Source organism: Peromyscus leucopus, chromosome 12 (assembly GCF_004664715.2).
Source record: "Peromyscus leucopus breed LL Stock chromosome 12, UCI_PerLeu_2.1, whole genome shotgun sequence".
Taxonomy (NCBI): domain Eukaryota; kingdom Metazoa; phylum Chordata; class Mammalia; order Rodentia; family Cricetidae; genus Peromyscus; species Peromyscus leucopus.
Window position 1 is genome coordinate 62,921,646 of NC_051073.1, and position 128,378 is coordinate 63,050,023.

The 128,378-nt window shown below is 44.3% G+C and overlaps 3 protein-coding genes across 4 annotated transcripts in view; 1 reads left to right on the forward strand and 2 right to left on the reverse strand.

Annotated features, from left to right (window-relative positions):
* Lrch3 (leucine rich repeats and calponin homology domain containing 3) overlaps positions 1 to 16,375 on the reverse strand; it is a 110,987-nt gene extending 94,612 nt beyond the window's left edge. Inside the window, 1 exon segment of the mRNA XM_028860064.2 lies at positions 16,089 to 16,375. Coding sequence (XP_028715897.1) covers positions 16,089 to 16,350 — 262 coding nt within the window. The 5' untranslated portion in view covers positions 16,351 to 16,375.
* Positions 16,376 to 21,554: 5,179 nt separating this feature from the next.
* Positions 21,555 to 51,733, reverse strand: Fyttd1 (forty-two-three domain containing 1). Of its 2 annotated transcripts, none has more exons than XM_028860063.2 (9): positions 51,534 to 51,733; positions 46,622 to 46,750; positions 36,852 to 37,000; positions 33,607 to 33,719; positions 30,146 to 30,242; positions 29,727 to 29,788; positions 27,080 to 27,154; positions 26,266 to 26,392; positions 21,555 to 23,923 (listed from the first exon to the last, which is right to left on the reverse strand). In XM_028860063.2, exons 1-9 carry the CDS (start codon positions 51,634 to 51,636, stop codon positions 23,825 to 23,827), a joined length of 954 nt encoding a protein of 317 aa, XP_028715896.1. In that variant the 5' UTR covers positions 51,637 to 51,733; the 3' UTR covers positions 21,555 to 23,824. The 2 variants fall into 2 exon arrangements, with proteins under 2 accessions (XP_028715896.1, XP_037065685.1); XM_037209790.1 differs by lacking the exon at positions 51,534 to 51,733 and adding an exon at positions 50,724 to 50,829.
* A 10,369-nt stretch (positions 51,734 to 62,102) lies between these two features.
* Positions 62,103 to 115,883, forward strand: Rubcn (rubicon autophagy regulator). The gene is given in 22 exon segments (XM_028860062.2): positions 62,103 to 62,357; positions 72,707 to 72,860; positions 82,649 to 82,732; positions 84,517 to 84,673; positions 85,135 to 85,241; positions 86,980 to 87,136; positions 88,065 to 88,292; positions 88,295 to 88,600; positions 90,251 to 90,295; positions 93,815 to 93,930; positions 95,900 to 96,110; positions 96,531 to 96,632; positions 98,503 to 98,577; positions 107,409 to 107,466; positions 107,998 to 108,130; positions 108,732 to 108,877; positions 109,490 to 109,554; positions 109,975 to 110,213; positions 110,778 to 110,839; positions 111,239 to 111,392; positions 112,581 to 112,674; positions 113,340 to 115,883. Coding segments are annotated over 22 exon segments (2,937 nt in total). The 5' UTR covers positions 62,103 to 62,292; the 3' UTR covers positions 113,519 to 115,883.
* Positions 115,884 to 128,378: the final 12,495 nt, after the last annotated feature.

The window sequence follows — 128,378 nt, forward strand, 5'->3', positions numbered from 1 at the left end:
TTACCAAATAAAGTCCATTATGCAACAGCCACATACCGTATCATTACTTTCTACGCGGACATTCACTACTGTGGATGCAAGAGAGCCTGCGATTACGACAATCTCCATGAGGTATTCTTGTCACCACTGAGCAACTAAGTAAGAAGCAGTAAATACAAACTACAAAAACCTTCAAAATACTCAGTTCAATGTTCAATCAACTAAAAACCAAATCCACACGGAAGGGAGGTCAAGCACTCAGAGTGCCGTATCACAGCAATACGGCCACATAACAGCCCAGCACTGCTCACTCTGCTCTGCAGCTCAGGATCAGACACAAGGAACACAAAGTCGCCCTTGTTGAATGAAGACAACTTGATGACAGATGACTGTCACACTTTTGAAACTTTCTCTGTAGAGATACTTTATGCTTACATATTTCATTTTGTTTTCAACCACTAGGCCATTCCTATAAAAATTTTGAGATAAAAAGCAAATAAAAAATTTTGTTTACGAATATTAATCCAGGAAAGTTAAAAAACAATATTTTCTAAAGCATTTCACTCAAGTCCTATCACATGTCTACAACTTGGAAATGCTTTTTTAAATTTGTTTTTAATTATAGTCTAAAGCTGTAAATTTATGTCGTTTTAAATGTTAATGACTTTTGCTTCTGGATGACAGGACAGATATTTCCTTACTCCTTCTGCGTAATACACTAAACACTGAGATGTGTCATCCACAGACCAGACAGAGAAGACTAAAAGGCGGAAAGGCCTCAGGGCCCGTCACAGCAGCAGCAGCAGCAGCAGCAGCGAGTTCCCCGGGTTGTTTTGCTCGCTTGTGCTGCTTTGTGCACACATTCCAGACTTGGAGCGCCAGTCACGCAGTTTGCACCCCAGAAACACAAGTCACAGCGACAGGGAAAGAAAGCACAGTGGGTGGGGCGGCCGTTAGACCACTGTGAAAATGCCTGTCAGCAAGCGTAAGCTCCCTGGGAACACATGAAAAGCAGAAAGCCTCATCCAAGAAATGGAAATTGTCAGAAAGAAATAAGATTAGAACAAGAGCAAATGGACACTATAACTGAGAAAAGAAAGCAACTGAGACCAGCACACCCAATGGATGGGTCAAGAGCAGCATGGGGGGTACAGAAGGAAGCAGAGGCCAGAGAGAAGGCTCAGTGGCCAAGAGTGCTCGCTGCTCTTGCAGAGGACCTGAGGTCGGTTCCCAGCAGCCATGGCAAGTGGCTCACAACCACCGTAGCTCCAGCTCCAGGGGGACCACAGGCTTCAAGCCCCAGGGGCACCTGCACTCAGGTGCACAGACCAAACACACACAAAAATACATCTTAGAAAAAAAGCAATGAAATGAAATGTAGAACACTAGAAATTCTCCATTCAGAATGAAAGACAGAAAGTGAAAAGAAAACTGAGCAGAGCATAAAAAGCTGTAGACTAAAGCAAAAATCTAAAGAGTCCTCAAGTCATTAGTGAGAACAGGAGGGTGCGGCTGGAAAAGTCACTGACTGATGCTTCCTCAGTTTGGGAGTAATAAATTCAGAGACTCAGGCACTGAGCAAACCCCAAATAATTTTAAAAAGAAGAAAAAAGACATTAAGATATGCCATATCTAAACTTCGGAAAGCTGAAGATAAAGGAAAAAAATCTTGAAAACAATGAGAAAGAATAGGAACAACAGTAAACACCACACTGAACCATGAGGACAGAAAAGGGGAGATATCTCTGAGATGCTGAAAGAAAACAGTTGCTCACCCAGAACTGTATCTAGAAAAAACACCCTTCAGGAATGGAAGAGGGAAAGCTAAAAGGATGACTAAAAGCAGTTCTCTAACAGAAAGGAAGCGATAGAGAACAAACCATAAAGCAGTAAGGAAGGACAGAGTATAGAGCTCGCCAGGCTGCTATAATAAACACTACACACCATGCTTTCAACAACCAAAATCTACTTTCTCCTGGCTCTACCTTTAAAAGGCAGGAATGGGGGCACACGTCAGTAATCCCAGCATTCAGAAAGTTAGAGACCAGTCTAAACGACATGAAGCTATCTCAAAACCAACCAGGAGTGGGGATGTAGCCTGGCTGGCAGGTGCATGCCTAGAATGCACAAAGCCCTATAATCCCAACACTCTGGAGACAAAGGCAAGAGGATCAGAAGTTGAGAGAACACTCAAACTACACAGCAGGTTAGAAGCCAGACTGGACTACAGGAGGCAGTCTTAAAAAAGGCAGGAGAAGGATATCAATTCTAAGTTTTGGAATTATTTTTCTTGTTTTGTTATCATACTACTGTTCTTTTCAGAGTTCCTTTTTGTTACATATTGTTCGGTCTTTGTTGTCATAGATGTTCTCAGTCCAGTGTATGTCACCAAAACCAAATAGCCTAGGACAATTCTCTGAGATAGAGAGATAAATTCAGTTGTAGTTCTAAGTTTATTTTTCATTTCTCTAGATAAATTTCCTTATAACATTTTTTTCATAGCCCAGTTTTGGAAATATGCACCAAAATTTTATCAGCCCACATACATTTTTCAGCATCCCACTCAGAGGATATATGGAAAGCACAGCTGTGAAAAAGAACTAAGGCTGTTTTCAAACATAATTGATTTTCTAAGCAAATGTACATAAATTAATAATGTCCAAAAACAGATGACTTATGAGCTGGGTGTGTTAGCACATGCCCACGGTGACAAAGCCCATTACTATAATCATGGAAATACTGCAGCAAAGCATGACATTACTATTTGATAGCTACTTCAACTAACAGGAAGCCTAAAAATAAAATAAAGAATTTATCTACAACTTTAAAAAGAAAATCCCCATGGCCAGCGAGATGATAATGGGTAAAGGCACTTACCACCAGGATGGAGGACCTGAGTTCCAATGCCAGGACCCACATGACAGAAGAAGAGAACTGACTCTACACTCTACACACACACACACACACACACACATACACACACACACACACAGGCACACACATGCATGCATGAATTCATTCACACACAGACCTGTCTCATCCCACCTCAACAAAAAAAAAAAAAGAAAAGAAAAATTAACAGAAAACCCTTAAAATAACACAAATAAAATCAAGATAAAATAAAGTATCACTTAAGAGGGAATTAAATCATGCAATAGGAAAAATAAATACCTTCAACAAAGCATTCTGGAAAAACACAATACCACTTAGAAGTAATAACTTAGTATGTCAGCAAGTCCCTAACATATACTAGAGCCTAGGTCCTAGCAATATAAAAAAAAAAAAAAAAAAAAGACAAGGAGCCGGGCGGTGGTGGCGCACGCCTTTAATCCCAGCACTCGGGAGGCAGAGGCAGGCATATCTTTGTGAGTTCGAGGCCAGCCTGGTCTACAGAGCGAGATCCAGGAAAGGTGCAAAGCTACACAGAGAAACCCTGTCTCGAAAAATCAGGAAAAAAAAAAAAAAAAAGACAAGGAAAGGTAGAAGGCAGAGGCAGGAGGATGGCTACAAGTTTGAGGCAAGCCTAGATTCCATGGTGAATTCCAGGGCAACCAGAACACACAGTCAGACTTTATTTCAAAAAGCCCAAATTGAAAAATAAAAAAGGAAAGTGCCAAGCACATAAAAACAATGGCACCTTTGTTACTTCGGTCCATATGGCTGTAATCTCAACCTGTAAATCCTTTACCAGGCAGACAGTGCACAGATGAGAATGTTATTTAAGGTTAGTGCTATTGAAAGACAAGTTTAAATTTCTTTGAACTCAAGGTCAATGCAAAAATCTTGCAACTCTTGTGTACAAATCACTATCCTATACGTGATTTTAAAATGTATAGCCAAAGGTTGTGGTATAAGCTTGTAATCCCAGCACTGGGGAAGCAGAAACAGGAGGATCACAAATTCTAGGCCAGTCGGGGCTACATGGCAAGTTTTATGCCAGTAGGGGACACACAATGAGACCCTGCTTAAAAAATATAAATAAGAAATAGTATGTGGTGATACACTCAAGAGCTCCAACACCCAGGAGACAGAGGTATGCAGATCAAGAGTTCGAGGCTAGTCTAAGTTACATGAGACCCAGTTTCAACAGTGATGATGATGATGCCCACAACCAAGTATGCACTATCCTACTTCAAACCAGGGATCATATCCGGGGTACTACCTAATAAGATATCTGTGATGTTGTCAGCTTGACCAGATTGACAGATGCCTAGAAAAACTGCTGATGTACATCAAGGTGTTATCTGTCAGGCTATTTGCATGTGGGTCAGCAATTATAGGAGGAGATCCGTTAGCGTCTACTGCACTGTCCAATGCGATGGGAGCTTGGGAAGAACACATAACAGAAGACAGAGGAAGTCACCTTGGTGGGCAAGTTCAGTTTTTCTTGAGCAGGGACAAACTTCTGCTGCTGCCATTGCTTCTTAGCTTTAAACTGGACTCACTCACCCAGACTCCCCTGGGTGCCCCTCTTACAGGAGGCTTCCAGCTTTAGACTGAGCAGCTACTGCTTTCCCTTGCTCTCCAGCTTGCAGATGGCTACTGTGGGAGTCTCCGACCTCTAATGATATAAGCCAATGTAATAAATCCCTTATATAATTACATATGCATTCAACTGGTCCTCTTCTTCCAGAGAACCTGGTTAACACAGATCCTATCATTAAATCAGTCTCTCTTCACAGAGGCTCTTACTAAATATGACTCTTGAGATAGGTAGGGATTACAGGTTAGGTATCTAGGCTATGCTGCATGTCACCGAGCTGGATTTCCCTTCAGATCTTGAGACAGTTTGGTTTGGATATGATTGAGTGTGCTTGAAGTACGTCCATGTGTTGGAAACCTGGTCCCTAGTGTGGCAATGGAACGTGGTGGAGTCGTTAAGAGCTGGGGCTTACTGCACGGTAAGGACACTCACTGCCTTTGGATGGTATTAAAGTAGCTCTTGTGGGACCCTGGTTAGTTCCTTTCAGAGTGAGCTATTGTAAAAGTGCAATACTAGCCCTTCCCTGCTCCCTGTCTGTCTGTCTTGTCATGTGACTTCTGCATGTGCCATTGTATGCCATCACCATGAGGCCCTGAAGAGAGTTAAGCAGAAGTAGGTAACATACTCTCAGACCCTCAGAACTGTGAGCTAAACAAACCCTTTTCTTTATACAGTACAGCAATGGAAAAGGGACTAATACAAATAGGAAGGTTAAAAACCATTATATTGGCTTTCTGAGTCTTACCCATGCTCCCTATCCTAATCTTCCTGTTCCCAAAATTTTTATTCCTCTTTTTGGTTGGTTGGTTTTAAATGGGGTCTTACATAGCCAAGGCTGGCCTTGAACTTGCCATACAACCAACCGAGGATAACCTTGAATCTCCTGCCTCCACCTCTCAGGTATTACAGGCATACACCACCACATCTCGTTTTCCTTTGTTCTCTCTATATATCTGTGTGTGTGTGTGTGTGTGTGTGTTTGTGTGAAAGCTTTTAAACATGTAGCAAAGCTTTTCGTAACATGTTTTCATATTACAGTCAGTACTTCACCTCCTTTGCTTCCCCATCCCTACAGATATGTATAAGTGATTACACCTGTTACAGCCATGTGCCTGCGTCACTGCCTATATCACACGACAGGCCTGCTTCCCCAACCCTGCTCCTGAAACACATAGGAGGTGCAGGCCAAGAATAAAACCTTTCCTATGTCCACCTTGCTTCACATGTCCTCTAAATGAGGCACTCTTATCCTTATCTTAAGAGCCTTGGTTCCTTTTAGTGTACAAAAGAATAAAGACTTCTGGAGCCTCATTTTCTATCATTTTACATGGCAGCTAAAGCCAGACAGAATGACATTAAGGACAACTTTAATCATTTCATGTGGAAGAGCAGCAGACTTTCAAAAAAAAAAAAACATGAAAAATTATTATCCTCCATTATTTTAAATTATTAAAATTGTAAGTTTTAAAAATTATTTAAATTTTAAAATAATAAAGCCTTAGGAATTCTTCCTAAGAGATGACTCTTGTCCACCTTCTGCACCTTGAACCATTAGGAAGGAGGCTTGTTTCTCATGCAGCTTTAAGACTCCACCCTGTCTGAATCAGACTCTGCAGGTCACCTCCTAGGGCTGCAAGGCTTTAAAAGGGACACAGGTGATTCACGCACACTCACCTGACAACCGACAGGCTCTAGGCTTTCACTTGATAATGCAACAGCCTTCAACTGCCAGCAGGGGCTCACAGCTGGAGACCCAGGGCAGCCTGGGCTACGTGTGAGGGAAGGTAAACTAAATGAAACTAATGAACTTCCTAACTAAACTGGCCAGTTGACTACATAGGAAGAAGACAAGAAAAGCAAGAACATGCTTATAATCCTAGTACTTAGGAGAAGATGATCAGGATTCCAAAGACATCTAAGCTACTTATAAAGTGTCTGAGGCCACCCTGGGCTATATAAGGCCCTATCTTAAAAAAAAAAAAAATCAGCATGTTATTGGTATTCTCTTAAAAGTAAATGAGACCGGCACAATTATCAAATTATATATACCAGATAAACATAGAAACCCTATTTTATTTTGTAAGGACCTTACAACTTTGCCAGACTCAGAAACTGTTATATTGCTACTGGTTTTATTTTGGGTACTGACTAGTTGTCTATGACATCAATTAAAGAAGGTCTGAGTATCTGTCTTTTTGACACCACAGAGATGTAAAATCACTAGTAGTATCCTTAAGGATGTTCTGATTGAATTCCGCACTAAACCTAGTTACAAAGAAGTCAGCTATTATTTCCAAATCTCATTTTTCTCATCTACCAGTTTGTTTTTTTAAGGGATGGATAAATTTCCTAGAAAAATACAACTCACAATGAATAATAACAATGATTTTTGAACAGATTAATAAAGACTAAAGAGAATGGCTCAGTAACAAAAGTTTCTTATCAAATAAAAGCCCAGGACCTAATGATTTCACTGCATTTAGAGTATACTGACCTGGGACTGAGGAGATGGTTCAGCAGCTAAGAGCATGACTATTTATTTGCTCTTCCAGAGTGATCCAGACTTGACATGTGCTCCAGCACCAGGTGCAGGTAGACTCACAACAAAACTAATAAAAAGTTAAATGGACGAGGTAGATAATATAATTTACAGGCTCTGATTCTGTACACAAAGCAATTAACAATAACAAAACTAAATCTTTAAAGAATACTGACCTGCCAGGTGTAGTAGTAGCACACGCTTTAATCCCAGCACTTGGGAGGCAGAGACAGGTGAATCTCTTGTGATTTCGAGGCCAGCCTGGGCTACAGAGTGAGTTCCAGGACAGGCTCCAAAAGCTCAAAAACAAAAACAAAAAACAAAAAAATATAAAAATAAAAAACACAAAATACCTCACCACCTGTCAGAATGGTTATTATTAAGAAGACAAAAAAAGGACAAGTGTTAATGAGGATGTGAGAAAAGGTAAGTCTTGCACTCTATAATAAACTACTTTATGACCCAGCAGTCACTTGACTATGAGTTGGACAACCCTGATTCCTAAGCTTCAGAAGTACATCTGACCTCAACCCATGCAACCCTTCCTGACTCCTTTCCTCTTCTCCTGTGGAACCAGCACACTGATTTTTAAGGTCAACACTTCCTTGATTTTTCTTTATAATTTTAATGTTTATGTATTGTTCCTGCTTTTGAACTTAAAAAATATATTTGAACTACACATATTGTGTCAAACTTCACATGTCCAGCATTTTTTCTATGGTTCGTCCATGTAATAAACACATATGTGGCTCATTCATTTTCGGTGCTAGGAAGTCACATAAACAGATGTATCACAATTGATTCATCTATTACTAATAAGCACTTGAATTGTCAAATATGAGTACTGTTGTGAACACTTACATGATGTACACATGCATTCATAAACACAGCTTCCATAAGCACAAGTGTCTTTGGAGTATGTATCTCAGAGTTGACTTTCTAGACAACAGAGCATATGCTTTTGTTTTTGTTTTTCAAAGCAAGGCTTCTCTGTGTAACAGCCCTGGCTGTCCTGGAACTCTATTTGTTAGACCAGACTGGCTTCAAACTCACAGAGATCCTCCTGCCTCTGCCTCCCAAATGCTGGGATGAAAGGCGTGCTCCCACGCCAGCTGAGCATTTTTTTTTTTTTTTTTTTTTTTTTTTTTTTTTTTTTTCTTTGTTTTCTTTTGGATCATTGTAGCAGTGCTTGAATCACAGAGATCCGCCTGCCTCTGCCTTCCGAGTGCTGGGAGGCGTGCGCCACCACGCCCGGCTGAGCATATGCACTTTTAACTGTGCTGGATAATCCAAACTCGTTTTCAAAGTCAGTGCTGATATCGACTCCCACTTCCATCAGCAGTGCATGATTGTCCCCACTCTTGACATTCTCCCTGGGGTGTGGTTTTATCAGCTCGCTAAGTGGTACCTCAGTGTGGTTATTTTCCATCCCCTTGATTACTGAGGAGGTTGAACACTTTCCCACATATTGACTGGCCATTTGGAATTCCTCTTTGGTAAAGCATCAACTCAAATGCTTCCTCAGTTTTCTTATGGGTTCTCTTTTTATTTGCAGAAATCCTATGATGTTCTACATACCATATGTATTTTTTAGAAATAAGCCTTCTTTCACATTGTGGCTGCTTCTTACGATGTGCAAACTGTTTGCTAAAACGTGTCTTCAGTGGAAAATCTGTTGTGTTGTCTGTTGCTTTTGTAGGAAATAAGCCTAAGACTGTGTGTGTGTGTGTGTGTGTGTGTGTGTGTGTGTGTTTTGAAGGCACAAGGATCTGGAGGTCAGAGGGCAACCTCAAGCGTCAGTCTTTGCCTTCCACTTGGAGACAGGTCTCTTCCTCACACGCTTCACAGGCGGGCAAGCTTCCCCTGTCCTCACCTCCCACTACCTGATGGGGCATGCAGGATTACAAATGCTACTCAACTGTGTCCAGCTTTTACTTGAGTTCTGCGGACCTGAACTCGTCATCAGTCTTGCAAGACAAACACGTACCCACTAAGCCATCTCCCCAGCCCAATATATTTTTATGAGAGAAAAAATTACATAGACCTCGCTGTTGACATTGCTTGTAAGGCGCTCAGAACTGAGTCCTGCTTTGACATCACCATCCCTTGCCTCTGCCCTCACCTTCTAAGCCTTTACTTAACAGCTGCCACACTGTGGGCTTACTATTTTCATGGTATAATAAAACTGTTAAAGTATGATTTATAATATAAACAATACAGAAAATTCCAGTTCCACTCATTATGCCTCAATATCACTGCCAAATACAATTCTCTATAGTGATAAAAGGTTCTATTTATTTACTTGATGATTTAAAAAAGTTATATCAGTGCAGTTCAATATAAGTTCAAATAAGGACTGTCCAATGTGCTGAACAATATGACACATATATCTACTGAGCACCTGAAATGTATCTCAAGAATCAATTATCTATCCATCCATCTACCCACCCACTCACCCATCCATCCTGGATATAAGATGCAGTATGCTACACATGCTAGGCAAATATTCTACTTGAAATTAAGATTTTAGGTGTACCTGCATGTACATTTGGTTATCACACGTGTGCCTGGTGCCTGCAGAAGTCAGAAGAGGGTGCTAGACCTCCTAGAACGAGAGTTATGGATGATTGTGAGCCACATGTGTGTGCTGACACCCAAACCCAGATCCTCTACAAGAGCAACAAGTGCTCTAACCAGTGAGCCAACTCTGCAGTTCAGATTTTAAATTTTACATTTCTTTTGTGTGTGTGTGTGTGTGTGTGTGTGTGTGTGTGTGTGTGTGTGTGTGTATGCGCGAGTATGCGAGTGTGTGTCACAGTGCATATGTGGAAGTCAGAAGACAACTTGTTGGAGTTAGTTCTTTTTTCCCAGGACATAGGTTCTGGGGATCAATTAAAATGATCAGGCTTCACTTGAGAAAGTGGGCCCTGAGCCTTGCCTGGCCAGCACAGCAGAGCTGACCCTATAGATGGGTACAGGTGAACCTACCCTGAGAACTTGTGGGTGGAACATCTGAGATCTGGTCCTCATCTGAGATCTGGTCCTCATCTGCCATATGGTGGTGCAGGCAGGGGGAGAGGACCATCCCTCCTCACCCCTCCAAGTGGGAGAGCTGGCCCTGACCCTAAGGTCATAAGAGCAGAAGAACTGTCTCTGTCTCTCATCAGCCGCAGCACTCAGGAGAGTGGCCCCTACACCTCACCTGGGCAACACAGTAGAGCTGACCCTGACGGTCCAGGTGTGGGAGAGCCCACCCTGAGGTGAAAGCAGGAGAATGGGCCCTGCCCCTTACAGACTGCTGTAAGGGGTGAACTAGCCCTGGCAATGCTGGAGAGCTTATCCTGGTGGTGAGGATGGGGGAGAGTTGGTGGCTGAGCAACCCATCAACCACCCAGGCCCAGAACCAGGATTATGAGTTCCCCACACCCACCCCATCTGTGATCTGCTGGAGCATGTGAAGGAACCAGTCCTGCAGACACAAAGCTGCAGGATCTCCAGGACACAGGGCAACAACAGGATATCCATGAGGAGTCCCAGTATCGATAGTGTCACAGAAACCAGAGGTCTTGAACCAGACTGATAATCTCTGCAATGAACACTTACAAGTAAAGCTGTATGGACAAAGGGGTTTACTGCGTGACTCACTGAGTCACACTACAGCTTCCACGATGGGATTTTTCTTTTTTTTCTCTTAAATTTGATTGTATTTTGGGTGGGGGGTGGTGTTGCAAGGGCAGAGAGCAGATACGAAGGGACAGGGAAATGAATGGGATCCAGATACATGATGTAAAAGACACAAAGAATAAATAAAAGGAAAGTTAAAAAAGGCTTGGTAACAAGTGTCTTTGCCCACTGAGCTATCTCACCGGCCTAATAAATCTATTTATTTGGGTTTTTTTTTTTTTGTTGTTGTTGTTTGTTTGTTTATTTTGAGACAGGGTTTCTCTGTATAGCCCTGGCTGTCCCGGAACTCGCTCTGTAGACCAGGCTGGCCTCAAACTCACAGAGATCCACCTGCCTCTGCATCCCGAGTGCTGGGATTAAAGGAGTGAGTACTATTGCCTGGCTGATCTTTTATTTTTAATAGATATATTTGAGATAACATCTCACTGTGTTGCTCACTGTTGTCTGATACAGGATTCAAATTCTTGTGCTCAAGTAATCTCTCACCTTAGCTTCTTGAGTGGTTGGGAGTCCAGGCACATACCCAGCTCCATCCATCCATCCATCCATCCATCCATCCATCCCTTGATCGAAACGGTCTCCCCAGCTATCTTAGGCCAGTCTTAAACTCCTATCCTCCTGCTGCAGCCTTCTAAGTGCTAGGATTACAAGCATGTACCACTAGATCTCAAATATTTTTTAGTAGCATCTATGGCTAGTGACTATCACATTGAAAAGTACATTTCTAGAAAAATTCATGAACATACATGTATCGTGATGGATATAAAAAAAAAAAAAAAACACATGATTTCCACTTAAGACCTGGCACTCTAGTACATTTTTCCAAGACTTACAAAACCATCATTTTGTGGGTTACAGATTGCATTCTTGACAAATTAAATGGCATTTTAGCTGTCTCCATTCTTCTTGCCTAGGAAATAAGTATTCATTTTTTAGAGTCTCAATTCTCATGACTTTGACGATACTGCATTACATTGGCACACCCATTACATCTCCATTTATTTTCTTTTCAAGTGTGTAATCTGATTCTACCCTCCCCATCCCCATCCTCTCCTGTTTCTCGCTTGCTGTCTTCCATTCAAAACCATTTCTTACAGTTCAACTATGACTCATGTTTGCCGTCTGTGAAATACTACCTATCTGGTCATCTCACTCTACAGTCTAAAGCACATCATTTAAACCGAGAAGGCTTCTCATCTGTAAAGTAACTCGAATGGGTACCACAGCTCCTCCAAGTTTTAGAATTCTATGAACTCTGGAACAGGCCTAGTTAATGAATTATTTGTTTTTCCTCAGGCTGATTCTTCCTTCTTTTCAAAATGCCAGAAAAGACTCACTTTTCTTTTCTTGAAGACTCGGAATCTCTCAACTTTCACTATCATTTTCTTGAATTGATGCTCTAGCTCCAATTTTACTCTAAAGCTCCAGGTTGGCTTTGCTTGTGGCTGCACAGCACTAACTAGGGTGCTACCGATCCTGACACCAATGGGGGATCAGGTAAACACAAAGAAATCTTAGGTTTCACCCTGTATGACCCAGTGATCAAAAACACAAGCTTTAGAATATTATTTATATGACTATTCCTGAGTCAGGGTCTCACTATCTAGCCTTGAACTTCCTAAATAGCTCAAGCTGTCTCAACCCCTTAATCCTCCTGCCTCAGCTTCCTAAAGGTTAGAGTTATAAGCATATACCAGCATGTCTGGATAAATCTGAATCTGAATCCTAGTTCTGTTGCTTTCTGGCCGTGAAGTCCTGACTGAATTGTAACATCTCCTGAGTCTCAATTTTCTGATGTGAGGAGTAAGGGAAAATAAATTAGTACTCACACCTCACACAATTGTATGCTTGTGAGGTACCTTAGCACAATACTGGGTTATGGGAAAGGCTTGCTGCAGTTTGCAGTTGAAATGTACAAGTGTGGAAAGCTTGGTCCCCAGCCTGGAAGGCTACTGGGAAATGGTAGAACCCTTAGGAAGTTGGGTCACTGGAGTTTTGTCCTTGAGGAGGATGCAGGGAGCCCAGCTCCTTCCTGGTTCTCTGTTTAGAGGCCATCACAGATTAGCACACCTCTTCTGCTTTCAGTAACTTGGTAAAGTGACCAGGGACTAAAACTTCTAAAGCCAGGAGCCAAATAGCCTTTCCTCCTCCTTTAAAAAAAATATTTTTTAAATAGTCTTTAATAATGTGTATGTGAGGGGGTGGGGGAATGTGTGCACATGAGGGCAGGTACTTAGAAGGCCAGAGGTTTCAGATCTCCTGGAGCTGGAGTTACAGGCAGTTATGAACTGCCTGCTGTGGGTGCTGGGAACCAAACACAGTCCTCTCCAAGAGCGGTATATGCTCTTAACTACTGAGCCATCTCTCCAGCTCCATTTCCTCCTAAGCTAAGTACCACTGGCATTTTGTCACAGTAACACAGACAACACTGATTGGGCTCAGTAAGTGCCAAGCACGGCTATTAGCAATAGTTTTACCTTTCCGGTCCTCCATTATTAACAGCTCAGCTATCTTCTTTTGTTTCTTGTTTTTGTTTTCCAAGACAGGGTTTCTCTTTGTAGTCCTGGCTGTCCTGAAACTCAAAGAGATCCTCCTGCCTCTGCCTTCCGAGTGTTGGGATTAAAGGCATATGGGATCATGCCCAGCAGTATCTACCTTTTTAAACAAACGGGAAAAAAAAACTCAAGCAAATTCTAATTATGCTGAGTTGAAAATGGTATAGGTAATAATAAGTGCTGTTTCCTAGGATGTAAATTCTTAGAAAGCAGCCATTCTACCATGGACATTCCATACTTAATGAAAGAAGAATCTATGAGCCAAGTTTTATGCAATTTTACATGGTTTTAAATTTTCTAAAGTACCTACTCTATGCAAAATAGATTTTAACTATTTTAAGTCTGAATTCAGGTTTCAGGGATGGCTCAGTTGTTAAGTGTGCATACTGCTCTTGCAGAGGACCTGAATTGATTCCCAGCACCTACATCAGGTAGGTCACCCTCCAAGGGAGCTGATGCCCTCTTCTGGTAGGTCTCCTTAGCACCTGCACTGTGTTCATATGCACATACCCACACCAGAGACACACATCATTTAAAAAGTAGTTAGTCTGGATTCATCAAGTACCTACAAAAAAAGAATGGGTTTTGGAGTTATGTCAAACAGAACTCCAATCCTAAAGAACACTCTCTTCCTTTGTCCTCTGGCTACAGGTCTTTGAGCACATTATTAAATATCTCTATGCTTTGCTTTCACTCTCTGCAACAAGAAGAAGAATGTCTCACTGCACACCGAAGCTGCTTGATACAGTGGAGAAAACAGTCAGATAAAAGTCTATCAGCAGTAGGAATATCTCTGAGTTATTTTTCCTATGAAACTGGGTGTAATCATATTTAATCCATATGCTGTATATATTTAACAAGGCAATATGTTTAAACATCTAAGGATGAATAACAAATAATGAACACTCAATAAATTATGTCACTGACATTAAACTGCCTGTTTAAAACTATTTTTGTTCTAATTATAAGGGCTGCCGAAGTTAGAAATGAATCTGGTCTAACAGGTTATAAAATACTTTGTGACCTTTTTAATCTCTTTTTTTATACTTTTGACCAGATAAAATGTCAACCAACAACAAAACTTTTGATTTAATATAGTAGCTAGAACATTAAAGTATGAATGATAATCTACCTAAAAAAACAGAGCTCAAAAAGGAAAGCTTTCCTTGAGACTAAATATTATTCCTCAGAAATGTTTGATTTTCTTTGTCAATAAAACTTTTATTTCTTGATGGCTCAAACTGTTGCTCCTAGAATTACTTGAGAGCAGATAAGATAATAAGCTAGATAGAATGCTCTAATCATCTTTTTCTTTACCTTCAGGCTTAGTGTAGCAATACTGAAATGACTCACCTAAGTATAAAAATCACTCTGCCAATCAGCCCTCTCCTGAGCAGAATCAAGAAGGCAGGGGTCTGAATGACAATTTTAAATGATGCCTATCAACACACATATAAAAATTCATGTTTACCTTAGCAAATCTGTACCATTTAGTAAAAAAAAAAAAAATCATATTCAAAGAGCAACTCCCCAAATAAGCTTTAGTAAGCAGAACAAAAGTTTCTTTGGAAATAATAGTTTTTAGCAGAAATTTAACATCTTTTTTTTTTCAATTTCTTTTTAGTGTTTAATGCACTGTGTGTGTGTGTGTGTGTGGTGTGTGTGTGTGTGTGTGTAAGTCAGAAGACAACTTTCAGGAAGGAGTCAGTTCTCTCCTTCCACTGTTTAGGTTCTGGAGATCAAACCCGGGGTGTCTGTCAGGCTTGGCAGCAAGAGTCTTTATCCACTGGGCCATCTCCCCAGCCCCAGTCTATTTATTTTTCCAACATGAGTATGTAATGATTGCCAATCTTTGATAACTACAGAAGCTTAAGAAAGTATTCACTCTAAGATGTTAAAATTGAGCAGAATGAAGATGACACAATGCATATTGCACATTCATTAACTACAGAAACACAAAACATTTAAACCACTCCGTAAGGGACCTCTCCCCTTATATTTATGTAAAACATAAAGACTCAATTCTTAATCTACTCCCTGCGGAAACTAAATTTTAAACACAAGAGGAACACATTATAGCATGCTGAATACCTCACTCACCATACATTGTTCCCTACAACTAAGGAAACCAAATAATACTTAATTCCCATTCTCCTTCCTGTCTTAAACAATATAAGGCGAAGTAATGTTTTTAAAGGGAAAAGCAAATACAGATGAGGTAGACAACAATATCCTATGAAGTTTTTCTTCTCACGTTTTCTTGGAGGGCACGTCCGAATGAAAGACGGAAGGTAACGTGCACCGAAAGATGCGCTATTTTTACAAGTACTTTTCGGTAAGTCGCCGACGGAGGCGGAGAATTAAGTTACAGCGTCGGAGTGCACATTGCACACACACACTCGCACACACTGGGGCAAACGCCAGCGCGGACATGGGTCCTCTGACAATGCAGCACCCAGCGTCACCCGGACTACGGTGCAAGAACGTGCTTGCCACACTCCCCAACGCTCAGAGCGGAGTCACTTTGGCAGCCCAGTTCCAAAGGGGCCTGCAGCCACCGGGGTGGGGCAAAAGTCTACAGGGGTCTCTGGCAGCGGGATTTCTGACAGCGACTCCAGAAAGATCATCCCCTAGTCGCCGCTGGCCGGCTTCGGAGATGATGCTGCGCGCCCGCCGCACCCCAGGCTCCGGGTCTGGCCAGGCCGGGAGGGTGCGCGGTCCCGCCAGCCTCCCCCGTTACCCCGGTCCCCGGGAGCCTCGGGCGCGGTCGCCACACGCCCCGGCACCCGACGAGCCCCCTCCCCACCCCGCCGGTCCCGGGCGGCAGGGATGCCCGCGCCCCGCTCACCGGCCCGGGTGGTGTCCGTCAGGTCATGGTTGGCCGCTCCCCGGGGAAACTCCCTCAGTTTCCGGCCGCTCAGGCTCAGCACCCCGGTGACCGCAGCCTCCTCCAGGGCTCGGTCGACCGAGCGGCTCCACGAGCCCGGGCCAGGACCAGGGCCTACGCCAGGGCTCGGCCCGCAGTGAGCACCGGAGAGGTTTCCCCCGGACGCCCCTGGGCCAGAGTACTCCGCAGCCGCTGCCACAGCCACCAAGCCCGCGGCCGCCATTTCCCAGCCGACAACTCTGCGGGCCGGCTCTGCGCATGCGCCGCCCGAACCGCTGGGTGGGCGGGGAAAGGGGCTCGCGGACCCCAGGCGGCTCTCCGGGCCGCGCTGGTGCCCCGCCCACACCGAGGATCTCTCGGGAAACTTCAGGGACGCCGCGGAGCTGCAACAGCCTCTGCCTGGGCTCCCAGCGGGATTCCAAAAGGCCGGCGCAAAAACCATCTTTTAACAACGCTCCGCGGCACCCCGTCTTCCTCCCTCAAGCGGTGGTGACATTGAGCAGCAAAGATTCTTAGCACGGCCGCTGCCAGAAACTTGGGCGGTTAGAGGAGACTCCATGGGATGTGCCCGAAATTGTCCCTCAACTTGTCACCGTACCGCCAGATGACTGGTGGATATACGAATTAGATATATATTATTGAGGAGGAAGACTGCTGTGTGCGAAGATTCGGCTACAAAGTCCCTAATTCTTGTTGAAATTGTTATGTATTTTAGATTCTACTTTTTAATGAAAGAGCTCTTAACGAAAACAAGCATCTTAATAGTATGGCTGTTAGTGCAGATTTTATCACTGACTAGTGCAGAACGAAGAATATTTAAGTCTAAAATTCAAGTCTGCAACCAAAATTGAGAAAGACAAAACACTCTGACTATAATATAAATGTAGGGATTAAGTTTAGAACCAAAAGACCAAAACTGAAACCATTCAAGTAGTGAAAATACCACTCAAATGAGTTAGACACCCCTAATATGGCACTCTATCTTATTTCCCCAAATCTGTTTTAAACTCAAACCATTCCTAACATGTGACATAAATTTCACTTACCATTAACTTTAATTTGCTGTGGAAAATACTAAGGGCTGTCAGATAAAGTCTCTTTCCTAAGGAATTATCTAATCGTGCCAAATCCAAGGAGGCCAGTTACAGAAAGACAATAGTAAAGGCTGACCATAAAGAAGGGAGGATTATCTACTAGAGTTCACAGCAAAGCAATCTCTGAAGGATGAAAGAGGTTTTGAACTAAACCTGGAGAATTATGAAGTAGGAAGGGATGACAGAGGGAGCCAAAGTCCATAATGGAAGATGAGTAAACAAGTATTCAAGTATGATTTTTATGCATGTAAGAGTATTAATACAAAAATGAGAAACTCCATCGCAGAGCATGAAAGAAAATATGAGGTGTGAGAAGTTACTCATCATTCAAGGCCCAACTTCAGGAAGCCCAGATAAGCACTTTCCTGAGTATCTAAGTTCAAGTTGTAAAAATGTTTCAATAATAAAGTTGATTAGTAAGGGTTGCTCTAGAGAACTGCTCTATGAACTTTTTTTTTTTTTTTTGAGATAAGAGTCCCAATGTAGCCCAGGTTGGCCTTGGCCTTCTGAGCCCTGAGAATACAAAGCAAGTATTTGATACCTGATACCATGTCCGGCTCTTCACAATGTGACATACTAGTTTCTTTTGCAACTAGTCCCTTCAATAAATTATTGTCTATTAATGGGTCACTGCATGGCAAGTAATGTGTAGTCTTTGTCAAGTAATGCTTATCCAATACGTGTGTTTTCTGGTCTTTCTGAAATGGTTATTCTTTGAAAGTAATAAGCTAGCCAGGCATGGTAGCACATGCTTGTAATCCTGGTACTGGAGAGGTTGAGGCAGGAGGATCCAGGCCAGCCTAGCTACAAAGGGATACCTGTCTTGAAAAATACAAAAGATTAAGCTGGACTGGAAAGATAGCTCAGTGTGTGTGTGTGGGGGGGGGGAGCTTGACACACAACTCAAGTTTAATCCACAGACCCAAGGTGGAAGGTGAGAACTATTCTCTGACCTGTGTGTGTGCCCACTCACACATCACACATAAACATACAATCCTACACAATTGCCAGATGTACCTTCCCAAATGTACTCCTGCCATTTAAACTTGCATGAATTTTGACAAGTTCTTAGTAATATGACCTCTGTCTTATGGACATGCACACTCCACTGCAATCCCAACATACTATGCTAATCCTGAACTGACCAGATGTGTTAAACTGAGGCCACTCTGACTTGATTTGAAGTCATTAAACTTGAGGCTATACCAACTTCCCCTATCCCAGGGAATTTTGGGAGGGCTGACCATATGAACAGTAACAAGGAAGTGTGGAAAGCATGAGAAGTAGATAATGTACTGATACCAGAGAGAATGTCGAGGGGGAAATTAGAATTTTTCAGAACAGGGTCCTGCCTCAATCAAGCAACTAATGAATAGAACTAATGAAAGCAGGGAATTACTAGAGTACAGGAATTTAAATCCTGTATCGGACAAGAGTGAGATAGTTGGGGGGGGCGGGGGCGGCGGCGGCGGCGGCAATGGTTCCTACCACCAAACCTGACAACCTGAATTTGCTCCCCCAGCAGCCATGTGGTGGGAGCAAAGAAGAGACTTCAGAAAGCAAGCTATCTTCTGATTTCCACATGTGCTGATACATGTGCATGTGAGACACACAAACACACGTGCACATGTGAAAACCATGCACAATATGTAAAATTAAATCCAAACTGCACTGTTGGTTCACTGGTTACAACTTGTTGCTCTGGCAGAGAATCTGGGTTCCATCTAAGCTCCACATGGTGGCTTACAAATCTAGTTCCAGGAAATCCAACGTCCTCTTCTGACTTCGCCAAGGACCAGGCATGTACATAGTGTGTGTGTGTATATATGTATGTGTATTATACAGTACCAGGATTATAATACACACAAAAAAATGTTTCTTTTTAAGTTGTTAATGGATGTGAGATCAAGGATACATTTGAGATGTGTAAAGACTTGGGGTTTCAACTATGGAAGTAAATGCAAAATGTGTAGAAATCGTGATTCCCTCAATTTTTTAAAATCTAAGTATCTATGCAGCTCAGGCTGACTTCAAACTTGATTTTCCTGCCTCAGCTTTCTGAGTGTTGAGATGACAGACATACACTATCAAACCCAGCTCCTCGATCTTCATAGATACCATGCTACAGGTTATAAGAAAGGAAGTGTTTGTGGAGAGTTCGTAATAACATTAGTGAAGAATTAAGAGTTGTAAAAAGGTGTTCCAAAGGGAAATAGAAATTAACCACTGTGTTTGACTACCATTCTGAGCAGAAGCTGAACACAAAGGCAGTGTGGGTTTTTCAGTCTTAGGAGCTGCAGACTCCCCTTCTTCCTGTTTACTTTATAGGCTAAAACTTAACTCATTCAATACTACAGGCAAATGTCACAAACGTTGAAAAAGTCATTAAAAATTCATTCGGGTACTCCTTAAAGTTTAAAATTTTGGTGTACTACATCCTCTTTAAATTTAAGAAACGGACTTGGTATTGAATACTCAACAATGTTTGGTCACTGCTTTTAGTTTTGGTTTTCCTGAGACAGGTCTGGTTCTGCCTGGCCTGGAACTCACTATGCAGACTGGAACACAACAAACTTACTGCCTGTCTCCCAAGTACTGAAACCACAGGTGTGCACCATCACACCTCCTTTCTGATTCCTTTAATAAGGATTAAAAGAATTATGCAACAAAGTTTCATACTGTTTTCTTCTCATTCGAGGAAATGGAAAAGGAGGAAAGTAGACATTAATGGCCACACACACTAGGTAAATAGCTTCCTATTCATCTTTAGTATATATTAGTATACCTCATGTGAGTATACTTAGAAGCCTACAATTTCCAAGCAGATCTTTACATCTCTTAGTGGTCTACAGTATCCAAATTTTTTTTCACAAATGCTTGGTGTTTACTGAAGTATTCATCCTGAAATGTCAAAGGGGCTGAAGAGATGGTAAAGAGTATTCACTGCTCTTGAAGAGGATACCGGTTCCATTCTCACTCCTTACATCAAGCTGCTCACAGCCTTTCTAATTCCAGTCCCATGGGATCTAACACCCTCATCTGGCTTCCAAGGGCACCATCACACAGTGCATACACATACACACAGGCGCAAACACATAAACCAGTTTTTGAAATGGGACAAAAGTGGGCACACCTGTAAACTCAGTATTTGGACATCTGCAGCATAACAATGTGATGCACAGCCTGGAGAGGAAGGAGGAGATGAGGGGGAGAAGGGGAGAGGGAGGAGGAGACAGAGACTGACTATAATACCACCCTCACCCAAACCTCAAGCTCCAAATAGAACCATCTTCAACTGAGACTTAATAGTGGCAAAATAAATTATTCCAATTAAATGGGGAAGCTACTGCTCAGAAAGGAAGTTCTTTTTTGCTTTAATATTGCCTGCATGTGGAATATATGGAATTCTTTGTAGTGACGAGTAAACTATTTTCTTTGCCTAATCTCTTAAGTACCTCCAAATTGCACATACCATGTGAATTAATTATAGACAGCAACATATTATGCACACCTCTAACAAAACTAAACAACTGAGAACAATTCTTGTATGTCTTTTAAATATAAAGTATTTTATAATTTGATTATATTAATAAAATGAAAAACTTGTAGGGGGTAGGAGAATAGGGGAATCCATGGCTGATATGTAGAACTGAATGGTATTGTAAAATAATATATATATATGAAAAATGTAAGTTAACATCTAAAAAAAATGACAAACTTGTGTGTTTAAAAATTCACGTGTACGTGTTTTTTTGAGATGGAGCCTGGAATTAGCAATCTTCCTGTTATACACTGGGAACACTGGCCTTTCCTAATGAGCTTCAGTAACTTCAATATCAAAGTAATAAAGTAGGAATTCTCACTGGAAGAACAGATTTACTGAACATGCCACAAATGCTGAGATAGAGCTACTCTTAGATATCTCACAAGTTAAATACCACAAAACTACTGTCGTCTATGTGGGAAGTAGTTTATTGTCCACTGAGAATTGTAAGATGTGAGGCTCAAAACATGACCGCTACATTTAAGTCTTAGAAAATGTTGGTTCTCATTATGCTAAGATGTAAAAAAAAAGGGGGGGGCAGGGGGCCTAAAACAGATGATCTCTAAAGGCTCATCTAGTTTTGTGCTCTATGCTGCAAACAACTTGATTATCTTTAATTCCTCTCAGTTACCTTATGCTGGAACCTCATGTTACCTATGCATGAAATGGTCCAAAGGCAGTTAGAGGAACACCAAGAGTGTAGACTTAACTTCAAATCCTAGAAATCATAAATATAATCACTACAAAATGCTTTGTAACAGAACAATCTGAAAAACCACAACTCAAATCTTTATAGCTCAGAATAACTCATGTGAAACCTGTTACATTTTATTTGTCAAAAATGAACAGCTTCAGAATAAATCTAATGTAACTTTTCCAAAAAACACCAAAAAGTACAGTGTAAAGCACCTCCTCATTAAATACAAACTTTCATTTTGTGATGCACTGCATCAATGTTTTGCATACACCTTGATGCAAAGGAAATTTTAAGTTGCACCCTGTTTAAATTAAAAAAAAAAAAAGGCTTCAAAAACTGAACAAGGATGACTACAACCACATTCCAAGAAAGGAAATTTTCCTCCAACAAAGCATATTGTTTTGTTTATATACAATATGTTAGCACACACGAGTTTTAACTTAGTTGTATCAAAGGCAAAATTTACTTTGAAAGAAAAAACAGATGAATGAAGAGCAAACATTTACTATACCAAAGATACTGTTTTCCAATGTACTTAGTGTCAACATTTGGGCAATTTTTAAGATTTTCCAAAAACGGAATTACTAAAAACCTCTGTATAAGAATATTTAAAACAACAGGAAACAAAGACTTTTATACTGTATTTTCACAAATTGTTCCAAAGATAGTGTTCACGCTCAGTTGTTTTTCCTTTGCTTTAAAATAAGCTACCAGCAAACCACTCTAAAATGTTTTGTTCCTGAACCAAATATAAATATTCATATTGGCAAAATGTTTTATAATGAGTCCTTGGCCTCAATGAAAAACATCACAGCTAAGGAGAAACTAGAGTTTATTTTCAAATTCTGTGATTGGCTTCCAAAATTCCCTTATCAAGTAGAAGTACTGGCAATAACCGACACTGAGGATCAGATTTAGATCTTTGGTATACGCACACAATTGTTGCTGATTTTCCCATGACTAGCATAAGCCAGTAAGAAACTCAAGGAGCATCAAAGACAACGAAGTCTAGGATGCAATGAAGACGGGCAGAAAGCAGAGTACTTTGTCTAAGTTTTACAGGAAAAATGAACAGCAGAGATACTTAAATATTCACTCAAAGATTTGAAATCATAGCAAACAAAAGGTTAAGCTTCAAAATGACTACTCGATAACCCGTAGTTGGAATATGTTGCTGCATTTTGGCATTTTACTGTAGTTTATGATGTACAACTACGTGAGGATTCTCTGTACTATCTTGGCACAACAGATCTCCAGAGTAAGAGAAAAACTCTTTCTCTCTAGAATGCCTGAACTTTGAGTGATACAAGATACAGTGAACATGTACAGTCAAGTATAACTTCAGTATAATTTTTCTTTTTTTTCTCTCTTTGTGACATATACAAGTAGACTTTTGTGTGGGGAATTGTAAATTATTGAACTTAACAAGCCTAAAATCTTTTGAATATGAAGCATAAGACTTTATGTCTAATAAGTGTACTGTCAAAATACCCAGAGTCAATTCATTTCAAAAAGTGAAATTCTTGTAAGCATCACGTATAGAAGAATCTATGGACAGCGGACTCAAGATGACACTAGAATCCAGAGTGTAACTATGACCCAGGTTTTTGTTTTTACTGCTTCCGATCCTTCAATCGCTACTGCCTTTCGTGTCTTCTGCATTTACTAAATTAGACAAACTATTGGGGTTTCTATCAGGCATCTCCTGCAAGGCCCTGTCAGATAACTCTGTAAATAAGCGTTCCCAGCCCTGACACGTTGTGATCTGAGACTAATCCTGAGAGCCACATTCTTATTAAAAGTTCAATACTAAATGCTTAGAACTCTGGGGGTTAATATCTAACAATAACGGAAAAATGAGCCAAGTTCTAAATATTTCCATACATCTTAAGAGGCAAAACTGAAATTCTACCCCAGTTTAAAAACCCCACTCATGACAACGGCAACTGTACTTACTACCCCAGCACATGAGCGGTAAGTGACAGCAACACAGGGTACTGATTCCTCAAGTCTAACCACGGCAAAGTCTAAAAACTGACGACAGTGATGAGGTCCTACACAGCACACTCATAAAAATAATCAAGGTCTATCTTTCTGTCTTCCTTCTGCTTCACGAGGAATCTAAGAAGTCAATAAAGAATTGCTTTGTTTGGGCCAACCATGAAATCTTTATGAACAGATAGGTATATTCCCTGTTATTCTTTCAGGGCATTATTTATACATTAAAAAAAAAACCTTCAAAAATAAAGTTATTTAGGCTTGTGAATATTCTGAAGTAAAGTTTCTTGAACTTCTCTGATGAACTCTTCAAGCAATTCAACTTTTCAAACAGTCAACACTTAAGAGTTCCTTTGACGTGGATCTATCCCACAGTTACAAATCGGCTTCCTCCTTTGTTGAATGTAAGACTGGCTCTTTGCTCTTTCAGTATCCCAAATCGTTCATTCAAAGTCATCCCTGTCTACAGAAAAGAAGGGAAAAATTAACTTGACAGAAAAAAACATTTCCTTTATATGTGATTTAAAAATTAATAGTAATTAGTAATAGCAATACTTAGCATCTTGAATTGTGTGTATAATTTAATTCTAACAAAAATAAGGCATATAGAACTTAAACTAGGTAGGCCAAGAATCCTTATCTTCCCATCACTATAGTGCCTACATTACATACTATATAAACACACACATACTACTATTTCTATGGTCTATAACATACATCCAAGATACTGCTAACTGAATTAATTTGGGGCTCTGCAAACACTGTTACAAATTCTGGTGATGCCTTTGCTTAAGAGTTACTTCAACTGGTGTTGGCATACACCTTTGATTCCAGCACTCAGAAAGCAAAGGCAGGTGGATCTATGAATTTGAAGCCAGCCTGATCTACACCAAATTCCAGGCTAGCCAAGGATATACAGTGGGACTCTGTCTCAAAAAACAACAAACAGCCAGGCGGTGGTGGCGCACGCCTTTAATCCCAGCACTTGGGAGGCAGAGGCAGGTGGATCTCTGTGAGTTCAAGGCCGGCCTGGTCTACAGATCGAGTTCCAGGAGAGGCTCCAAAGTTACACAGAGAAACCCTGTCTAGAAAAACCAAAAAAAAAAAAAAAAAAAAAAAAAAAAAAAAAAAAAAAAAACAAAACCAACAAACAATAAAAATGTTATTTTATCCAGAAATGATGGCCTACTCTTAATATCCCAAGAGGCTGAGACAGGAAGAAAATCATGTATAAAGCCAGCCAGGCTATAGTATGAGACTGTGACTTAAAAAAATAATAGAACTACTGAGTATTTCAGAAAAAGTTTTTAACTGAGTGCCCTACAAAAATTCAAATAAAACTCTGGTTTGAGTAACATCTAACAACGTGCTTCCAGACGGAAAAGAAATTAAGAAAAATATCAAAATAAACTGGAACACATTTGTCTCTTCTTTTCCACATCTGGTATTAGAGACTATACCAAGGACTTTGTATATGATAATCATGTACTATCTCATTAAACAAAACCAAGTTTTCCCTGATACTTCTAACCTTAAATACCAGGACCTTATTTCTGTCACACTGTTTTCCAAAAAAGCACATGATGAAATTCAATGTAAATTCATGATAAAAGCTCTCAGCAAATTAGTAAGATGGGAGTTCCCTCAATTTGATAAAGAGAACCTACAACAAACTTAAAGGCAACAGTATTTTATATACGTGTGTAGATATATACAATATATATCTATAGACATATATCTGCATGTGTATCTATCCATATGTACACATATACATACATAGATAGGTATGTATACATATCTATATCTATATTTTTTAACTGGAGAACAAGTATTTACATAAAAAACCCTAAAGAATCCACAGATTGACTATACAGTTCAGTAATTTTTTCAAAAAGTAACTGATCAACCAAGGTGTTTTTATTTTTTCTTTTGAAAGATTTATTTATGTATTTTATGTTTGTGGGCACTTTGTTTGCATGTACATATGCACATCAAAAGAAGGCATAGGACCCTATTATAAATGGTGGTAAGAGGCCATGTGAGTGCTGGGAATTGAACTCAGGACCTACAGGAGAGCAGTCAGTGCTCTTAACCATGGAGTCATTGCTCTATCTCCCTAAAGTTAAGTAAATTCAAAAAGATCAAAGAATACAATAACACAAAACCTGTTAAAACCAGTGAGCTATCACTTTACATCCACTCGTCACTATACTCAAAGTGACAAATGATAACAAACAGTGACAGGAATGTGGAGAAGTGTAGAAACTCCATCGATGCTGTAGGAATATAAAAGAACATAGCTACCTCTCTTGGTAGTTCCTAAAAAGGTTAAATGTGGAGTTAGCACACAGTCTACTAAAAATCTATCAAATATATCCATTGGCATCTACCAAAAATATATAAATAAATAAAAACATGCTAACAAAGACTGAAAAAAAAAAGATTTATAGTAGCCAAAGAACATAAAAATTTCCAGCTAATTAAAGAATACGTAATATGTGACATGTATATGTGATGAACACTATTCAAATAATAAAAGAAAATGCTAATATGGATGAAACTTTAAATAAACTATGGATATGTAAGAAGTCAGTAATGAGATCACATATCACAAGATCCGATTTAAATGAAATGTCAAAGCAGGCAATCTATGAGACAAAAATCAGATTAGCAGTTGCCTAGAAATTGGGGAAGGGGCTAGGCCACCCTCTTTAATCTGCTGTAAAATGTTTTTGGTAATCAGAAGGCTATCAGTGAGTGGTCCAAAGAAATACAAGGAAAAAAAGGTTTGTTTTGTTTTTTTACCTGTTTTCCTACACTATTTATGTCAAACTGTAGAGGGACGCCTTTTGGAACCTTCTTAACATCAGACTGCTCTCTTTTTGTCAAGAATGAGGGTACAGCAGTACGAGTTAGTCGTGGTTTCTGAGCTCTAGCAAAGAAAAAAGAAGTTTTAATTAGTTTACCAGATAAAAGTACTCAGAATTTCTTTACACATGTTCAAGTAAAGTACGGCTATTATATTATTATATATTATATTTTACTCTCAAACAGTAAAAATAAAGTGCTGGCTCTTGAAGGACAACTACTCTAGTTACCAAAATGTGTACTGTTCATAGAATACCCTTCCAGGTATAACTACATTTTATGTGTGTGAGTGTTTGCCTCCACGTACACATATGCAGCACATGTGCAGTGACCAGGTGATCTGCCTGTGGGTGCTGGGAACCGAACTCAGATCCTACGCAAAAATAGCAAGTCATCTCTCCAGTCCTATCTACACACTTTAACAACTCAAATGACTGGCGATTTCTAAGTTGTCGTCCTTAAATTAAATTAACCTATGGTTTTTAGGGAATATATATAGTGAAACGGTTAGCCCACAATAACCTTGAAGTCACTATGTATCTAAACCTGGTCTTAGAATTCATGACAATCCTCTTGTCTTAGCCTCCTAAGTGTTGGGACTAAAGGCTTGATTAGTGTCACAAATATTCTTTATCTTTGCATCTCATTTTATCCTGATTTAGACAGTATACTCTGAGCACAAGTCCAGTACCTTTCATTTTCCTATTATATATCAAGAAGGGAAAAAAAAGAAAAGGAGAAAAAGACTTACACGGGGCACTGTACAGCTCCAGGGTTGTCAATGGACACAGTCAATATTCCTCCATTTGTGGTGGAAGTACGCCACCTAGGTTTAAAATTTTTTCTTAAAATGGAAGCTTATAAATCTTACAGTGTATCCCACTGAATGATATTTATTTTGCCTCTCTGCCCATTTGTCTTCTTGTACCAACCAAGTGTTCCACTACCAAGATAAACTCTCAGCTCTAAACTATACATTTTCAAAGCAGCCATTCATTTTTTGATTAAACACACACACACACACACACACACACACACCACACACCACACACCACACACACACACACGCACACAGATGCTGAATCCCACCAGAATCTAATCAGGTGTAAGAACTGCAAACCTGAATTTGTTAGATACTTTCCAATGTAATGACTATATAGACATTTTTAAAAATTAAATGCAGAGGAGCGTCTAATGAAACTGGGCAGTCTCTCATCCCAGGCTCCTGCTCACCATTTCTAATCCAGAGGTAGAATTTCTGACCTTTCCTATTTTCATTGACTGCTGGCTACTTTTAGTTCATTAAACAAGATGTTTATGTAAAAAGTTCTTCCTAGATAAAAACAAAAACAAAACAAAAAAACTTCCCAAGCTGGAACAAGGTCTTCTCGCTATTTTCATACTTGTATTTTCCATTTTACTTTTCACTGGAATTGACAACTCCAGTTCTTCCAATGGCATCTAAATTCTGTCTGCTTGTATAGAAGTTAAATAGCCTCTCTACTTCTTTCCACCTTCTCTCTCACCTTGAATTCCCCACTCCTCCTCCTCACCATCACTGGGTCTCACTATGTAGCCTCGGCTGGTCTTGAACTTGGGAATCTTCCTGTGTCAGCCTTCTAAACACTGGGATTACAGCTGAATGCCACAATGTCAGCTCTATCTGTATACTTATTTATATTAGCCAAAATCTGGCATACTTCCATTATATTTTTCCCAAATTAACTATCTTTTGCTTTATCTATGTTTCATTCTCAAAGCTCCAAACAGATAACTAGTGCCAGGCACACTGGCACACACTTTGCAGCACTTGAGTGGTGGAGACAGGAAGATCAGGAGTTCAAGGCTAGAGTCAGATGCACAGTCACAGGAGACTCTCTCCCAGCAAGAACAAACAGTACATAATATCACTATTACACAAATGTTCATTGAAGAAATATACATAGGCTATGATTATTAATTTCTTCCTGTAGTTTTTGGTTCATGTCTTTTGTGCTAAACGATATTCCACTGTATTTATCATTACATCTGGACCACGAACACCTTTACATTTTATTTTTCAAAAAAATAACTGCTTAAAAAAAAAATCCCAGCCGGGCAGTGGTGGCGCACGCCTTTAATCCCAGCACTCGGGAGGCAGAGCCAGGCGGATCTCTGTGAGTTCGAGGCCAGCCTGGGCTACCATGTGAGCTCCAGGAAAGGCGCAAAGCTACGCAGAGAAACCCTGTCTCAAAAACACCAAAAAAAAAAAAAAAAAAAAAAAAAAAAACAAAACCCAAATTCAGGGGCTGGAGAGATGGCTTAGTGGTTAAGAGCACTGGCTACTCTTCTAGAGGACCTGGGTTCAACTTCCAACACCCACACGGCAGCTCACAAGTGTCTGTAATCCAGTTCTAGGGGATCTGGCATCCTCACATAGATGTACATGCAGGCAAAACACCAATGCACATAAAAATAAATCTTAGCCGGGCGGTGGTGGTGGTGGTGGTGGTGGTGGTGGTGGTGGTGGTGGTGGTGCACGCCTTTAATCCCAGCACTCGGGAGGCAGAGGCAGGTGGATCTTTGTGAGTTCGAGGCCAGCCTGGTCTACAGAGCGAGATCCAGGAAAGGCGCAAAGCTACACAGAGAAACCCTGTCTCGAAAAATCCAAAAAAAAAAAAAAAAAAAAAAAATAAATAAATAAATCTTAAAAAAAGAAATAGAAGTGTTTAAATGATAACAGCACTATACAAGTCACACTTGGGAAGAATAATGGACAGAAACTGACTTTTCTTTTCTTTTTTTTTTTTTTTTTTTGGTTTTTCGAGACAGGGTTTCTCTGTGTAGCTTTGCGCCTTTCCTGGGACTCACTTGGTAGCCCAGGCTGGCCTCAAACTCACAGAGATCCGCCTGGCTCTGCCTCCCGAGTGCTGGGATTAAAGGCGTGCGCCACCACCGCCCGGCCAGAAACTGACTTTTAAAAGACTTTTATAGGATATCAGGAAGAAAAAAAATTCTACTGTGTTTTTAAGTTTTATAAATTTTCTAAAAGCTCCATGGGATTTTATTATAGTCATTCTCTAAACAGGTTCATTTGTATAAAAAAAGGTGCAGAGAAAGAAAAAGAGGGGGGAGAGTGGAAGAAAGGAAGGAGAATGAAGGAAAATCTATACCATTTAAATCAAATAAATAGTGAAGAATTAGTTTAGTAACTCAGTACTAAACAGACCTCTGAAAACCTGAACTGTCTGGGGACTAAAGAAGCGATTATCTAGCACATGTGAGGTCTTGGGTTCCATTTACCTATTGCAGGAAGAATTTCATTTTGGGTTTCATCAATTTCTTGCGCACTGGGACAGATGGCAATCTTATGAGTTTAGAAACAACATCTTAAAAAAAAAAAACAAGGTGAAACTTACTGACGAGTTCTCTTTGCTACCACATCATCTAGCAGCTGCTCCGTGTTCAACTGAGTCTGAACCTAAAAGGAAAAAAACAACAAAACCCCAGCAGATCTCATCGAAAACAGAGTCTTAAGGCCAATCGACTATCATACACAATGTACTTTACAACCCAGGTTGAGGATGAGCCTCAGCTCAGAAAGGGCCTGTTTCATACTAGCAACACCCTCTGTTGAGGTCCCTGGATTATTATAATAAGATGCTACTACACAAACAAGAAAAAGATAGGAAATAGAAAAACCATACATTAGCAGGAAGAACTGACCTAATGTCTCCTTTTTCACACTGACACTTACTCTCCCTCTCAACAACAGGCCACGCCTATGGTCACTAAAGATCCACTGTGATAAAGGAAGCACAACCGGAGCTTTTTATACCTTCAGGCCTCTTCTGAAAAGAAAAGTTGCCTGACGAGTATCTTTCTGATGACTTAGTTTATTTCCACTCCTGGTAAAATTAGCTGGAATGTTATTTCTGCAACAGAAAACATGTATGAGTAATCTCAGCCACTTTGCTTTCAAATACCTTGAGAAAGAATAAGCAAAAACAGTTAAACGCGTAAGCTTAAAATTTGATGAGCAGGTAATAGACTCCAATTTACTTTCTTACATCGCTAAATTTGATTTACAAATATCTCTCTCTGCAGTATAACACCTTATCAACTTGGTTTTAAACTAATCTACTTACCAAATATTCTACTCTAATATTTTACAACTTCTGAAGACATTCACAAAATTACATTTTAGTGCTATTACTTCCTATCCCTAAATTTGTTTTTTAAATTACAATTTACAAGATTAGTTCAAAGAAAATTATACCTAGACACATTCATAGCTAATCCGAAAACCACAAATAAAGACTTGTGGCTGGAGAGAGGGATCAATAGTTAAGAGCACTGGATGCTCTTTCCAAGGGACCTGGGTTCGATTCCCAGCACCCACATGGTGGCTCACAAGCATTTCTTAACTCCAGTGCCAGGGGATCCAGCATCAGAGAGATTTCTGACCTCTGTGGGCACTACAGACATATGATACACAGACATACATGGAGGTAAAACAACACACACAAAAAACAAAAATACATCTTTAAAAAAAAGATTTGGAGCCCAGCAGTGGTGGAGTACACCTTTAACCCCAGTACTCGGAGGCAGAGGCAGGCGGATCTCTGTGAGTTCGAGGTCAAGCTGGTCTACAAAGCTGAGCTACAGGACAGCTAGGACTACAAAAAAAAAAAACAAAACAAAACAAAAAAAAAAAAAAAAAAACCTTGTCTTGAAAAAACAAAACAAACCACAACAAAGGATTTGGAAAAACCCCTCTATTGTTCTTGCTTTCTTTTCTGTCTTCATTCTGAACCCTTGGTATATTAACACAAACTGAATGGCAGAGTATTTGCCTAGTGTATCTCAGGCCATGGGTCAATCCTCAATATGGCAAGGAAAAAGGAACGTGAATATATAAAACCCAGAGGTGCATACGTATATGAATGCATATATTAGCCATACTTTCTGGTCCAGCAAGATGCCGCAGCAGGAAAATATACTTGCTGTGCAAACCCGAGAACCCAAGTTTGATCCCTAAAACTTACTTAAGGCAAAAGGAAAAGACCATCTCCTCAAAACTGTCCTCTCACCTACACATGCACACACTTTAGTAATACATTTTTCAAGTTACACTTCTACTTTTTAATTCTTTCATATATGGAACAACACAATTATATTTGACTTGGTTTTTTACCACTTTAATATGAAAATTACCTACTACATAATCAAGTACTTAAAAGGCTACCTAAATCTCACTTCCGATCTTCAGAGATCGGAAGGCAAAACTTTTCAAGTAGCACAATTAACACAGACACCTCATATAAACGACAGATCCTTATTTGTAAAGGACTCCCTTTCACAAAAGATACTACCAAATGATTTCCAAAAATGGTCATTAGGTAAAACTGCAATTTGGTTACTGCATGTATAGAAAGATTTCCATCCAAATTGAAGTTTTTATCATAAATTGTATTCTATGAGAGATAAATAACAGCACCTGAAATTCAAATAATAAAGTAACTTCATAGATTACCAGTTGCCTTCCTGATTATTTCATTCTTTACAGAGAACATAACGTCTTTAACAATTCAAAATTTTTAGGGACTTTTTTTTAAGTGATCTTAAATTTAGTGTAAAAGTAGTTTAAATTTAAGAATTATCTAGGCATCCTAGGATGGTGGTATATGCCTGAATCTGAGCACCTGGAAGGCAGGGACAAAAGAATCCTTACAAATTTGATGACAGTTTGGTCTATGTGGTTACAGGGATACATATTTTTTAAAAAAAAGGGGGGGGGGAATAAAAACAGACAAAACCCACAAATATTATGTAACTTTCTAGCTTGGTTATCCCCAAAGTAACCCATATTATGTTTCGGTATTTTAAGAGTCAAGGCAGAAAAAAAAATCAATTCAGTTTTCAGAATTTCCAATTGTGAGTAACTATGATCCAAGGGCTAAGATTTCCACCAGAATGATTACTTGACAATTGTAGTTTATATGTTAGAGGAGGTAGAGAAGCGGAGTGAAGTCTAGAAAGATGCTGAGCAGCAGGTAAAGGCACTTGCCACCAAGCCTGAGACCCAAGCTGGATCCTTGCAACCCACATGGGAGAAAGAAAGAACCAGTTCCCTCAAGCTGTCCTCTGCCCTCCACATATGCACTGTGGTAAATGTGTACACGCACGCACTGTGGTAAACATGTATACACACACACAAAATTAAAAAGTGATACTTTAAAAAAAGTTTGAATTAATGAAGTTCCTAAATATTACTGTGTCTAAGAAATAAAGTTACTATGGCATGCCTTCCATCTTAGATTTCAGACAGACATTTCAAATATCTTTTTTTGTCCCCCATGATGTTAGGTATGGAACCCTAGGCCTCCCACATGCTAGCTAAGTACACTGAGCCACACTCCAGACCCCACCAAGTAACTGTTTTGAAATGACCAAGTAACAATCACTGTAAATCTATTCTTCTGAACATCTATCAAAGAAAGTATTTTGTACACTATGATAGTTAATCTTGATTGGCAACTTGGCAGGATTTATAATCATTATGGAAAGAAATCTCTGGACATGACTGTGAGTGAATATTTAGATTAGATTAAACTGAAGTGGGAAAAGTCATCCAACATAAGAAGAGTGCACCATTATGTGGTGGTTTTGAATGAGAATGGTCCCCAGAGACTCATATATTTGAATACGTGGTTCCCAGCTGGTGGAACTGTTTGGGAAAGATTAGGAGGTGTGACCTTGTTGGATGAGGGAGTGTCACTAGCTGTGGGTTTTGAAGTTTCAAAAGACTCATTCAATTCCCAGTGCTCTCCTTCTAAAGAGAAACAGGCAATGGCCTCCTCGTGGATCAAGATGTAAGCTCTCAGCTACTACTGCTCCAGAGCCACATCTGCCTGCTGCCACGTTCCCTGCCATGATGGTCATGGACTCTGAAATCTTAAGTCCCAAATAAACTGTTTCTTCTATAAGTTGCCTTGGTCATGGTGTCTTATCAGAGCAACAGAAAAGTAAGACACACTCCATGGGTTGGAGACCCCAACTGTAGAAAAAGGAGAAAGTGAGCTGAGCACAAGCACTCACCCATCTGTTTCATGTCTGAGGACACTGTCACCAACCTGTTCTTGCTGCCATACCTTCCCTGTCATGATGAACTACAACCTAAAACAAACCCTTCCATCCTTAAGTGGTTTTCATCAGCTATTTCAGCACAGCAACAAGACAAGTAACTAGCACAGATACTCCAGATAATCCATTCTTCTCTTCTACTTGAGTACTTACTTTCTGTTTAACTGGTTGGCTCTCTTAAGAACTGCAACTGGTTTCCTTTGTACTTCATTTTGTCTCAGAAGGCTTGTCTTCCTTTTTAATGCCGGAAAATATCGCTCTATATTCTTTTAGAAGGGAAGACAAGTGTGTTAAGAAGATTGCCATCTGTTATATACCTTACTACAATAAAAACATTTGTTGTTACTTTTTGTTTTTTTCAAGACGAGGTCTCTATATAGCCCTGGCTGTCCTGGAACTCACTATGTAGACCAGGTTGGCTTTGAACTAAACAGAAACCAACAGAACCAACTGCCTCTGTCTCCCAAGTGCTGGGATTAAAGGTGTGCACTACCAAGACTGACTAACATTTTCTAACTCGCAATGACAGAACCCTAAAACTACGTGAATACAATAGGAAGGTGGGGAAACTAAAATAATTTGAAAATTTTCTAAATGACTGAAAAGATGACAATCATTATACTTAAAATACAGAAATACCTAAGTTACTGGGTGGGAAGGTGAACGGGTGATGGAGAAATGTTACTCTAGCACTTAAAAGAATCTGAGACACACTGAGAAAGTTCTTAGGTCACTGGGGTAATGCTGACAACCCTACCCCTCATCTTTCGCTGATTTCTGGCCATGAGATGAACATTCTGCACCACTACAGTCTCCTGCCATGACCTACTTCACACAGGCCCAAAGCTACGTGCTCTGCTCCTCCTCAACTCCCCGCAGTAGAACTACAAACCCCTAAGAGTGAGGCCAAAAGAAACCTTACTCTTTAATTATTTCAACGATTTTGCTACAATTCTAAAAAGCTGACTAACACAGTATGTAAAGGAATAAAGGCTAATTTCCAAAACAAGTATGTGAAAAACATATTTTACTAACAAAGAAGTAGAGTATAATTGATTGGGGGTGGGATTTAATAAAAATCAAATGTGAAATGTCTTTTTTTCTCTCCACATATGTAAATTATATTCATCATAAAATCCTAATTCAAGCTTCCATATTTCTATGAAGATGTTTCCAAACTCTTGAACTGTATGGATTATTTCTTATACATTATCTGCATTTTCCTATTGCTTTAAGCATGAGAAGTACTTAATAAACATCCACTGACAATAGTTTAAAAAAACAGTATTTAAATATTTTCTTGAATATTTAACTTGGACTTATTTCATTGTTTTCTTTCTTTTTCTCTTTTTTTAGACAGGGTCTCTCTACATTTCCCTGGCTATTCTGGTACCCACTATGTAACTCACAGAGATGCACCTATCTATGCCTCCTGAGTGCTGAGATTTAAGGTATGTACCACCACACCCAGCCTATTTGTTTTCCTGAGACAGAGTTATACGATATAACCCAAGCTAGCCTCAGGTTTACAATCCTCCAATTTCCATCTTCTAAGGATTATGATGCAATCATAGTTGGCTCCATTTCTGTTTTACACACATTTTGTGTGTGTGGTATGCATGTGTGTGGATGCACATGCATTTGTGTACGTGTGTGTGGAGGACAGAGGTCGACCTCAGGATATCTTTTTCAATAACTTTCCACTTTATTGTTTGAGAAAGAACCTCACTGAATATGGAACCACTCATTTCAGATAGAATTCCAGATAGACTGACTAGGTGGCCAGCAAGCCCCAGGGATCCACTCTATCTCTCCAGTTCTCAAAGTACAGGTTGTTTATATGGACTGAACTGAGGTCCACACGCTTACACAGCAAGTGCCATCCTGAGCCATCTCCCCAGCAACCCCTCTTTGGTTCTTAGAGATTTAGAAAAGAAGAAAATGCAAAAACAAGGAAAAAACCTATCAAGAACATAAAAAATCCATACGATCAGACAAGATTGTGCCTATTCTAAGCATTTTCCTTATGCATATTGTGTCTGGTGTGGGTGTGTGCATATGCATGCAGGTGTCTGCAGAGGCCAGAAGGAGCTCTTGGAGCCCCTGGAACTGAAGTTACATGTGATCATAAGCTTCCTGACATGGGTGCTGGGAACTAAACTCAAGAACATGCAAGAGCAGCATGTTCTCATATCCCAGGAACAATCTCTCTAGCCCCTATTCTAAGCTTCTTTATTATCTTAAGTGATAACACTAAAAACCATTTTATAGATAAATGTGAAGGGCTCTTCTGTGAAACATAATTTTTCTCTTAAAAGTACCTGGCACAATATAATTATTTGTTATAAGTTAATTTTTAAGTTTACTTATGCCAGGTAGGGTGGTGAAATTCTATAATCCAAGCCTCCCTCAGTAAGTAAAGGCAGGAGAGGGATCAAGCTGCTAAGTCATTTTTGGATAAAAAGTGAGTTCAACTCTCCCCCTCCTCAAAAACAGGAGACAGAAACTAAGTTTACTAAATGTATATATGGATTTTTCTTGTCACTGTTTCTTAAATACATAATAAATAAAATAAATAAAACAACTATTTATACAGTATTTATATTGTAACAGGAATTACAAGTAACAAGAATCAAGTCCACAGGAGAATGGGCATATTTTATATGTAAATACTACACTGACTTTGAGCCATGTGAAGATCTTGGTATCAAAGAAGTATTCTGGGACCAATTCCCACAGATATAGAAGGATAACTGCATTTGAGAATGAGGTATATTTATGAATGATAAAGATTTTTTACTTAGTTATTAAAATGTTTACATAAATCCCAAAGTATTTCATCTAAAAAATAAAAATCTTCTGCAAATGGTAGCACAAACTTTAATCCTAGCACTTGGAAGGCAGAGGCAGGCCAATCTTTGTGAGTCTGAGGCTAGCCTGGTCTATATACTGAGTCCAGTACAGCTAGGGCTACATAACAGAAAGACCCTGTCCCAAAAATAAATAAACCAAAACAAATAAATTATAGTAAATATAAAAATTAGAGGAGCATGGCCATGAAGGAACACGACTGTAATTCCAGCATGTGGAAGGTGGAGGTAGGAATCCAAGGCTAGCCTTGGCTACATGAGATCCTGATTTAAAAAGATTAATTAAAAATCAGGGCGGGGCTGAGCAGTGGTGATGCACGTCTTTAATCCCAGCACTTGGGAGGCAGAGGTAGGCAGACCTCTGTGAGTTCAAGGCTAGCCTGGTCTGCACAGCAAGTTCTGTAGGCCAGCAAGGGCTACAGAATAAAACCTTATCTTAAAATTCACTAATAATAAGTGTGTGGCACTCACACACACATATAAATAAAGGAAAATGGTATCTGGCTCAGTAGTAGGCCATCATCCTACCTTGTCACTTAGAGGTGGACGATTCATAGGACTAATTCCTTTTCGAATTCCAGTTGCCTTTCTAGCTGCAAGGCCAGTGATAACTCCATAAGGACGTCTCTTTCCGGGCAATACTCTTCCTCTACGGCTCACACTAGTTTTACCAAAACCTACAGGAGGAAAGGATATTAAAAATTAGGAATGCAACGACAAAACTGATCAGATAGCTTACTTCTGAAACAGAGTGTATGTGGTGATGGGGATCAAACTCACAGCCTTACATGTGCTATGTAAACACTCTACTATGATCCATCTCCAACCCCTAACATTAATTTCTCAATAGGACAATCTAACCCCACTTGTGCAACACAATAGCTACTAATTTGTTTTTGAAACAGGGTCTCACTACATAGTCCCAGCTGGTCTTGAAAACACTATGATGATGGTGTTGGCCTTGACTTCACAGCAATCTTCCTGCTTTTGCCTCCAGAGTCTAGGATTATAGATGTGTGCCATCATGTTCAGCAGTGGCTACTAATTCTATGTGGCTAGTCAAGACCTTGACTAGTCTCAACTGGGATGGTATGTAGAGTTTCATTGATGACTGTGTATTGTATGCTGACATGGTAATACACTGAATATGCGTGTTGAAATCAAATCCCTTAGTACACGGTTTGAATTATATTTCTATAGTGTTGATCTATACTTGAGTCACTAGCTCATCTTCCAGTTCCAGTCTGGCTTCTTTACTTTTAGCCTCACTGTAGTCAAATTGCTTTTGCTGAAATCTTCACTAGCGCCGATGAACTTACTTTAAATTCTGTGGAATGTAACATTACTGAGTCTGCTTTTCTGTTAAGCAGCTCTCTAATTTATAAACGTTTTTCTAATGATTAAAAAAAAATGCCCATTCTATACATATATGAAATTATCAAAGAACAAAATAGCCTAAATAGAAAAAGCTTGTTGCAGATATTCCAAAAACATACTTTTAGTTTCAACTATATTTAAGTTAACTCTAAAAGTATTACCACATGGTAAATAAGCATTCTGTACTAGTTAAGTACTTAAAAGGTGAACTGAATCAACTTTTCACATCAACTAAATTCATACTCTTGTGTAATATTTTATAGGCTACATTAATACTACACACTATGAATTGTTGTTTGTTTTCTTATTCTTTGTTCTTTGGCTCTTGGGGGTCCACCACCCACCCAGCTCCCAAATAAATCACAAACGGAAGCTTATTATTACTTTTAAATGTCCGGCCTTAGCTTGGCTTGTTGCTAGCCAGCTTTCCTTAACTTATCGCACCTTTTGCCTCTGGGCTTTTCCAGTTCTCTTAACTTCTGTAAATCTTATTCTTACTCCATGGCTTGCTGTATAGCTGGGTAGCTGGCCCCTGGAGTCCTCCTCCTTCTCTGGCTCCTTCTTTTACCTCCCAGATTTCTCCTTCTATTTATCCTCTCTGCCTGCCAGCCCCACTTATCTTTTTTCCTGCCTCACTATTGGCTGTTCAGCTCTTTATTAGACCAGTCAGGTATTTTAGACAGGCACAGTAACACAGCTTCACAGAGTTAAACAAATGCAACATAAACAAAAGTAACACACCTTAAAATAATATTCTACAACAATGAATATTATTCCATGTTTTTGTATCTTTTTATTATATTACTTTAAATATGCTACATTCACTGCGTGGCAGTGGCGCACACCTTTAATCCCAGCACTTGGGAGGCAGAGCCAAGCGGATCTCTGTGGGTTCGAGTCCAGCCTGGTCTACAGAGCGAGATCTGGGACAGGCACCAAAACTACACAGAGAAACCCTGTCTCAAAAAACAAAATAAATAGATGATAGACAGATAGATAGACGGATAGATAGATAGACAGACAGACAGATAAATGTTACACTCAATCTAACCAACTTAGTAATCACACTTCAGTTATCTGTTTTGTCTTTTGGAGACAGGGCTCCAGTAGTTCAGGCTGACTCCAATTTATTATATAATAGGATGACCTTCAACTTTCATTTCAGTTACTTCTAACATTTCTACACACATCCATCCTCAACATATTTCTAGAAAGTGAAATGCTAGGCCAAAGAATAAGACAAATTCTTAAAGACTTTTACTTATAAAAAAATTCCCAAATGAATGCATTTACTTGTATTTCTAGAAACATACAGTAGAATTCCCTTTTTCTATGTTAACAATTTTTAAACATTTTTATTTATGAAAAATGTTTTGTATAGCAGTTTGTTGTTTTATGCATACAAGTGTTGTCTTCACATAAACACACCACATGTGTACAGTGCCTGTGGAAGTCAGAAGGATGTCCAATCCCCTTGACCTGGGGTTACAGATGGTTGTGAGCCACCACGTGGGTGAGGGAACTGAACCTGGTCTTCTGCAAGAGTAGCCAATGCTCTTAACCACTCAATCTCTCCAGCCCCAGTATATTCCAATCTCAATAAATTCCCTTGTGCAATTCAGTTTTTTTTTTAGTTTTTTGTTTTTTAGGTGTTTGGAGCTGAACTCAGTCTTGTACATGGTAGGCGAGTATCCAACAACTAGCCACACTCTCAGCCCATTTTTTCATCTGTATTGCTTAGTATTTAGGGGGGAAATTATGCCTTATTCGATAACTTGATTACCAATGAGAATAAATCTGTATCTCTGATTTCTAGCTATGTATATTCTTTCATTATGAATTATCAACATTCATGGAACAGCTTTCTGCGACTAAGTTATGTCTTTCAGAGTTTTAAGAGGGGAACTGGCCAATGGCACATGTGCTTAATCTCAGCACCAGGAAGTAGAGGCAGGTAGATCTCTGTGAGTTCCAGCATAGCCAGAGCTATGATAAGAGACTCTGTCTCAAGAAAAACAACTCAAATAAATAAGAGGAGAATTTGATTAAATTTACTTATAATTAACTTTAAGCATCTTTACTGAACTTTACCATCCACGACCATGGTGTATACCTATACAGATAGGTATGTATACACTATACAGGTATTTCTATGTCACTATGTTGGCCAAGTGCAATTCTTTAATGCATATTTGTCTATCACTATTCTATATATTTTGTCAATCACATAAAAGATTCATTTCTACTAATAATTTTCATACTTTCATTCATGGCATCATAGAAAGTTATTAAGATTTTAATTAGTATTACTTTTTGTGCTGAGGATTAAACCCAGAGTCCCATGCATGCTAGGCCAGTGCCCTATTATGAAGCTATACCACAGCCCTTAATTACTATTTTCTTTTTCTGGTGGTGGAGATTCAATTCATAGTCCTATATATGCTAGACAAGTGTTCTACCACTAAGCTACATCCCAAGTCCTCCTCCTTCCCTCAAATAGTCTTCCTTTGCTTTCATGTCATATGTATGTGTATGTATGTATATGTATGTATACACACACACACAATTCTGCATATGAGAAAAAACACACAGTATTCTGTCTTCCTTTTTACTAAACTATTATATAAAACTCAGTTATAATAATTCTTTGCATTATGTTCTGGAGACTTTTCTCCTTGGTATTAGAGACTGAACCTAGAGTCTTATAAATACTATGTACCAGCTCTATCACTGAGCTCTACCTCTAGCTCCAAATTCTGTATTTTTAACCTTGGGATTTCTAGGTGACAATTATGTCATCTTCAAACGATATCTTCTTCTCACCTCCAGCAATAACACCTCAACTTTTTAAAATTTCCCAATGTAACAAGCCAAAAAATTCCAATTAGCTAAGTACCGACTGCAATGGTGTGTGGTCTCATCTTAATTCTGACTTTGGGGAGAATGCCCGGGATAATGAGAAGTCTCAATTTAATGTTGATTTTAGGGGGAAAGTCTTTAGGATGAGACCTGAAACACGTAACAGGGTTTATAACAAAAGTCTCATTGTAAAAACTAAGATTAAAATAATTTTCTTAGCTGGGTGGTGGTGGTGCAAGCCTTAAATCCCAGCAATCAGGAGGCAGAGGCAGGCAGATTAAAGCCAGCCTCGTCTACAGATAGCAAGGGTAGCACAGAGAGACCATGTCTTGAAAAAGTAAGAGAGAAGAGGAGAGAAAGAGATCTTGGGAGTAGGAGAGATGGCTCAGCAGTGAAGAGCACTGGCTGCTCTTCTAGAGGTCCTGAGTTCAATTCCCAGCAACCCATGGTGGCTCACAACCATCTATAGTGGGATCTGATGCCCTCTTCTGGAATAAAGGCATATATGTATACATAAAATAAATAAATAAAATCTTTAATAACATAGTTTTCTTTACTGTAGGATGCCTTGGGGCTAATATGTACTATGGATCTCTAAGAGGAAGGTAATAGCACATGTCATTCCCAAGCTTATTTAACTCTTGAACCTTTTTGTGTTACACTCTTATCAATAATTTCAAGACCAGAGTACAAGACAGGAAAGCCTGTGATGCTATGGGGTGTGTGGATCACTATTAATTTATTATCTCTCAGCTCCCATAGATCATCCTTCACTACCTGCCTCTAATGAGAACACTCCTTTTTATCAGTGGGCATGACACTGCTGTCAGTAGAAGATGCTGGAGAGATTCCAGAAAAGGAAGAAGCTTTTCTTCCAGGTGCCAGTGTGCTTCTCGAGGTTTGCTCGTGTGCATGGGACACTAAAGAACATTCATCAGCCTTCCTGCCCCTGGCTGATACTATTTGGCTATCAAGGCTAATGGTACAAAATCTGTGAGTGATAGCTTCAATTTTTATACCCCAAGCACTTGTTTACTTCTCATCCTTGTCTATTCCCCAGTGAACTTAAGCGACATCACCACACATCCCTAGGCAGCTTCCCGGTGAGTCACATTAGGACAGAAACTCAATGAACTTCTCTTGCCATCCAGGAGGCCATGTCATGATCTCACCCTCTCCAGTAAGGTCAATTCAGGTGTGGGGGTAGTGTGTTTTGTCCAGGTATGTCCCTTCTTATGTATTCTCAGTCCCAGAGGTATTGACTACTACTACTTTTATCAGGAAAAAGCAATAAAGATACAAAATTTTTAAATAAATCATATGTGATCTTCTTCTGGAATGATTAAACTATGTTGAGTGAAAATAAAATCTATGACTTGTTTTTAGTACCAACTACTGAGTTACCACTTAGAATGCTAGACGTGGTACTGTCAAATGCTAATTTTTATGAGAACCTGAAGAGACTGATGTGTCCATCTTTTTGTAGGTAAAGCAAAGAACAATGATTGAGAGGTCAAAGAGAAGAACAGAACCATATTCTAAATGCAGGTGTGTGTAGCTCTAAAAATGGAAGAGGAAAAAGCAAGCTTTGGACTGTTACAAAATGAGCAGCATTTGAATAGGAAGGCAGACACGAAGAATTTCTGTAACAACTATAAAGACATAGGTGACCACAATATATTGAGAGATGTAAGTCTAGGGAAGGGTAAAAGTGAATGGAAGTACTAGGCACAAATCATGTAAGGCTTGGAATGGACACAGTCTGTGTGTGAAAAAGAATTCATGATAATATTACAACAGCTTACTATGAGGACCTTAGACTCACTGGGAGAGGGGAAGAGAATGGGGTAAGACCATTTAGGATAAATTTCACAGTAGCACTCAAACAAGACTTGATAAAGGACTATGAGAGGAACACAAATCTGAAATTATTACACAAGAATGAATTGGATTTTTAGCTTGTTTCAGTTTACTTTTCAATATATAATATATTTTGATCATATTCTTTCTCCTTCCCACCTCCTTCCCACTCAACTTCATGTACCCTCCCACCCCCCAAGTGAATTGCAAGCAAAAAAGAAAGGTTAAAAGAGAGATTCCCTTATTATACCAGTTTCAGGGTCAGATGAAACAAACAAGACTGACAGGAATAAAGTTGAAAGCAAGATAATACTGGTCAGAGTCTATCCTTTAATCTCTTCCACTCTTGAACGTTTGTGTATAGAACACTGCTCCCATACACATTATTCTTTTCACTGTGTTACAATTTCCAGGCACAGAGGATGCTGGGAAGAAGAAGGGCACAGATGCCAGTAGATGCAGCGTGAGCAGTATGGGTAATATGGAGATGAGGTAATAAAGCCATGAGGCAGAAAGTAAATTAATAAAAATGGGTTGATTTAAGTTATAAGAACTAGTTAGAAACAAGCCTAAGCTACCAGCAAAGCTTTCATAATTAATAAGAAGTTTTCATGTGATTATTTGGGAGCTGGCAGGTGGGACAGAGAAAGAGAGAGTCACCTACACCACTATCTTTCACTTCTATTATCTGTGAGAACTAGAACTAGACACAGAAAATTCGTCTTCTTTTGAAACCCCACACTGGTCTTTTCCATGAATTTCTTTCACACATACATCCTTTGCTTCAACAATTTTAGGAGCCTCTGAGAACTGAAGCTATGAAGGAGCTCTCACACTCTTATAATAATGGACTCTGGAGTGTTCTGTACCGTCTTTCCACCACATGAGATTATCACAAGAAGTCCATGGGCTTCACTCCAGAAGGCTCTCATCAGAACTTGACCCTGGTGGAAGCCTCGTCTAGGACTTACAGACTCCAGAACCAAGAAATGCACTTACTGGGGTTTATAAACTATCTAGTCCACAGGAATTTGTTTTAAAGCATGAACTACTAAGATACTACTTCTGTATTCAATCAATCACGAAGAGTCTATGTCATGAGAGACCGACAATGCCTTGATACAAATGCAGGTTTCACCTCACAGACCCTTCAGTCTTTAGGATTCTCTACAGATGTTTGGAAAACATTTTAGCCACCTCTGTTGTTTGGCTTGGTTTTCTATCATAAGACATTAAAAGTCATTTTTACAAGCGTTGAATGAGTTTCTAAGTTAATATTTCAGACAAGGAGTTAAAGGCTTCAATTGTGTCTTTCAGCCAACAAAATTATACTGAGCATCTGCCAATGGTCATCTACTTTGTTATTCTCCTCTTAAATTAATGCCATTACTGATACCTTAGGTGGAAATCTAAACTCTTCAAGGCCAATTGGATATTAAGAATCCAGTAGCAGCAGCAGCTGTTCTATTTTAAGCTAGCACATCAGCAGAGAGCCTAACCCAGAGCAACCTCAACCTTAGGAGTTGCTAAGCTTCCCCTAGATATCATTTACCTCAAGATGGTGTTGGTTGCCCTGGGATTGTAGTTACAGACAGTTGTGAGCCACCATGTGAGTACTGGCAATCCAACCTAGGTCCTCTGGAAGAGCAGTCAGTTCTCTTTACTGCTGAGCCAGCCTCCCCTTATCTCCGATCATCTTGTCCCAATGTTGGCTGATGTTTTTCAAAACAGTCTCACTACATATACCTTGCAGCAAGCCTCCTATCCCTGCCTCCCAAATGCTGAGATTACAGGTATGAATTGCCAGGCCCACCTATGACATTTTTAAACTCTGTCTTCTCTAAGTTGTCACTAGAAATTAACTCCTGAAAGTAAAAGACTGTATCTTTATGCATTTCCAGAACCAGGCAGTTCAAACCATTTATCAGATATATGAAGTACTAATAAATTCTACTTCTGGCTACTCTGAACTCTAAATGATTACTTCAAAACAAAATGTATAAACATATATTATGGTACATTAAATATGGCATATTGAATAACATTTGTAAAGCAATCTTTAATATAAAATCAATAGAATTACATGTTTATTTCTAACAACTAAATATCTATCACAAAATATACAAACTAGATTCAGCTATTTAAAAAATTACTAGAGGCTGAAGATATGGTTCAGCTGTAAGAGCACTTGCTGCTCTTTCAGAGGACTCAATTCAGTTCCCAGAACCCAAGTCAGGTGGCTCACACCCACACGTAACTCCAGCTCCAGGGTCTCCAATGCCTGACTTCCATCAGCAACTGCACTCACATGCACACACCCTATATATAATTAAAAATAAAAACAAATCTTTAAAAAATTATTAAAGAACATTAAGTTTCTTGTAGGTTCCAGTCTTAGTAAAGTATACGTATTTTTGAATACATGCTGTTATATTACCTGTTAAACATATAAGTTATACTCAAACTGAAGATTACTTTTTGCTTTTCAAAATACAGAATACAAAATTAACAGTTGATTAATTTGGCAAGGTTATTTTAAAATTCCATCTATTTTCATTGTGGAAAATGTCAAAACAGATTCTCTTATTCTACCCCTTCCCCCCTCCCCCAAGCAGTAATCCATTGTTACCCTGTTTTATTTGATCTTTTAAAAACATTTATATTGGTTCTTTGGGAATTTCACATCCTACATCCTGATCGCTCTCATTTCCACTCCTTCCATGTCCATTCCCCCACTGTGCCCTCCCAAAATTTAAAAATAGTACTAATAAATGTATTTAAAAACAAGTCCCCTCTGTGTTACCCATGCACTCACTGGAGCCTGCCCCTTTAGTGGAGCTGAGTTGGCCCTCTCCTGCTCCCCCACCAGAAGCTATCCACTGTGGGGAGCCACCCTCAGCATCCCTGTCACACTTCCTAAGAGTTCCTGTCATGGGTTCCTGTTGTTTAGGCTGTCCCCCCCCCTTTTTTTGAGGGGGTGGAGGCTGAGAGGCAGGTGTTGTGCAGAAGCCTTCTGTCCCTCCCTCGACTGTGTCTGCAATCATTGATACCACTGCAGATGTAGCTTCCAGAAAAGTTTTATTATGTGAAAAAGATTTAAAATTTCTTTTTATTTGAAGAAAGGTTTATTCTATGACGCTAGTGTAGTTGCTAAAAAGTTAATTTATAATGTTTGTGAATTATTGCTCCCAATCTATTTTAGAACAAAATGCTTATAGGTAAAGCAGCTGTCAGATTACCAAAAATAACTACATGTACGTTACCTAATTACACCTACAGCAGTCCGTTTAGTGCCACCTTTGGGAAAGTCACAAACGAAGTTCTTGGATGATAAGATACAGAGTCTGGAGGAAAGCTGGGCAAGGTGATGCACACCTTTAATCTCAGTACTTGGAAGCAGGGGCAGGTGGTTTCTGTGATTTGGAGGCCAGCCTGGTCTACAGAGCTAGCCATGGCTACTCATTGAGACTCTGCCTCTAACTAAATACATAAATCTGCAGGTAATATTTTTGGTAGAACAGCAGTCTCTACATAGTAAAGGATTTTCCTTTACAAAGTGAGTTTGCTTCCTGCTATACTTAGATAGACAAGCTTTAATTCAAACTGAGAATTCTCTAGTAAATAGAACTGTCTCACAATAGAGTACGTTATCATGTGGTGCAGCATGCTCTTTCACTGAACAAGTTCAAGCTGGAGTCAGTTAGTTATCCATCAGACTGTCACTGGGGAAGAGAAACAGGATCTGATGCCATATATAATCACTGGCAATTCTAAACTCTCAATCTAATTTAAACTATCTATAAACTGAGATTACTTTTAAACAACTTAGTGTTTTTTTTTTTTTTATTATTTTATTTTTCGAGACAGGGTTTCTCTGTGTAGCTTTGCGCCTTTCTTGGGACTCACTTGGTAGCCCAGGCTGGCCTCGAACTCACAGAGATCCGCCTGGCCCTGCCTCCGAGTGCTGGGATTAAAGGCGTGCGCCACCACCGCCCGGCACAACTTAGTGTTTTAAGGATCAATCAATTATCAGCTATTTTAGGAAATAATTTTTTTTTTTTATCAAGTTTAAAGAACTTTAAAAAAAAACCTGAAAGTAAATAAAAATCACAACGTGGTACTGGTGTATTCCTTCCAGGTTTTAAGTCTATGCTGAACATATTACATTATGAACCTGTAAATCACAGCATTTCACAACTTACCGGAATTCTGCTGGGTCCCCCACCGCACTCTCATCCTGAACTGCCGGGAACCACTTTGCTGAAGTCTTCTATTTAGTCTTGGAAAATTTTGCTTCTTTCCTTCCTTTCTATTCAGTTTGATAATATCATCTACAAAAGAGGTAATGCCATAATTATTTTCATTTTAACGCAATGAATAAACTGCTCAGTCTCATTTTATAGTCAATAGATTTCTTCTATATCCCCAGACTTAGTCTCCATTATTACTATCTTAGCTTTTTCAGACAGCCTGAGTATGGAGCCAAGGCTGGGTTTGAACTTACTATATAGCTTAGGCTACCTAGACCCCAATCCTCTTCCTTCATTCTAAGCTTCAACCAGCCATTTGACCTGATGAAGTGCTTGAGAAAAGTTTCTCTAGTAAAGTTCCAATCAACAGACAAAAGTTATCTACCAGCTAATAAGTTCTGCCGAGGAGACAGACAGCAGGTAGATTCAGCTCAGTACAAGTGCTTGCCTAGAACATATAAGGCCTTGGGTTCAAATCCCAGTACTACAAACAACAACAAAATATATACTCTTGCTGTTGGGCATGGTGGCACATGCCTGTAATCTTAGCAAAAGGAGGCAGAAGCAGGAAAATCAGAGTTCAAAGGACAGCTTTGACTACATATTGAGTACACTTTATGCAATTAATTCATGTGTAAGTCTACCATAAAGGAAACGAAGTTTAAGACAAACCCCATTCTCAATAGTTTAAATTATTTATGAAAACAGGCATGCAAATAGCAAGCAAAATTAACAAGTATCATCATAAAGGTATGGTATTATGGTTCTGTTCTTCTCTAGCAAAGTCATTCATAATTACTTCTTTCTATTCTGACCTCTCTAATTCTATAAGCTTCATTATTTCCAAAACCACCTCAGAATAATTCATAAACACCACACTGTGTTAATACTACAGTGAACAATGTAAAGATGAGAAAACTAAAGGTATTTCAAGTTCTTATTTGTTAAGTGCCAAAGGCTACCAGAAGCCAACAATATACTCATTCAAAAACTATCTGGTGCCAGGGAGAGGGCTCCAGAAATAAAGGCACCTACCTCCAGGCCTGATGGCCCAAGTTTATTACCATAGGGGGAATCAGGTTACTAACAGTGTTCCTTTGAAGGGTAGGGCCGCCTTCTCCTTTTCCTGGATGTCAGGAGGCAGTCAACTTTCCCCTCCATGCCCTTCCTAAATGACCCAGTTATGAACTTATCAATGTCTAATCCAGCTAGGGCATCACTGCCTTCGTGACTCAATCTCTTCTCAGTAGCTCCACCAGCTGGGGAACTAAGTCTTCAACATAGGAGCCTTTTGGGAGACACTAATTTAAACCCTAACATTAGGTTTAAAACAAAAGGTTTCATAAATATCACCTATATATATATGAACTTATTAAATTCTCATTAAGAGGAAAACAGGAAACATTGTTTTCCCTTAATAGGTGACTATTTACTTTCCAGTAGACATCTACAACCTCAAAGCTTTGAGAATATACCCAAACAATGAATCTGGTCAGGAGATTAGGGCAAAGGTGGTGTTGGTTTTGACTACTAGGGTAATTTTGTTGTTGTTTTTGAGATAAGGTCCCACTATATATCCCTGGCTGTCCTTGAAGTCACAGACCAGACTGGCTTGGAACTCTTATCTCACTCTAGCTCCAAGTGCTGGGATTAGAAGCATGTGCCACATTGCTCAGCATACCAGGATAGTTTTTACACAGAGCATATACAATGTAAATATAGCTGAAATTAATTTGAGACAAGGTCTCACTTGTAGCCCAGGTTAGCCTCAAACTCATGATCTTCCTGCCTCATCTTCCAGAGTGCTGAATGCTAGATTACTGGTGTATAACACAATTCTTGCCACAACTAAAAATTAAAAATAGAAAAACATTTTATTATCTAAGTCCTCAGATAAAATCTTCTGATAGGAAAGAAGAAAATGGCCTCTCTTACCCAATGAGTATACAGGGTAAGTACTACAAGAAAAAAGATCCATTACAATGAACTACTTTATAAAATTTCTTCTGGGGCTGGAGAATGGGTCAGCAGTTAAGAGCACTTGCTGCTGCTCTTCCAGAAAACCCTGGTTTAATTCTCAGAGATCACATGGCAGCTTATAATAGGCTACAACTCAAGTTCCAGAGGATCTTCTGGTTCCCACAGGCACTAGGCACTCACGTGGTGCACAGACATCTGTAGGCAAAACACTCATACACATAAATCATTTTTTTTAACAAAAGGAAACATTTCTTCCAGGGCACTGTACATGTGTCTCTGAGATAATTGTTGTGTATTCAATTATTCTCACAACAATCCTATGAAAAAAGGGTTACAATATTAATTTTTAAATTAAGAAACTAAGCCAATGTCAGTTACTAGTTAACAGTAGATACTCTACATAAGTTCTCATATATAAATCCAGTAGAGCCACCAAAAGAAAAAAAGAAAGAAAGAAAGAAAAAAGAAAAGAAAGAAAACTAGTTTTTTTTTTTTTTTTTTTTTGGAGGGGGAGGGAGTGTCTCACTATGCAGCCCTGGCTGGCCTGGAACTTGCTATATAGACTAGGCTGGCCACAAACTCAGAGATCTGCCTGCCTCAGCTTCTCTGATGGGATTAAAGGTGTGTCTCATCAAACCCAGCTACATTCCCTCAAACTTCTGCAGACCTGTAAGACTAATCATCTCTTCATCACAAATCTCTAAGATTCTCACTAAAAAAAAAAGCACCTGGCAGACGGACGTACTCTTGAGGAAAAGACAGCTGTATCTCAGCTTTTCACAGCACCTTTTTTCTACTTAAATAAAGAATCAGCCCTCTTTAATTGATGTCCTAATTATGAAACAAAATACACACAAAAGGGGCTAGAGGGTGGCTCAGTCGGTAAAATGTACACACGTCTGTAATCCCAGCAGTGCAGAAGCAGACATGGGACCCCTGATACATGCTGGCCAGCCAGGTGAGCCAGATGGATGCACTTTGAGCTCAGTAAAAGACCCTGCCTCATAAAGGTAGACAGAGACTGACACCAGATGCCAACTTCTGGCATCCACACACAGAGCACCTGCATGCACATCCACACACTAAAAACACAAGATGGCTCAGTGGGCAAAAGCCTGGTGAACCAATGGCAGCAGAGCCCAGCTAGCTCTAGGTCATCACTATCACCTTTCTTAGACTTTTATTTTTAATTATGTGTGTACGATTGTGCGTCTGTGCATGTGAGCACGGGATCTAGGGATGCCAAAAGAGAGAATGGGATCCCTGGAACTGGAGTGGCAGGAAGTTGTGAGCCAAGCTGCCAAAAGTCTGTGCTGGGAACCAAACTTCGGGTCTCTGCAAGAACAGAACATACTGTTAACCAGTGAGCGATCTCTCTAGCCCCCACCACCACCTTTTTAGACAAGCACTAACAAGTAATTTGTCCATAGTCACGCAGTTAGAAGTGTCAGAAGCAGGGTCCCCTGAAATAGTATGGCTCTAGATTACCTATCACTAGGAGCACAACACTTGTGAGGTTATTAGGAAATTAAGTGTGTATTAAATGTTTAGTCCATTGCCTAGCAGCCTGTAAGCATCCAACCTTTGTTATACGGATTCATGGCTTTCGCTACAAAGCTATCCTCATTTTTTCTGGAGTTCATTACTCATCAGCAGTGGCATCAGACTAGAGGCCAAACATATTCCTATTAATTTTCTAATTCAAACATTAGGTTCTGACTTGAGGCAACCCTAGAAACCAAGAAAGAGTTCTCAACTGCGTATCAAAAACTTTGCAAATTAACAGAAGAGATAACACGAATGTAAAGAACTAGCAAGCAAAAGACTGTTTCCAGGCACAGTATTACCCTAAATACCATCCTCAGAAAAAAGGTCACACCTGAATTCAGTAGTAAGGTTTTTGTTTTTTTTTTTTTTGGGGGGGGGGATTTTGTTGTTGTTTTTTTTAATATATCAAAGGGGGTGGTGGTGGAGAGAAAACACCCGGAAAGAGAAAAAAAACAGGGAGCACTGACTTCATCCAATGCTATAACTTGGTGCTACAAAAAAAAAAAAAATGTAATTACTTTTGTACCTGCTAAGCCAAACAAACAGCCTTCGTAGTGTTGGATCTGAATTTTTTTACGAAAATAAAAACTAATCATCATGCTTTTTTTTTAAAAAAAAAAAAAATCAGCAGCAACCACGGCATCCTTTTTATGTGTGCTGGACCCCTCTCCTTCTCTGACAGATCGGCAATCTGCGTACGTCTCTCCCTCCCCGCCCCCAACTAGCTAACTTTGAAACCCGGCTAGGGAACGTGCTTCAGTCAACACCTGATCCAACACGAGCAATACGGTCCTCGCTGAACGATGCTCAGAGCGAGCGCCCGTGCCGGGACCGCGTCCCCAAAGCCCGGCGTTCCCAGGGGAGCGCCGGTTGGAAATCGCCGGTTCCCGGCGGCGCCTGTCTGGGCAGTCACGCCAGGCAAACCCTCCTCGCCGCCGCCGCCGCCGGCTTTAGCCGGTCGCAGCCCTAGCCGGGGCTGAAGACCCCTCCTAAGGAAAAGGCCGAGGCTCGGGGTGGGTGCGCACACGCCCAAGGGAAACCGTGGCCCGAGAGCCCGCGTCCCGCGTGGGGAAAGGACAGCACCCGCCGACCCTGCGGGGGGAGCCCCGCGGCCCGACCGGTCCTCGCCCCGGCCCCCTCCCTACCCCGCGCGGGGTGGGCACGCGGGGGGTGTCTCCCGCCCCACCTCGGGGGAGGGGGGGGTGCGGGGGTCCCCACCGGTTCCGCCCACGCGCGACCAACCCCGACCGGCCACCGCGGCCAACCGCCCCTTCCCCCACCCGCGCCTCCCCGCCCCCTCCCCCCACCGCGACGCGGCCGCCCCGGCCCCCCTCACCCAGGGACATATCGATTTTGTCCAGGTTCTCGTTGCTGCGGGCTTTCGGCGGCGGCGGCGGGGTCGCCGTGGCTCCCACCAGCCGGGCGCCGAACCGGTTCATGGCTGGAGATGCGGCGTCGGAAGCAGGCAGCCGGGAAGGCCGGAGTCGCAGGCCCTCCTCCGCCTCCCACTCACGCACGCAGACTAGCTGCAGCGCGGAGCGCGCACGCGCGCCGCCTGCGTCCTCGCCCGCCCACCCGCGGCGGCGGGAGGGGAGAGGGGGGGGGCTACCGAGACGAGCCGAGGGCCAGAGCGGCCCACGCGGAACTGGCCCCTAGCGGCCCTTGCCGGCCTGGGGCTCCTCCGCTCCGGAGCCGCAGCCTCGATCGCCCGCCGCCGCGGGGGAGCCGCTGTCCTAGCGCCGGGACGTTCCGCACCAGTGGCCGCGGCTGGACCCCAGCGCCTCCGAAACCCAGCCTAAAACACTTAGCCTGGCCCTGCTGGGTTCTCGGGGGGGGGGGGGGGGCTCTTGCTGCGGAAAGGCTCCGCACGCCCCTCTGCAATGCAGCCTCCGGAGGCTGGACAGACCCCCCTCTGAGTAGCCACGTCCGATTATCAAAAGCTGCAGTGACAGTTCTTGCGTCACCTTAACAATAAAAGTAAATGCTAATGTATCTGCACCGCCTCTCAATCGGCACTCTATAAACATTTGGCACGGTACTAGCCACCTTAGTAAGACCTCATCTTCCCTTGGGAGGGTAAGTACTTCTGTTTATTTAGTTGCATTTTCCTATTATTCAAGTGAGTTTCAAAAGGAACATATGTATTTTTTCCCTAATCGTCTTTATGAATGAAAACTTGATGTTTGCATTCCTGCTTAATAACTCGTTTCCCATTTGCAAACTGTTATGTTCTCACCTTTTTACTTCATTTCTCTCACTGCGCATTTGCGTGGAAGCATGCATGGTATTCCATCCCTCCCACCTCCAACAGCTCAGAACAATCTCATTTTCATCTAAGGAAAAAAATAGCGTCAAGTGTTCTGTCCTTGTAGAAATCTCTGCCACCATTTTCTTCACTTCCTAAATTTTTTTAGTAGAGAGACCTGAGCCAGAGCTTTGTGGTGACCCAAAGTATCTAAAATCCACAGTAGCCTAGGTTTAATTTAGTAATGTCACAATGCCATGTGGTTTGCAAATTCAACAGCCGTGACACATTTTACTATTTTTTCCTTGGGGCTCCCATAACTTAAAATATCTCTTATTGTGCACAATGGCATTTATAAGTATCGTATTTTCTAACTTTTTTTTACTTTACCAGCTGAAACCTAGTTATATCACATCTGCCCTTTCTAGTGAAGATTGTGACAGTTATTGATCAATCTTAAAAATAAAACTACATTTGTAGTATGGTTAAACCCAAAAGCCATCCCAAGTTATGTTTCCAGCCAAAAGCAAAGAACCATGATGTGTGTGTGTGTGTGTGTGTGTATGTGTGTGTGTGTGTGTGTGTGTGTGTGTGTGTTTGATGAGCTACAGTAGTCTTACCTCGAGGAAACAAAATTTTCTTTTAAGAGTTTGAGAAATGCAATTTCTTTTTCTCAAAAGTCAAGTTGGGCCAGGTGTGATATCCAACACCTTTAATCCCAGCACTCTGGAGGCAGAGACTGACTAATTTCTGTGAGTTGGAAGCCTGATGGATCTATATAGTGAGTTCCAGGATAGTCAGGAGTAGGTAAAGAGAGCCTGTCTCAAAACAACAACAAAAGGCAAGTTGGTTTTCTTTCCCATGTAGTCAGTTAACATAGTGTACAGCTATCAAGGCATACAGGAAACTAATAATGAAAGGTTTGAGCTCAGCGAGGTCCAACAGGAGAATCTGGTATGTCAAGAAGAATAGTCTGATGCTCTTGGCACAAGATTCTTGAGTTTGCTATTCTAATCTCCAACCCCCACCTCCTTTGAACTGCTAGCAACTAGCGAAGCTAGATTGCAAAGAATGTGGATGGGGCCAGACATGTTGGAAAATGCCTTTGATCTTAGCACTCAGGAGGCAGAGGCAGGTGACTCTCTGTGAATTCCAGCCTGACCAGGGCTACATAGTGAGACTGTCTCAAAACAACAAAACAAAAACCAACTAAACAAAAAAGTTACCAAGATTCCTGATTTACTGAGTAGTGCATTTACCATTTCTTTCTGTCATTGGATATATTACCTTATGAAATTCTATAGGCCTTAGTCATCTTCAAAACAAGAAAGTGCCTATGCTTTCCTAAGTTATCTTAAGATTCTTTACAGTTCTGAGTTAGTTGCGGGTGGTATGCCTTGAATCCCAGCACTTGGGAGGCAAATGCAGGCGCAGCTCTGAGTTTGAGGCCAGCCTGGTCTACAGAATGAGTTCTTGAACAGCCAGGGCTACACAGAGAAACACTGTCTCAAGAAAGAAAAGAAAAGAAAAAGACTTTACAGTTCTAAGATCCTCTAAGCATAAGGCATCTCTTTCTGCATTAGCCCTCTGTCATTAGTTATAACTTGTGCACGCTCTGCTCATTCGTAGGAGTCAACTACAGAGAGCTGTAGACTGTTCCCATTTTCCTCTTAACGGCAGTGTCTCATAGGCAGCCCTGACTGGCCTGGAGCTCCCTATGTAGTGAATCAGGCCGGTCTCTTACTCACAAAGATCTACCTGCCTCTGCCTTCTTAGTCCAAATGTCCACTACCATGCCCAGCCTGGAAATTGTTTACATTTATTTACTTATCTTATTTGCGTGTCTGTGTGTGTGAGCACATGTGACAGGGCACATCGAAGGACAGCTTGTGGGTGTCCATTTTCTCTTTTACATGTAGGGATACGATTCAAATGGTCAGGCTTGGCATCAAGCACCCTTGCCCACTAAGCCAGCTTGTCTCTAATCTTATATAAGAAAGGGAATGCATTTAGAAAAATTTGGTAGCACGTATTTGATATAATAAAATGGGTATATTTAGACTTTGGATTTTTTTTTTTAAATTTTAGGTATAGGACAGATAACAAATATCCCAATGTAGAAAATCTTTCCTGCACCAATCTAGTAAGAACTGCCTTATGTCCCAGTCTTCTCTCACCACTGAAGCCTGATTCCAGATCTTCTAGTTCTCTAGAATGTTCCTTGGTATCTCATCAAGGACTCCTTCTTGTTTTGTTTGGAATTTCAAGTTTCCCCAAGGACTAAGGTTTCAGAGATTCAGAGACTCTCCAGATTTCAAAAGATATGAAGGTGGAGCATTACGGTAATATTATGTCAGTAGATAGGTCACACACAAGCACAACAAAAATAGCATTTTCAATCATAAATCTGCTTTCTGCCTCTATAGATTTGCTCATTCATAAAAATGGGATCATATGATATATGATCTTTTGTGTCTAGCTTCTTTCACTGATCAAGGTTTTCTATGTTTGTTTATTTTTTAACAATGAGCCCAGCCCTCACTCCTTTTAATGCTTGAATAGTTTTCCATCCCATGGATGTACCTCATTTTCTTTATCCATTTGTTAGTTGATAGACAGTTTCACTATTTTCACTTTTTGGTTATTATAAATAGTATGCTATGAACATTCATTTATGAGTTGTGCGTGGACATACGTTCTCATTTCTTAGACATATACTAGATATTGTAGGCAAAGTTTTTCGTTGGGATCTCTGGCTCCCCAATAAATGACATGGAGACTTATTATTAATTATAAATGATCAGCCAGCAGCTTAGGCTTGTTACTAACTAGGGCTTTCAACTAAAATTAGCCCATATTTCTTATCTGCGCTCTACCATGTGGTAGTACCCTTTTGCAGCAAGCATGTTCATCTCCTGCTTCCTCTGCTGACTCGTGACCCCGCCTTTCTTCTTCCTAGTGTCCTTTCAGCCTGGCTCTCCTGCCTAACCTCTTCTTGCCTAGCTGTTGGTCGGTTGGTTCTTTATTAAGCCAGTGAGAATAATTCATATTCACAGTGTACGAAAGGATTATTTCACAGAAAGATAGAGATTGCTAGATCATACAATAGCACTTCAACTTTTTTTTTTCTTTTCTTTTGAGACAGGGTTTCTCTGTGTAGCCCTGGCTGTCATGGAACTCACTCTGTAGACCAGGCTGGCCTCAAACTCAGAGATCTGCCTGCCTCTGCCTCCTGAATGCTGGGATTACAGGTATGCACCACCACCACCTAGCACACTTCTAAGGAACTGGCAGATTGTTTTTCATAGCACCTGTATTATAAACAGTCCAAACAACAGCATATGAGGGCACCAGTATTTCCACATGCTACACATAGTCATTAATACTTGCTGCTCTTTTTGTGAAGAATTTGACTTTATACATGTGTATCATTTAAAGTTTAAATATGAAGTTGTGATGAGAGAAGTGTTCTACCGGTGCAAACATTACCGTAAACTCTAGATTTAGAAGTAATCAATCCAAATCAAGTAGATGGTAGAGTCAAACTGACTATAAAAGTCTTTAAACTGACTTTGGAGTTACAGATGTGAATTTGATTCCCATAAGCTCTGTTACTTAAGGTAAATATTTAAACTCTCTGAATCTCAATTGTACCTCTCTCATATCATACTAATAAATTGTGCTGGGTGGTGGTACACACACCTTTAATCCCAGCACTTGGGAGGCAAAGGCAGGTGGATCTCTGTGAATTCCAGGCCAGCCTGGTCTACAGAGCGAGATCTAGGACAGCTAGAGCTGTTACACAGAGAAACCCTGTCTCAAAAAAAAAAAAAAAAAAAAAAAAAAAAAAAAAAAAAAACAAGAAACAACAAAAAAGCAGAGAAAATAAAATAAATTGTATTTCCAGGATTATAGTCAGGACTTTACATTTTTAATTTTACATTATTTTTAGGGTTCATATTGAAAGAAAATAATAAAAGTTATGATATAATATTAGATATTAATAACGTCTTAGTTCTGGCTATGTGACATTTAGTACTACTTGTCAGCTTGACAGGGTCTAGAACTGCCTAGGAGATAAACCTTTGGGCAATTCTATGAGGAGGTTTCTAAACTGAGTTAATTGAGGTAGGAGGCTCACACTGAATATGGGCGGCACCGCGCTGTGAGCTGAGCTTAGCCTTTTGTCTATTTCTGCTTCCTGACTGTAGATGTGAGCAGCTGCCTCATTGCTCCTGCCTCAGTGCCTTTCCTGTCACAACTGTACACACACACACACACACACACACACAAAAAAAAAAAAAAAAAAAAAAAAAAAAAACAGCTGACTGAGGTGTTTTTCAGCCAGGTACAAAGCTGGAGTTAAAAGATCGACTGTGCATTTTCTAGGTGCATGAGCGTTAGCTATTCAGTTAATCATATGTTCACTGTGCACCAGGTGCTGTAATAGGCTCAGGGGTAAGAGGTAAACAATATGAATGCAGCCCTTGTCTTCACACAGCTTGCAAAGCAAAGGGTCCTTTCTGAGGACCTGTGTGAGTGAGGCACTGGTTGGCTGTAGCATGTATCTTTGCCTGGAGTGGAGCAGTTTAGAATCCTCCTCCAAGTCCAAATAAATAGAATTCAAGCAGCCACCCTCTGTAGAGGCTTGATTTCATACAGTATACATAAGACAACATCTTGTATGGCCAGAGAAAATAGAGGGCCAATTAAATGTGGATTTCAGATAAGCAAGGACATGATATATCACGTTTCAGATAAACAGCAATATATCTGATTAGTATTTAAGATGATATATGTATGTGTGTGTTTAGTGTGTGGGGTGTGAGTATGTGCACACATGTGTGGGTAGGGTTTGAGAACCAGACATTGTAATAGGCTCAGAAGATAAACAGTAATGATATGGATGGATCTCTTACTTTTGCTCAGCTTGCAGAGCAAGAAGTATTTTCTGAGCACCTAGAGGATTTCTACAGTCCGTTGTCTTTGTGTGTGCACAGGTGCTGCCTGGGTATGGAGGCCAGAGATCGATCTCTGGTGTCCTTCCTCGGGAGCTGTCCAACTTGGTTTTATGGTTGTTCATTTGAGGATTTCATACTTGAGTACACCATATCTGTATGGTTCCCACCCCTCCCTCTTCCCGCTTGAGACAGGTTTCATGGTCTCATCAGTTATGTTAGACTGGCTGGCACAAGCCCCAGGAAACTACCTGCCTTTGCGTGCCACCACACCTGGCTTTTCAGGTGGGTGCTGGAGATGGAACTCCAGTCCCCATGCACCCGCCTGGCCAACTGAAGTTTTTTTTTTTTTTTTTTTTTTTGAGACAAGGTCTTACTGTGTAGCTCAGCAGTTCACAATCCTCACAACCCCTTTGCTGTGTTTTGTTTAGTGTACCTTCTAGATTTCCTTTCCCCTCGATTTTTTTGAGATATAATTGATAGCCAATAAAAGAACACTTGTTTAAAGTATACAGTGTATAGAGGTGCACAGAACAGATACCTGTGAAAATATCACCGTAACCCGAATAATAAATATGTCAATCACTTGTAAAGGTTTTCTTATGCTCTTATGTAATTCTTCCCCTCACCTGCTACCTGGGGGGGGGCACTGATTTGGTTTCTGCCACTGTTGATAAGTTTGCAGTTTTTTAGCCTTTTATATGAATGGGCTCATACCATATTTTTAGAATAACTGAAAAAAAAATTCACTTAGTGTAGTTGTTTCGAACCTGTATGTTTTTTACTTGTCCGTATTGCACCAGGGACTCCAGTACCATGCCTTAATTAGTAGTGCAGCTGAATGGCTTTACCTTGCTCTCAATCCCAGAGGGAAAACATTTCAATTTGGGGGCGGTTCTTTTCCTCTCTCCCCCCTCCCCCTCCCTCTCCCTCTGCTACATTTCATGCATTTTAATGTGTATGTGTGGAAATGAGAGGAGGACTTGCTGGATTTGGTTCTCTTTCGACCATGTGGGTCCTGGAGATCAAACCTAGGTCAGGCTTGGGGGCAAGCACCTTCGTTTACTGAGTCATCTCACTGTCCCAATTATTCCTTAACTAGGATGGATTTTTTTTGGATGCTTTTTGTTAAGTATCACATTTTTAAAAGATGTTCTTTATTAGGATAATGAAGTTCCCATCTGTGCCTGGTTTGTTGAGTTTTAATTATGAATGTTGAACTCTATTTAATGCTTTTGCTGTATCAAGTGAGATAATCAAATGGTTATTTTAAAATTATATTAACATGGTAGATGGATTTGTATTTCTTTTTTATTTTTTTTTAATTATGTGTATATATGTAGGCGGAGTTTTTTTCGTTGGGACTGTTGGCTTCCCAAATAACAAAACAGAGGCTTATTATTAATTATAAATGCTCAGCTGATAGCTTAGGCTTATTACTGACTAGCTGTTTCAACTTCAATTAACCCACATTTCTTATCTACGCTCTATCACTTGGTGGTACCTTTTTTCAGCACATGTTCATCTCCTGCTTCCTCTGCTTCTGGCTGTTGACTCCACCCTCCTTCTTCCCTACACACTTTCAGTCTGGCTGTCCGGCCTCACCTCTTTCTGCCTAGCTATTGGCCAGTTGGCTCTTTTTTAAACCAATGAGAGCAAAACATCTTCACAGTGTATTAAAGGATTATTCCACAGCGTGCGTGCGTGTGTGCGTGCGTGCAAATGTAGTGCCTGCAGAGGCCAGAAGAGGGTGTTGGATATCTTTGAGCTGGAGTTACAGGCAGTTGTGAGTCATCTGATGTGGGTGCTGGGAACCAAACTCAGTGAAGAGACTGGTGTCTGCTCAACCCAAGACACCAAGTTCTCAGCGCAAAGGAGACTTATTTGTCCCAAAGGGCCAAAGAGCAGGGAATGAGAGACAAAGACCGGAGCTAGAGGACAAGGGAGAAGGGGAGGGAACAAGGGAGAGGGGACACAGGACTGCCTCTGGATAGAGAGGAGACAGATGTGGCCCACAGGCAAATGGCAGTTTACAAAGGTAGAAGGGGAAACCCCTGTGTTAGGATGTTGTTCATTTTAACTGGGTATGTTAATTAGGTGAGCCAAAGGGGGCTTTTGATTGCTAGATGTCAATGCTTGCTTTGATTACTGGGCCTTGGTAGTCAGCCTCAGGAGGAGGAAGTGGCCAAATAAGGAAAGAGACCTTGGTGCTAGCTTTAGGAATGTAATCTAATGGTTCTCAGTAAGGCAGAAGGAATGGGGGAGAAGGGCAAGGCCTGCCAGAGACATGTTTGCCCGGGCAGGGCTAGCTAGAGTTCCTTCACTCAGATCCTCTGGACGAACAGTATGTGCTCTTAATCTCTGAGCCATCTCTCCAGCCCTGGAATTGCATTCTGAGGTAAATGGATCTAGCCATTTTGTATCATCTTTATTAAATATGTTATTGTATTTAATTTGAAAGACTTTGTCAATACTTATTTTTTATTTTAATTATTAATTCTTTTGAGACAGGATCTTACTATATAGCTCAGCTCACAATCCTCCTGCTTCTTCTACGCCACTGAGATCCCAGAAGCCTCTTTCTCCTACACTGTCTCAAACTAGACCCTCCAACTGAATGTCCCTCCCTTCTACTCCCTCTGCGTCTCTCTATCCATGCTCCTGACTCCCCCTTACTCTCTATGGTTTTTTCTTAATAATCCTATGTTCACTTCCTGTCAACTGGTTGCTGGCTCTGCCTCTTGACCTGTGGCTGACTTTATTTAGTCCTGTTTACAATAGTCAAGCAGAAAGCTTCTGGATTAAAGGTGTGCGCTAGAGCTGAGCCACACGACAACTAGAAACAGGTTTTCCCAGTAAATAACGCAATCTCGGGGTTACAGTGTGATCAAATATTCTGCAACAGCCTGCCAACTGAGCTATATCCCCAAATTAGAGACTCCTTAGAAGCTGCGTTATTTTTAACAGTCCTTAGTTTTAATGGAGTTGTCCTTGCTTTCTTCTCTACCTTCATTTGCTGTATCCGGCCCATCACAAAATAATGCTGATTCTCTTACCTTAATATTGTTGTACTCTTAACCTTATTCTTCCAGCCCCTGCTCTAGCATAGGTCTGGGCCTGTAAATTAGCAACCAAAGGGCCACCTTCAGCCTAGAGACAAGCTTCCCTTGGTCTGGACAGTAGTCTGCCAGCATTTAGAAATGCAGTTAATTATACCTTAAAGGGCAGATCCTAGCTTGTTTTGGAAAAAAAAAAAACAAAACTCTAGTACCTGGCAACCCGAGGTCCCAATGTCCATTTGTCAACATTCAGTTACAGCTAAGGTGAGACTCCCTTCTTGGAAAAAGGCTGCAACTTTCCAGATCAGAATTTCTGCCATTCTCTCGTCTCTTGCAACTAGCTCATTTCACTCTTTGCCACCACCCACTGACTCATTGCCGGCTTTCTAATCCCCTCTATCCACTTTCCTCTTACTTCTGATGTGATACCCACTCCATCCCCTTCCACATCGTCAGACTTAGCTTTGTAAGCAGATTCGGCCGTATCTCCCCATTCGTACATGATAAAGCTCACCGTCTTATGGCTAAGATTCCAACTCCTTAAAGTGCCGTTTCATAACGTGGTCTGCTTGCATGAGAATGCCACATCGTTCTTTCTCATCCCCTTCTTTGCTTTGAAACTTTTTATATTTCATTTGTGTGTGTGTGTGTGTGTGTGTGTGTGTGTGTGTGTGTCTGTGTCTGTGTGTACAGGAACACTCATGTGGAGGACAGAGGATAATTTTCAGGAGTTGGCTCTCTCCTTCCACCACGGGGGCCTAGGGCTCGAACTCTAGTAGTCAGGCTTGGCAGCAAGCATCTTTACTTACTGAACCATCTTGCCTTCCCCCAATTTTGATTACTAAGAAGCAGCAGCTTCCCAAACAGCATCTTTTCTTAGTGTCTGTCAGAGCTGTTCAGTCTGTCTTTCCCACCTCTCCTTTTACCCCTTTGTTAACTCATATCCCAGAAACTGCTGTGCCTGACTTTGGTGGTGTATGCTTACAATATTAGCACCCGGGAGGCTGAGGATCCTGAATTCAAGGCTAGCCTGTGCTACAAAACCAGAACGGGGTGGGGAATTGGTTCAATGGTTGAGAACGATGCATTCTTGCAGAGGACTGGGTTCCAGGTTCGGGTCCTTGTCCTGGTGCCTTTGCGGGCACTTACACGCACGTGAACATACAATCAGACACATGCATATACATATAAGAATATTTAAAAATAAAGCAGTCACCTGTACCTGGCATCACTCCTGCTGGAGACCTCCCCACAAAGCCTAGCCTTTCTACTGTTCTTTTTGCGGTTCAGTTTGTGATCTCTTGGTTTAAATGCTTGGAGTCGCCCAACTCCAACAGGTGTTAAATCAGGATGGACTGACGTGAAGTTAATCGAATTTGAATTATATCAGTTTTATTGTCTATCTTGACCTCCAACAGAGTCCGATTTCCAGAATAAAGTGTGACAGGAGTGAACCCTCGGATTCCTGACCATCGTCAGCTGGAGTTTTCAGTCCAGGTACCCCGCCTAGCCAAACTAGCCTAGCACGCGGCTAGAGTCTGTGTGCCCTGGTTAGCTCAGCCTGGGATTGGATAGGGCAGTGCATGTCGGGAGTGGCCGGTCTTCGAAGGGCTTATTGGGAATTGTAGTCTTTGGAGCCGGAAGTGGGGGTGGCAGGGCTTAGAACCGCAGCTGAAGCAGCAGTCCTTGGCGCTGACGCCGCCAGGGTGTAGTGCAGGGTTCCGAGCCCACCAGCCGTGGTGCCTCCCCTGTCCTGAGGGTTGCTCCGGGCGCCCTGGCGACCGAAGCGGCCGGGAGCCTCTCTCCGGCCCGGAGACGGCCTTGCAGTCCCGGATGCGTCCGGAGGGCGCGGGAATGGATCTTGGCGGCGTCAGGGAGCGCCTGCCGGAGGAGAGCAGGTGGGCTGGGAGCGGCTGGCAGCCGGGGCTGCTGGGTGCGCGCGAGCACCGGGAGACTTGGCAGGGCTGGGGTGACACGCAGTGCGGGGCGCGGCAGACCTGAGAGCGACCGCCGCGAGTGACTTGTTTGGGAAGAATTTCCAAGAGGGCGTGTATAAGGACAGGGAGGAGAGTTTAGGGACGGAGAGTGAGGGTGGGTTTGATTCGTTAGGGCCGGGAATAGAAGGCAGGGAAGCCAAGATCCAAGACTGCTGGAGGAGAGAGGAGTAGTGAGCGTCTGGGAGAAAGGACTGGGGTGCTGTAGTGAGATTTTATAGGCCAGACTCTATAGATGAGAGCAGGGGACAAGGTTGGTGCCCTGCCTTAAAACTTGTGGTGACAACCCAGACCGACATTAGGAGGGTGATGTAAGAATTTCTGGGAGCCAAGGTTTTAGGTTATGATTGGCCCAGCAAGGTTAGAAAGGGATGAACGTGGGTGAGGAGGAGAGGAGGGCCTGTGTGTGAAAAGCCACTGATTTCACTGGGTGTGGGCTTGCTGAAGGGACAGAAATTGTGTGCGTGCCCTTTGTCAGTGAGACCCCGCTGCCCTGAAAGGACTTCTGTCATTTCCTTTTCATCTGAGACCCCTTCACTTCTTTCTTTTCCACAGTGCAAACTAAAAGCAAGTTCAAGTTTATGTGGAACTATTGTCAGAAAGTCCTAGCCTCTAGAAGTAGGGGCTTTTAAGATTTATTTTCTTTTTTTAATTTAAACAATTACACCCGTGTGTGTGTGTGTGTGTGTGTGTGTGTGTGTGTGTGTGTGTGTGTGTACGCACGCACGTGTGGAGGTTAGAGGACAGCTTGGAGGAGGCAGTTCTCTCCATCCACCATGTGGATTCTGAGACTAGAATCAGGTTGTCAGGCTGGGTGGCAAACACCTTTATGAACAGAGCCATGTCACCAGCCCAAATTAGGATTTAAAAGCTGCTTTAGCTCTGTGATCATTTAGACTTTGTAGAGATGTGTCTCCTGTTTGGGATTTGCCTCATTAACAACTGGTGTGTGATTTGGGAGTGTAATTCATGCTAGAGCACTGGCCTAACGTGCAGGTGGCCCTGGGTTCCATCCCTAGCAGCGCTGAGAACAACAGGAGCAGGTCTTAACCTCTTAAGAGGATGCAGGAGCAGAGACATGCAGAAATATGGCAGAAGGGAGTCTTTCTTGACACTTAGAAGTAGGTTCAGATACAGTGATGCTCTCCAGAGCAGGTGAGGGCCAAAGACTAGAAACAAAATAATTTCCCTCAATATTCTCAAGGGAGAATTGAAAGCTGGTTGGGTGAAGATATCCCTGCTCTGATTTCTTTTGTACAAGGTGATTGAACCTGGCTGGAGTTGTCGCCTGAGGTCTATGGGTGGTGTATACCAAATGAAACTGAATGTTTTACTTCCCTTTTCAACATTTCAGTTTCTGCTTTTGTATATTTGGCTATGTATTCTTCCTCCAGATGTCTGTGAAGTATTTTATGTAAAAGATACCTTGTAGCTGCCAAACAAGCTTTAGGGTTATTTTGATTTTCCTGTGCTATCTCATGTGGAGCGGGCTGGGTCAGATTTAAGTTTGGTTTTCCTTCCCGTTTAGCTGGAGCTTCATTAGTTAGTTAGTTATCCATGACTTATTTGCTGTATGCCAGACCTGGTCTTGACAGCATTATGGATGTTAACTTATTGACGGTCTTAACAATTGTGAGGTACCTACTATAACATTATCACTTCCCAGATGAGGAAGCAGGAACACGGACGGGATCAGTGACCTGTGGTTATGCATGGACCTCGGGTAGAACTGAGACCACACCCAGTTACTTTTAATATCTCTACTCTGCTGCCGCCCAATATGATAATGTGACAGTTGTACATGATAATGTTTTAATTTTTACCGTTCTGTGCCTGTCATCTAGGTGGGTGGGACAACTCCTTTGCAGGTATATTTTTTCTGTCAATTATCACTTTTATACTTGCTTCTTAACTAGAGTACTTTAAACATTTTCAGCAATGGGCTCCCCCCCCCCCCCACACACACACGCAGTCACTCACTCAAACTTGTTGTAAGGCTACTCTCTATTGGTGGCTGATTAGTTCAGATTGTGTTTTCAATGAAGCTTCATGGTACTGATGGCCTCCTTAGTGTTGCAGATAGACACTGGTAAATCACGCCTTATGTGTGAGAATTGAGGCATTGTGGCCGGGCCACTGCAAACATAACCTTTTTATGGTCACTACAACACACAGTTCAGAAAGCCGTCTCGACGAGACAGCAGCAGTTTTTAAGCTTGAAGGAGATACAGTTTTCCAGTGAAAGCACTTGTAGTGAAATGTGCATAATTTAAACCCACCAAAGCTTCTCTTCTGTTGTTATCTCAGTCAATAGCATTTTCCACTCAGTCAACCCAGCCAGAGCCTCACAGTGAAATTTCAGACATCTCTTTTCATTTCTTATATCCAAAGCTGTAGTAGAAGCCTAGCTTGTGTGCTTGACTTGGTCATCTTACTGGGCCCTGCCTCAGTGAGGCAGTGCTCTTCCCTGCTGGACGATCATAAGGATTCAATAAAATAATGAGGTCAGGTTCCTCACAGAATGCCTGGTATGTACTGAAGTACAAACGGTTGTTTGCTTTGTCCAGTCTCCAGTTTCCATGCGCTAGGTGTGTTGTCCACAGGTTATTATTCCCAGCAGTGTGATTTTTTTTCTTCCTGTTTCCAGGGCTCCTCTAGCTAAGTTGAGCACGTGGGAGATTGGGGTGTTGACCTAGCTCTTAACTTCATCCTAGAAGTGCGCTTACATAATAGGTTCCCCATTGTTTTCCATGTAGTTACTATCTGATAGCAGAATACCACTGTGCTTAAGAATGGTATTTATCAGCTGGGTGGTGGCACACGCCTTTACTCTCAGCACTCAGGATGCAGAGGCAGAGGCAGGCAGATCTCTGAGTTCGAGACCAGCCTGGTCTACAGAAGTGAGCTCCAGAACAGCCGGAGCTGTAACACAGAGAACCCTGTCTTGAAAAACAAAAGCAAAAGAAGAATGATATTTATCCTCCCCTAAAGTTTCCGTAAATGCCGGTTGTTGGGGAGCTGTCTCCTGAAAGTGTGAGCTAGAACAGTAGTCCTATCAGTCGTTCCTTCGTCATCCTAGACGTCACTCAGCCATGCAGGCTACTTGAGAGCTAGGAATTCTGCTCTAGCCAGGCTCAGTTTTCCTGGTGCAGTGGCCCAGAGTCAGAATTAAATAGTAAGGTGTATTTTAGTGACTCCGACCCTCAGAGGACCAAACCCTTCCCCTTCTGTGTCCTCAGCCCCAGTTTGTAGCATTTTCTATTTAGTCAAATGAGGCAGAACCTCACAGTACAATTGGATACTTCCCTCTTCCCCTTGTTCCTTATCCACGCAGGCACAAGTGTCCATGACTTCTTCTGTGACATTTCCTTCAATTCTTTTTTTTTTTTTTTTTTTTTTTTTTTTTCGAGACATTTCTGTCGTACTTTGCTTTTTGAGTCTTTGTTGACTACAGAGCCTCTTCTCCAGTTATAAAGCGTGCGAAAGCGTTCTTTTTTTTTTTTTTTTTTTTTTTTTTTAAAAAAAAATTTTTTTTTTTTTTTTTTTTTTTTAAATCCAAAGCATAGAACTGCTTTTAGGCACAGCCCAACCTTGGTGCTGAAAGTTAGGTGTTTGCCTCTGTCTCTAAGCTGGGTCCTGGCTTGTTGGTTTTCTTCTCAAGGAGACCTTCTCCAGGGAGACCTTAGCAACTCCAAACCTGGCAATCTCAGCAGCAGTAACAGAAAGGATGCAGTCCAGCAACTCCAGCAAAAGCAGGCTTTCTGGGGCCGACTGGCTGGTGCTCTTACAGTCAAAATGTAGAGCACAGTGCTCACTTGGGCCTGGACTGTGTTGGCCTTCAATGATGGATCCTAGGGTAGGATGAAGCCTCCGTAGAAGTTCATTGACCAAAATAAGTGAAAAGGTGGTTCCCCTCTGGAAAGTGGTTCCGTTTTCAGCAGGTCATAAATTCCAGGCAGGTGCAGGTGCATATGGCCATTTGCAGACATAATCTCACAGTGGAGATTATTCTAGCAACTGCTTAACTAATTGTCCTCTCTAAATGTAGTCTCCATACTGTTGCTTATTTAATTTTTCAGAAACAAAGTCACTGCAGTGTTTGCTCAGGGATGTTCAGCGATTTCTTCCCCCCCTGTAGTTTGTATATACAGTGGAGTTTCTTCAGCCATAGTGAAGAAGTTACATTGTTTGTAGGAAAATGGACGCTCCTGAGGACAATCATATAGTCCATCTCAGAAGGTTAAATGTCCCATTGCCTCTCATTTTTCTCTCATTCTTATTCTTTATAGATCCATACGGTCATAGATGTACTGACGACATGAACGTCAAAGTGAAACTGTCTGGGGCACAAAGGGGGCAGTGGGGGGAGGAAAGGGGAGCGCAGTGGGTTGTGAGGGCATGTGACTCACAGCACAGTATGTACTTGCGTGAAAACCGTTTATAGCTAGGAAGAATGTCAAGTTGTAATATAGAATTCAGCAATTAAAGAGAAAAAAAGAAAATACAGTCCAAAGTCCTTACACTAGTATTCAGTTTGAGTTTGAGTCCCTCTGAAGCTTCACCTAGACTTTTCTCAGCCTCTCAGCTGCTTCTGTGGGCTCCTTGCAATGCCTCTCTCCTCTTTGCCTGAAGAGCTTAGTCATCCTTGAAATGATGCTCTTTAGACGGCATACCTGACCCGTTCCTTTCCATTTCTCCGTCACAACCCTCTCTTCCTCTCCGTTCATTTTCATGTATCGTCGTTTGTTCCCTCCATGCTTTTCTGTTTCACCTTGATAAGACAGTGCATAAGGACGGGTGGCAAAGCAGCTGATCGTGTGAATTTTGAGCCCCCTGCACTGTGTAGTTCAGTTTGTAGCAAACACACGCCACCCCTGCCCCTTTCCCTACTCCCCTGCCTGCAGATGTACCCTTGAAGCTTTGAGGAAAGTGCTTCCATCAGAATGCAGGAGGGGAGGCATGTCGGCTGATGGCAGGTACTAGATGCCTCAAGGCTTCGCGGTAGTCTTTACCCCTCAGCTGTTTCTCTTTATGGCCGTTTATCAGTTCTTCTACAAGATGGATTTTTTTCCCTCTTCTTCCTCATCTTTGCCACCTTTCTCTTTTAGTTAACGTAATTAATTTATTTATTTTGGTTTTACAAGGCAGGGTTTATAATTTTTTTTTTCACTCTTTGGGCGTCTACCACCCAGCTACCATATAAATATACGGAGACTTATTCTTATGAATGCCCGGCCTTAGCTTGGCTTGTTTCTTTCCTTTTTACTCCATGGCTGGTTGTGTGGCTGGCCCCTGGTGTCTTCCTCTCCTTCTCCCTTTCTCGCTCCTCTACTTTTTTTCTTTTTCTCCTTCTATTTATTCTCTCTACCTTGCAGCCCAGCCTGTCCCTCTCCTGCCTTGCTATTGGCCATTCAACTCTTTATCAGACTAATCAGGTGTTTTAGGCAGGCAAAGTAACACAGCCTCACGAAGTTAAACACATTTTTGCATCATTAAACAAATATTCCACACAATAGAAGAATGTAACACATTTTAAACTAATATTCCACAACACGGGTTTTTCTGTATAGCCCTGGCTGTCCTGCAACTTGCTCTGTAGACCAGGCTGGCCCCAAACTCGGAGGTCTGCCTGTCTCTGCCTCTCAAGTGCTGGGATTAAAGGTGTGCGCCACCATGACCCACCTGACCCTTCTCTTTTAAAATCATTTCCTATAAGTGTTCCATCCGCTTGTCTGATTGATTACAGAACCTGCTTTGACAACATGATTGGCACAATCCACAGGCAGTAATCAAGGTAGCAATTTTTAAGTTTCATGAGGAAGAATGGTCTATTGATAGCATAGGATATGGGAATCCCAGCAAAGGAACCATAGTCAAGCAGATTATTTAATATCTCTGAGAAGTTCAGCTAGAGCTGAACCTGAATCCCTCAGTCGGGTGACAAGAGAAGAGAGAATTCTAAGTGGAGAGATCTGGTGACTAAAGTCCCAGAAGTCAGCGTGAGTTGACATGTGTGTGATATAGAGCACACTAAGTGGACTTGGTTGTATTTAGACAGGAATTCTAGCAGGAAGGTTAGTATTTAGGTTGACCAAGTTGATGGCGAATATGTGAACTCCATGCTGAGGAGCTTGTTTGTCAGCCATGGGTATAGTTCTACTGTAAGGAGTTCCCCTGCCTTTTCTTAAATCTGCTTATCATTGAAATTCAGTCATTCCAGTACTGTTCAAGTTTGGTAGCATTGGTGAGGCATTTGTTGAATAGGTATTTTTATAAAGCTGTCTAGAGATAATGCTTATTTCTTCCTAGAACAGGGCTGGCCAATGGCTAGGTTCTCCTGCATGCCTCCGAGTTGAGAGACTGTACAATAGAGTCAGTTCTGTTTCCACAAGCATATTATTTAAGAAGCAGCATAAATATTTAATCACAAAATCTAAAAGTTAAATACTACAAAATTAAAAACAAATTATATAGCTAGATATGAAGAAATGTTAAACTCAAGTTAAGTATGGGAGTCTCTTGCTATCTCTGTGTTATCAATAATTCTTTCTCTTTTATTTTCTGTCTTTCTGTACCTAGAGGAGGAACCATTTCTTTCTAGAAAGTGTTTTCTGGCTTTGAAAGTCCCAGGGGCTTGCCTAGTCAGAGTCTTTCAGCACGAGAAACCTTTTGACATTTGAGTATTTAAAAATCTTTTATGGTACTTTCCAGTTCTTGTTTGCTAATGTGGTTCAAATTGTTGCTTCTTTTTAAAAAATTTGTTTATTTTTTTATTTTATGTATATGAGTGATTACGTGTGTGTGTGTGTGTGTGTGTGTGTACCCTCAGAAGCTAGAAGAGGGTGTTGGATCCCCTGGAATAGGAGTCACAGACAGTTGTGAGCCACCATGTGAATCATGGGAGCAGAGTTTAAGTCCTCTGCAAGTGCTCTTAACCACTGATCCACCTTCCCAGCCCTGTGGATCCTCTGCTAGTTGCTAATCTCAGAAAAAGCCTAATAATTCCTCCCCTTTGTAGTCCCCTCATATCACCAAGGTAACACTGGTAACATTTTTTTTTAAGTATGTCTACATTAAGATCAGTTCTCTCTCTCTCTCTCTCTCTCTCTCTCTCTCTCTCTCTCTCTCTCTCTCTCTCTCTCATAGCTTTGGAAAGCCTTTCTGATCAAAATTCAGTTCTTTTCTGGTATTCTATCGTGTTGGTACCATGTCCCACCCTCCATCTCAGGGATCAAATCATTGTTTGCCTTGGTACAGCCTGACCTCTAACCGTGATCTCAGTAATGATATCCATCCTAGATAAATGACATCTTGTGAAAGGGATATGCTAGAGTAGATTCCTTTGCCTTCTTTTTAGGGTCTGGGACGTAATTCAGTAGATGAAGGGGTTGCTCTGCCAGTGTGAGGCCCCGGATTCTGTTCCTAGTCCCTATGTTAAAAACAAGCAAGCAAACAACAAAACCAGGTATGGTAGGTAGCATGTGTTTGTAGTCCCAGCTCTGGGACACGGAGACAAGTGATTCTCTGGGGCTTGCTGGTCAGCCAGCCTAACTGGAGCATCAGGCCTCAGGAGCCCAGTGAGAGGCCTTGTTTCCAAAACACAAGGGGTCTGACTCCTAAAGAACAGCAGCTGAGGTTGAACTCTGATCTCCATGTGTACCTGTACAAATACACACACACACACACACACACACACACACACACACACACACACAGAGAGAGAGAGAGACAGAGAAGAGAGAGAGAGAGAGAGAGAGAGAGAGAGAGAGAGAGAGAAAAGATACTTGATTCTCTATGGTGGTCTCTTTACTTACATCTAATGGATTAACTTCAAGTTGATTCAGTATCTCAACTCTCTGAAAATATTTCCATCGTTAAGCTAGAGAGTACTAAAAGGCATACATACTCTAACTATGTAAGTACAAATGGTAAAGGCTTGCCATTCTTCCAAATGAGCATCTACCAAGCATAGAGTGGGTGGGATACCATAGGAGAAGAGCCACATTTCTTTGTCACTTGGTATCTCAGGGGAACTTTCTCGTGGGAAAGGAGGTTCTTGAGCTTTGTCCAGAGGACATTATTGGTAGACCTGAGCGCTCAGAGGTTCTAGGACTTCCGTGTTCTTTGTAGAATTTTGGGAGCAAAGAATGATGTCTACTTGGTGATAATCTTTAAGAAGTTAAAGTAGTACTGACCCAGAATGAGTCAGAACACAGGTATGCAGCCTCTCGCCGAGCCACACTAGCTGTTAGGCCCGTAAGACTGGATTGTAGTTTGTTGGAATGTGAAAACTGAGTCTGTCAATAGACCAGAGGTTGATTAGCCCTGCTGATAGGAGACAGTCAGTGAGCAGCCATTGGTAGTCAGCCTCTGGAATGATATAGTTTCTCATAGTGTAAAAATAAATGGCATTTTAAATGATTACTTCGGTTCTGTGGGCATTTCAGGACTGGTATAGAAATACAAGAGAAGTTGGTGATTCAATGTATTGTTTTTGTTTTTGAGACAGAATGTCACTCTGTTGCTCATGCTGGCTTGGCACTCTTTGTAATACAGGCTGGCCTTGAGTTTATAGCAATCCTCCTGTCGAAGCTTCCTGAGTGCTGGGATTATGGATGTGAACCACCATGCCCAGCTGGTGATTCAAATGTTTAATAAGGAAAAGAAAACCTGAATGTCCCCCAGTTTTAACAAATTCTTGTTTTCAAGGCCTTCAGAGCAAAAGCCCAATCCACCTGACCCCTGCTTTATGGATGATTCTCCTACCCTCTCCCTATCAATCACTCATTTTATCTATGGATGATTCTCCTACTCTCTCCCTATCAATCACTCATTTTATCTATGGATGATTCTCCTACCCTCTCCCTATCAATCACTCATTTTATCTATGGATTTTACTTGTCTGCCTTTACTCATCCTCTTTTCTAAAACTGCTCAAAAAATGCACAGAAGATTAGTTTGTTTGTTTGTTTGTTTTTTAGTGATAGAAAGGATTATAATTCAGGATCCATTCTTTGCTAGCATATACATGATATAAAATAGTTATGATAAAGTTTCCTGAAGAAATCTTCACTGTTTCCTATAATCGCCATGAAAAGAGGAAAGAAGATCGTTTAATAATGGAAAGGAGGATAATGTGTGCTGTGTAATAATTGGGGGCCCAGAAGGTCAAGTGTGACACATCATCTCCTTAGGTTTTCCTTGTCTACTTTGATCAGTACATCCAGGGGCCTGCATTCAGTTGCACTTGGTTTTGAGTTTTTATTGCTTAAAAGCTGTGGAGAGAAGAGGTGGAGTTTCTGTCTAGCGTAAGAAAGCTCTGGGTTCGAGCCCTAGCTCTGCATAAAATCAGAGCAGGTAGCACACACCTGTAATGTCGGCACTTGGGAGGCGGTGGCAGGAGGCTCACAAGTTGGGTTCTCCTCAGCCACAGAGTGAGTTTGTGTTCTTCCCTGTAATACTTGTGTGTATGTTTGAAGTGGCCTCTGGCCTTCACTGCTCTACTTAGTACTCGGGAATGAGTGAAGCAGCAGCAGGGCTGGCCTGGCTGATATCATAAAGACTTCTGACTGGGGCGGGGAGATGACTCAGAGGTAAGGGGGACTTTCTACTCCCTTAGTGGACCCCGGTTTGGTTCCCAGCACCTACATGGCGGCTCACAGCCATCTGTAGCTCCAGTCTCAGGGGATCCAGTGCCCTCTTGGCCTTCACCATTACCAGCCATGACTTGGTCACAGACATACATGTAGGCAAAACATCCATACACATGAAAATAAAGTTTTGAAAAAGATTTCTGATTGTGGGTGGATGTCTCATCTTTTGCCTATTATTATTATTCAGAAGTGATTCTTTTGTCTTGTTTTGTTGTTTTTTGAGACAGGGTTTTTTTGGGTAGTCCTGGCTGTCCTGGAACTAGTTCTGTAGACCAGGCTAACCTGGAACTCAGAGATCCACCTGCCTCTGCCTCCCGAGTATTAGGATTTAAAGGCGCATGCCACCATCACCCAGCTCAGAAATGGATCTTAATGGGTTGCACTCCTAAAATCACAAATAGCCATAATATGCCATGTAAGTGTGAGGGTTTGAGTCTTTATAATTCCAATATTCTCAGAGTGGAGCCTTATGTTGAAGTGAAACATTAATAGAGGAGAGAAAGTGAGGATGTAGGGCAAGAGACTTTTCTTTTCTTTTTTTTGGCATGGATGGTCTGGATCAGGTACAGCGAACTTAACTAACCATCGCTATGATTTCAGGAGGGAGCATTGGCAGTTGCTGGGTAATTTGAAGACTACTGTGGAGGGTCTGGTGTCAGCCAACTGTCCCAATGTCTGGTCCAAGTATGGTGGTCTGGAGCGACTTTGCAGGGACATGCAGAGCATTTTGTATCACGGGCTCATCCATGACCAGGTATGTAGAATTCACTTTCCCCCATCTCATTGGCTGGAGCGCTTGGAAAACAGTTGCGTGAAGTTGCTTGGCTGAGAAAAGAGGAAGTCCAGCGGTTTGTGTGAGTTCTTGAGTACAGAACCGGGGCCACGTGTGTGCATGCGTCTGTCTGTCTTCCCTCTCTCTCTTACGTCCAGATCTTCTCACTTAGTGCCTGGCATGGCATAGATGTCCGAGGAATGAGTAAGCTGCATGTCCGCAAGAGGTCAGGTCGGTGTGCTTCCTGTAGATTCTGTAACAAAGATGAGTTCACTGACTAGTTACGGATTCGTTTCGTTATCTTTCAGCCCTTGAGGTCAGAATTCTCAATAAGTTTCATTAGGCTCAGACCAGGGTGGCCGCTGTGCTGCTTCCTCCAGGAAGTGCTAGAAGTTTCGTCCCTCCTCGTCTTTTTCAGCGTCTGGCTGTGCCCCTCCAGTTCTTCAGCTGGTGGCCCCCACTTTTTAAAAACCAGCAGCGTCATGTCTTGAAATTTATGTCCGCTTTTATATCACCTTTCTGTGAGCTCTGTTTACCTCTCCCAAAGAACCCTTGTAATAACATGGGTCCCGCCTGGATGACCCTTGCGGAGACGCCTCAAGATTACTAAATTAGTAACATCTGAAAAGCCCCTTTGGCCTTAAAGTCACAAGCCCTCCTCTGCATTCTAGAGCCTTGAATATGGGCGTCTTAGAAGACTTTTGTTTTTCTTTGTTTTGTTTTCAAGACAGGGTTTCTCTGTGTAGCCAGTTCTGGCTGTCCTGGAACTCACTTTGTAGACCAGGCTGGTCTTGAACTCACAGAGATCCACCTGCCTCTGCCTCTTAAGTGCTGGAATTAAAGGCATGTGCCATCACCACCGCCCAACTTTTTTTTTTTAAAGTAACAATTTTTTTAGATTTTATTTACTTTTATATTTATGGGTGTTTTGCCTAAATGCATGTCTGTATGCTGCAGGCATGCTTGGTGCCCTCAGAGACCAGAGGAGAGCTTTGAATCACCTGGACTGGAGTTACAGATGCTTGCAAGCCGACATGTGGATGCTGGGATTAAACCCAGGTCCTCTGGAAAAGCAACCAATGCTCTTAACCACTGAGCCATCTCTCCAGCCCCTAGAAGACCATTTTTTATCATCAACCACAATCAGGAAGATTTTCCTCTCCTTTAATTTTAGTCTCATTTTAGCACAATTGCTGCCTATGCAGGGCCCCGGGTTCAAGCCCCAGCACTGAAGTCACTCCCTCCCCCAGTTAACCAGTAAATAGAAAAACCATACTTTCTCTCCAAGCCCCGCCTCCCCTGTGTGGAATAAAGGAAGACTAAGTCAATGCAAAACACATTCAGTCTCTTTCATCCAGGAAATGTTTCTACTGAGTAAGAAGCTGAAACTCCATGTGGTCAATTATTCTGTACGTGGAAGGTCTGGCCCAGAGACCATTGTGTGCTGTGGAGGTAGTCACTTAGGCTTGATGAGTTTGCTGTAATTAGAGTTAATGTTTCTTGTTTGAGCCAAAACCATCCTTTCTTCCTCTGACTCTGGATTTCCTTAAATTTAGACTTCTGTGGTTACTTTAAGTTAGCAACAGGGTAAAAGAATCGTATACTATCCTGGCAGGGCCAGCAGGAACCCATCCTTGAGATAACTAGAAAGCTTTCGCAGCTATGGAAGGGCTAGTGAAAACAGGAAGACGGCATGAGTATCAGGGGAGATGACTGAGTTGTTTGGATTTCCTCTTTGGAAGCATCCCAGGACACATCTGAGAAATAATCGAAGAGTTTCAGAATGTATTTTGAGCATTACTTTGTAGACAACTGTTTGATGTTTCTGAATGATAGGTTTTTTTTTTTTAAGATGTAATTATTTTTATGTGTACAGGCATGTTGCCTGCATGTATGTGCAGTGCACACACAGGCTAGGAGATGGCAGCACCTCTCACCTTTTTATTTTCTTGGTTATTTTTGTCATTTAAAATTTTTGTTGTAGTTTTTAGCATACATTTTACTTATTCTTTGATAGTTTTTCTGTATATACAGTGTATCGTGATCATATCCACCAACTGCTTGCCAACCTCATCTCCCTCTACCTGGATACTCCTCCATCTTTGATAGTTTGTTTCTCTGACCCACTGGGTCCAGTTGGTGCCGCCTGCTGGGATGTTGACTGCTCTTGTTGGCCCAACCCTGTGCAGGCCACTGCAGCTGCAGCGAGCTCCTGAGTGCATCCGTCCTGTCCAGACGACAGTGCCTCACCGAGCCCTCTCCATCCTCTGGTTCTTCGTCCTCCTACCTCCTCTTCCTCGGTGTTTCTCAGCATGGGGCAGTGAGAGGAGGTGCTGATGGAGATGTCCTGGTTAGGACTGTGTCTCAGCTCTCTGCCCAGGAGAAACCCTGAGCTCCACTCTCCTACCCAGACTTCTCTCGAACCTTAGACCCAGAGAATCCACAGATGTGTCTTCAGGGATAGCCTTTAGGTTATCTTAAGTTCCTACGTCCAAAGCAGAGCTGGACAAAATACTTACGGAATGATGGGAATCCCAGTCTCTGGCCAGCCAACCTAACCTGTTGGACCAGTTCAAGGCCAGTGAGAAACCGTGTCTCAAAAAACTAAGGTGGACAGCACTTGAGGAGTGACAGACAAGGCTGTTTTCTGACCTCATGCATGTATGCCTGCACACATATGTGCTCCTGCACATATACAAATTCAGACGTCACTAGTCCACACATAATTGTGTGTCCTTAAATACTCATTTGCCCATGCCAGGGATTAATATTCTTCCCAGGAAGCGTAGCAGGCTTTTTCGGACCTCTGCCAGCTTCTAAATCATGACGCGGAGACTTATTATTAGTTATGAATGCTCGGCCTTAGCTTAGGCTTGTGCCACTGGCTCTCATAACTTAACCTGTGTTTTGCCTTGGGGATTTTTTCTTTTCTTTCATTCTGTATGTCCTACTTCCTGTTTCCTCCTTGTCTGGCTGGCTGGCTCCTGGCTTCTTCCTCTCTTTCTCCCTCCTTCTCTCTCTCCCGAGCCTAGATTCCTCTTCCTACTTATTCTCTCTGTCCGCCAGCCCTGCCTATCCCTCTCCTGCCTAGCTATTGGCCGTTCAGTTTTTTATTAGACCAATGAGGTGCCTTAGGCAGGCAAGGTGACACATCTTGACATGATTAAACAAATATTCTGCAACGTAAACAAATCTTTGCCCAGTTCAGTCTTCCACAACAAGGAGGTCCTTTTGACCAGAGTTGAGTTTCTCTTTTCTTTTTTGTCTGAATTTATTTTCTGCTAGCAATCACACTGGAAAATATCTGATCAACTAATTTTAATAAAGTGCATCAAAGGACTTAGTATGTTGCCCTCCATTCTAAAAATAGGGGTCTGTTACCTCTGAACAGCGGCTTTGGTTCAAATAGTCTAGAGAAGTTGATTAATAATTCTGAAGGTGAAGCTGTATTTCTTAAAGGACTTTGAAGACCCCCACCCAAACTTAGGCTTTAAAGAGCTTTAAACAAATACCTGTCTAGGAATTTGGAGGCAAAATAATATGATAGACTGGCAATTCGAATCACAGAAAAACTAGATCAAAGTCTAGGCTCAGTGTGCAGGTTCTGGGGAAACAAGATGACATAGTGATTTAAATTATGAACATTGACTCATACTGCCCACATTCTATTCACGCTTCAACATGGCTAATATTAGGTGAGTTAGAGAGCCCCTTGTATAAGCTTCTGTTTCTCACTTTTGAAATGAGATAACACTGTTGCCTACCCCTCTGCTGTGAGAATTATAATGTAAAGCACCAGAAGACACAGTTGTCTGTCAGCCTCAGCTGTCTCAGAACATGGCTTAACTTCTTTCTCATCTGTAGAAATAAGGGGAATGGCGTTTACCTTTTGAAGCTAATCTGTAGAATAAATGAAGTGACATATAAATGTGTCCAGCACAGCTTGTGGTATATAACCAGTGAGATGGTCGGCAGGTAAAGGCATATGCCACCACACCTTACAACCTGAGTTCAACTCCTGAGACACTGGACGGAAGGAGAGGACTAACTGCCACATGTGGTCCTCTGCCCTCCACAGATACCACAGCAGGTGTGTGCTGTGGGATGGTCTGTATGTTAAATTGCTCTGATTGGTCAATAAATAAAACACTGATTAGCCAGTGGCCAGGCAGGAAGTATAGGCGGGACTAACAGAGAGGAGAATGGAGGGAACAGGAAGGCAGAAGGAGTCACTACCAGCCGCTGCCATGACAAGCAGCCTGTGAAGACGCCGGTAAGCCACGAGCCACATGACAAGGTATAGACTGATGGAAATGGATTAATTTATGCTATAAGAACAGTTAGCAAGAAGCCTGCCACAGCCATACAGTTTGTAAGCAATATAAGTCTCTGTGTTTACTTGGTTGGGTCTGAGCTGCTGTGGGACTGGCAGGTGACAGAGATTTGTCCTGACTGTGGGCAAGGCAGGAAAAGTCTAGCTACAGGTGTACATAAACACACAAAGCTAATAATAAAACATGAAAATTAATTAATAGATTGGTTTTCTATCACATGTTGTCCTGTATATAATTAAGAACATTGAAAATTTGAAAACCACTTAATCACTGAAATCTTAATACATTCTTGACCACTGGTGGCCTTGCAGTGCTGTTTAAGGAAATGATATCCATGTTATCTAATTCAAGGACCAGTTCTCCTTTGACTACCTAACTTCAGTACTGTTGGCCACCATCATTTCTTGATGTCATGGAAGCATCGTCCTATATGTGATTGGTCTTCAGTTTCTACCCCTGGAACAACTTCTTGGATTAAACATTTTAAAATGAAACATCATTTATTTATTTGGGGGGTACATGCATGTGAAGATCAGAAGCCAGCTTGCAGGAGTCCGTTCTCTCCTTCCATCACGTGTGTCCTAGGGATTAAACTCAGGGCATTAGGCTTGGCAGGTACCTTACCTCCTTTGCCCCTTACAGATCTTTAAAATGGATTTTTTAAAAATGGAGTCACTGTGTGTTCGTGTCTCCTTACTCTGTTTTCTTGAAGAGGTCTCAATCTCACCCATGCGTCTGTGACATTCAGCTCAGACCTTGGTACCCAGTTCTAGACAAGCCTTCTCCTCTATATTATCACTTGGCTCTCCCTCCTGCCCAACAGGCATGGCCGAAGCTAAGTGTATGTATTTTCTCCCAGGAGATTGCCTTTCATCTTGGCGTTCTCTATGCTAATTTGTAGTGTTGAACTACCCAGTGTTCTGCTCAGAAATTTGGGATTTGTGCCAAAACGTTTTGTTAAAAACAAAGTGCCAGTTTCCCAGGCTGGTGACCAAAATAGCTGCCCGATGAGCAGTGCCACCATTCAGTGGTTCAAGTGTCGTGTCTTGATAACAAAAGGTCTTTTCTTGGCCTGTTGCTGATTTTACATCGTCACATAGTAACCTAACCAGATTCCACGATAGTTTCACCATCTGTATGTACTACAAAAGGAGAAATGTTGATGAGATTCTCACATAAAACAAGCTCACAAATGCAAAATACTATAACATATCTTGTCAGAGTTCTTAGGAATCAGTAATGTCTGTGAAGGCACCCATTCATCAGAATGAAAAAACGTTCAAGAATGCGTGTGACCACTTACAAAACCAGCTAGTGCCGGGAAATGGAAGCAGGGACAACCACTTGACACACAGACACACACACACACAGCATGTAGAGGCACATAGCACATACAGGCTCTGCTAGGAAAAACCAGAAACAAGCTCCATGTCAGTTTTATTGCTGCTCTGTGACTTGTTACGGTCTGAGAATTCAAGTCGGTGTCAGAATTGTTTTCTCCCTGTTGTTTCCTTTCAAAAAGCTTCGTTCTTTCAAAGGTTTCAGGCTGCTGTGTCATCAGCAAGCTATTCTGGGTGCTGTGTCCTTGGAAAGGGGAAGGGACTCGATGATTCACGTTGGTCATGTCCCCCCTTTGTTTTCCTAAGGATGTGGCACGGACCTGAGTTGTGTTTTGTCTTAATCACTCGGGGCCCCTGGGAAGCGGTGACGTCATGACCATTTCTTAGAGGGATCTCATTTTTGTCAGTCTGTGTCTGGGACACCTCTCACTCCTTTTGTAAGGCAAGGTGTAACAATGCCATCTCTCTGCCTAGAAAACTAGAGACAGCTCCCGAAATGGCTCAGCTGAGTAGGAGTAAAAGGATCCCTTCACTACCTCCAAGAAGAAACTGTGCTTAGCAATATAGACACAATAAAAATTTTTAATGATTTATTTTTAACATGTATGAATATGTTGTATACATGTATACCGTGTGTATGCCTGGTACCCATGGAAGCCAGAAGAGGACCTTGGATACCCTGGAACTGGAGTTTCAGGCAATTGTGAGCCGCCTTGTGGGTTCTGGAAACCAAACCCAGGTCCTCTATAAGAGCAGCCTGTGCTCTTAACCTCAGAGCCATCTCTCCAGCCCCAAGGTAGCCCGATTTTGTTTGTTTGTTTGTTGTTTTTTTGAGACAGTTTCTCTGTGTAGCCTTGGCTGTCCTGGAATTTGATCTGTAGACCAGGCTGGCCTTGAACTCAGAGATCCACCTGCCTCTCTACCTCCTGAGTGCTATGATTAAGGGCATGGGCCACCACTGCCTGGCCATGATTTTTAAAGTAATAATAATAATAAAAAATCTATGGGCTTTAAAAAATATGCGTAATATACTCTTATTTGTTGAAACTTTGACATATGTTAAAAAGACTCAGAAAAATAAATACCACCCACAATCTTAATACCAAGTAATAATATCTACTGTAGTAATAACATCTACTGTTTAACATCCTGTTGGATGTTTTTTTTTTATTTTTCTTTATATTTAAATTATATATTTATATATTATATATAAATATGTTTATTTATTCTTATATTTATTATATAAAAGGCATAAAATGCCTTTTAAAGTAGTTAAGATTGTACCATATGTATCAGTAGATAAGTTACTTTAAAATGTTTAATTTTTGAGTAGATAATACACTTTACATGGTTACATGGCTAAAACATTTTGAGTATCAAACCATATGGTGGGCCAGGTGGTGGTGGCGGCGGCGGCGGCGGCGGTGGCGGTGGCGGCGGCCGCAGCGCGGCCGCCTTTAATCCAGCACTTGGGAGGCAGAGCCAGGTGGATCTCTGTGAGTTCGAGGCCAGCCTGGTCTACAGAGCGGGATCCAGGGAAGGCTACACAGAGAAACCCTATCTCGGAAAAACAAACAAACAAACAAACAAAAAAAACCCATATGGTGGAAAGTCTTTGATTGCCTTCTGATCACATAAGTTACTACTTTTTACTAGCTTCCATCCAGAGAATGTATACTTAGGAAAGTAAGTACAAATAACTTCTTGTTATTCATCCTCAGTTTTGTTTTGGTTTTGTGTCTTTGAGACAGGTCTTGCTGTGTAGCCCAGGTTAACCTCCAACTTGAGATCCTCCTGTCTCTGTCCCCTTTGTGCTACCTTTATAGGAATGGGACACTGCACTCAGCTCCTGGTTTTTATAGTGTGTGTGAGTGTGTGCATGTGTGTGTGTGTGTAAATGTGTGTGTGAGTGTGTGCATACACATTGAACATGCATATATGATTTAAAACAACAATTCAAGGGCCAGCAAGATGTCTTAGTGAATAAAAGTGCTTGCTGCCAAGCCTGACAACCCAAGGGACCAACATGGTAGAAGCAGAGGGCAAACGCCCCAGTTATCCTCTGACCTCTACATGTACACTGTGGCATGAATTTGAGCCACGCACGCACGCACGCATGCACACACACACACACCCTGTAAATGAATGTAATATTTTAAAGTCATGATTTGGGATCAGTTATATGTTAATTGAAAAGGACACTGTAAAATAGTGGTTCTAATATGCTAATGCCCTGTATAGAAACCTCTAGAGAGGAATGTTATGCCTTCCTTCGGCAGCTGTTGATTGTCTATAGCTCTTCGTCCAGGGGTGAGGCCCTGTGAAATCTTCCCCTCCACTTTGGATTTCAGCCGATGGCCTTGTGCAGGTCTTGTTTAGGCAACCATGTTGTTAGGAACGCACGCAGCTTCCCTGTCCCATGTAAAAGTCGCCGTGTCAAAGCAGACATCCTAGTCCTCTGGCTCTTACAACATGTCTGCTCCTCCTCCTGTCCTTCCTTCATGTTCCCCGAGCCTTAGGTGTAAGGGCTGCACTGTAGATCACATAATGTTTTAAAAGTTTTTTACATTTATTTATATATTTAGAGGAGACATGCACTCAGAGAGTTAGTTCTCTCTGTCTGCCATATTGGTTCTGGGGCTCAAACTCGGGTTGGCAGGCAGGCTTGGTACCTTTACCCGCTGGTCCTTGTTGGCTGGCGTATAATCTTTTTGAGATGCTCCTTTGTTAGTATTATGCTGAGCAGCTTTGCATCATTCATGTTCATTGAGAATTTTGACCAACAGTTGTTTTTTTTTAGTTGTTTTTGGGTTTTTTTTTTTCTTTTTTTTTGGCTGCATCTTTGGCTTTGACATCACGGTTTTTTAGAGCTTTGATGATTTATCAGCGGAGCCTTCTGGTCCTGAGCTCTGTTGTACTGGGACACATTTTATCAGTGATTTAATTCATTGCTCTGTTCAGGTTTTCTATGTCCTCATAGTTGAGTTTTGGTAGACTCACTGGTAAGAAATTTAGCTAATGTTGCAGGCTTTCCAGGGAACTGACACAGCATTGTTGACAGCGGTTCCTACCGCTGCACTAGTTTTCGGAACGGCCTTGTAGGAAACGGAAAGGTAAAGAGAAAGGGAGTAGAAGACAGCTGGTTTTCCCTGTGTGCCTTCTCTAGCATGTGTGTGTAATACCTGTTCAGAACAGTTGAGGGCTCAGTCAGTGGAGTGCTCCCACGCAAGTGTGAGGACCTAAGTTTGATCCCCAGAACCTGTGTTAAAAAGCCAGTGTGGTGCTGCCTACGGTAATCCAGTGCTGGTGAGGCAGAGAGACAGGCGGCTCCTTGGGATTCCCTGGCCAGCCAGTCTAGCCTACCGAGAGGGTTCCAGTGAGAGACCGTCTCAAAGCTAAGGTGGAAGGTACTCCTGAGAAACTTCACCCAATGCCAGTCTCTGGCTTCCGTGAACATGCGTACACACGAGCACCCATAGACACAAGGACAATTTAAATAATTTTAAAAGAATAAATGTGTGCCGGGCGGTGGTGGCGCACGCCTTTAATCCCAGCACTCGGGAGGCAGAGGCAGGCAGATCTCTGTGAGTTCGAGGCCAGCCTGGTCTACAGAGTGAGCTCCAGGACAGGCACCAAAACTACAGAGAGAAACCCTGTCTCGAAAAAACAAAAACAAACAAACAGAATACATGTGTGTATATTCCTTGGCTTGCTACTGGCAGCCTTTGTGGAAGGAAGCAAAGGAAAGTTATTCTCGTTTTCTCTCCCTCTCCCTCTTCCCCTCCCCTCTTCTTTCCTACTCCTCTGCCTCTGTTTTGTTTTCTTGTTTTCCAGATAGGATCTCGTTATATAGCTCGGGCTGGCCTTGAACTCAAGATCCTCTGCCCCACCTGCCCTCAAGCACTAGTATTACAGAGGTGTGCTGCTATGTCTGGCTTTCATTTCTCTCTTTTGCTGTCAACGGTCAAATGGGATTTTGTCCGGGTGGGTAGTGACCTGCTCCTCACGTTGGTGTGTGTGTGTGTGTGGCAGGTGTGTTGTGGGATTTTGTCTGGGTGGGTAGTGACTGCTCCTCACGTAGGTGTTTGTCTAGCAGGTGTGTTGCCGCCAGGCGGATTACTGGCAGTTTGTGAAAGACATTCGGTGGCTCAGTCCGCACTCAGCCCTTCATGTGGAGAAGGTAAGAGTGGAGGCAGAGCTGCCTTGCTGGGGGGTGGCTGTAAGGGTCTTTTTCCCCTGGGATGGGGTCTGTCCAGTTTCTTTTAACTGTAGCAAAGAGATGATCTCTGTAGCACTGACTCAGAGGGAAGGTTAACCAACCAACCGTACAAGTCCATTATTCCAGGTTGCTTTTTCATCTCCTGGGAAACGGGTGGAAATGGTCTAATGGAACGCTTTAAAAAAAAAAAAAAAAAAAAGGAAAAACTAGGACAAATAGCAAGAATTTCCCTAAAGAAGTAAGGGGAGCCAGGCGGTGGTGGTGCACGCCTTTAATCCCAGCACTCGGAGGCAGAGGCAGGTGAATCTCTGTGAGTTTGAGGCCAGCCTGGTCTATAGAGTGAGTTCCAGGACAGCCTGTGTCAGTTAAAAAACGAGGTAAGGGAAGTGCGGCTGTCACAGCAGCCGTTGAAGAGGTGGCCAGAGTCCAGTGGACTGAACGCTGCCTAAAAGCTTTGGCTGCTTTGGATTCTTGTGTCTCCAGCTCCACATAGTGCTCCAGGTTTCCAGTCAGGGGAAGAGCTCGATGAAGTCCAGTGACTTGACCAAAGATATACAGCTGGTTCTAGACTAATCACTGACAATTTTATGTATGCACTTAATTTTTATTGTAAGAAAATTAAATGCATCTAAATTCGATTAATGAAATGACTCTAAGATATCCATCCATCATCCCCCTTTATTTCTCTTTGGACTGTTGTTTCCTGGGCGTCCCAGCTGTTGATTTATTGCTGAGATGAGGTTCCCCCCAAAACATTCAGAGACCAGAGCCACAGGGCTTCATCCTGCCTTTCTGTGTATGAGAAAAGGTCAGAACCTGCTGTTCTCTTCACCTTCTCGTCTTCCCTTCTGTTTACTGAGGTGGAGTTTCACTAGGTAGCCCAGGCTGCCCTTGACCATGTGGTCACCCTTCCTTAGCTTCCTGTGCGCTGGGTTAACAGGTGTGTGCTGCCACACTTCGGGTGTGGTGTGTAGCCATTTCCCCTGAGGAGCTTGCTGACATTGCTCTTGATGCATTTTGTGGTACCGGCCCTGACTGCCAGACCTTGTTCTTGGAAACGCTGAAGGTTCCAAAGAGAGACTGTTCTGGCCACAACCAAAAGGAGTGTATAGGTGGCTTCTCTTGAGAGACTCTTTAGGCTGGAGAGCTAAGTGGTTAAGAGCACTTGGTGCTCTTCTAGAGGATCCAGGTTCAATTCCCGGCACCCACATGGTGGTGACTCACAACCATCTGTAACTCCAGTCCTCAGGCTGTGATGCCTTCTTCTGGCCTCTGCAGGTACTGCATCCATGTGGTGCACAAACCGTATCCAGGCAAACACTCATGAACATTGAAAAAATTTCTCAAAAAAATGTTTAAGTGAATCTTTGGTGGTCTCCACAAGCCAAGACTTTTACCACATTTCTCTCTGGAGGCTCTGAAATAGAGGACTCTGTGAGAGGAGCCCAGAGGTCAGGCGCCTTCGAATCCTTCCCCCGACCCTCCTAGAGACACCTCTTTGGAGATGGAACGTAAAGAGCCGAGCTTAGCAGGCTTGACCTTCTCCTGAGGTCTGGTGGAGAAGCCATCGTCCCTTCACTGTCCTCCTCCTCCTGGATCTTCCAGAAGCTAGCTGGAGGCGACACCTACGGTAGCCCCCCTCACGTCTGGAGTGTCGTTTCCGGTCACTGGGCCTTGTGCCGCTGCGCTGTACCTGCCAGGATGCGTGTTCTGACTCCGGCCCCTCTCTCTCTCTGCCTCCCCAGTTCATCGACGCGCGTGAGAACGGCGAGAGCGACACAGCCGCGAGCGACCGCGCGGTCGCCGAGCTGTGGCTGCAGCACAGTCTGCAGTTCCACTGCCTCTCGGGCCAGCTCCGGCCCCTGCTCGGGGACAGGCAGTACGTCAGAAAATTCTACACGGGTGAGTGGAAGCCGCCCGCCGGCCCCGCGCACGCGCATACTCCCTGTGGACCCCCTCGGTTCCTGTGTGGGTTGCTCTCTACCAGGTCTCCATAGCCAACCACGCCACGTTGTCCCTGTACCGAGGCACGCAAACCTTCAGAAGACACGCCGTCAGCCGTCCTGTGTTCTCACGTCCCACCGCCCTCCTTACAGCTGCTGCGGGAGCTGGGCAGGAGGGCCACTGTCTTCTAATCGAGAGGCTAGGAGACTTGGCCAGGGTCACACCGAGCCGGGGTCCTTCTGGGCCTTTCTGATTTTGGAACTTCTTAGGTTAGACTGCCTACAACCGAGGTTCTCCTGTACTGTACCTGTCCCCACATCCTTTCTCTCCACAGTGACATGCCTTCCCTCAGTTCCGTTTTAGTCTGTCTTTCTCCGAGCTTCCCTCTTCATCACTGCGGTACGTTTTTTTCTTCCTAGACACTGCTTTCCTGCTAAGTGACGCCCATGTCACAGCCATGCTCCAGTGCCTGGAAGCGGTGGAACAGAACAACCCTCGTCTCTTGGCTCAGATCGATGCATCGATGGTAAAGGGGGCAAAGCATGACCGTGTCTGTCCTGGGCCTCTGCACCTCACCATGCCCTACACTCCTCAGCAGCCACCAATGACTTCCCTACTGAGGCGGTTGTGAGCTCAAAGACTTCCATTTGTAAAAATGCTCGGAAAGAGCTGGGTGTGGTGGGACCTGACTCTTGTCGGAATCTGCTCCCTGTTACTGTCACAAAACACCCTGGCCTAAAGCAACGTAGGGAGGAAAGAGTTTATCCCATATCCTGAGTCACAGTCCATTGAGCCCGGAACTCAGGGCAGGAATGTGATGCAGAGGCCATGGAGGAACGCTGCTTACTGGCTGCTCCCCACGGCTGGCTTGCTTACAGAACCCAGGACCACCTGCCCAGGAATGGCACCACCCACAGTGGGCTGGGCCCTCCCATGCAGTCACTAATCTACAGGCCAGCCCGAGGGAGGCGTCTTCTCAGTTGAGGTTCCCTCCTGCCAGACGACTCCAACTGTGTCAAGTTGGCAGGCACCTGTAATCCCAGCACTTGGGGGCCTGAGGCAGAAGGGTCAGAGTTTGAGGCCATCCTGGACTATATAGTTAAGTTTTAGGCTAGCTTAGACTGTGAGATCCTAGCTTAAAAATAAAAAAGGGGAAGGGGAGGGGAATAGAGGAGGATGGGAGGAAAAGGTGAACTGGCGAGCCCCAAGTTCCCTGAGAAACCCTGTCTCAGAAAGAAGGTGGTGAGTGATAGAAGATGACGCCCAGGATCGACCTCTGGCCTCCACATGTTTGTGCGCAGATGAACACACAGGCACATGTATGAATCGGTGACCTACCTTCAGAAGAAGAAAGTGAGAAAGGAAGAAGTCGCTAGGGGCCAGGACTAGGCAGAGTAACTCACCGATGTAATCCCAGCACTCGGGAGTCTAAGAGGCAGAAGGATAGACACACATTTGGGGGCACGGAGGTTTCAGCTTCATCATGAGTGCCAGGCCAGCCCAGGTGACACAGCAGGACCCTGTCTACAAAGAAAAAAGAAAAGTCACCGACCACACACACACTTGTCCTCTCTCCAGAGCTTGGGTCAGGTGCTTGTAGGTGACACATATGATCTAGACCACCACTCTGTCTGACCTCTGATTCCACATGCATCATTTTTGGTGTGTAGTTACGTGTGGTGTGTGCACATGTTTGTATACCTGTTCCCTTGTGTGTGGATGTACATGTGTCTGTCTGCATGTGGAGACCAGAGATTGGTATTGGGTGTGTCTTCCTCTGTTGCGCTCTGTCTTCTATACTGAGCCATGGTCTCGAGATGACTCTGGAGTTTGTTGATAGCTAATATAACTCATCGGCTTGCTCCTGAGATCCTCTGTCTGCTTCCCATGCAGGCAGCCATGCCCACCCGGCTTTTACACTGGTGTTGGTTCTGCGAATTCCAGTCCTCACGCTTGCCGGGCAAGTGCACTTGACTCCCTGGGCCGTCCTCCCGGCCTCCTGTGCACACTCTTAGGTCCTCTGTTGCACTGCTTAGAGGAGAAAACATCCCAGAAGGATTCCAGCGCAGTAGCCGTAGTGTGCAGCCGCCGCACTTCCGTTTCACTGCTGTGTGCTAGGGTAGAGGGGAGCTATGCTGTCGCCCCTGGCTCTGGTAGTCCAGGCCTGCCGGCGACTGCTCGCTCCTGTCAGCATTCTGCAGCAATGAGTGTCCGTCCTCTGAGGGCCTCCGTGCCCCGTGCTGACGTGGTTTCTTTTGTTTCAGTTTGCCAGAAAGCACGAGAGCCCGCTGCTGGTTACGAAGAGCCAGAGTCTGACCGCCCTGCCTGGCTCCACGTGTGCCCCTCCAGCCGGCTGTGCTCAGCAGTCCTGCTTTGGGTCCTCCTCGAACCTCCACCAAGCCATGCCCGGCCACAGCGCAGGTATGCGGCAGCAGATCATGTGTGGCCACTGCGTGTGTTTTAGGCCGGGGGAGTACAGGACTTTAGTGAGCCCTCACAGGCCAGAACCTGCTTTTGTTAATTTGTTAGTTTGTTTGTTTTTTTTTAACCCTCTCTCTCTCTCTCTCTCTCTCTCTCTCTCTCTCTCTCTCTCTCTCTCTCGTTTGTTCGTTCTGTTCTGTTTGCTAAGGCGGAGTTTCACTAGGTAGCCCAGGCTGGTGTAAGGGTGGGAATGGGCAGTCCTTACACGTCTCTTCACATCTGGAAAGTAGAGAGCCTTTGTGAGGGTGACCACAGACTGGACTTGAGGCTTGGGCTGGTATAAATTGGTAGGAATGTCTTTGGAATAGGCATCATAAGAAGATACATAGCAGCAGTTGCTTGATGTGGTGGAGCAGGCTGTAATCCCAGTACAGAAGACAGAAGCAAGAAGATGGGTACAAGTCCAGGGGTGTCCAGGGCCACATAGTGAGACCCCGCCTCACAGGACAAAACAGAGTTAGTCGGGGCTGGCCTAAACTAATTCTGTAGCATTACTGGAGTAACAACAGAGACGTCCTTAGCGGCTCTTGAGCTTCTGCTGCACGTCACAAATGAGGTCTGCAGTTACTGACATCTTTCGTGTGCCTGCACCGTGCTGGGCTCTGTTGGGATCATTTGATCTCTAAAGCAGTCCTGTGAGGTTGTTCTTCTCATTAGTTCTCTCATTTTGAAGTGGAGGGATTCATGCTGAGGAGCAGCGAAGCCATTACTAGCTCAAGTACCCATGCCTTCCTCACCTTAGCTGCTTCTAAGTCTCTGTCTTACCCGAATTGACTTACCTTGTCTGAGTGCCCTTACCGGGGACCTATGTGCATGCTGTAGATCCCCAGCTCACCTTCTCTCCCCTTACCCCGTCTTTATATCCCAGAGAGAAGATCCACCTCCTTTTCACTTTCTGGCTCTCCCTGGAAACCTCAAGAAGACAGAGACCTCCCCTCACCGGCCGAGAGTCAAACCGCCCAAGCTCCCCTGCTTCCGGACTCGGCTCTAGCCCAGGGTTCCCCACTGACCCCACAGGAGATGAGTTCCAGCACTCTGACCAGCCCCATGGAGGCATCCTGGGTCAGCAGCCAAAATGACTCCCCAAGTGACGGCAGCGAGGGCCCGAGTACCTGGCCATCGGCAACCCGGACGCGCACGGCCGGACGGCCAGCTGCCAGAGCCACGGCAGCGACGGCGGCGAGAGCAGCGGCTCCCGCTTGTTCTCCTCCGGCAGCTCCCAGAGGCCCGATTCTGCCGCCTCTTCCTTAGGGGACCAAGAGGCGGGGAGGCAGAGCCAGCCGGGCGGTGTCCTGCGCAGGTCCAGCTTCTCGGAAGGGCAGACGGTCGCCGGCGCCGGCGGGACAAAGAAGAGCCATATCCGCTCCCATTCGGACACCAACATTGCCTCCAGAGGAGCCACAGGTGATGGTGAACACCGGCCACTGGTCAGCAGCAGGGTTGTGTCATCCCCTGAATTCAGGGCCGGAGGGAGGGCTTGCTCCTAAGGCTCTCGGATAGCTGAGCAGAGCCACATCTGGATGACAGGTGACTCTGCCCCGTCACGAAAGACATTTAGCATGCAGTATGAAGAAGACCAAGTATGTCGTGTGTCTTCCTTTATATGATGCTACATACTACACGCTTCCCTGGTTCTTCCATAGTTCTCAGCATTAGAATAGCATGAGCATCGCAATTTATGTTTTAACTGAATCCCCAGACTTAAGCAAAGTACTAAAGAGGTTTACAGATAATCCTGTTAAATTCCTTCTGTTGTGAAGTTAGGTCAGGGGGGGCTGGAGAGATGGCTCAGATATTAAGAGCACACTGGCTGTTCTTCCAGAGGTCCTGAGTTCAATTCCCAGCACCCACATGGTGACTCACAACCATCTGTAATGAGATCTGGTGCCTTCTTCTGGTGAGCAGGCAGAACACTGTACACATAATAAATAAATTTTTTAAAAAAGAAGTTAAGCCACGATGTAATACTAAAGCAAGTACTATTAGGGGTTCCTACTTATAATAGGGGTAATCATGAGTAGGCTGGGTGGTGTGACCCTGGACCAAATAGATGGGGTGGCGGCTGCCATTAACTCAGACAGAGGCCCTCAGATAAGGCTGTTCACCCTGAGCCTCCCTCACAGATGCTAGCTGGCAGTAGGCAGCAAACCTGGATGTGGGGAAGCTGAGTCTTCCTGCGTCTGCGCCATGCGGCCACCGTCCTCCCTGGGCAGTTGGGGTCCCTAGGCTTTGCTTGGGTGTCACCTTAAGTAGAATCTCCTTTATAACAAGTAAACCACGAATGTTTTTCTCTTAATGCTATTATGGGTCAGAAAAACCCCAGATAGAAAATAGAAAAATAAAATAGAATGTACTTATTAATGAGACAAAATAAAGGAGATTTTCATGGGTCACTGGAGCGGAGCTGCCCTTGTCTCTGTAATTTCTAGAAAGATGGGAACTCAAGACCTCAACTAAACCCTGGATAACAGACTTCCTTCTGTTTTCCTTCAAGAATTCAACATGACTTATTTGAACTCCTTAGGAGAAAATTTCCAGGTCAAACCTCTTCCATAAACTTTCTCATATGTAAAGAGTGTCGGGATTAGATCCTCAGATCCCATGTACTGAGTGCCCGTATCTGCTCTACATGATGAAGGGCACTGGCCTCTGAGTATACAAAACTTCCCTGCTCCCTGCATCCCAGTGTTTTTTTTTTTTTTTTTAAGTGATCTAGGGATTGAACCCAGGGCCTAATTCATGCTGGGCACGAGCTCTCCAGAGCGACCTTCCCAGCCTCCCTGGCTCCATTCTTGAATCTGTGTGGATTCCAGAAACCATGGTAACCTGCATGGGAAAAGGGAGCCAGAGAAGACCTGTGCAGAAGGGCTGAGCATGGGTCTCGTAGCTTCTTGTCACCCCTCCTGCCGCCCCGGCGCTCCCTCCTGGGAGTTCATGTCCCCGCGGCTGCCAGGTAACAGTCCCTGGGCTGGTTGGTTCTGTCCGCTCTCCTCCTCTCTCTAACCTTGTTTGTTCTGTCTGGATTCTCCTCCGCACCCGTGTGTTTACCTGCAGGCGGCCCCAGGAATATCACCATTATAGTTGAAGATCCCATTGCAGGTTTGGGAGCCAGTCCTCCACCTCTCCCTCCTCCTGTGCCTCTGTGACCACCTCGCCTAGTTCAAAACCCTCCTTTCCCAGTCTGGTGTCAAATCAAGTCTGGCTAGCTTGGATCCCGCGGTGGTGCTGGGACCCGTCCGTAACAGGCACTGCGGGTCGTGCCCCGCACATGCTTCCGCATGCCCTACTCACTCTACCAGGCTTCTGGAAGCCATACTCTAGAGAAAGCGGTTCTGCTTTGCCCAAGGGTGAAGCTGAGGCCTGCTGTTCATCTGAGGCCCCTGATGGGTCAGTGGCAGGGTGTCTCTCGCCTGGAGACTTACCCCAGACGCCTTTGTTTTCCTTGACTTAACACCAGAGCGTGTTGTGTTCCTTTCATGTGGTCTTGGATATACCTGCATGATTTTTGCCTGTCCGAGAATCCCTGTTCCCTTCCCCCTGCACCAGCCTTCATTCCCTCCTGCCTCTGCATACTCCACACTGGTCACTGAACGTTGTTCTAGTACGTCTGTTCTGTGGTTTGATTCCCCCTCCCGGTGGTTTTCAAATTGAGATTTGTGTTCCATTCTGAGTACTCTAATGATGGAGTTATTAATGTGTGGTGTGTATCAGTAAAACAGCGGTGAGGGAGGCCTAGAGACCACAGCCTCCTAGTCATGGAGAAGTCACTGAGTGTGTTAGCTCTGAAAAGAGAAAATAAAAGAGGAAGAAGATCTGCAGACACTGAAGGACAAGAAAAACTGAGAGAAAATAGATTTTGAGTGAAAGAAATCAGCAGCAGGATCAGTGAGGTGTTGAGAACACAGGATGTGTTACATGTGATGTGCTGTCTGGCTAGGCATTGAAACAATCTCTCCTGTGGTTTCTTACCAAGGTGTCATGGCGATTGCTGGCTTTTCCTTAGTTTAGTGGACAGAGCAGAGCCTACTGCCAGAGCCACAAGAACACAAAATCACTTTGTGTGTGTGTGTGTGTGTGTGTGTGTGTGTGTGTGTGTGTGTGTGTAGCAGCTGACATTTGGCATTATTTATTGTGGGGAAATGGTTGGATATGGTTTAGGCATCTGCTCTTCCAAAGCATATTGCTCATGTCTCAGGCATCCACTGCTTTTCTTACAGTGGCACTGGACATTTTTATTTACTTTTGAATATCAGTTTCTCATATCTTATAACCCCTTTGCCAACTTCCCCATCCCCTTGTTCTTGAGACAAGACTTTGCTATGTGATCCAGGCTGGACTTAAATTCACTATGTAACTGGTCCTGGCCTCAAGACTCATTATGATCCTCCTTCCCTTACTTCCAAGTGCTAGGACGACAGGCATGTGTCACCATGCTCAGCATCAGCCTGCTCTTGAAGTCTCTCCTTTTCTCTGGCAATTAAATCCTTTGGTTTGCGGGGGTGGTGCGCACGCTTAATCCAGCATTGGAGCAGAGACAAGCGGATCTCTGTGAGTTCGAGCAGCTGGACTACAAGTGAGTTCAAAAAGGCGCAAAGCTACACAGAGAAACCCTTTCTCGAAAAAAAAAAACAAAAACAAAAACAAAAAAAAAAAATCCTTTGGTTTTGAAGCCATTATCCTTGGCTTCTCCAGAACTGACTTGATGTTGCTTTTAAGCACTTTTCTGAGTTTCATTTCCATTAGTGAGTATAAATTTTCTGGAATAGTTTTAAAACATAGTGTCTCGGGGCTGGAGAGGTGGCTCAGCAGTTAAGAGCACTGACTGCTCTTCCAGAGGACCAGGGTTCAATTCCCAGCACCCACATGGCAGTTCACAACTGTCTGTAACTCCAAGATCTGACACCCTCACATAGACATGCATGTAGGCAAAATGCCAATACACATAAAAATAAATAAATTTTAAAAAGTTATCCTGTCTACCTTTAAAAAATAAATAAAAATAAAACATAGTGTCTTAGGGTATTGGAAAAAATTCATTGTAATTATTTTTATTTTACCATCTGAAACCAGGTAATTGTAGTTGGAAGTTTTCCTGTGTCCTGGCTGGCCAGTGGTCGAGACAAATCTCTCCCATTCTCATCCCCCAAGTAAACACACAGAGGCCCATATTAATTATAACTGCTTGGCCATTTGCTCACTTATTACTGACTAACTCTTACACTTAAACTAACCCGTAATTCTTATCTGCCTTTAGCCACGTGGCTTGGTACCTTTTCTTGGTTCTGCCTTGTCATCTTGCTTCTTCTGTGTCTGGCTGGTGACTCCTGACTCGGCCTTCCTCTTCCCAGAATTTTCTGCGTCTGCTCATTCCACCTATACTTTGTGCCTGGCTTCTGGCCAATCAGCATTTTATTTATCAACTAATGTACAAAAGCATTATCCCACAGCAGGTGATGGTGGCACACCCCTTTAATCCCAGCACTTGGGAGGCAGAGGCAGGTGGATCTCTATGAGTTCAAGGCCAGCCTGGTCTACATAGAGAGTTCTAGGACAGTCAGTGCTACACAGAGAAACCCTGTCTTGAAAAAACAAAGAATTGGTGGTTGGTTAGTACTTGTGTAACACTTGGTTAGAAAAGTAAACTAAACCCCATTCTGCCATGTGTTCTGTATTCTTGGACTGTTTGCCTTTGGTGTGCCTCCTCCTGCCTGTTCGGGAAGGCTTTGGAAATGAGAGCATTCAAAGCTGAATTTAAGGGTTGGGAATGTAACTGTTGTTCGTGCGTATGTGTGTTTTTATTTCCTGGTGTGGTCCCTGACACTAGACTCTTGCAATGACACACTGAATTTGAGAGGCCCCTTCCCCTCCTCTGGCCAGAGCTGTGTAGTCAACAAGCGCCCCCAGATCCCTGTGCCTGGAGTATGGTGAGTGAGCACCAGGCAGGCAAGGGCCGACACTCTGTCTTGCTCCGCTTTCTCCGTGTGCCTGCTGGGCTCTGGGCCGTGGAGCTCAGCTTACTCCGTGGAGGACACTGTGTGCCCTCGCCTGCCCTTCACCACTTCAGCAACAGTCTTCCACACTAAGAGTCCACTTCCTGTGGTCCTCACTGACTCAGAGTTCCCCCTCGCGTACGCTCTGGGTGCTCCCGTGGGTGACTGTTGTACCGTATGAGATGTAGCCTGAATGAGTGAAAGCCTTGACAGTGGGTCTCTGTGTAGTTCCTAGAGGATGAGTTCCACACGGGACCCGGTCACAGGTGGGAGGGAGCGCCCCTGTCCTTTGTCAGTGCTCAGCACTGAGTTACTCCCCTTTTCCCGTTTAGTGGGGTAGGAAGGACAGTCGGTTGCCTATGACTTTAGATAGTAAAAAGATCTCTAGGATCTCTACATGTATTCTGTCTTTCTCCATCCAAGAGGTTTGGTGCTGTGCGACTCTGAAGAGCCTAAGTAATGCCATTAGAAGGCAGACAGGCGTCTTCTGTCCAGTTTCTGACCCCTGCTACCCGGGAAGACTGGAGAGCACCTTTAGCAGTGACATCGTCAGACTTCTTGAAGGAGCGTGGTTGTTACAGTTTTCATGTTCAGTCAGAGATTTATATCCAGCCTCCATCTCCCACAGAGGGTGGTCAGTACCTGTGCTCGGGAGAAGGCATGTTCCGAAGACCATCGGAAGGACAGTCCCTCATCAGTTACCTCTCCGAGCAAGACTTCGGCAGCTGTGCAGACCTGGAAAAGGTAAGGCAGCAGAGGGCAGACGAGGAGCCGGCGCAGCGAGGGACCCGGCCCGATGGTGGCGCTGCCGTTGTTTTCATTGGTTCCGACGGCAGCGCCTGTGAACTGCGGTGAAGCCCAGAGAGCTCTGTCTAGGGAACTCTCCAGGAAGCCCGTGTTTGTCATTAGTCCAGGGTTGCTCTGTGCAGAGACATTGCATTTGAGCCACGCGATTATTGTTCTTTGACTCTGTGACCTCACATAAATACTCCTTTCAGAATCAAGTTCTCCACTGATTCCTGGGCTCAAGTATGTATAAATAACCTCTGTACACTGGTCTTTTATCCTGGGACATATTTACCGTACTACTATGTGTATGGGTGTGTGACTCTGGGAAAAGAGTCTGTTAGGAATTCCTGGCATATTCTCTCCCTCGTTTCAAACATGATTGCCTGGTTTCATTAGCTTAATTAGTAGCAAAAAGTGAATTGTGTATCAGCAACATCTGAAAAGAGCTGCAGTGTCCAGTGGGCTTAACAATAGACACTTAACTTGGTCCAGTCTGTAAACTACATTTTGTTGTTGTTTTTGAGGCAGGGTTTTACTGTGCACCCAGGCTAGCCTCCTCAAATCTTAAGATTCTCCTGTCTCTGCCCTCTAGGGCTGAGATTACAGGTGTGGGACATCCTACCTGGCCTGAGTAATTTTTTAAACTTCAAGTTTTATCTTTAGAAGACAATTTAGTTCAATTTTCTTCATTCTTAGTAGTCACATAATCAGAATTCTCTAGGAGATCCAAAAGTATCTCCAAAGCTAGTGATGTTTCAGTCTACACACTGGGCAGAGCTTCAGATAGTCAGGCCACATGCGGCAGGTCTCAGTAACACACAGCGTGTCCACTGTGTGCGGCAGGTCTCAGTGACACAGCAGTGCTGTCTGTGTGCAGCAGGTCTCAGTGACACACAGAGTGTCCACGTGCGGCAGGTCTCAGTGACACACAGAGTGTCCACGTGCAGCAGGTCTCAGTGACACACAGAGTGTCCACGTGCAGCAGGTCTCAGTGGCACAGCATGTCCATGTGCGGCAGGTCTCAGTGACACAGTGTGTCCATGTGCGGCAGGTCTCAGTGACACAGTGTGTCCACGTGCAGCAGGTCTCAGTGACACAGCGTGTCCACGTGTGCCAGGTCTCAGTGACACAACATGTCCACGTGCAGCAGGTCTTAGTGGTACAGCGTGTCCACGTGCAGCAGGTCTCAGTGACACACAGAGTGTCCACATGCAGCAGGTCTCAGTGACACACAGAGTGTCCACATGCAGCAGGTCTCAGTGACACACAGAGTGTCCACATGCAGCAGGTCTCAGTGGCACAGCGTGTCCACGTGCAGCAGGTCTCAGTAGCACAGCGTGTCCACGTGCAACAGGTCTCAGTGGCACAGTGTGTCCACGTGCAGCATGTCTTAGTGGTACAGCAGTGTGGTGCTGTCATCTGCATTTTCTCAGTGGCTTGTAATGGCGGAAACGTTTGCTGCCACACACCAGCAGGCCTGTGAAGGCGTTCCTTGGTGTGTAAATACTCACTTCAGTGTAGGAATGATGTTTTATGCCTACCCTCTTAAGGAACGAATGCTCTTTATCATCTGCTGTGGGGTCTGAACCACAGCTTTCTCCAAGCAGCTCCTTTCCCACCAGTGCGCCCTGTGCTTGCAGTGTGATGACTTTTTTTACCCATCATTTCTTTCATTGCATTGAGTGGAAATGGGGCTGGGTAGGGGCTATAAGGTTGGTACTGAGGTGATCTTGGGCTGACCAGCAAGAGCAAAGAGACTCTAGAACAGGCCGTCTGTCTGTCTGCTTTCCCCATAGCAGACCAGTACATTTCCCCTGGTGCTTCCGGGTCTTAGAAGCTCTGCTTCCCCACATTGCGTGCAGCAAGGTGTTCCGTACTTCCAGTCCCTTCACAAGCAACTTCCTCGGTGCCTTCCTTCCTCCAGGAGAATGCCCACTTCAGCATCTCAGAGTCCTTGATTGCCGCCATCGAGCTGATGAAATGCAACATGATGAGCCAGTGTCTGGAAGAGGAGGAAGTAGAGGAGGAAGACAGCGACAGGGAGATCCAGGAACTGAAGCAGAAGATCCGCCTGCGGCGCCAGCAGATCCGCACCAAAAACTTGCTCCCTGCCTACCAGGAGACTGAGCATGGAAGTGAGTGAGCCTGTGAACATCTATCTGTGTGTGTGTGCCTCTTCACAGCGTCACAAAGCTCAGGGCCATGTGGGCTTTCGTCTCTGGTCTTCGTGTGAGGTGGTATGCCTAAGCTAAGGGTTCCTCTGCTGTCAGCAGGTAGTTCTGGGTGTTCTGTTCTTGTTTTTCCCATGTTTCCTACTCAGAAATAGTGTTCTTCCAGAATGGGTTTCTGAGGTGAGAACTAAGGCCAGGGGGTCACAGATGGACATCTCCAAAGTAGAGTGAACCAGCAAGAAGTCCAGTTCCACTCACAGCTTCAGTCCCAGCCATGGTTCTGCTCACTTTCCTCTGCTCAGGTCTAGGTTCTTTATGTGGCATGGAGAGGGGGTGAGAAACCCTCCACCCTGTCCGTGACGATGATGGTGTTTAATATCACAGGCTTCCGGGTCACCTCCAGCAGCTCCCAGTTCAGTTCACGGGATTCTACGCAGTTCTCGGACTCCGGCTCTGCTGATGATGTTGATGAGTTTGAAATCCAAGGTAAGAATTGGCGGTCTGTTACAGAGGAGCTTTGGTCACTTGTTTCCCTTCGTTAGGAATATTGGAAGAGTGACCCCAAAGTAGATCTTCATGACCCACTATGGAACGTGGTTAGTTATGCTAAGGATGGCTATTCCTGCTAAAAACAGAGCCCTGTTAAAATTCACGCGGACATGAGCCTTGAAAGGAAGAGGGGGGTGGGCTGTTGAAGTCACCCTGATTCTCAGTCCCCGTGTGTTTATCTTTCTCTTGGGTCCTCACTCTCTCTCCCCCTCCAGCTCTTTGGGCTCAGCCCAACCACGTGAATTAGGGTGCTTCCCTGTGCTCCACATCACAATTGAAATGGTTCCAAAATATGTAAGGAGGAGTTTTAGAGTAATTTCGGGGCGGGGGCATAGAATCATTAAAGGGGGAACCGTCAGGTTTACGAAGTAGAGCTTTAATTCCCGTCTTAGCGGTCTTAAGGCAGAACCGCAGGCTCGTGTCGGAAGCGCCAGCGCCGGGGGTTGGGGGTGGGGGGCGTGGGGGGGGTGGGCTGCCTCTGGAAGGCGCTCGTTCGGAGTAAAGCGGTTGCGTTCCTTCTGCATCGCTAGATCCTCAGAGGGGATCTGACAGCAGACCCGTGAAACAGTCTTAGGTCCAGTCTGGTGAGTCAGGGAGTTTACTGGTTTGCTGACAGGCTGCATCACCAATAATAATAATAATAATAATAATAATAATAATAATAATAATAATATATCACACCAGCATGAATGACAGCCTCCCAAGCGCTGCGTAGATGGAGTCCGGCCTTCAGCCTTCAGCTAATCTCCCACTTCCTATATAGTCTAGCACCTCCTGAGCCCACGTGCAGCGGGCACAGGCATTACTCAGAGGTGGGGAAGGTAGGCAAGAGTGAACGAGGGTCTGATGATCTTCCATCCCGCTCTGTATGAAGGAATGTCAGTAGATTCCCTCTGGGAGGGTCTCGTTGAGTTTAGCCGGGGATCAGCTGCCGTAATGTGGCAGTGGCTCCATCATGCTTGAATGATAAGCTTCACGGCAGCCCTGTTCTGCAAACCGTAGATTTCTTCAGGGCCCAACAGAGAGACAAACTAGCAAGCAATAAGCAAAACGATTCAGGTAGAGAAGCTCTTCCCCGTGACAAAGCTGAGAATGATTTCCTCACCGAGCTGAATTGTCTGTACCCACTCCATTATAACACTGTAAAATGATAACAAACGGATATTTTATGATTTAAGTCTTCAGGGACCTCCTGAGTAGCCAGAGTGCTTTCCACTCAGAAATTCAGATTTTACACAACTTTGCTCTTTGTTCTGAATGTGTTTGATTTCTATTCCTGACAGTAATAGGAACTTAAAACTCCCCCTCCCCCTAGTTTGTGTGCGTTTTTTTCTAACCATAATTCTCACAAAGTGCACTCCTGTTGGAAACTGTTGCTTCAGTTGTGGGCCCCAGGGGTGTATGTAATCAGCTAAGAACAGAAATTCTCAAAGGAGACAGCCATAGGGCGGGATTCCTCAGTCTCTAGGTCCCCGTCATCCTTTGTAGTGAGGGACTGCTCGAAGATTGATTGAGATGTTTGCCATTTTCTCCAGCCTCTACACACAAACTGCCATTAGTGCCCGCACTCCATACTCAGTAGTCAAAACCATGACCAGATATCCCAAACGTCACCCTTAGCTTCTTAGGAGGTGCTTGAGGCCGGGCTGGTTTGGGGAAGTAGCAGTAGCTGTTTTCCAAGCCTACCATGCATGTTCCTAAAAGCCGCACAGAAGTCACGGCCTGATCCCGAGAACGTGTGGTATGGAATTGTCGGTCTCAGCAACTTCCTCTCTAAAGGGCCCTCTTTGTAATTATCATTGCACAGATGGTAGAGAAGGCTCTAACCTGACTCACATGTCAAAGGGTGGACTCTCGGTGTCAATGGCCTCCATGTTCTCAGGTAGCCGTGCTGGAAGTGTGGGTGTGCTTCTACCTGCATGTGTGTGAATGTTTGCACCAGCTTGTGTACATGTTTGATCTTGGGACACTTGTCAAGGTTATGAGAACTCTGTGAACTAGAGAACTTACCAGAAAACACTAGACAATTCGGGAGCAATTCAGATATTCAGACGCCATTTTACATATGACTCAAGCTGTCCTTGCCATCTCCCCTCACAGTGATAATTTTAGATTAGGTAGTCATGTGACTGATGGGGTCAAAGTTTAGAAAGGAATAGTCAGAACTGGAAAAACAGTTCTGTCTTGGATATTGGTGGATAAGAGCATAAAATGTATTTCATACTGAGTAAGATTTAGTATGAAGCTCCTCAGCTTACTTTTTGAATGCCTACTAACTGTATAGAAATTCACAGGAAAGGCTCCGAAGCTACAGAGAGACTCTGTCTCAAAAAACAAACAAACAAACAAAAAAGAAATTCACTAAGTTGTATAGATTTTGGATCTGGTTAATTTCAGTTTTTGATGCTTGTATTTATTTGCAATTTTTGTTTGTTTGGTTGCTTTTTTTTTGTTTTTTTGGGGGGGCAGGATGGTTTTTTGCTTTTTGGTTTTGTCTTTTTGAGACAGGATTTCTCTAGGATAGTGCTAGTTGTCCTGGAACTCACTTTGTAGACCAGACTGTTCTTGAACTCACAGAGATCTGCCTGTCTCTGCTTCCCGAGTGCTGGGATGAAAGATGTGCACCACCGCTGCCCAGTTTATTTGCAAGTTGGGTTTTTTTTTTTTTATAATAAATGTTATATTAAAAAAGAAATGACCAAGCCGGGCCGTGGTGGCACACGCCTTTAATCCCAGCACTCGGGAGGCAGAGGCAGGCGGATCTCTTGTAAGTTCAAGACCAGCCTGAGCTACAGAGTGAGTTCCAGGACAGGCACCAAAACTACACAGAAAAACCCTGTCTCAAAAAACAAACAAACAAAAAAAGAAACGGCCAAATGAAGAATTTAAGTTCAGGGGCTGGAGAGATGGCTCAACAGTTAAGAACACTTACTTCTCCAGAGGATCCAGGTTCAGTTACTAGAAACCACAACCACATGTAACTCCAGATCCAGGGGATCCAACACGTCTGGCCTCTTTGGGCTCTTACACACACACACACACACACACACACACACACACACACACACACACCCCAAAGAAACGATTCTCAGAGAAAAAAAAACTTCCAGGAAAATCACAAACTAAAACAATGTATGGCCACCAAGCCAGCAGTACAAAGGAGTCTCGCACAGGAGAAAGATAGTCCCAGACAGGAAAGTTCACGGAAGGAATTGTTGAACAAAGCACAAGGGAAGAATCAAACATTTCCAACTCAGCAAGCCCCTCATATGTAAAGGGGAAAAGGAAAAGAACAAACAGTACTTGAACTAACCAGATAAACAATCGACAAGATCACAGAAACCAGCAAGTAGTCCTCATTGGCTGCTGTATATGACTGTAGGTAAATGGTCAGCTCTCCAGTTCTGACATGCAGGCTGGCTGATGGGATTAAAAACAAGATCCCACTGTGTGTTGTCAAGTGCAAGCCTCACTGGCAAAGACACACGCAGAGATACTGAAAGTGAAAGGATAGGAAATGATTCACCAAGTAAGTAGTCGCTGAGAATAGGCAAATGTAGCTGTGCTCATACTGGACAAAGTAGACCACAAGCCAGAATTAACTGGAAGAGGTAAAGTCGCTACTCAGTAATAAAAGACACAAGAAAATATGATAATTGTAACTGTCTTTACACTGAACACTGATGCATCCAATTTAATAAAACAATACAGGACACAAGGGGACAGATAGGTACACTGATGATGGGTGATTTCAGCACTGCTTCTAGTCAATAGATCATCCAGATTTTAAAGAAATCAAATAGAAATTTAAGAGCTAAACTTTGCCATAGGTCAGAGAGATTTAATAGATGTCTATAGAATATTCTATGTAATATGAAGACTAAAATTCTTTTTAGCAGTCCATGGAACTTTATCCAAAGTAGATCATGGTTTAGGGCCATGCTGTGGCTTTGAATGTTAAGCATGACTGGTACAGATAAAGCAACAAATATAAATGGAAAAGAAAATCGACTTTCCTTTCTTTTATCAGAATGGATTTAAACTAGAAATCCTAATAGTAAGAGATGCTGTATAATGCATGGAGGTGACAACATACCCTTTTAGGACACATCTAAGGCAGGTCTAAGAGTGTTCATAGTGATGATCATTTATATTCGAAAAGCAGAGAGAACTCAAAATAACTTAATGATGCACCCCAAGGTCTTAGAAAAGAACAGGCCAATTCCTAGCTAGTAGACAAAAGAAATGCTAAAGGTCAAGGTAGAAATGAACAAGCCGGAAAATAAGGAACAGCACCAAGGGCCAAGATGGAGATTGTTTCTTTGGAAAGATTAAGAAACCCTGGGCCAAACTGAGCAGAAGATCCAAATTAAGATTAGAGAGGAAAAAGGGAGACATAAGAAGAGATACAAGTGAAATCCAGGTGACCGTTTGGGAATACTTGGAAAACTTAAGTTGCAAAACCATGGAAAATCTAGAAGCAGATACATTCCTCGACACGTATGACCTACCAAAGTCCTTACAGGACTCAGCAGGTCTGCACTGAGCAGCAGGTCTGAAGCTGAATCAGAGCCCGGGAAACTCAAGGCACAGGACCAGGAAGACCCTCTCTGAATTTGATCAAACCTTTAAAGAAGAATTAAAAAGGGAAACTCCCCTACGTTTTGTCTTGTGACCTCCACTGACAGCACAGTGGTTTGGTGCAGGGAAGGGAAGAGGAGCATAATCCGAGGTCTCTCAGAAGTAATGATTTGGGCTAGAGAGATGATCCAGTGGGAAAAAGCACTTGCTGTTCCTCCAGAGGACTTAAACTTGGTTCCCAGAACCTTTACCTGTCACGCCAGCTCCCGGGGATCCATCCTGTCGTCCCAGGGCACCTGTGTCCACGTGCACTTTCCCCCACACAGACACACATACATACTCACAATTAAAAATAAATCTTTTTAAAGTAATGTTTTAAGTTTTGTGTCCTTGCCACACATAAGTTCCTAATCATGAAAATATAACATAAAACGTATTTCTTTAGCTTTCTTTTTGGTTTTGGTTCTTTGTCATCTGTTTTGATCTTTAATTGTCCTTATGTCAGACTCTTTCTGGAAAAGTACCATACCTCTCAGGAGCGATCTCACTGATAATGTCCAGAGGTGTTCAGGCATGCTTCCTTTCACTCCCCTTAAATAATTTCATACTATTGAAGATTCTTTTGTGATACTGTCTGTTGCTTTGAAGAGACAGCATGACCGAGGCAACTCTTATAAAAGAAAGCATTTAATTGGGCTGCTTACAGTTCCAGAGGTCCAGTCCATTATCATCATGGCAGGGAGCATGGCAGCATGCAGGCAGACATGGTGCTGGAGAAGGAGCTGAGAGTTCTATATCCTGATCTGTAGGCAGAGAGAGAGACACTGGACCTGTCTGTTATGGGCTTTTGAAACCTCAAAGCCCACCCCAGTGACACACTTTCTCCAACAAGCCCACATCTCCTAATCCTTCGGATCCTTTCAAATAGTACCACTCCCTGGTGACTAAGCATTCTAATATATGAACCTATGGGGCCACTCCTATTCAAACCACCACAGATACCTTGATTAAGAGGGCTATCAGGCCAGGCGGTGGTGGCGCATGCCTTTAATCCCGGCACTCGGGAGGCAGAGCCAGGCAGATCTCTGTGAGTTCAAGGCCAGCCTGGTCTACAGATCGAGATCCAGGACAGGCACCAAAACAACACAGAGAAACCCTGTCTCAAAAAAACAAAACAATGCCGGGCAGTGGTGGCGCACGCCTTTAATCCCAGCACTCGGAGCAGAGCAGGCGGATCTCTGTGAGTTCGAGGCCAGCTGGCTACCAATGAGCTCCAGGAAAGCGCAAAGCTACGCAGAGAAACCCTGTCTTGAAAAAAAAAAAAAAAAAAAAAAAAAAAAAAAACAACAACAACAACAAAAAGCTATTGGAATTTATAATACCTTCAAGTAAGGTATTAAAGTGTCACATGGATATTGATTATGATAAATAGATGAATAATCTGCATATTGCATAAAACTGACAAGTGTAAAAAAACTGATTAATTACTTTCCTCAGATTATGTCTCACTAATTAGACTATATGAATCCGAGTATTGATAAAGAAAATGGACTTCAAAGACACTCCTTCTAGCAATATATCGAATATAAACCTAGAGACTGCAGAGAATCTATTCATAAAGATACTTGTGCCCATTCGCATGTATTAGTTTAAAAAACAGATCTGTTGAGGTGTAAATTACCTAACAAAATGTGACCCCTACAGGTGTACAGCTCAGTGATCTCTGGCAAAGCTGCTGAGTGATGCAGCCTTCGGCATCATCTAATTTGGGAGCACTGCCTCCCTTCAGGAAGATCTCCTGTGTTAGTGCGGCAGTTTCCCAGGGTTCCCACCCCCAGCCTCAGTTGACCACTAACGCATGCCTGCTGTAGATGTGCCCTCTCTGGACATTTCATTGCACTAATGCATGCATGCTATAGATGTGCCCTCTCTGGACATTCCATTGCACTAATGCATGCATGCTATAGATGTGCCCTCTCTGGACATTCCATTGCACTAATGCATGCATGCTATAGATGTGCCCTCTCTGGACATTTCATTGCACTAATGCATGCATGCTATAGATGTGCCCTCTCTGGACATTCCATTGCACTAATGCATGCATGCTGTAGATGTGCCCTCTCTGGACATTCCATTGCACTAATGCATGCATGCTATAGATGTGCCCTCTCTGGACATTCCATTGCACTAATGCATGCATGCTATAGATGTGCCCTCTCTGGACATTTCATTGCACTAACGCATGCCTGCTATAGATGTGCCCTCTCTGGACATTTCATTGTATTAATGCATGCATGGTATAGATTTGCCCTCTCTGGACATTGCATTGCACTAATGCATGCATGCTGTAGATGTGCCCTCTGGACATTTCATTGAAATGGAATCATACAGGATGTGACATCCATCTTCCGTCCCTGCTTGTTTCTCTTTGTCTATTTTTGGTTGTGGTGTCTGACAAATTGGTTTGATATTTGGTGTCTGCCAAATTGATTGCAATAAGCTTCCAATTCTGGCTAGTGTTTTCACTTTGGGACTTAAGATTCTGTTGTTCTTATCCTCCACCCTGTGGTTCTCTGGTGGTGTAGCTTCCTCAGTCCTTCCTCTGTAGATTTTTCTAGCGTTTCAGTCCTCTGCATAGATGTATTTTCAGGTTCAATTAGGAGACAGGAAATAGCAGAGCAGTTTGAACAGGGAACGTTGAATGGTAAAACTCTCTCAGGGAGTCGAGGTCATGGGAGAGCAGCTCCTAAGGAGTGAAGAGAACCACAGAGAACACAGGATGCAGATGGCAGCCACTCTCCTGCCATCTGTGATAGAGCAGCACCAGCCTGGATCCCATACCTGGGATCCAGGCTGCCTGGCTGAGGAGCTTCTGAAGTCACAGAGCTGCCTCGAGTCGCATTGTGGATGCTGTCCGTAGGGAGAAGCCATGCCAGCAGCCTCCACTGGGAAGCTATTCTCAGTGCCAGGCAAGTGCCTTACCTCAGACCTCAGGCAGGAGTGGAAGGAACGGCAGCCAGTGGAGAAGGACTAAGCCCCGACACTTCCCATACAGCTCTCCCAGATGTGCCTCGGGAAGTATTTGTGAGAGGGAGCTGCTGGTTGCACCCCGCTGTGGCTCTGCTGCGGGCACACTTCCCTGGCACTGTCCGCATGCACTGAGCTGTTCGCCTAGATAGGAGCACAGCCAACTGCAAGGACAAACTCCGTCCTCCCCGGCATCCTCCCAATGCCCTCTAGTGACGCTTAACTTCCCCCAGGAGATGTGTCTGAAGCACAGCAGACTGGGGGTTCTGAGGCAATAAACTGAAACCTAATATAATATATACAAAAGGTTATTCAGGAACTATATTTTCTGATAAGTATAATCTGAGTGAAGTTTGTGCTGGCTGGCTTTATGTCAGCTTGACACAAGCTGGAGTTATCTGAAAGGAGGAGATGCCAATTGAGAAAATGCTGCCCAGCTGTAGGGCATTTTCTTAACTAGTGATTGATGGGGGAGGGGGGCACAGCCTGCTGTGGGTGGTGCCACCCCTGGTTGGCAGTCTTGGGTTCTATAACAAAGCAGGCTGAACAAGCCATGAGGAGCAAGCCAGTAAGCAGCACCCCTCCATGGCCTCTGCATCAGCTCCTGACTCTGGGTTCCTGCCCTGTGTGAGTTCCTGTCCTGACTTCCCTCAGTGATGGACTGTGGTGTGGAAGTGTAGGCCCAATAGACCCTGTCCTCCCCGGTTGCTTCCCTCGTGATGTTTCATCACAGCAGTCGTAAAGTAACCCTAACTAGGATACAGTTCAAAGTGAGCAATCATTTCTCCTATTCTTTTCTTTTATTTTTTTAAACAATTCTTTTAAAGATTTTTATTTATTATGTATACTGAAGAGGGTACCAGATCTCATTACAGAGATGCTGCCTCAGCCCTCTGCTCTGGGGCAGGAGCCTTACCCCAAGGATTTGTGATTAGCTAAAAAGCACCTACCACAGACCTCCTCAGACCTTATATATCTGGTAGAAAAGAACAATACGCAGGATAAATCTAGCTGGATTATAGGTTTTAAAGAAAAGAGCATAAAGATTTAAAAAAAAAAAAAAAGACTTCCTTATTTGAATATGAAAAGCTTAAATACAAAGTTCCATTCTGAGAAATGTATCCCTAGGTGATTCTGTGTGACTGTCATAGATCATAGAGTTTACTTACACAGACTGAGACGGCTGCTGTGTCTGAAGTCCTATCCTGAGGTGATAGGATCTCGGGGGTCCACTGTCATATACACTGGCCACCGCGGACAGAAACGCCATTATGTGACATGCTTGTGGCTTTGTGGAAGTAATGGTCTCCTTAGCAACTGCTATCGACTGCCTCTTCTGTAATGTGTAACCCTTTCTTTTATAGTCTGGACCCATATTATCAAAATTGCTTAGTTCCTTATTCAGGGATGTCTCTCTAGAATTTTCTTTCATTTTTCCCTGTCACTCCCAAGCAGGATGAAATTTGCAAAAAAAAAAAAAAAAAAAAAATAATTGCTTTTAGGTAGTTAATTCATTCTGGAACTACTCTCTTGAAAACTTTTATATATTTGACAAGACAAGATTCATGTTCAACCCTAGCAGTATTTATGATCCCCAAATCAAGGATGCAAACCAAACAGTTGTGTGACATTTTTATCCTCCAACCAACACTAGAGGCAGTAGACTAGGCAGCTGGCACTGCTTTGGGATCAAGTTCAGACAGAACTTGATGTGTGACAGAAATGAGCACCTATTGTCAAATAAAATGGTCTTTGTAATTACTAGCAAAATAAAAAATGGTTGATGTCTTGTTTTTATATGCTTTAAAAGCAATTGAGTGCTTGCCTATCACAATCGGGCCCCGGGTTTGATCTCCAGCACTTCCCCAAACAAGTAGCATATGAAAGCTGCATGAAGTTTAGAAGCCATTAGTGTGTGAGCAATATTATTTGAGTTATGCTTGTGTCCAGAACTATATATTAAATGCTGTAAAGCTCATTGAATTAGACCTAATCTCATTTCCTCACGAGAGGTTTTGTAATCCAGTTGTAGAAACAAAAGAATCTATGTGCAGTTAAAAGCAGGAGGCACAGTTGAGCTACTCATGGCCAAGTGCAGTGAGGTCACGTAAGCCCTGTGCTCTGCCGAGGGCCTCAGACACAGGAGATCGGTCACTATCGGGACTCGTTAAGGAAAGAAGGCCCTCTTGCTAGCCATCAAAGGAAGTGAGAAATGAGATTATTGAAAAGCCTTTCCATGACTTGGCTAGGCCCTGATAGCTTCCTAGAATATGACTTCTGTGGCATGTGGGCCAGCGAGGTCTCTGGGGCTCAGGCCTGTCTTTGGAGCTGTGCTTTGGAGAGTCATTTTTCTGTAATTATACAGGAGATTTCTATAGTAACGATCATGCTGACAGGTCCTGTGGAAAGCTGGTTACCAGGCTTCTCCGGGGAGTCTCAAGCCATGGGGAAGTGCCCTTCCTCCTCCCTCGGCCACCAGACAGGAGTGAAACCTTCCCACGGAACTTTAAAGATAGAGAAAGCATCAGATATTCAGGGGTAACGATGAGCAGTTAGACAAGCTTCCAACTCCGCAGACATTTAATAGATAACCTCTGTGATCTGAGTTTTGTGTTGGGTGATGATTCTTTCGTTAAAAAAGCCAGACAGAGCCCTTACCTGTTAGGTGCTCTCAACACATAATCCTCCTGCCTCAGCCTCTCCAGTGCTGAAATTACAGGCTACCTACCACATCAGTTTTGTGAGGATATCATTTAGGAAGCTTGAGATTTATATTTGAAGGGGAGACTTAGTCATCCTTGTGTTTGTGCCTATAGTGAGTGTGTCCCCGGGTGCCTGCATATCTCTCACTGTTTTACACCAAACCTGACTGTGTTTCCCCTTCGACTTGTGACCACTTTGACCTCAGTGCTCAGCATAATGTCACTAATTCAGCTGGCTGTGATGTGGATGGAGATGGACTGGAGTAGCGTGTAGAGCCTCACCTGTCCGTAGAGCATCGCACCTAGCTGCCCACCTTAGTGCTTAGCTGCAGCACCCTGTGATGGTCCCGGACCTTCTCTCCCTTTCCATTTCCTGCTCCCCTTATCTCTGGTTTCCATGCAGATGCTGATATCAGGAGGAGTGCGGTCTCAAACGGCAAAGCATCCATCTCCCAGAACTTGTGAGTGTTTTTTCATTCATTTTCATAACCTTGGGGGACATGGAGAAACGAACTCGGATCGCGGCCCGCAGTTGAGAAAGGTCATGGAGAAAGCCATCCTGTTTCAAGAAGAGGCAGGGTTCAAGTGATGGCCCCGCCTGGTGGTGGCCATGCAAGGGAGAAAGACCTCATCTCTGAGAGGTACAGTAGCAGTCTGACTGACTTACGTTAGAGACAGGCAGAGTGTCCATTCTGCAGTGAAAGAAACTGAGCTTGAGAGAAAGGAAAATACAGAACTCTTAGCTGCAGTACCACCCGATGCTGGTAGGTGAGATAGGGCCTTGTCTGTAGTCTCAGGACAATTAAGAAGAACAACAGTACTTTTTTCACAGTGCATGTGTGTCAGGCACTGAGTGAAGAAATGGAGCAGACTCTGGGTGCAGCCAGTGTTCCCTGGGCTGTCAAGTTCAGGGGGGTGGTCTCAGGCCCTGAAAGGAAGCACCAGTCTTCCGACTTCGTGCCCTCAGCTCTCCGCGGTTCTCTCCTTCCCAGCTCCCATTGCTTCCTGAACTCCACGTCTGCTGAGGCGGTGGCCATGGGCCTTCTGAAGCAGTTTGAGGGCATGCAGCTTCCAGCTGCCTCGGAGCTGGAGTGGCTGGTCCCAGAGCACGATGCCCCACAGAAGGTAGGCTCCTCCCACTCACTCTTCCCTGGGAGCCCAGGAGCCTGGACTCTCTGGTCCTGTGTTCCTTTCTCACATGGCCTCAGTCTAGAATGAACCTGTGCGTCTGTCCTTATTTGTGGACACTGTTTGTGAAAGTGTGTTGAGTGAATGAATGAATGAGCGAATGCTCGCTTGCCTAGGACTTTCCTAGAAGTTGCTCCTTCATGGTCCTCTTCCATAGAAGAAAAACTCGTGTTTTGTGGCCAACTTTTAGACACTGTATGAAAGTGAATCATTCAAACTCCACTTTGCTCTGTAGTTGATTCTTTTAAGGCATGAGGCACACTGGTGTAGTAAAGGCCCTGGGAAGTATAGGGGCAGCATCAGCAATGGGTACCAGCTCCCTAGCATGATGCTTCTATTTGCTTCTTGGAACTCAAGGTCCTTGCTTCTAGTAGCCTGGTACCGACTAGTTGTTTTTAAACCAGGGTTCCTTGAATGCTCAGGCTGTGGTAATTCTGAGATGTGTTTCATTGTCTCTGCTCTTGTCATGGCCATAAGGGCTCACCGTATGTGTCCCCCCAGACTGTCCAGGCCAGCTCACACACACTTTTCCCTGCAGCTCCTGCCTATCCCCGACTCACTGCCCATCTCACCGGATGACGGGCAGCACGCGGACATCTACAAGCTGCGTATCCGTGTGCGTGGCAACCTGGAGTGGGCTCCGCCCCGGCCTCAGATCATCTTTAATGTCCATCCAGCCCCGACGTGAGTAGCCAGTGCCATCCATGCCCTTTGGCAGAAGGGTTCCCCCTCCTCGTGAGAGCAAAGCTAACATCTCCCTCTTGTCTCCGCCTCCAATTGTACATTCCCCGAAGTTCTCTGTACTTAAAAGCATAGAAAGAGGATTCTCCATTTTATTTTGTTCTTCATTCTTTTGGCCCTTCAGTTCTTTCCATACCTATCTGGATCCCCATTCCCCACCCAAACCCCGCCTTTTAAATCAGCATTTCCAGACTGTTGCCTTTCTCCCAGTACTTTGTGAGCTTACTAGGTTTTCTTCTCTTCTTAAGACAAATGCTTTCCTCTCCCATTGTTCTTTCTGGGTTATTATTCCTCATCTCTTGCATTTACACAGAACTGTGGTTCATATTGAGGATAATCAGTCACTGCCATGGCCCAACTCTGAAAGTTCTAACCTCACAGGCCCTCACTTTACATTAGTTCTCCCAGTAGAAATGAGTTTTGTCCAGCTCTGAAGTTGGTGAATTCTCGGCTCTCCCATCCCTAACGAGAGTCTTTCTGTCATCACCCTTTACACCTCTGAGCCCTGGGTAGCCGCCGTCTGCTAATCCCCCTCTCTCCTTCGTCTTTCTGCAGGAGGAAGATTGCCGTGGCCAAGCAGAATTACCGCTGTGCAGGATGCGGCATCCGGACTGACCCCGGTAAAGCTTTGTCCTCTCCCGTGCCTGTCAGAGGTAACCTCGAGGAGGTGACAGCAGATATGGGGAGAAGGGAAGAAGGGCCTGGCGCAGGAGGGGAGGCCTAAGCAGGAGTTGGCAGTTGTGGGGAGTTACAGTTCTGAGGGAACAGTTCTCCACCAGAACCGCAGCCTGGGGAAACTGGCTCACTGCGGCCAGGTTCTTAGAGACCGGCTCTCATCAGCCTCCGGCAGGTTTGGGTTCTTGGTGGCCTCCAGGGTGGGATGCAGGAGCCACAGACCTCATCATGGGGAGTTTTTCCAGCATTAGACATTCACACAGAAGTGGCTGTGAGCCACTTGGTCCCCCCTGCCTGCCTCGTGAAGGTCCCCAGCTTCTGGGCGCAAAGGTCCCATCTAGCCTTTGGCTCTCCGGGTGTCCTAGATTACATCAAGCGGCTGCGGTACTGTGAGTACCTGGGCAAGTACTTCTGCCAGTGCTGCCACGAGAACGCCCAGATGGTCGTCCCCAGCCGGATTCTGCGCAAGTGGGACTTCGGCAAGTACTACGTCAGCAACTTCTCCAAGGACCTGCTCCTCAAGATCTGGAATGACCCTCTCTTCAATGTGCAGGACATCAACAGCGCCCTCTACAGGAAGGTCAAGCTGCTCAGTCAGGTCCGGGTAAGATGCCGAACAAGCCGCGTGTCACAGGTTCACACTTCTCCTCTCCTGGGCTCTGCTGGTGCAGTTTCCTTACCTGACCACACTTCCTGTCACGTCGCCATTCAGGTTCTGTATCCTTTCTCGTCTGTCCGTTTTCCCTGCGCTGGGGTTCGAGCCCAGCACCGGCACCCAGAGTACTAGCAAGCCCGAGTTCTCTACCACCAAGCCACACTTGCTCAGTTCCCGGGTACTTGTCCTGCCAGAGTCTCAAACCCCCCAGAAGCTCTGGGTAGCCATAGGTAGAACTAGAAAGCGGAAACCGTTTCTACACTCACTGAGCACAGACGTGGGAATTTGAATCCCAGAGTTCTGCGCGGCTGCCAGTGTGTCTGAGTGAGCATACCGACTGACCAGGAGAAGGGCCTTCCTCGCCAAAGGTCACTGGAAGTGAGTCGTTGGAGTTGACGTTGACTGAGAGGTGTGAGGGCAGCCCAGCTCTGGCTGCCCCGTGCACAGTTTGCGGGCACCCGCTTGCCCTTCTAACAGATCCTTCTCTTTCCTCTACGCCTCTCTCATCTTCAGCTGCTGCGGGTTCAGCTGTACCACATGAAGAACATGTTTAAGACCTGCCGACTGGCCAAAGAGTAAGTCTCCTGGAGGCCGGAGTCCCCTGGCTTCCTGTTGGCTCTGAGAGGAACATGTCCCAACAGTTGGCTCTGTTTTCCATGAGGAAGGGTTCGCAGTGTCTGAAGGTGGTAAATGGGAAGCCTGTAGCAGGAGTTAGAGCTGTGTCCCCTCTGAGGAGGACTGTCTGTCCAGGGCCAGACACCGCTTTCCAAGCTCACTCTGCAGGGTTTAGAAAGAAAACACTCCTGTCCTTCAGGTCCGTGGTGTGGGGAAGCTGGGGTAGCCTGGGATACCTGGGCTGGCTGACCGTCACCCACCCCCATGAGCTTCTCTCCTGCTGAGTAAGGATCTTTGTACTGTCACGTGCCATATGAAAGTTTATTGCCAACCTCCCCCCCTTCCCTCATTTCCTGTAGGCTTTTGGATTCCTTTGACCTAGTTCCAGGTCACCTAACAGAGGATCTCCACCTGTACTCACTGAACGACCTGACTGCAACCAAGAAGGGGGAACTGGGGCCCCGGCTGGCCGAGCTCACCAGGGCAGGAGCCGCCCACGTCGAGAGATGCATGGTGAGGAAGCCTTGCTGTGCCTGCAGCTGAGCCTTTGCCTGGGGCGTAGTGGTGGCCAGGGTTCTGGGCGTCGAGCTCCAGAAACTTGACAGGGCCAGTGGACACTGGGAGACGCCAGAGGGCGTGCTGTTGGCTGAGGGAGCGAGCCTCGGGGCCTCTGTAGAACCTGGGGTTAGAGGACGGAGGACTGGGGTGCTGAGGCGGGAGGATTGTCCAGAAAAGAAAATACAAAGCGTTAGGACGGGAGCTGATGCTGGAGTTGCCCCCGGGCAAGACTGAGCCGCCTTCACTGGAGGGTCGCCACACTCGGGTGGACCTTTGCCGGGAATCTAGACCTGCTTCCGGTCAGGTTCCAAGCAGTTGGCTGTGAAGCCTGTTTTCTTCTTTCCGACGTGAAGGTAACACTTAGGTCAACTGTCCCCTCCTCTGGGGCCGCTGAGGGCTGATGCAACAGCTTATTTGATAGCATTTCTGCAAATTCTATTACCCTTTCTGGAAATTATTACCCTTCATGGTAGGAGCAACACACTTCGGAAATGATGCTTTTAGATCTGCCCATCTCAGCTGCCCAGTCTGTGATCCTGTGGTGGGGTGCGGGTGTGGGGGGTGAGGGTGTGTGGGGTGCAGGTATGTGTGGGGTGCAGGTGTATGTGGGGTACAGGTATGTGTGGGGTGACTATGTGTGTGGGGTGCGGGTGTGTAGGGTGAGGGTGTGTGGGGTGCGGGTGTATGGGGTGAGGGTGTGTGGGGTGGGGTGCAGGTGTGTGGGGTGGGGTGCAGGTGTGTGGGGTGAGGGTGTAGGGGTGGGGATATACTGCACTGTGACCTACCTGGAGGTATTGTTTTGGGAAACGCCCTTGACTTTCCCTTTCATCTTAATTACTTGTGGTACATGCGTCAAGATGACGCCGCTGCCCGGGCTGGGTGGCGGATTTCAGGCCCCTCCTCTCAGAACCACCCCTTCCTCCTTGCCTCTTCGTTATCAGCTGCCCCAGTACAAGGGCTTCCGGGGCCTGTGTGATGGTGCCCAGCCCTGATCCGGCCCTCATGCTCCCAGGTCCAGCCCTAGGCTGCACCCCACAGACAGTCGACCCCTTCACCCTGCCCGGCTTATTTACGGTTTGCTCACCTCACCTCGGCCACCCTGCGGGCCGGTCCTCACTCTGCTGCCACCGCTTTCCTCCACAGCTGTGCCAGGCCAAGGGCTTCATCTGTGAGTTCTGCCAGAACGAGGACGACGTCATCTTTCCCTTCGAGCTACACAAGTGCCGGACCTGTGAGGGTGAGGACGCTGACACTCTATTTGTGCGTTAATAAAGTCGCCTGGGGTCGGAGCTGAGAGCAAGCCATTTAGCAGAAGTCCGGCAGCGGTGGTGGCACACGCCCTTCATCCGATCACATGGCAGGCAGAGTCTCTGTGTGTTCAAGGACACAGCCAAGCGGTGACCCGAACCTTTAATCTCAGTACGAACCATAGAGAACAGGAGGTCTGTATAGACAGGCAGTGACGAGGAAGGCATGTGGTTGGGTTTCGAACCAGTGAGAAGGCAGAACAGAAAGGCAATAAAAAGACAGGACACAGGAAGTAGTTCTCTTCCTCAGGGGAAGGATGGCAGCGAGGGGTAAGAAGGTGGTCTTAGCTCTTGGCTGCTGCTCGATCTCTGGGCTTTTAACTCTGCATTTGGCTCTGTGTTTCTTAGTTAATACGACGGTTTAGAAGTTCGTCTACAGGTGAGGATGGATGCTAGCACTGAGATAGTGGTGATAGAAGGCTGGACACAGACTGAATGGATTACCTGACTCTGTTAGCAAGAGTATGGTGTGAGTAACTCCACCACCACCTGAGCAGGCAGGAGCTGTGGCTGAGGTGGCTGAGGTGGTCGCTTGCCTCCATCCGGGATGAGACAAGTCATTCTCTTCTCTCTCTCTCTCTCTCCACCTGGACAGAGTGTAAAGCCTGTTACCATAAGGCTTGCTTCAAGTCTGGCAGCTGCCCCCGGTGTGAGCGGCTCCAGGCCCGGCGGGAGTTACTGGCCAAGCAGAGCCTCGAGTCCTACCTGTCTGACTACGAAGAGGAGCCCACGGAAGCCTTGGCTGTAGAGGCCACCGTCCTGGAGGCCACCTGAGGAACGCACCTCAGCCCTTTGTCCGAGGGGCTGGCTCGAGGCAAACGATAGAGAACTGAGCCACACCTTCGAGGAAGGTGCGGGGCCTTTTTTTAAAATATATCGTCCCTGTTTATGACTTGTCTGCTGTCCGGGTGTGGACAACCTTTCTCGGTTGACGGGTCCAGTCCGTTGTGACAGATGTCTGTGAGCATCGGGCGTTTCCATCAGGACTGCCACCTGGAGCGCCTCTCGCCAGGGGACTGGACAGACAGCGAGACCCAGCTCTTCCACACGCTTGGCCTGTTCCACGAGGCTCAGATCTGGTGACGGCCGCAGCTCAAGGATCATTCCCACTCCTGACTCAGTTCCACAGCTTCTGAGCCAGGCCCTTCTCAGTCAGTGATCTTCACCTTTGCTGCCGAGACAGGAGGATGGAACTTTCCCTGTCCCGGTGCTGACAGAGTAAGACTGCGCACCCCGAGGCAGGGAAGGGAATGGGGCTGTAGCGGTGGGCATTCTGTCCGACTCACTAGGCATTTGGGGGCAGGTAAGAACGGAATCGTTGTTGTTGTAGACTCCTCAGAGACCTCCGGAGGCCAGCGTGACTTCCCCGGTTCAAGTATTCAGGCACAGGTGGCCACGAGCTGGCTCGTGTCCTCTGATGGGCCTGAGGCAAAGACCAGAACTGGGTCTTAGGCCAGGCCCGTGTGTAGCCAGCACCACACACACCAGTGAGGCTGCAGCCGGCGCCTGAGGAGATGCTATTCAGATAAAGGGAAACGGCCGCCTCTTGGGTGTTGAGACTCTCAGCTGACTAGCTTGAGTGCGGGTGCACGCCAAGCTGAGGCAGGGCCCTCAGGCAAGCTGAGGCAAGGATAGAAACTCCACCCACCGTCTTAACCGTGGGCCCCTGACTGCTCTGTATGACTGTGACCATTCTGGCTCTGAGTAAAGGTGTGACCCGACTCCGTTCTCCGTCCGTCCGTCCGTCCTGTCCCCCCCAGCTGGGGCCCTCCCGTTGGCTGATCTCTTGCCTTACTTTCTTTTCTCGGAGTTGGGAGAAGCCTGCCCACTTAGGAGCATTAGCGACCTCAACGGTTTGTGAATGTGTCTGTCTGCCTTTCTGCCGTTTATGCACTTACCTCCTCGGCCTCGGGAATGTTTGTCGACTCATCTGTTTCCTAGTACTAATTTTAACAGACTCCTCCCTCACCCCTCAGTGTGCGTTCTCCGGCCTTTCCTAGACTAAGCCAGACACACGTTTGTCGTGGCGTTGGAATTGCCGAATCTCAGAGCCTGGCAGTTGTGGGAACTGATGCCCACAGTGCTTTTGTCCCGGAACTGTCTGCTTCCGCCTTCCGTCTCCCTGTCTCCTTGTACCTTGGTTGCTAGTAAAGTAATTGGCCCCAGGAGGCCAAACAATTGCACGTGGTTGGTGGACGGACGCTGACAGGTTCTGAGCTGGAGGGAACAGGGGTGTCCCAGAGAGACAGAAGGGACGTTGCTGTAGCAGCCACACTGAGCTCTAGCAGAGCAAGAAGAACATGTCAGAACTGGCCCGTGGTGCGGTTCCTCCGCCTCACGTTTGGGAGCTGAGGGCCGGATGACCAGGACTGTTCTCTCAGTTGGCGGTCACACCAAAAACCGAGGCCAGGGGCAGTTTTGAAGGGCTGGCTAGAAACTGCCCTTCCTTCAAGGAGATTTAGGGTCGATCCCTTCAAACTCAAGTGTCACCGAGTCAGACCTCGGATTCCGACTCTGACTCCAGCTCCAGTCTGTGGCTGACTTCCCGTCCAGCTGCTCACTCCAAGTCACCACACTGGAGGGGACTGCCGTCCGCGCTCCCTGTCAGCACAGGCTGCAGCCGACCTCGGCAGTCCACTGACTTTTCCGTTTCCCCTCCCCGCCCCACCCCTGCAGATCGCCTATCTTTCCGTGACCCCGAGTCTGCTGTCATCACCGTCCAAGTGCGTGTTTATTTATTGGGGAGTCGGGGAGAGGGACAGAGGGGTGTCGTGCAAGCACTTTGTCACTTAACAGTATCTGAGGGTCCGCTGCAGTGGGGACGCCGAATGCACTGAATGAGGTAAGGCGGAGGGAGCATCCCCTCCGTACAAAGGGAAGCATTACTCCTGAGGTGGAGACGGCTCCGAGACCCTGAGAGAAGCGGAAGCCCGCGCTCTGCCCTCAGGAGGCTCTTACCAGCTCCCTCTGCCGAGGGTCGAGAGCTTTTGCTGAGCTAACAGAAAAGGAGCAAGGTCTAAATAAAAACATCTGTTTGTGTACATCTTGTGTTTTGAGCTGGATTTTCACCTGCTGTAATTCGTGCGCATCCTAACATGGCCATCTTTAATAAACTAAGGAAATTAAGTCTTGCCCTGTATTGACCTGCCTTGATGACTGTGGAATGCCATTACGTCTCTACCGAAAAGCAGCCATCTCTGAAAATTACCCGTGTGGTTCTGCGGCGTCTCTTCCACATGACTGTGTTTGTTGGTTGTTTCATTATTGTTGTTACGGTTGGTTTTTAAAGACAGGGTCTCACCGTGTATCCCAGACTGGTCTCAAACTTGGAATCCCCCTGCCTCTGCCTTCCTGGGGTAGGGATGATAGGTACACACTGCAGTGCACTGGCTCTTTAGATGTCTCATTACGCTCTCCCACCACCGTCTAAAACCAACACTTATCTCTACAAACCTAACCATTAGTGACTCAGATTTGAAAACTAGTTGGCTTTGACTTCCTCTGAATCAGGTCACATGTCTGGCTAGTCAGGCATTATCTCCTCCCCACCACCTGTCCTTTTTCTTTAAATGTGTCTCGTTCCGTTTCCCCGACTCCCACACAAGTGTAGGTTCTCTCAGTGGTGTGGGGTCACGTCGGTTTCTTGTTCGTTCACTTTCATCAAGTATCAGGTACCCACTATATACCAATTTGTGTGGTAGTCTGTGGGGCTGTAACAGAGAGCAGAGTGGAGACAGGCCCTGCCCATAAGGAAATGAAACACTTGTGTGGTATACATTGCATAAAATCACCAGTGTGTGTATAGTCAGCCATGTGTGCCTCCAGGTCTTGAGAGCAGATTAAAAAGCTGGACATGGTGACATATACCTGTAGTCCTAGCACTTGGGGGGCTTAAAAAGCCAGGGTATTTAGAAAAAACACAGTAAAAGCTATCACAAATTTAAGAACACACTGTAGCAATTATTTCCATTATATTAGAGATCATGAGCTATTATAGATTGTTGAAAATATACAAGTGATATGGATAGATTACATGCAAATACTAGGCCATTTTATATGAACGACTTGAGCACTGGTGGATCTTGGGGGCCCTTCAACCAGTCCCCCAAAGCTCTGCTGAGGGCTGCAGAGGAAGAAAAATGCTCTTTAAAACAAAACCAGGACGCCGAATTGAGGCCAGAGAAAGGGGAAGCCCCCAAGAGTGATGCTGCAGCTCTTTCCCCAAGAATGCGGCTCAGAGGACGAGGACATCCGTAGGCAGGAGCTGGCATGTGTGGTTATCCTCAGAGAGGAACTGGGGCTGGAACCGGAAGGACTGGTTGGCTCGTATGTTTATTTTTTTGTAGCCCCCACTTGGAGTTCTCCTGCCGCCGTCTCCAGAGTCCTGGGTTTCCAAATGTGCACCGTCACAACCAATTATAATTTTAGACTTAAAAGAAGTCGTGTGTAAGTGTGATTGTGAACGCAGGCATGTGCATTCGCGGCACCGGTATAGGCCAGATGACAACCTTTGGGAGTGAGTCGTCCTCCTTTGTTGAGCTGGGGTCTCTGTAGTTTCTGTCATGTTGCAGACCCCAGGCTAGATGGTCCTTGGGCTCTGGGTAGATTTCCTGTCTCTACCTCCCATCTTGGCGCAGGAGTGCTGGCTACGTATAATGCACACCGCCACAGCCAGCTTTTTCCATGGGTTCTAGGGATTAAAGGAGTTTGCAGTGTGGTTTCCAAGGACTGAGCTTGGCTCATCAGGCTTTGGAAGCTATTGCTATTACTTGATGAGTGATTTCCCTGTAACCCTACCCCCTTTTTTTAAAGACAAGGTCTCTCATCACCCAGGTTCCTCTCAAACTTGCTGGATAGCTGAGAATGACTAACTCCTGATCCATTTGTACCCTCATCTTCCAAGTGCTGGACTTACTGGAATATGCCTCTGTGTCCAGCAATTTTAGGATTTGTATTGAGAATCAGTGCAATAGACAAAATGTTTGTGCTACCCTAAAATTCACGTTGAAGACTTCTTATCCCAATGCAATCTTCAGATAGGTCCTTTAGGAGGCAAATGGGATCATTAGTGTAAAGCCCCATGAGGCACCTTATGAAGATTGCCAGGAGGCTGGGTAGCTCTTTCTGTAGGTGTTAAAGCTCTGAGGGGAGAGGTATCCCCAGTGCAAGGGTTACAGCTCTGAAGGGAAAAGCTAGCCTGGCAGCTGGGAGCCAAGGGACACCACAAAGTCACATCACACAACAAAGCTCACACAAGAGATGAATTGGGAAAACCACGAGAGGGCGAGCGGCAGCAAAGAGCCGAGGGAGTGGCAGGTTTTGTATAGGGTTCCTCGAGGGACGCAGAGTTCCAGGGTGGGGATTGGTGGCATTTCAAACCCCAGAAGTGAGCTCAGACCTTTTACTACCTTCTGCCTTCCATCCTGTGAGGGCACAGCACAAAGAACTGTAAACCAGAAAGAGTTGTTTATAGTCATCAAGACCCACCCCTGTTGGCATCCTGATCTCAGACTTCAACCTCCAGAACATGGAGAGAAATCTGGATCATGTTAGCCACCCAGTTTATGGCATTGTTTAAATAGCAGCTCGGTCTAAGCCAATGGGGAAGCCACTGAAGAGTTTTAGTCAAAGAAGTGAGTGACTGGTCAAAATGTCATCATCCTCTGCCGAGAAAGGGCAGACAGCGGGATGTTCTCCCGGGGAGAGGGCTCTAGTGAGCTCAGGAGGTTGTGTTGAACTGGACTAATGTATTGAGTGCCATTACGACCTATCACTAGGATCCTATATGAAGACAGAGCCGGTCTGTTCTGCTCAGGTCTGTCTTAGCATGTTTAGTCAGAGAGCAGAAGGTTGGGAAGAGCATATTGTAAAAGATAGGGCAAAGGACAGAACCTCAGGGGAGTCAGGGACGACTCGGGAAGGGCGGGGCCCAAGGGGGTCCAAGACTCGTGGTTTACAGACTTTCACTTGAGCCTGCTGCCAGCAAGGCAGGTCACACAGTACCAGCTGTGCTGAAGACTCAGCCCCAAGTAACGGGGACGCCCCAAAAGAAAGGGAACTGACCCGAGCAGCCATGCACGGCATCATTGGCCAGGGGCGTTCCTCTGGCCTCCACTGTGTGTGGGTGCACTGGATCCTCTAAGGCCAGAGAGGGCGGCTGATCAGTACAGCCTCCAGGCTGTGAGGTAAGAGCCAACCCTCCTTCCTTTCCCTTGGAACTTTTGGTTTAGAATATGCACACATGATCACTGCTCCTGTGCCCTGATCATCTGCAGATCCCCTGCTCTACCCCTGCCCAGGACATCAAACTGCTCATTTTTAAGGCAATAGAAGCCGCCATGTGGCTCACATCTTGCCCACCTCATGAGCTTGAAGTTCTTGGCAGCAAAGATGAGGGTGGTTAGGAAGGAAACAATCTACCCACCACAAGCAAGGAAACACAGAGGACTCGGGTGTGCCGAACACTGCAGTTCTGCTTTGCCCGGTTAAGCCAAAAGAAACCATGCCGATGTCTTGAGAAGGGAAAGGAGGCCCAGGCAGACAGAGCCCGCTCTCCCTTTTGCTGGCTGGCCCCTCTCCCGTGTGGTTCCTGGGGTCCTATAGTCAGGGGGATTAGCTAGTTTTCCTTCCAGCTGTGTATCTGTGCAATTATTTTTAATTACGAATTTATAGCTTAAAATTAATAAATCTAATTAAACTAATAAAACTGCACTCGTTTTTAATGTATTTCTTTTCTCTTATGTGCCTTTTCATTCTTGGCATATTTTTACATGATTATAATCGTGTAAATACAGTTTTGAGGGTAAGGCAGTGGTGGGTGAACAAGGTCTAATGTACCCTAAGCCTGCTTTACTGTGGAGCTGGAGGTGACCTTGAGTTTCTGATCCTCCTGCCTCCACACCTTTCACGTACTGGGGTATCAGGTGGACTTCACCTGTCCAGGTTGTGTGGTGCTGAGTGTGGGAGTCCAGCTCCCACTTTTTGAAGTGTTCTCAGGAGGAGGAGGAGGAGGAGGAGGAGGAGAGAGGGATAAGAAAATAGATAGAAAGAGAGACCTAGCCATTTAGAAGAAAGACAGAAACAAAGGATAGCTTCAGGAGGGCCTGGATCAATACCCAATGGTCTCAAAGATTTATTCAAAAGCCTTCTTATAACATGCAAGGGGGGAGGCAAAAGACCTCCCCCTTGCAAGATCAAAGCACACCATACAGCCAAGTGCAGACCCCTCCAAACACGTGGTAACCACACCCATGACCAAATCATCTCCTTATGCAGCCCTGCTGGGTAAAGCAAGCTCAGATTCTCGGACCCTGAGTAAGTTCTCACTAGGAAACCTCTGTGGGCTCCACAGCTGAGGATGAAATTTGAAACAAAGCAATGGCCCAAATGGTGGTTATTCTAGCTTGGCAATGAGACCACCATGCCACCTAGACTCTGGGAGTGCTATGTCCTAGCCTCCATCTCCAGACTAGTCCCTCTAATTCACGATGTCAGGGGCTTCCCCTCGGATTTTTTCCACTCTGCTTGTGTTATGTGGAGTCTGTTCTATTACTGGAAACGAAGAGCCCTAGTACATACAATGAGAGGGCACAATCAGTCTCGTGCACATGCCAAGGAAGCCCTGGCGCACACCGGGAGAGGCGAGGGGGCCCTGGCACACACTGGGAGAGGGCAAAAATAAAGGTAGTATCTGAAATCAGCCAAAATTTTCAAAGATATTGACTTTGTTTATCCAACTTAAAGTGATCCAAACCACCTGTGGATGTATGACCTTTTCATGTATGTGTTCGTAACTGAGTGACTGGCTGACATTCCTATCTTTTAGGAATTTACTATTTAGTTATTAAGATAGAAACACATAAGTAAAAGTATTAGACATGGAGAGCTTTCTGTGTCCTGGGCACTACTCTAAATTATTTATATATGGATGGCTTACTAACCCTCCCAAATACTCTTTGAAGTAGACAGAATTATCAGAAAGCTGTACACAAGCAAGGTACAGAGTTTAAGTGACTTGCTTAACACATCCCAGCTAGCGTTAGTGGAGCCTGGATCCAAATACACATGGCCGGCCTGGCTCCAAAACTCTACTCTTAACCACTGCGTTATGCCAAGATGAGTGAAAAGACTGAGTTCCAAAAGGCCAGAGAAATGGGCAGTGAGTGCAGTCACGTGAGACGGGAGGTCCTGTGCCAGGGCTGATTCCTCAGACTTTGTGGGATTTGGATGGCAGATTAGCCAGGAATCTCCAGAAGATCAGACCTGATAGAATGGATAGATATTAAAGGGGGGTCACTAGGGCGTCTGACACCATTTGGGCTGGGTAGGCAAACAATGGCTGTCTTCATATTGGAGAGGCGAGAACCCAGTATCCATCAGTACAAAGGGCTGGAGGCCTCAGCAGTTCCAGTCTGGTACTGAAGGCCTGGAGGGTTCCTTGGACCACAGTGGAGGTCTGAAGAGGCTGTGTTCTGATGAGTGGAGTGTAGAGTGACGGTGACCACGAGGCGACTGACGTGCCAGAGAGACTCAGAGGTGAAGCTTTCTCCTTGGACTCCACTTTTCTGGACTGTCGCTGGAAGATGCCACCCACATTTAATATGGGTATTCCCACTTCAAATAACGTGGTTCCAGAAATTCCCTTACAAGAATGCCCATCAGCTTGTCTCTCAGTTTCTTCCAGTGCTAGTCAAGTTAACACCCTCATGAGTCCACCCCTTGCCAGCTTGATACCCCATAACATCTTCTGTTGTGATCAATTTCCATATGAAAACAGCAACAAAGTCATACCCCTCCCCCACGTGATACAACTATCCCACATCAACCCACACACACACACACACACACACACACACACACACACACACACACGATTTCCCCTTCAGAATAGGTAGTAAAGTCTCTCAAGAAATGCGTAGTCTTTTAGTGTCCCAGAATTGAAATACAATAATATAGGTTTACAACACTCAACTCCTGATATTATCTTAATTGTTGTTACATTGCTTGATAAATACAGGAAAGAGAACTCAAGTGTCTGCTTACTCTGTGTGAATATATGACAAGCATAACCTTAACAGAACTTAATGTCAATTATAGCCTCCTCTTTGGAACTGGTCACATGGCCTTAGCTGGTATTTATAACTACCTTTTCCTACTATCCATTCTGTATTTCCTCCACCCTCAGCAAGTACCTCAGTGGGTCTTGGTTCTTTATCTGGAGAGGTGGGTGACCTCTACTTTCATTTGTAGAGGGCCTGGGCCATAAAAAAAAAAAAAAAAAAAAAAAAAAAAAAAAAAAAAAAAAAAAAGACCGTTCCATTGTTCTATCAGGCCAGCTGCTTCAAGATGGTGGGTACATGGCAAGACCGGTGAGTTCCATGAGCATGAGTCCACTGGGGCTCCTCTTTGGCTGTGAAGTGAGTTCTTTGGTCCAAAGCAATGTGCGAGAGTGGACAAGGCATTCTGTAAGTCCAGGGACAGTCGTTAGCATAGAAGTGCTCCAAGCAGGAACAGCAATCCATAGCCAGAGCAAGTATCTATTCCAGGGAGGAGAAAGTGTTGCCCTTCCCCGACAAAAGTGGCCCAATGTAATCCAGCTGTTACCAGATCACTGGATGCTCACTCTGGGGGATGATGCCCTGTAAGCTGCTCAGTCTTTAGCCAGGCTCAGCTGTAGCCCAGGTCAGCCTTGGTGAGAGGAAGTTATGGGAGACCATGAAGAACCTCCATGCCTGCCACCATGGCCATTTTGATGATCCCTGAGCTCACCGGGCAATGACAGGGATGGCCAGGGAAAGAGGCTGATACTAGCAGTAAGATGGCTCATCCTGTCCACATGGTTACTGAGCTCTTCCTCTGCTGAAATCACCCTCTAATCAGAATTCACGTGGGACACAAGCATCTCCATGTCCTTTACACATTTGTAGAGATCTATCCTCCCCAAAATCGGTTCCAAAGAACCATGTGGTCAGGCTCGTCACAGCAATGGCTCCACTTCTCAGCGCCAATTTTCTATATTCGTTCCTTTTCCTGTTGCTGTGATAAAATACAAAAGCAATTCGAGGGGGAGCTTATTCCGGCTCACAGTTAAAGGTACAGCTAACCATGGTGAGGAAGTCAAGGCAGGCAGGAGCTTGAAGCATCTGGAAGCATCTGGGGAAATCATGTGCCTTGAACTCACAATCTTCTGGTCTCTGCCATCTAGAGGGCTGACATCACAGACCAGCCTGGCCCAGTCCAGACGGAAGCTAATGTCTGCCCCTGCTGCGGGCCGCAGGAATATATCATAAGAAATCAGCTGGTTATGGCAAAGTCACTACCTGGAGGGATCCGGGAATTCCTCCAGAGGAAGCCAAATTCCAAGGAGTTTTTAGTGTTACTTGGCTTGTTATATATCAGCTGTATTCTGTTATGAAAATCATGTGTGCCTTCATAGTTTTCCCAATTGATTTTTCCCTAAGAAGGGCTAACAATGTGGACTGATCACTCTCTGGACACACACATTCCAGGCATTTGGAGAACAGCCTCAGGAAAGGCTTTCTCTGGAATCAGATATCTCCCCTAGCCACTTTCAAGGACTAAAGGAGACATCACCCAGGTGGTCACCCAATTTCCGAGGATTAACAGTGATAACAACCCACAGGCAAGTCTCCTGACAAGGTAAATTCCACAAGGGGACATCGCCTAGGTCAGGTAGACATTAAGTAATAGCTTTACACAATTTAGCTCAGACCCCTCCTTTCTTACAGCCTTACTAACTTTATAGACCTCTAACTACTTACCTAACCACTTCTAGGAATATTTAGATAACCTTCTGTGCTAACAGCTATGCTCAGCCAGAACCTCAGTTCAAGCCTCCCTGTAATTATCATTATTGGTAGCATCCGGCCAGGTCCATCACCGGATGGAGGAAAGTACCTTATCAGAGATACCTCTGTACTCTCTAGAACAGACTTAAGCATCCAGGCTACCTGTGTGAGAAGGTCTGGCGGATGTGCCAATTAAGCCTTACTTCCTCTTTTCCCAAACCCTACCGCCAGTTCCAGATTGCCCTTTAACTATCACCAGAGGCATCTAGCTGTACACAGGTTGCCTAGCGACTGAGCACACTTTCCCCCACCCTGCAGAAAAATGGCAGACAGCTTGGACAGATAGGAGCCACAGGAAAAAAGAAGACAGTTTTATTTTCTCCCATTGACCTAGCAACTTATAGATTTTTAACATCTTTTACCAAACACATTTAAGATTATAGTTGTGCACGTAAGAGCCCTCTTCTTAGATATTACCTGAATTTAGCCTTTAGTTAATTCATTTCCCCATTGGTCACTTCCCTTTGGGGTTGCAAGTGATAATTAACGGTTATTGCCTCCCTGTGTGATTCTTATCACCCCTCCATTTGACCCTGGAAGCCTGGCTTTGCACTGCTAAGGGAATACTGCTTGTAAGTGTATATATACCAGAACTCCCAGGGCACAGGAGAGAGAGAAGAGAGAAGAGAATGGAAGAACTAGATGGGTAAGAACTTGAGAGGAACAAACTGAGATGGGGAAGAAGTAGATTGAAGGGCTACAGGAGAGTATTAGAGGAACGAGATGGAAGATGAGGAAGAGCCAGATGAGAGAGAAGGAGACGGAAGAGGAGATGATATGGGAAGGAACAAGATGGATGAGAACCTAGAAGGGGCAGAACTAGACAAAGGAATTAAGATAGACCTTAGAGGGGATCGCAGACAAGTGTAGAGAGAAATCAGGCTAAAGATGACCTAAATATGAGAGCAGAATATAAGCTTATAACTGTCACAGAATAATAAAGTATATGGACTAAGGAGTTTCGTGTACATAGATTCATTTCTTTTCATCAAAGATTAATTATCAGCTGGTTGTAGATTCTTCCCGGACCCTGGGAGGGGACTATCGAGGGGCTGGACCCCCATAGTCCCCGATATGCCCCCAATTCCTTCTTCCTATGGCTCCTATACCACACGTAAGAAGATCGGCGCACATCTATAGCAACCCCTCCACAGCTTGGGGGATATCACGGGGCAGGGGGTGGAGTGTTCTAGAAGGCTGTCTGGCAGGTACAGCGTGGTCCTTGTACTTTTGAACTCCCAGCAAATGTGATCACCTGCACAAAATCAGGCTATCATTCCACCATGGAGCCAAGAGGGGTTGGTTATGAAGCCGCACTCCTCCTTGAGGAATTACTAATCAACTAATAAAGTAAATCAATTAATAAAGGTTCATTCTTGAGACTGGTTGATGTCTCTGGTCATCTCTTTCTTTAGCTTAAAAAATATGTGTGTATGTGTCTGTGTGTGTGCACATGGGTGTGCAGGCGTGTACGTGACACACTGCGTGTGTGGAGGTAAGAGGACACTCTGGGAGTCAGTTCCCTTCCTCCGCCGCCGACATTGAGCCCGGGACTTGGGTCATCACCAGTCTTGAACTGCAAGCCCCTTTACCCACTGAGCCATCTTGTCAGCCCTCTTTTTCTTGTAATGTATGTTTTAAAAGAATGAGGAGGTAGAGTGTGTGTGCCTGTACCTACACAGTTGTGAAGGCAGTACGGACTCCATCTTAGAGAAGGGCCCCCATCTTAGACCACCTGCTGTACTCAGTTCCAGGAAGGACCTCAGGAATGTGCCAGGACAGCTCTAACAGATACAAGGCAGTATGCTCTTGCAGACATTCTGTCTGTGGTTTATGGCCCTTGGAGATATCTAGATAATCCTGCTGAGCAGCCCAGATAGTCCTGCTCAGCAAGTTGTGGTTCCCCGCCAAAAGTCCAGTTCAATAGCTTCAAATATGGTTTTGCCCCAAAAGTCTAGATCAATAGTTAAAAAAAAAAATCTCTTTGCCCCATATCCCTTCTACCCAATCCCAAATTGCCAAAGCATGTAATTCCCGGCTTTCGGGTTTTCCCTATAAAAACTCTCTACCCCTGGGCTCGCAGCCACTGCTGCTGCATCTCCCTCCACCTGCCGGGCAGTGGCCCAGGTTCGAACCTGACAACCAAGGACCCTTATGTGCTTGCATTGGAAACCGGCTCCTTGGGGGTCTCTGAGGGTTTTGAGAAACGGGTATAACACAGTCAGCTCTGCATTTTTATTTACTCATACCCTATTTGGTCCAAATGGAATTGTGAATGGTTGGTCATTTTACAGTAATTGGGTCTTTGATCCACCCTGAGTTCATAGAGGCTCTTAGCTAAATTTTTCAGGCTTTAGAAGATAAATGAGAAGAGAGAGAAAGGATGGGCTGGGTGTGCCCCAGAAAAAGGCTTGACTTGGGGCAATCAGAAACAGTCAAGACTGGACAACAGGCAGGTGTGGTGGGGAGGGGTGCTGGAATGGAAACAGAAGTGGGGGGGGCATGAGACGGGGAGGAGGGGAGGTGGGGAAGCTACAGAGGTCCCTAGAGTAGGAGGAAGTTGAGCCTGGTGGTGCAGGCCTTGAATTCCAACACTCCAGAGGTCGAGGCAGGCTGATCTCTGTGAGTTCAAGACTAGCCTGGTGTCTGGTGTCCACAGAGTTCCAGGACAGTCAGAGCTATGTAGTGAAAACCTGTCTCAAAAAGGGGGGGGGCGGGGGGGGGGGTTACCCTGGTCAGCAGAGTGAGTTCCAGGACAGCCCGGGCTACACAGAAAAACTCTGTCTCAGGAAAAAAACAAAAACAAAAACAACAACAACAAACAACAAAAAACAGCAACAAAAAGAAAGGAAAACAACTCTGCCCCCAAGAACTCTCTCCCCCAAATTTTCCAGGCGGTGATGGCCCACGCCGGAGGCAGAGGCAGGAGGATCTCTGTGAGTTCAAGGCCAGCCTGGTCTACAGAGTGAGTTCCAGGACAACCAGAGCTACACAGAGAAACCCTGTCTCGAAAAATGAAAAAAAAAAAAAAAAAAAGTGAGTAAGATGAATAATACATCGAGTTATTGGGTTTTGGAGCGCCCGCCCCTCACAGACAGCTGCTCCCTCATGTACTTCTGGAGGGTGGCCGCTCTGTGGAGTTGAGCTGGGGTCACATTCCAGGGCTCACCTGCAGCTGAACCCAAAGCTCCGACGCCTCCGCCCTCCCCCAAGATCCAGCCCCATCCACCCCGCACTCCCCCACCCGCTCCTGCTCCTGTCTCTGGAGGCTTAGCTGCTCCTTTTTATAGCTCCCGCTCACCCTAAAGTTAGCCAGGAATGCAGAGGCCGTCGTCCCAGGCACTCCCTCGACTCCAGTTACCAGAAGGTCGCAGTAATGGGAGGCCACCGTGCCAGGGTGCCTGCCCCAAACTCTGACCACGCAAGTCACTCTAAGCAACACAGACACTTTGATCCTCTGTATTTTCTTCAGATATAAAAAGCCCAGAACGTGCATTTTCCGAAGCGCTGGAGGCACCCGCCTGACTCCTCGGAAAGCCCTAGAAAAGCCGTCCCTTGTTGCAGAGGGTCATCTGGGTCGTTAAAAAAAACGAAAGCCTGCCACTTCCAACCGCCAGCTTGGTTTTCATTTTTCATTTTTCTTTTCGCCTTTGGGGTTGGGAAACGTGCAGCTCAGAGGACAACCCGCGGGAGACAGTTCTCTGCTCCCACCGCGGGGTGCGGGCTTGTTAATAAAGCTTTGTCCCTCACTCTGGAGTTCTCCGTGCAACCTCGCGTGGCGGGGTCGGGGGCGAGGGGTGGGGGGCTGGCACTGTTCCTCCACTGCAGCATTTCGCACACGCCCGCCAGCCTCCTTCATCTGCCAGGGTGGCCAGGGTCCAGCCCTCCCAGGGGTCCAAGGCCGTGACAGTGGCTACTTCTTGTTTGCTTTTTGAGACAGGGTTTCTCTGCCTAGCCCTGGCTGTCCTGGAACTCTGTAGATCAGGCTGGCCTCGGACTCATAGTGACCCACCTGCCTCTGCCTCCCAAATGCTGGGATTAAAGGCGTGCACCACCACCTGGCTCGGAAGGTGGCTTGCTCCTCTTACACATCTTTCTCCTCAGCCCTTGCTGCCCTGCAGTCCAGCACCTTGCCCACCACCCCATCAGTCCCTGCCCCTCCTTCGCATCTATCCCTTTCTACATTATCCCAGGTCATATCTCCTGGGGCCTCCCAATTTCACTGCTAGGGCTGGGAAACGATGCACACAAATGTCAGTTAGGCTACTCTTAAGTCTTGACCTCTCCACAGTCTGGTAGGTTTCGGGGCAAAGCAATACTGTCTCTAGAAGGCTCCTCACTTATGCATTTTTCTCTTTAAAAGATTTCTTTTATTATTTTCAAGTATGTGTGTGTGTGTGTGCATTGTGTGTGTGTGTGGGGGGGGTTAGGGAGCAATATGCACACGTGCATGCCGACTGAGGCCAGAGGCATGGCGTCCCCTGGAGCTGCAGTTATAAGCAGCTTTGAGTCACCAATGTGGGTGCTGGGAACCAATCGCTTCTGCAGGAGCCCAATGCAGTCTTAACTCCAGTTCTGGGGGATCCAACGCCCTCTTCTGGTCTCCACAGGTCCTGTTATGTATGTGGTGCATATACATTCAGGCACCAGATATATATAACTGAATAAATAAACAATATTTTAAAATTACAGTCTCCCTTAGGCCTATTTCCCTCCCAGTTATTTCCTCTTAAAGGCCAAATTCTCCAAAACAATGATCATAGTTT

Excerpts from the sequence above, each read along its gene's own strand:
- Fyttd1 (XM_028860063.2), bottom strand. The coding sequence starts at position 51,636 with ATGAACCGGTTCGGCGCCCGGCTGGTGGGAGCCACGGCGACCCCGCCG. Across the intron at positions 30,243-33,606 it reads GCCAACCAGTTAAACAGAAA|AAATAACATTCCAGCTAATT; the intron begins GTAAGTACTCAA and ends TTTCTGTTGCAG. Across the intron at positions 26,393-27,079 it reads GGAGCTGTACAGTGCCCCGT|AGCTCAGAAACCACGACTAA; the intron begins GTAAGTCTTTTT and ends TTTCTTTGCTAG.